Source organism: Euleptes europaea, chromosome 19 (assembly GCF_029931775.1).
Source record: "Euleptes europaea isolate rEulEur1 chromosome 19, rEulEur1.hap1, whole genome shotgun sequence".
Taxonomy (NCBI): Eukaryota; Metazoa; Chordata; class Lepidosauria; order Squamata; family Sphaerodactylidae; genus Euleptes; species Euleptes europaea.
The window spans coordinates 27,765,405-27,883,356 of record NC_079330.1 but is presented as its reverse complement, the minus strand read 5'-3'; the positions used below and the strand labels follow the sequence as shown (position 1 = coordinate 27,883,356).

At 45.0% G+C, this 117,952-nt stretch overlaps 2 protein-coding genes and 1 non-coding gene across 4 annotated transcripts; 1 reads left to right on the top strand and 2 right to left on the bottom strand.

Moving 5' to 3' along the window:
- Positions 1-9,847: 9,847 nt before the first annotated feature.
- Positions 9,848-63,504, bottom strand: TEX14 (testis expressed 14, intercellular bridge forming factor). The gene is made up of 19 exons (XM_056865018.1): positions 63,395-63,504; positions 61,116-61,281; positions 59,961-60,091; positions 57,718-57,814; positions 57,157-57,287; positions 56,545-56,658; positions 55,710-55,833; positions 53,838-54,016; positions 52,497-52,648; positions 43,033-43,223; positions 42,439-42,586; positions 38,718-39,649; positions 35,808-35,914; positions 35,177-35,259; positions 29,956-30,180; positions 27,163-27,284; positions 21,292-21,414; positions 14,983-15,058; positions 9,848-10,185 (listed from the first exon to the last, which is right to left on the bottom strand). Exons 2-19 carry the CDS (start codon positions 61,143-61,145, stop codon positions 9,848-9,850), a joined length of 3,303 nt encoding a protein of 1,100 aa, XP_056720996.1. The 5' UTR covers positions 61,146-61,281; positions 63,395-63,504.
- A 2,512-nt stretch (positions 63,505-66,016) lies between these two features.
- LOC130491842 (small nucleolar RNA U3) lies at positions 66,017-66,235 on the bottom strand. The gene has a single exon (XR_008933867.1). It is a non-coding gene; the product is annotated as a small nucleolar RNA U3 (small nucleolar RNA).
- A 9,167-nt stretch (positions 66,236-75,402) lies between these two features.
- On the top strand, positions 75,403-117,318 carry RAD51C (RAD51 paralog C). Of its 2 annotated transcripts, XM_056865182.1 has the most exons (9): positions 75,403-75,524; positions 81,325-81,574; positions 84,947-85,113; positions 87,544-87,677; positions 91,838-91,969; positions 95,303-95,369; positions 105,993-106,053; positions 112,401-112,461; positions 117,111-117,318. In XM_056865182.1, the coding sequence occupies exons 1-9, from the start codon at positions 75,404-75,406 to the stop codon at positions 117,201-117,203; spliced, it is 1,086 nt and encodes a 361-aa protein (XP_056721160.1). In that variant the 5' UTR covers position 75,403; the 3' UTR covers positions 117,204-117,318. The 2 variants fall into 2 exon arrangements, with proteins under 2 accessions (XP_056721160.1, XP_056721161.1); XM_056865183.1 differs by lacking the exon at positions 91,838-91,969.
- The last annotated feature ends 634 nt before the right edge of the window (positions 117,319-117,952 follow it).

Genomic DNA, 117,952 nt, shown 5'->3' with positions numbered 1-117,952 from the left:
TTGAATAACAGCTGAGATAATGCATCAGCTCCAGGAAGAAGATGAAGGGGACCGCTAGAGCTTGCGTTGGTAATGGGCAGAATGAATAGTCCAAGGGCTGTTTGACACAGCAGCACTGATAATGTCACCTCAAGCCCGATTGCTTATTGCAAAACGGGGAAACTAAAGGCCTTTTTGTTGTGCTGGAGTTCTAAATGCTTTAAAATGTCCACTGTTCTCAACCGAACAATAACTACATGCCCTTAGAAGAGCTCCTCCCCGCAAGCTGCTGCATGAGTCATGGCTATGCCTTCTAATTGGAAGGAAGCAAAGGGTCTGTGGCTATGCCTTCTAACTGGAAGGAAGCAAGACCAGAGAAGTGACCCCTGCAGAGAGGCAACAGAACCTCCTCCAAGAGCATGTAATTTTGCTGAGAGTTAGAAGCAACAGATACGATGATTGGAAGGAAGACACATTTGGCAGCCTCCTCTGTGGGCAGATAATTTTTATGGATTTATTTTTTGTAGCTCTTTGGTACTTCTCTCATGTCACGCAGGTTGGGAACAGCTGCCTCAGAGGACAACTGAAGCCCCACTTTCCCCTCTCTTGTCTGTGTTACCTGAGTTCTGCAGGTTGCCAGGATCAGTTGGGGAGCTACTAGTTCTAGGAGCCTTACAAGCCAACTGCATGCACGAGTTCTCCATGGGGATGCTGGACAAGGCCTGGATATCCATAAATGATTTACACAAACAGGAACAAGAGAAAGAGTACTGCCTTTCACAAACGTAATAAATTTTGTTGTTTTTAAAGTTTTCAGGGCTGGAACAGCAGCAGGATCTACCAATACCTGGCCTATATCTGTAACAATGGTTGCCAGCCAAAGTTTCTTCTTTTCCTTAGCATTTACATAGTGCTTTAAGAGGGTTCAAAATGCTTTACACCAAATCCATTACTTTGCAATCCTTACTCACAACCCTGTAGACCAGTGGTTCCCAAACGTTTCGGGCCACCACCCCCTTGGTTCCACAAACTCAGCCCCAGTGCCCCCTACCCTATCATAGTTGAAGGGGCCCGCCCCTAGCACTCCCCCTGCTGCCCCCTTGCCTCTTAGTGCCCCCCTAGGTAATCCCACTGCCCCCGGGGGTGGCACTGCCCACTTTAGGAACCACTGTAGACAGACAGTTATTATTGTAAAAGCTGTCGATTGTCGGCCTAAGGCCACCCCAGCAAGTTTATGGCAGAGGTGAGTTTCAACCCAAGACCTTCCTGATGAACAACTCAGCCTCCGTGCTATATTAATCCATGTTTAAGATTTCAGATTGCAGGCAGGGGAAGGGGAACAGAAAGAAGAGTGGACCAGAGGATGAAAAGGGGGAAAAAATGGAACATTTATTTCCAAGAGACAAACCAGATAAGTACATTGTGATGGGGTCCTCCCATTGTTTTTTTTAATGGGAATGAAAACCAGAGGGGAGCTGCTTTGGATCTGGGCCATGGCCCAGAGGAAGAGAAGCTGTTACTTTCCTTGGGTGCCAGGCAGCATATTTCTGAAAACCGCAGGAACCAGGGATGGTGTGGCCGCGGTAGTGCCACAGCACCTCCAATGAGGTTTCGCGGCCGCTGCTGGGGAAAGAAAGGGTTTTTAATTTCAAAAATCCGCAAAATGTGGGAGGGGGAGCCCCATAGCAAACAGCGATGCTGCGCCACCAAAAAGGTCATTACGTTAGGGGGCGTTCCCAGGCCAAAAGGGGTTAGGAAGCTGCCTAATGGCAGCTCCACCCCCTGAAACTCTGGCACAGACTTGCACTGGGAGAACCACGGCAAGAGGCAGCACCGGTGTCCGGGGGCTGCGCTACCTCTGCGATCCAAGAGGGCTGATGTAAGTGCTCCTACGCCAGCGTCCATGCCAGTTTGCATTGCGCAAGTGGCACGGACGACAGCGTAGGGATCAGCGTCTCCTCCTAAGACCGTTCAACCCCCCCTTCAGGAATGCAATGTAATTTTCCTGTCTTCCAAGATTAAGTAGAACCTGGTGGACTTGGCGGGAGGGGGAGGGGAGGTAGATTTAGTTTCAATCTATAGTTTCAATCTATAGTTTCAATCTATAGTTTCAAACCATACAGAGAAAACTCTGTATGGTCAAAAAAGTTAAAAACCCTTTTCTCCTGTACTGTACCCACAAACTGACTTAGGAACTTGCAAGAGCCACAGTTTACACTGAAAAAAAGTCACTGGGGCTTCTGCGAATCTTTCAGCATCTTGTTGAATTTGGGGAGGGGCTGTGGCTCAGTTGTAGAGCATCTGCTTGGCATGCAGAAGGTCCCAGGTTCAATCCCCGGCATCTCCAGTTAATGGGACTAGGCAATTAGGTGATGTGGAAGACCTCTGTCTGAGACCCTGGAGAGCTGCTGCCAGTCTGAGTAGACAATACTGACTTCGATGGACCAAGGGTCTAATTCAGTATAAGGCAGCTTCATGTGTGTTTGTATGTGTCCTGGAAAAATATGCATTTTGCCAAACTTCAGGAAAAAACATTCCCCCAATAGGTACGTGGCTTTCCCTTTCCACAGTGGTGGTTTTGCTCATTTATTTTAAAACTGTAGTGATACCTTCATTTGCCCACTGTATGTCTGACGTGACTGAGGAAGGGAACCTTGACTCTCGAAAGCTTATACCCTGAAACTCTTGTTGGTCTCTAAGGTGCTACTGGACTCAAACCTGTTTTATTGCAGACCAACAGAGCTCCCTCTGAAACTATCTGCATGCAGAGAGATCAGTATCCATGCTCCCACCCCCACCCTGCCTCACAGCATGAGAAGATTACCCGTACATCTCTGCATCTCATTACATTAATTACTGGAGCCTCACAACTGCTTTGAAGCCAGCTAAGCACAACCTGGGCTTGTTTAATCTTTTATGCTCATCCTGCTATACTCATCATGATGAAACAGTTTCTTTTCCTCTTCTGCCCCCTGTCCTCTTCCCACCTATAAGCGCCCCCCCCCCATCCCTCTTGTTTGATAGCAAGCAGCGCAACAAGCTTGCTGGAACTTCCCTCTGAAGTGGCAAGGAGGGGGGTGTCCTTACACCTTTTCCTCTATGAACTCTTTCAGCACCTCACCAGATCTCCTGCCTTGTAAAGTTGACCTTGCCGTGCTGGAGAACAAATAGAAGGGGCTTGTGTTAATGGATTCTCTTGGAAAGCTGTAATAAAAGAGCTTTAAAATGTAAGGTATGAAGGCAGTTCTCCAAAAAAGAATAATTTTCAAAAGGAAAAAGAAACGGAGTCTTAGCTGGCTTCTGCTCCCTGTTTGTGTCTCAAACCAAGGAAACTTGAAGGAATAAAAGAGCTGCCGAGTCGGGCTAATGGTCCATTTGATTTGATTTGATTTATTGCATTTTCATGCTGCCCTTTCCTGGTCAAGCCAGTCTCAGAGCGGCTAACAACCTTATTAAAACAAGTTAAAAACAATCCAAAGGAATACAACAATAAATAAGTTATGAACAGCATTAAAACCAGGTGCCCTTAATGATAGCAGCAACCAGTACTTCCTTAAAACAATAACATATAACGATAGCATAAGAAGCAATTACACTCAACTTTAGTCCTGAGCAACCTCAACCCAGCAAGTATTTATTTAAAGCATTTATTCCCACTGTTTTGCAACAGTGCCTTCTGACAACAGCAATAATCAAGACAATTAAAAAGGACCCATAACATTCAAATGCTAAAGCTACAACTATGATCATGTCAAAGTGCAGGAGCAAAATAACATCATAAAGACCACAGCAGCAGTACCAATACAGAGTTGAGATGTCAAAGGCCCATGATCACAAAAAAGGCCACACAATTATATTTCCAAAAGTCTGGCCAAAGAAAGGAGTAAGAAGAGATGAGAAGGCACAGGGCAGATCATTATTCTTACTAGTGTGAGCTGGGATATCTTGAGCACTATGAAAGAATGGTCAGGGAGCTCATAAAGGAGGCCAATATTTATTTGTTTAAAGATTTATAGCTTGCCTCTTCAATGCATGAAGTGACTAACAATAAAAATAAAAAGGGAACCATATTAAACAAAGATTAAAGAATAAACACCCAAACATAATACAAAAGTACACAACTTCAACAATAACAGAATAACTGTTTCAGACCATTTAAAATCTAAATCTTTAATCTTATACCTGAAAAAAGAAGGAACTTCTAGTCCAAAGCCAAACATGAGCTATCCTCACCCTCCATCAGAAATCAGATGAGCAACTCGTCAAATTCAATTTCCAAAGGCACACACGTATAAAACGGCATTACCCAGCTTTTGGAATCTTGCCCAAGAAGGTACTCTCTAGCAAACCATTCCAGGATAAGTTGTCAAGGTATGAGATTTCCATGATTGTCCCTGGGCCTGTCACCAGAGAGTTCTCCTCCTTCAGGGGACATGACATTGGAGATGAGTGGGACCTTTTCCAGGGGTTTTGAACCCACAAGTCCACCCCTGCTCCCCCGCCCCCTTTGCTTTCCAGAAACGAAGTCTTGGAAGACTAGGCAATATTATTGGGGTTGCCTAGCAACCCGTAACAACCACTGAGAGTTCAGTAGGCATTCTTAAAGATACAGGAATTGATACAGGGGTGATTTTAATGCCCAATGTGTGTGTGTGTGTGTGTGTGTGTGTGTGTATAAATTTTTCTGCAACCTGGGAACTTCCTTCAGAGTCGTAGAAAAATTCTTCCAGTCTGTCCCTAGTTCCATTTTGCAGCTTTATGACCATATCCTCCATGGTGCAGTTGAGAACAGATACATGGCTGTTTTCTAGAGTGCATAGATTTCCACTGAAAATACACACATGTACACATGCCTAATGGCAACTTTTTTGGGTACTCAGTGATTTAGTCATATTCATAATGAAAGACCATGCAATTTAATATACATTTGAACAGACAAGATGACAGAAGGCAGCTTTCTACCTGGCTGCAGGTGTAAATAAATCCTCTCCTAGCACATCATAGTGGAGATGTGGCTCCGCATCACAGAGAAATCGTTTTCCTCCTGAATAAAAATAGCAAAATGTCTTTACTTACTGAATTTTCATGTAGAAAAAAATGGCATAACTTATTGAGCAGGAAAAAAAACAGGTTGCTTACCTGTATGTGCTGTTCTTTGAGTGGTCATCTATATGTTTGCACTGCTAGGCTTTGCGCTTGTACAGAACAATGACTTTGGAAACTTTTAGAGCTACAATTTAAGTGCAAAACACCCATCATCCAGAGACATTGACTCAGACCACACATGCCCAAGGGAAGGAGTTGGGTTCCTTCCAACTTATGAAAGTATGAAGTTGCAGGCCATCTGACCACGTTTATTTAAAAACCAAGTCCCCTTGGCAGCATAAGATGGTCACGTGGGCAGTATATGCGTAATACAACTTCAGCTAGGTCCCTTGGGATAACCACGCCGCATGATGTAGTGAAGGGACATCGTGGCAGAGTAGGGGCTGTACCATGATCAGAACCTCTTCTTGAGGAAGTACCCCAAATCCCCATCAGAATCCACAGAATGGGAAACTGAAAACATTGTGGCCAACAAGGAGCTATGAGCATCACTACTGTGGTTCTGTGGAGCCAGGGAAACAAAAAAGGCATCATCTATAAAATCGAAAGAGCAGCATCAATAGAGCGTGACCAATGGAGTGGGAAATCATCCCCAAGGGCCACATGGCAGCCAATGTCCCAGAGCAAAACAGGAACATTTTGCATTGGCATTTGCTACAATAGGACTCTACCCTATTCCCTAAAAAGGAAAAGCAGGAAACGTAGAGTGAGGAAGTACTTGTGGGTTGACAAAACCTGTCTGCTTAGGAAATCTATAACAGAGTAGACTCTCCCACCACCTGGATCACCGGGAAGGAAGCATTGCGTTGTGTGGTCCTTTGCCACAACTGGAAGAACCTGGCACTGCAGGAAAGGGTTTCCCTCCGCATGCTGTGGAAATTTATGCTGCTGTACTGTGTGCACTCATGACAGTGGCTGAAAAAGGTATGAAATGGCACCAGATTTTCCTGACTTCCAATACAGGAATGTGAGTGCATGAGGGGAAGTATTTAGGTAGACAGATTTAAGCAAGTGCTGTGAGAACCTCAGAACCAGAGAAATCACAGCACAGCTCCCGATTTAGGAAGACTATGGCCTTGAGGTGTTATCAGCATAACGCTCGCCCTGTCAGACAAAATCTGTTCCACAAGACTGGAATGGAGCTGGAACCAAAGGGATATGCGATAATCCCAACCCTACTAGGGGACGAAGACTGCAAACATACCATGTGCGGAACCACCCCATGACGTTTTGTTTTATGGTTTTTAGTGTCCTCTTGAAATCCCTGCTTCTTTAAATTTGGCTACCAAAGGTCTATAGGCCTTAGACTGATGATCCACAATACACACAGAGGGGTGTATTCCACACTCTCAAAACCAAGAGCTGAAACCCATTAGTTTTTAGGTTTAAAAAAAACTTTTTTTTGAAGCCACTAGGTAAATCCCCTAGGATCTAGCCCAGTAGCAATGGTGACTCAAAAGATTCCTTTAAAGAACTGCTACTCTTGCAGATAAATTGTGCAGCTAGCAGAGACCAAAAGGCTGTGGACCATTGAGCCGCTAAGGGCTTGAACAAAAAAACATTCAATGTAGCCGCCAAGAATTTTGAGTAGGTAGCAACTGGGATTATGCAAGATCAACTAGCAAACTGGGATTACACAAAATCAACTAGCAAACCCAGAGATGCATAGGGACAGGCAAACCTCCAGAATTGGTAAAATGAATCCAATGGTGAATAATCCAATTACAGATCTATACCACTACCTGATGATGGCAGGAAACCAAGTGCAACAGGCCTGTACCTTTAAACATACGAGGGCCAATTAACTTAATTGTCCTCAAATCCAGGACTACAACCAAAAAGGCTCCCAGGCAACAGAGGAATGACATCCGAAAAGGGAAATACCCTGAAATTTGGGTACCCATAGATCCATATTAAGGAGTCTCAGGTCCACTCAGGGTCCCTTACCAGCATTCTCAGAATCATCAGGTTGGATGATCGAACTCAAGAATGGAATCTGCTTGGGGCCTCTATCCGTTACATGTTTTGTGGTGCACATTTGTTATTTCGCTGTTCTTACAGCCTCATCCCTTAAGGTTACAGCCTTAGATTTGTCATCTGAAAGGGTCTAATGCTGAAGAAATTTGCTCCCAGAGGAAAAACTGGCAGTGAGTCATGCAAGCAAGGTAGCTGATTATGTTAAATGGCATAGCTCCAATTGTAGAGATCTTGTGTCTAAAGGAGTCTACCTTCTGTCACTATCATTGGAAGCTGAGTGGGAAACTTATTTGCCTTTACCTAAGGCTAATTCCCTGACACCTGAGTTGAGTGGTGGGTGGGAGAAGAGGAAGAAGTAGCCTTCCAGCTGAAAATGATAAGCTTGTCAGGTTTTTTGTAAGTCTGGAGTGCAAGCAAGATGGGCTCCAGTTCGAGTAAAATCTAAGGTGGCTCACTTGTTAAATCTAAGGTAGGGACCTGGGGTGCCTCAACAGTTAAAAATATGGATACTAGACAGGTCAAAAACAGAGTTGCACTTACCTGTAACTGCTGTTCATCCAGTGTCTTCTGTGCAGGCACGCATGGGACTGCGCAGGCCAGCCGCGGAGACGTTCTGAAAAGCTTCTAGAAGCTTCAAAATACTTGGAGAGCTCCCCCCCCTCGTCCAGCCCCGAGCGCAGGCTTTTTCCCCGCTCACTAATCACATGACGAGGGGGGGAGGGGGCGCTCCTCCCTCAGTTCTCCCTTCGCCGCAGTGGAGGAGTACATTAAGATGCAGAAAAACCATAAAAACAGCCCACAGTGGGGAAAGGAGGGAGGGATGCGTGCCTGCACAGAAGACACTGGATGAACAGCAGTTACAGGTAAGTGCAACTCTGTTTTCATCTGCTTGTCTTCTGTGCAGTCCTGCATGGGAGAGTAGCAAGCTCAATTACCTTGGAGGAGGGCATGGGTTCCTCACTGGAACAATGACTGTAACACCGCTCTCCCCACAGCTGCATCGCTCCTGGAGTCGACACTGATTGAGTAGTGTCGCAGGAACGTAGACGGGGTGGACCACGTGGCAGCTTTGCAGACATCCAGAAGATCCACCCTGCCGAGAAAAGCAGCAGAGAAACCCTGTGCCCTGGTGGAATGAGCTTTGACAGGCAGAGGGCAGTCCACACGCGCAGAGGCTTAGGCCAACCTAATGGCAGTGACTACCCACCTAGAAATGGATTGGGATGAGGCCGCCCTCCCCTTACGAGGGCCCTTAAAGCAGAGGAACAGTGACCTGTCCTTACGGAAGGACTTAATCCGATCCAAATAAAACAAAAGTGCTCTACGAACATCCAGTGCGTGCAAGGTTTGTTCAGTGGGGGAAGCCAGTTCTGGGGGGGGAAAGGCAAAACTATGTCCTGTGACATGTGAAAAGGTGTGACAACCTTTGGTCGAAATTGCAGACTAGGCCGCAGAACGACCTTGTCGGGATGGAATCATGTAAATGGGGCATCGCACTGAAGCGCTGCCAGTTCCACCCTCCTAGCAGAGGTAATGGCTACTAAAAATGCAGCCTTATAGGTAACAAAAGAAATATCACATGTGGCCATTGGTTCAAATGGTTTGTGAGATAAAAAAGATAAAACAAGGGACAAACTCCAGCAATCCAAAGGCTTCTTAACAGTAGGGTACAAATTGAACAGCCCTTTCAAGAATCGTTTAGAGTGAGGGGCAGAAAACAGGGTAAAAATACCAACAGGGTCATGATAGTAAGACAGGGCCGCCAAGTGGACCTTGATAGATGTAGTAGCTAGACCCGTATCTTTCAAAAGCAGGAGATAACTGAACACGTCCCGTGGGGGACAAGAAAAGGGGCAAATATGCTGCTGTGTGGCCCAAACAACAAAGCGTTTCCCCTCCAAAGGGAGGGGAATCAAACCCTCTTTGGCCAAAAGGGAGCAATTAAAATTAGATGTGAACCCAAGGGATGACCTCTTTATCTACGGGGGAGGAGTGTGCACAGCCTTTAAAAGCAGAAGGCAGAGCATCCGTAACAATGGAATTAGGAATGGGATGCTGCGACAAAAATTCTGACCCCTCTGGTATAACTTTATACAGAGCCTCCACCCTTTTGGTTGAAGCCCTCATAGTGGAGGGGCGAGACCAAGCTGATAAGGCAATGTCCCTGAGCCCTTGAATAAAAGGGAGTGCAATAGGTCCCGAGTCAGAGGTGTACAGAACTCCCAGGATCGGATCTGTCGATTGGGAATCAGGCTGGGAGTACGGGATATCAAGGGCCTTTGCCATTCTCATGAGCTGATCTGAGTACATTCTCCAGAGGAGGGGAGAGAGGCTCAGAATCTCCGACAATGTCGTCAGGGGAAGAAATTGAAGACTCCTCGACGTCAATCTCTGAATCAAAGCAGTCGATCCCTGCACGCAGATGCATCGGCGCAGAGGCAGCTTGCATCCTAGGCAGCGGGGCGGCTCTATCCGGGTCCTCTATAGACGCCGAAGAGCGACTGGAATGATGACGCCGACGGTAGGTTGTTGGATAGGAAGCTTCCCAATATGCAGGAGGAGGCATATAGGGGATTGGAAAATATGGCCATTGGGGCAACATTGGAGCTGGCACTAACCCTAGATGAGGGGCATTTAGCTGAGCTTCCCTCCCTGCCGACTCCGAAGGGTACAGCTGGAGAGGATCCTGCTCCGAAGATAAAAATCTCGCACGCCGAAATGGGGAGGGCGTTCTGGATGGGATGAGCGGGTCATACTGCAACCCGGAGACCAAAGCCGAGTCCTCCTACGGGGAAGCAGACTTATGGCATCGAGCCAGTCCAGGACTCCGCCCTCGGCTCCGATGCTTAGAAAGCCTCGGGGGTGATGGTGACTCTCGGCGCCAAGAGGTTGAAGGCTTCGGAGAAGCAGCGCACTTCGGGGACCTCTCCCGGTGCTTAGAAGCATTCGCAGACAGGGAGGAGTCTGCTGCCCCCTCCTCAATGGTCAAGGGCTGCTTATCAGATTTTTGAGCCTTATTGCCCTTCTGGTCCTTTTTATCGGTCTTATCCTTTTTCTTCTTGGTTTTAACAGAATCAGAAGCAGGCTTCTCGACCAAAACCGGAGGCTCGGTAACTTTACCGGCTGGGAGAGAAGAGACAGAAGGGGCTTGTTGCCGCTCCTGCAACTTCAAGGACCGTTTAGGGTGGTCTGCCGCCAGGAGAGCTTCCTCCCACAGGGTAGCTTTAAGGGGGGATGCACGGTATTGCCTGGCCTTCGGAGAGAGAAGCTGACAGGCCAAACAAGTCTCCGGTACGTGCGTCTCGCCGAGGCAAAGCAGATAAAGACCGTGCTGATCATTTGTGGCCATTTTAAAACCACACTGTGAACATTTCTTGAATAAGGCCATTATAGACGAGTAGGCTCTTCTACAATGGCCCAGTAGCTCTGAGGTAATCTCATCAGAGCTCATGAAGCTGTGTCCTAACTCCGCGGCGGCGAAGAAAGAACTGAGGGAGGAGCGCCCCCTCCCCCCGTCATGTGATCAGTGAGCGGGGAAAAAGCCCGCGCTTGGGGCTGGATGGGGGGGGGGAGCGCTCCAAGTATTTTGAAGCTTCTAGAAGCTTTTCAGAACGTCTCCGCGGCCGGCCTGCGCAGTCCCATGCGGGACTGCACAGAAGACAAGCACATGAACAGCTCTAAACGTTTTGGAATTTGTTGTTCAATGCAAGCGCAAAGCCCATCAGTGTGATATATAGATACCATGAAGAAGTAATTATAACTTTATTATTTTCAGTCCCAGAGACTCCTGCTCACAACTGCTTGTAAAGACAAATACATTTTTAAAGAGCTCTTTTTAAAGAAATAGTTTTAAAGAGTTCTTTCTGAAACACATCCAGACTTCCCAAGATTACTGAAATATTTACAGGTCCTTGATGAATACAGTCAATGTCAGAGCAGATGTACAAGACTCCTTTTTCCCTCTCCAGAGGAAAAGATGGCTATCAGAGCATTACGTACAAAAATCTAACTCAATTTCCCAGCCCATTCCTTAAGTCAACGCAAAGGACTGCTGAATCAGCAATGGGTTGTCATGGATGTTGCTAGCAATAATAAGATTTGTTAACTGCAGCGCTACAGGGATAAGAGCAGTGCCTGCCACTATTGAGAAGAGTAGATTCCCACCCCCTCCAATTCTCAACAGGTCATAGTGCCAGAAATAAGAATTCATCCCCCAAACAGATCTAAATGTGGAGAATATTAAATGGACTTTTTGTCTGTCAGAGGCTTTTGAGAGTGGCACACCAGATAAATGGCAGACCCCCACAAAGGATGTTTCTACACTAGAAACTTGTATTGGTTTTATACCAGATTAACTGTCTGGGCTCTCCCCTCCAAGGGATCCTGGGTGTTGACCCAATGGGGAGAATAATTGTGGTCTAAAAAGGACCCTGGGCCTGGCTACCTCCCCGATCCTGGAAACTACTGTGGCATCTGATGGTGTCATTGGATATGACCACTGCCACACCTCCTTCCCTTGGAAGCTTCTGCCATTTGACACGGTGCAATTTACAAGCTGTAGAGGTAACTGCAGCTCAGGCCGCTGCTAAACTCTTTGGTGGCCAGCCCCTTCCCAACCTACCTAGCTAATGGAAGAAAGGTAATAAAAAGTGTCAGTTGTAGCAGAAGCCAAATAAGAAGAGTGGGGACACGGGAAGTGACCTGCTGCTGTGGCACCAGCAGGGCAAGAACTGCAGTAGGGCTCCTCACACCAGAAGAGACAAAGCCCTTGCACAAACTGTATGGCCTGCCGTTAGATGAAGTGTGAGAAGTAACCCTCATCAAGACAGTCTTCAACCAATGGAACACATGCAGGCAGGATAGACATATATCCCCTTCAGCTGCTTCTCTCTCCCTCTGGATCCTGTAAGCAGTTTGAGGCACATACCCAAGAATAAAGTCCAAGATAGATGCAATTTTGACTTACTAAAACCAGTTGAAGTTGGGGGAGAAATGAAGAACATTCCTTACTCTGATCTCCTGTCATGTTTGCGTTCTTCTTTTTAGCCACAGTTGCAATGGTGTGTGCTCTGTGCTCCTGGAGTGGGCCAGGACCATGCAAAATGTCACACCAGCCTCCAAAAATGAGAAAGTCAATGCTTCTTTTCTATTCTATGGGGGTGGGGTAAGTGAAAACTCCTAATTACTTGAAGTTGAAGAGCAGGAGCACAAAGGTATCTGTGTTCTGAACAGCAGGAAGGACCAGGAGACACCACCTCCCATCGGACGGGATACTGAGGCAGCTAATTTAAACAGCCCTGCCCATTGCAGTCGAGAGGCATAACCCATTTCCAGGAACTCATTCTTCACCAATGAGAAACTCTGCTCTACTATTTCTTTTGTGACATCTGATGAAGGTTTGCCAAAGCCTTTGCCTACAAACAGTGTCAACTATTTGCAATGGTGTCTAGTGAAAAATGAGTTGGTGGGGCATCTTATTTTTTTCCTGTTTATTTTTTAATTAAAACAGAACAACTTGACAAGATAAAGAAGAATTACATATGAGTAAATTTGTCTGAAGGAAAGAACAGGTTGCTTCTCTGCACTAAGGCAGAAAATAAGTACAATTGAGGAAGAGCAAATAATGAAACTGACTACTTTATATGTTCCCTCCCTCTTCAATACCTAGAGCTGGGGTGTCAGACAGGCGGCCCGCAGGCCGGATCCGGCCCGAAGGGCTGTTCTCCAGCCCGAGCCGAGGCCCTTGCCCCCCACGCCCTTTGCTGGGTGTGGGTAGGCCCCCATGGGGGCAAGGCGCCCCGCCCTCGTCCTTTCCTGGGAGCAGCCGCCCTCTCCGCCGCCCTCGTCCCTTCCCAGGCGCAGCTGCCCTCTCCGTTGCCCTCCCCTCCCCGCTGCCCTCGTCCCTTCCCGGGCGCAGCTGCCCTCGCCGCCACCCTCCCCTCGCCGCTGCCCTCGTCTCTTCCCGGGGTGCAGCTACCCTTGCCGCCAACTTCTTCCCTTCCCGGGCGCCACCGCACTCCCCGCTGGACTCAACCCTTCCCTGGGCGCAGCCAGGCCCCTGTGGGGGCCAGCCGTGCCCCCCCCCCCCGCCGCCGCCCTCGTCCCTTCCCGGGCGCAGCCAGCCTGCACCCCCCCCCCGCCACTCCTGTCCTTTCCCCGACGGGGACTTTTATTTTCCCGCACAGGCCAGGTCTACCCATTGGTTTCTATGAGCACATAGAAACCAATGGGTAGACCTGGCCTCCATGCGGGGAAAAAACCCCTCCTTAGGGGTTGGGAGGCCAGGTCTACTGTCATGCAAGCCAATGGGTAGACCTGGCCTCCAGACGGAGACTTTCCCCAGATATAGGCCAGGTCTACCCATTGGCTTGAATGACAGTAGACCTAACCTCCCAACCCCCAAGGAGGCCAGGTCTACCCATTGGTTTCTATGGGCCTCCGATAGACATGCAAGCCAACGGGTAGATCTGGCCTCTGTGGGGGGGGGGGGGGAGAGAAGCCTCCACCCGGAGGCCAGGTCTACCCATTCTCTTTATCCCGGTTTCTCTCTTTCTTTCCCCTTCTCTCTTATCTGTTTCACTCTTTCTGTCTCTCTCTCTTTCTCTCTCTTTCTCCCTGCCTTTCTGGATACCACCACCCCGTCCACATCTGGCCTGGTGAGTCCACTGCGAGCTCGCCAGCCAAGGCAGCTGCCCCCACCCCACCGAAGTTTTAAAATGAATGCGAGGGACTAGAAATATTAACTTTAAAGAGGACACAGGCAAAGCTAATTAATATTATTTTTTACTTAAAATACAAACATTCTTAAAACAACAACAATAAGGCTATTAAATAAAAGAAAATGGTGTAAGAATTTTATTGTAAACTTGTTTGTGTTTTAAGTAAAAAAAACAATATCATTAATTGATTTTGCCTGTGTCTTCTATAAAGTTTGTATCTCCAGTACTGTCAGACATGGTCTGAGAAAGGAATGTTGTGGTTTCTCCAGGTGGCCTTGGCCAACTCTGCGTCCTGTAAACAGTGTGTTTAGACTACTCTCTGTGGAAAGACTCCTAGCACCCTGACAGCTCCTGGGAGGGGGGTTGCCATGGTATCCAGATTAGCCCTTTTCTCTTTCATATATACCCTGTACTGTTCCTTTAGTTTTCACTAGTGTCCATTTGACTCTTGGCTTCTGTTAACCTGTGGATTTTCCAATAAATGAACTCTTTTTAGACTGCCTGTCTGCTGATGTCTGTTTATGGGATTATTATGGGACTAGAGCTTACATTTGGACACTAGAGCTTACAAGTACCTGGCATTACATTTTATCTATCTATTATGCATCTTCGGCCTGACCAAGAGACATTTATGTTATATCCGACCCTCCTCACAAATGAGTTCGACACCCCTGACCTAGAGCTTTCAGGATGTGGAGGGCGATGCATCAGAATTGTAGCATATACTGGGTTGCACCCTATCAGCTTTTCTGCTGGTGAAAGACAGATCCCTTTTTACTCCTGCAAATGATGCATTGAAGATTTTGGGAACTATGTGGACACAAGGCATAAAGGATGGGGGCCGCAGAGAAGAGGGGAATTGAGTGAGACAGAGTTAGAAAAACTGGTTAGAAGTACACCCAAAATAGCCAGAATTCCAGCACTGGCAAGCATGGCCAAGAATTGAGGATGAGGTTACTCCAATGAAGAGGCAGAGCTATGCAGATAAAAAATGGAGTGGATTCCCAGTGGTTGGAATCACCTGGGAAAAGGAGCATTCCAGACCTTGAGTGAACCCTTTTAGTGATAAATTGTACCATTTCTCCTTCCCTCTGGATATGAAAATCTTCTCTCCAAATACCCATCACAAGAGTGTACATTTTGACACTTAATAAACAGTGGACAGGATGGGCTAGTATTAAAAGATTAAAAGCCTACTAACTCTGTGCTGCATCAAAGGGGAATTCTTGCTGTCTGCGGACTTCACACAAATCTTCTTTATCTTCAGGACTTGAGTTCTGAAGAGACATACGTTGGACTTTTGAGGGCAAATTGATGTTAGAAAATAGTGTTACTACCTAGGAAGGCGCTATCCCACAGAAATCTTCTAGGTGGCCCACATTCGAATACAGGAAAACAGAGTTACCTGTAACTGGTGTTCATTGAAGTCTTCGTGCAGACACACATATGGGACTGCGCAGGCGCAGGCCAGCCTGTCGGTGGAAGATTTTTCTAGCCTCCTAGTAACAGAGGGGGTGCCCCTCCCCTCTTGGGTGAGCGTGGCGGTTCCTTCCCGCCCAAACCACCACGTGACCCAATGGGAGGGGCGCCCCCTCCTCCCTCAGTTCTTGTGCGCCGCCGTGTACTCCTAAAGTGAAAGAAAAAACAATAGTGAGCCACAGCGGGGATGGAGGGAGGGATGTGTGTCTGCACGAAGACTTCAATGAACACCAGTTACAGGTAACTCTGTTTTCATTGTCAGTCTTCAGTGCAGCCCCACATATGGGATTTTAGCGAGCTACTCACGATACTGGAGGTGGGAGGCGCACTATTGGAATAGTGACTGCAGCACTGCCTTTCCAACATCAGCCTCTCTTCTCGCTTGCAGGTCCAGTGCATAGTGGCGGACGAAGGTATCAGCATCCGACCATGTTGCTGCTTTGCAGATGTCTAGGAGGGGGATTCTCCTGTGGAAAGCAGCTGATGCACCTGTGGCCCTTGTGGAGTGTGCTCTAACAACCAGTGGACATTCAGCACCCGAAGCTTCATACGCCGAACGGATAGCAGCCACGACCCACCTAGATAATGTCTGGGAAGAAGCAGCCTTTCCCTTTTTAGGACCCGCATAACAGATAAACAATGACTTATCTATTCTGAAATGCTTAGTTCTCTCCAAATAATAAAGAAGAGCCCTCTTAACATCTAACGTATGCAAGGTTTTTTCCGCAACTGATGAGGGATTAGGAAAAAACACAGGTAAGGTAACTGGTTGTGCCAAATGAAACTTGGAAACCACCTTAGGCAAAAACTCCAAACTGGGGTGAAGGACGACCCTCTCCTGGAAAACCTTCAGGAAGGGTGGGTCTGACCTCAAAGCAGCCAATTCACTTACACGTCTGGTTGATGTAACTGCCACTAGGAAGGCCACTTTCCTAGATAAGAGGGAAATAGGACACCTACTCATAGGTTCAAAGGGGGGTCTTGTCATTCTAACAAGAACCAACTAGAGGGACCACTGGGGAACTAAAACCGGAACCGGGGGGAAAACATGTAACAAACCCTTCATAAACCTTTTTGATAAGGGGTGAGAAAAAACAGTAGAACCTTCGATAGGGTCATGGTAAGCGGATATCGCGGCCAGAAACACCTTCACCGAAGATACCGCTAAACCTTTATGTGCTAACATAAGCAAAAATTCAAGAATTAATGTCAAAGGGCAGTGAAAGGGTAGAGTGCCTCTTTCTAACACCCAGTTCTGAAACTGCGCCCACTTCTTAGCGTAAGAATCCCTAGTGGAGGGTTTCCTTGCTTGTAACAGGATCTCCTGAACTCCACTACTTAAGGTATGATTTGTGCCCCGATCAGCCATGCTGTTAGGTGAAGTCTGGGTATGTCTGGATGCTGTATACCCTCCCACACCAGAAGATCCGGGACCTGCGGGAGGGAAATGACATTGGGACCGGCCAGTCTGACTAGTTCCGGGTACCAGATTTGTCTGGGCCAACTGGGGGCAATAAGAACACAACGGGTGTTGTCTGTCACAAACTTGTTCAACACCCTGGGTAATAGCGGGAAGGGGGGGAAGGTATAAAAGAACCGGTGGGACCAGCTGATCTGGAATGCATCTCCTAGGGAGATATCGTCGTTCCCTGCTAGAGAACAGAAAAGAGTTGCCTTTGTAGATTCCCGGGTCGCGAACAGGTCCACCTCTGGGAATCCCCACCTTGCGAATATTGGCACAAGGTATTTGTCCTGGATAGACCATTCGTGATTGGTCACATAGTCCCTGCTGAGACTGTCCGCCCACGTATTTGCTACCCCTGCGATATGGATCGCCCTGATGGTGACTTCCATAGAAATGGCCACATCCCACACTCTGATGGCTTCTTCGCAAAGGGATCTGGAACCAGTGCCCCCTTGCTTGTTGATGTAAAAGACGGTACTCATATTGTCCGACTGGAGGAGCACTCTGCGACCGTAGATCACATCTGAAAAAGAGGTAAGGGCCAGACGCACAGTGACCAATTCTAACATGTTAATATGGAGGGAGGATTGTGGCCCCGTCCACAACCCCTGAACAGCATGACCTTCGCAATGGGCCCCCCACCCCTGTAGGGAAGCATCAGTGGTTAGGGTCATTTCATGAGACCAGTATCCAAAGGGAATACCACTGAACAGGTGATCATCAACTAACCACCAATCCAGAGACTTAAGTATAACCCGGGGAACCAAAAAATGGTGGAAAGGGGTATGCAGCATGGGTCGGAACACACTGAGAAACCACAACTGCAGTGGTCTCATATGGAGTCTAGCATTCAGGACCACAGCGGTAGTAGAGGCCATTAGCCCTAGTAACCTCTGGATAGACCTGACGGTCCGCCAACGCACCCTTTGGAAGGAACGAACCAGTTTCTTGATAGAGGTAGCCCTCTCTACTGGGAGGAGGCCCAGGGCTCGGCGGGAGTCCAAGAGCCCCCCAATGAAAGAGACTCTCTGGGTAGGGATGAGGCGGGACTTTTTCCAATTTATGGCAAGGCCCAACCTGAAATAGGTGGATAAGACCAATGCGACCTGACGTTCTAGGACGTCGGGAGACGCAGTTACGATCAGCCAATCGTCTAGATAGGGAAAAATTGTACAACCCAGCGTCCTAAGATGAGCCATCACCACTGCTATAGTCTTAGTGAAGACTCGGGGAGCAGTGGCCAACCCGAAAGGGAGGGCAGTGTATTCGTAAATATTGGGCCCTTTTCTGAATCTCAGGTACTTTCTGTGGCTAGGATGGATGGAAATATGGAAATAAGCGTCTCTTAAGTCCATCACCACAAACCACGCCTCTCGGGCTAACAATTCCATAACATTTGGAAGCGACACCATTCGGAAACGTGAAACAAAGAGGAATTTATTCAAATCTCTGAGATCCAAAATAGGCCTGCGGCCTCCATCCTTTTTATCTATAAGAAAAAACCTAGAGTAAAAACCCCACTCTTGGGAAGAGGGGGAAACACATTGAACCGCTCCTTTGGCGAGCAACTCATCTAACTGAGAGGCAGCTTCTGCCATTGGGTTATCACTGGCCTCGGAAGGAGGTCGCAGTGGGGGCAAACTTCTAAACTCCAACATGTAACCCAACATAACAATTTGGAGGACCCACTCATCTTGGCAAATAGCCTGCCACTGTGGTAGGTACTTATGTAATCTGTCCAGGAAAAATAGGTCTTCTTCCTGGACATGTGAGAGTCAGAACTTGCGTCCTTGGTGGTGCATATCCTTCTGAGGGGGAGGTGCAGAGGCAGCTCGGCTTTTATTGCCTCCGAAAGAGTTGGGTCTCCTCCCAGTCCCTCGGGGTTGGTACTGCTGCCGAGGATACAGTTGCTGCTGCTGCTGTTGCTGCTGTGGAGGCCTGTAGTACGATGGGTAGTAATTCTGCCTCCTCTGAGGTTGGAAGCGATCCCTGGTAGTAGTTGAAGCAGGGAGGACTCCATATGATCTGGCCGTCTGCCGGTCTGTCTTCTTTTCTTTCAGGAAATCGTTGGTAGATGAAGAAAAAAGAGTCTCACCCTCGAAGGGCAAATCCTCAACTCTAGCCCTGGTGTCAATCGGGAGAGCAGTGTTCCTGAGCCATGAATGTCTTCGAATCGTGATGGCTGACGCTAACGTACGTGTCGAAGTGTCAGCAGCATGCTTTCCCGCTGCAATTTCCTGTAGCGAGACCCGCATGGCTTCGGCCTGTACTTGCTGAATGGCTTTCCTGGGCTCTTCTGGAATATCATCCAGATGCAAAGATATCTTTTCCCACATGAACAACTGGTAGCCACCCAGGATGGTCTGGAAATTGGCTATCCGAAAATTAAGTGCTGCTGAGGAGTACACTTTCCTCCCCAGAGTATCAAGCCGTTTACTTTTTTTATCAGAGGGCGAGGCTTGGTGGCCGATTTTATGCTCCGCCTGCATCTCCTCGGTAACAATGGAAGATGGAGGAGGATGGTTAGATAAAAATGAGCATGAATCAGGCTTCACTCTGTAGGAGTTATCCACCCTTCTAGTAGTAGGAGGGACAGAGGCAGGTTTAGAAAAGATGGGGGCTTGGATATCTTGAAGGCCCTCTAATACAGGAAAAAGTACCATATCCACAGATCCAGCATGGAGTCTACTTAGGATTTTATCCTTTGGCTTGTTATCCACAGCGGTTACATCAAGGTCCAGGGCTGCAGCAATCCTTAACATTTGGTCTGCCCTAATTCTAGAATCTTCAGTAAGAGGGACATTATCCTGGTCACCAGACATATCATCTGGGGATAAATCAAGAGTGGCATCCGATGCTGTATTCATAGCCGAGGTTCCCTCCATAGGATCGTATGGATCTAAAGGAGCAACATACTGCTGGAACTCAGGTGTAAGGATTGGAGGGTCCAGGTGGGCTGGCAGTGCCCGTTGGACAGGCTGACCACAAATATCCAGGTTTCTGGTCCTGCAGAACTCGATCCAACTGGGGATGTCAGCAGGAGAGATAAGCATTTGTTGTGGCTGCTGGTAACACTGCCAGTGCAGGTTAGGCGCAGGAGAGACTGAACGGGATTCAAAACCCTCAGGGGAGGGATAAATTAAATCCTGACCAAAAATAGAATGAGCAGGTGACCCCACTGACGGGGTTTTAGGAGGAGGGGGGGTAATAGCCCATGTCACCTTAGCAGCAGAGCTTTTCTTTTTCTTATCAGATTTATCCTTATGTTTCAGCCTCTTAGGGGAGGAAGGCTCTAGCGGAGCAGAAGAGCTCTTTCTCTTTCCCACAGACGACGAGCCCGCGGTAGGGGGCCTCTGGTCTGCAGCCGTCAGGCGTGAGCTCGAGCCCGAGGGCGGAGGGACTGCAAAAGCTGGAACCGAGCCAGGGGGCGGAGCGCCGGTCGGGACCGAGGCAACTGCAGGCGTCGAGCTAGCTGAGCAGGGGAGTGTGCTTTGAACCGAGGAGCCCTCCGGTTCGACAGTTGGGGCCTGAACGACTGCCCCTGTAGCGGGCGCAGCGCTTTTTGCTGGGGCCGAGGCTGCGCTCTTCGCAGAATGGACAGACGCTGCCCCCGATAAATCAGCTGATGGTCGGGTCGGGGTGGAGCGCACAGAAGCGGTTTGCTTTGCCGTTGCCTCCAAAGACTTTTCCCATAGGGCAGCCTTAAGCCGAAACGCCCTGTCCTTCCTGGCTGCGCTGGTAAACTTCTTGCAGACGGCGCAAGTCTGCACAGAATGCCCCTCCCCCAGACAAAGAAGGCACAGCTCGTGCTCATCAGAGCAGGGCATTTTTAAGCCACAAGAGGAACACTTTTTAAACGGCGGCTTAGCTGCCATGGCGGCACTAAGAAGCGATTCAGTCTAGGCCAGATGGACTGCCTCAGACTGGGTAAGTATCTGATGAAAACTCACGAAAAGCAGGAGGTTTATTGAACACTTCTACACCACACGGCGGCGAAAAAGGAACTGAGGGAGGAGGGGGCGCCCCTCCCATTGGGTCACGTGGTGGTTTGGGCGGGAAGGAACTGCCACGCTCACCCAAGAGGGGAGGGGCACCCCCTCTGTTACTAGGAGGCTAGAAAAATCTTCCACCGACAGGCTGGCCTGCGCCTGCGCAGTCCCATATGTGGGGCTGCACTGAAGACTGACAATGAAGTTGCCTTATACCAAGTCAGACCACTGGTCTATTCCAATTGCCTGTGGCTCTCCACAGTTCCAGGCAGAAGTACTCCCCAACCCTTCTAATTGAAGATGATGGAGACTGAACCCAGAGCCTCATACATGTGAATGCTCTACCGTACAGCTATGCGAGCAAGGGCCATCACAGATGGCCAGCTGGCTTTCTTTGCTGTTTCCTGCCAAACAACCTACTCCATGGCTGTTTAACATGGTACAAGCCAACATTCTACCCACTACTCCATAACTAATTACCTATATCTGGTCACTTCAAAACCCATAAGAGTATCATGGCACACAGGGATTTGGAAAAAGTTCCATATTTTTTCGGTTGCATTTTCGTTCCTCTTACCTCTGGTTCTGAATACTCCTGAGGGGCTAAATAACAGAAAAAAACATCTGAATCAGGAGTTAAAAACTCTTCTGATGAATCAGGAGATGAAGACGGTGAACAACAGAGGTTTTCTGGCTGCACCTGCAGATATGAAAATTTCAGTATATCTACAGCTGTACTTGCCTGTATTTCCTCAAGATTTTTGACACAGATTTTCACCAACCCTTAAACCCCTGCAACAGACAAGTGGTGCAAAGCCTCTGGATTGCTGGACCAATGTAACTATTTGAAGCCTAGCTCTTGCCAGGTCAAGAGAGCAGCTCTTTCTGCTTGCTGTGATTCTGCTTCCAGCTCTAGCAGTTGGGGGGCCCTGAGATGGAGAACATACTCTCCTAGCCCCAATATGTGGTATTTGATACATTTCTGGTTTTGCTGCCCAACAAGGACTGGAAAAATGGGATGGATTGGTGGAATTGTCAACCACCTGGCATCCTGTAAATAAACAGTTGGTGTACCACATATTGTTTGAGCAGACTTATTCTGCATTTGGTAGAAACAGCCAGATAATGGAGAAGTGCGAGCTATATTATATTGATCTGCTTTACGCTTCACTCTAAAATTGGGGTGGAAAAGGAACCAAAAGCAGAGTTTTGTGCTTTGGAAAAGGAGTTATCAAGACTTGTTAAATGACCCATAGTTGCTTCTGGCAGATAACCAGCCTGCGTTCATCCCACAGGTGGAAAATTGACCCTAGAGTTTTAATTAGAGACTGTACTTGTACAATTCTAGCACTGGGCTATTCTTATATGTCTAGTAAATACTGCCGATTTGCGGTTTAAAAAAACCACACCAGTTTCTTGAACATTCCGTCAAACCTCTCATCTGTCCACAGTGCCTGAATTGGAAGCTAACAGGTCAGAGAGAAATACTGTATTAATCAATACAGGGGAGTTTATATTTCATGGACTGTGCAAGGACTCTTAACTACTGCACAGTCTTGCAGGCGTGATTCACTGGGAACTTCATCTATGCAAGAAGCCACACCAAAAATAAATATGGGATCAGTGCAAAACATTTGGGCATCTGTGTGCGAGCCCATCCATCTTAATGGGGCTTCCACAGAAGTTCCCACACTGGCGACTGTGGTTGCTGCAACCTCAGTATTGAAAACCTCCATAAAATGACCCGCTGTGTATCAGCCATGACTTTTGCTATCCTGAATGGGTAGAGCCTTCAATTCTCTGGGTTGTGTTGCTGGGGGGAAAATCCCCTTCTGCCAGACAAACATGACTTCTGCAGCAGAAAAAATCTGAAACATTACAAAATCACTGCTGACATGTTTTCCTCAAGTTGCATAATGTGCTCTAGTTTTAAATTGTTGGTTGTCAGCACACCAGGTCTAGTCTAAAGGTTGCAGCAACAGCCTGGTTGCATTCCTTCCTAAGGACTCCCTTTCTTCTATATCTAAGATGAAACAGTTTGTTTGTGTCACCATAACCCCAGAATAATGCCAGCTGACAGGAAGGCCCAATAAATAGATGGATGGCACATTCCTCGAAAGATTGACAATCGCCACAAAAGCGGCATGGCATAGCGCCATCTTGTCAAATCTTGGAAGCAAAGCAGGGTCAGTACTTGGATAGGAGACCACCAAGGAAGATTCTACAGAGAATGGTCGAGGCAAACCACCTCTGCTTCTCACTGGCTTTGAAAGCCCCTTGCTGGGGTTGCCATACGTTGGTTGTCACTTGACAGTACATACATACATATTACTATCTGGTGGCATAGTTATGCACCCATGGGCCACAGATTTATTGTGGATCTTCTGCTCTCCTTAACATGGGATTCTGGGTTTGGAATCAAATTCCCCAAGATCTGAACAGAAGCCACGGGAACTTTCTCAGATACTTGATGCTGGGAAGAAGGGATCCTGAAACCTTCACTCAGTAGATCTTCCCAGTTCAAGGAATAAACAGTCAAAACCTGCCCCATGGTTAATAAAAGGGCCTTGTAATGTTAATCTTATTTGCCAGGCATGTGTGGCCAACACACAAAGAAAACATTCCTCTTTCCTCAAGAAGATAGTTTCAGAGGGTAGCCATGTTGGTGTGCAGTAGAGCAGCTACATTCAAGTCAAGTAGCACCTTAGAGGCCAACAAGATTTTGGGGTTATAAGCTTTCAAGAGTCAAAACTCCCAGAGCTTTACCTCTGGAAAGCTTATACCCGAAAAATCTTGTTGGTCACTAAGGAGCTACTGGACTCGAACCTAGCTGCTATCCTCCCTCAAGGAAGACGTTTCTTAATGATTTCTTTTTCTCTCACATGCTGAATCTGCAGGTCAAAAGCACTGCATCCCAGGGCAGTACAAATTTATTTCTTTGCTCTTTGACTTGTCAGCTTTAACCTGTATCTAATCCTCTCTTCCTTTGAGTGCACAAAATTGAAGATTAAGGATTCCTCTCACTCCTGCTGCTTATTGTTCATTTCGTTTCTTGACACTTAATAATGCTTTGCATAACCCAATTGTCCCTATTTCACTAAGGAATAGTACCAGAAAATAGAATCTGTCCCGCGTAATCAACATGTCTATTTTGTCCTGGTTTTTGCCTTCAGGGTGTTTCTCAGTATGCATTTCTTAAATTGCAATTTTTAGGGTTCAATTCCCTCTGCAGAGTCTCTAGCAGTCCAAGGGTCAAAACAGACAAGGAGCTCGGACTGGACCCACCCAGGATTTTAAAAATGCTTACAAACTCTTTAGGTAAGGTAAAGGTCCCCTGTGCAAGCACCGGGTCATTCCTGACCCATGGGTGACGTCACAGCCCGACGTTTACTAGGCAGAATTTGTTTATGGGGTGGTTTGCCAGTGCCTTCCCCAGTCATCTTCCCTTTACCCCCAGCAAGCTGGGTACTCATTTTACCAACCTCAGAAGGGTGAAAGGCTGAGTCAACCTTGAGCCGGCTACCTGAAACCAACTTCCGTCGGGATCGAACTCAGGTTGTGAGAAGAGCTTGGACTGCAGTACTGCAGCTTACCACTCTGTGCAGAAGGTGCTTAATTTACAGTGGCCCTGACCTGGATGGCTCAGGCTAGTCAAATCTTGTCAGATCTCAGGAGCTAAGGAGGGTCAGCCCTGGTTAATACCTGCATGGAAGACTACCAAGGATGTTTAGGGTTGCTCTCCAGAGGCAGGCAATGGTAAACCATCTCTGCATCTCTTGCCTTGAAAACCCTATGGGGTCACCATAAGTCAGCTGTGACTTCACAGTACTTTCCACCACCAATCTGCACAGTGTATGCATGTGTGAATCTGGCACATGTTTACACACACCTGCTCTGTTATTAGCTCTCAAAAGGGAAAAGCACGGGCTTTCCTTTCTAAAGCTAATGGCAGTGCAAGTAGGACGGTTTTGATGGGCAAAGTTGTGTGGGGATGGAAGGGCTGAGTTTCATTGGGACCACTTGTTCCTGAAACTCATACAAAAAACGATGTTGGGAGATCTATCACTTCCGTCACATCTACTTTGACTCCATGTGTAGATACTTCTTGATTTTAGTGAGTATGCATGTAAACATACGAGTATGAACAGAAAGACACCATGTAGTGCACAGCCTGCCATTTCACACGCTGGTGAAACTCATTTTGAACCAGTGACAACAGACTGTGAGGCAATTGTGAAAGCAACAGAATCCGATCCACCTTCAATGAGGTAGTCCCAAGGCTGGATACTCATGTGGCTGTCAGGGTCAGGTACTGCACAGGGGAGACAGTGAGGCATGGGTGAGCTAAAGCACCATTGTGAAGGCAAAGGTGGCAGGATAAGCCAACATCCTAGGGACAGATCACACACAGTAGGAAGGTTGCAGGAGTTGCCATGGCGATTGGACAGCAACAAGCAGATAATTGAAATGAAACAAATAAATACAGAACTCATGGACATCTCACTGTGAGGCATCCAGGAAGGAATCACTGACAATACAAAGCTAAACTCGTACACCAAGTAGGACGTGAGGGGGCTAGGGTGCTGACACCACCCCTCCTTTTCCCTTGTCTGTAGCCAAAGGGAGAGGACTGGTGCTCACAGACAGGAAGGAGCCCGCAACTTCTTACCAGTGACCAATGCAACAAAGGATGGAACTCAAAGTATCTTTGGTGTAAATTATAATTACTTCATTGATTTTCAAAACAGGACAGGACAGGCTACTGCTGAGTCAACAAACTCAGAACAGAGTAGAATCTGCATCTGTTGCCTTATTTCTTTTAACTTTGGTGTCTGATAACATCTGCTGCTGTGTATAAAGGGTCAATGGCTGCAGCTATTGGGCTGTTGAAGGCCCAAAACAATGGTTAGATTAATGTCTAATTACAGACTGTAATTTATGGATGAATAGTTCACAACATCTCTAATGATAAAATCAAATGATGTAAATGATATTTATGAATTCACTCAGTGCTGCTTCAGACAGGTATAACATTTGGATAAGGCCAATAAACTGTCAACATTGATCTAACTGCTGTTCATCCTGGGCTATCAGTTTGTGATGAGAGGCTGTGTGTTTTTGTGCACTGTTAACCACTGCAGGCACAAAACGGGAAAGGTGGGAATCAGGAGTTGGGGAGGGGCTTGTGCCCCTCTCCGAGGTTCCTTCATGTTGGGCTTCCTCATACTTGAGGAGCTGCTATGCAATATCCTGTACAACCAGTAAGGCAAGCAGCCATTGGGTATCTCCTGGGGGGAAAACCAGACCATTTTTCAATGAGCAAGTTCAGAAGGAGGTCAATGCCAGCCATTGAAGGCCCCAAGGGTTGGGTCTTGAAATACAGATGTAGGGATCTGGGGGGAAACCCAGAAACAATGGTGGGAGTGGGTGTGTCTGGTTTTTTTCTAGGACTTAAATACTTCCAACAGAAAAAAATGGGCAATTTGGGGGAGCAGTGGGGGGGGGGAGAACTATGAATTTTTTTCTTTTGGAATGAGCAAAATGCTTCTTTAAACAAACTTTTACTGAAAAAGTTGTATGAATTTTTTTATGCAAGACAGTCTGTTGCATTAGATAATGACAGGTAGAGAACCTTTTCTCAGGTTTGCAGAAAGATCTGTCTTGTCTGTTCATGGCTCCAGTCCCCCGATTTAAGTATCCACAAATAGGGCCATATTGAGAAATACATATATTGATGATAATACTTAAGTATACTGTAGACATTTACAACACGTTTTCAAGACTTTAAATATACATAATTTTTGTGATAATTAATATGTAATAATGTATTTACGTGCCAGTGGTGTGCAATGTTTAGAATGTTGGACTAAGGATTAGAGTGTTGGGCTGGGTGACCTTAGGGTTGTTGTGAGGATAAAAACGGAGGAGAATGATGTAAGCAGCTATGGGTCCCCATTGGAGAGAAAGGTAGATTGTAAATTAAGTTAAATATTACATAAAGTGATAATACATTCTTACAGAGTTCAGCATTTTCAATGTTGTGAAGTTTAACGTTATTCAAATATGCTGGTTATCCTACCAATTGCGACTTCATGAGTTTTTTCTGGTATAAATGATTCATTTTCTTTCTGTTCACTGCAGAATTTGTTTTCAACTTAAACTCCCCCCCACACACACACACCTCAGGCCCTAACTAGCTGTGACAAGTGTCACGTCAGCTGGGAGTCAATGCACATGCAACCCCACAATGGGGTAAACAGGCAGCCCTCACAGCCCTTGTGGCTTGGAAAAAACAACACATGAGGGATGGCTGCGCTCCATGCTGTGCTCCTCAGCCAAAATGGGCTCTGGTACACTGTATTTTATCTTCTTGACCCTAAATTGATTGGTTTTGTGGGATATTTTTTTCCAAAGAAGGAAATAAACAGACATAAATTTAGCTATGTACCCTGCAAAGGTCTTCAGCGCTGACAGAAATGGCTGAATTCTTGCACAAGGTTGTGTCACACTCGGTTTGCGCCTCATTTGCTAAAAGCTGGCTGCTCTTGCCTAATAAAAAATTACAAAACGCTGAAATGAAAAAAAAAATTAGTATGCAAAGGAAAATGCCAGTTGACAGAATATGAATGAGAATAAATCAGAGAATAGCAGAAGAAGCTATACAACCTGACAGGGCCCTGTGAAGATAGTGGCAATTAAATGTCCAATCCATAAACCTACAGATATCAGTCATTCCAGGGGGGAAATCCTCAAATAAGCTGAAAAAATGCCTAATAATTCATTTATGAAGCTCTTTTGCCATCTAAACAAGTGCTGATGACATCTGCAACAACCACCACACTATAACCTCAAAGTTGTTGGCAGGACAAAACCCACAAGAGCACATCTGGACTGCTGCCTCAGTCCTTCATTTTGCTGCCCCTCTGGGGTGGCTGTCACTTTATAATTCTAATAGGCCGATTTCTTGCAGTAGAGGTAAGCAATAGTTCCACCTGCTGGAAGCTGGAGAATTAGCAATATAAGGTACTTTAATAAAGACTGGTGCTGTAAAATTAATGAGGTGGCTCGGGTTGGACTGAAGGCACAAGAAGCAGTTCTTACTGCAGAAGAAAAGCACGTCTGGCCCCGCAAGCTGCATGGCTACGAGACCACATGGAAGTTACTCTGATCTCCCTGGAAGAGCAGCAGAGTGTAGTGAAATGAATGCTGTCGTACATGCCATAACCAAAGTACTCTCTTACCAAACTTGCCCTTGCCCTACCTTGTCCGCTTTCAGAGTTTCCTTTGTTGCAGTGCCATGACTAGGTTTACTTAGGGCTCCAAACCAGAAATGTCCTAGCCCAATGCTCACGTCACCTATACTGAGGAAGATTTTCGGTTTTGCCGTACCATTGCTGTTTGAAAACAATACCTATTTGGTTTCTAATAGATGTTTTGTGACTTAGTAGGAGCTAAAATGGTATAGCGGTTAAAGTATCAGACTGGGGAGACCTGGATTCTAATCCCCACTCAGCCATATAGTTCAGGGCCTAACTATCCAAAACAGTGCTCCTGCGGTCATCCCAAACTATTAAGCAGATGCACACTGGGAATTTCTGGGTGAAATTTGATTCCTGGATGACCAGCAGCCCAAATGGTAATACTTAAGCCCCCCTCTCCCCATGTACTGCAGTCCCAATCTGAATCAGGCATCCAACTTTTCACCAGGGAATCCCCACCACACATCTGCTTGACAGTTGCCAGGGTGGGCCTGGGAGCAATGTATTGTGTAGTTAGGCCCTGATCAGTGGTCAATCTTGTGCCAGTCTCTCTCTCTCTCAACTTACCTCAAAAGCAGTGGCGGACCTACATTTTTAGGACCCTGAAGCTTGAACTGTTATGGGGGCCCCTTCGCAACCAGCAACAATAGGGCAACATCCAACAAGGTCCAAAGGGACCTGTTGGCCTTGCAAGGACCTCAAGGCCCAAATGGCGGAGAACAGGGTGGTGGAGGAGAGTCCTTGAAAATGGGCCAGTGAGCCCCTTCCCACCAGCAACAATGTCTGGGTAACTGCTGTTATCTTCTTCAATGGGGTTGTTCTATGGCAGATGTATTGGTTCATTCTCTAATAGAGTAGAAGGTCATCAGAGGGGACTCATTAGGATAAAGAGGTGAAAATCTGGTTTTTGGTGTTAAAATGCACAAGTGAGATGAGTGCAGCCTGAATGTCCCTGCAATTGGTCAAATTTCAAAGTTTTCTCAGGGGCTGGCAGGGCCTGAACCCCCCCCCCAATGCTATATGGGCTTGCTGAGCTCGCCAGAATCTATTCATAGCCTACATTTTGGCAGCTAGATCCTCAAATCTTTCGTTGGTGCATGGCTTAATAGTTCTGTAGTTCAGCCCTTAGGCTAGAGCCAATCAGAACCATAAAAAGACATCTGAATTCTCAATTCTGAGGCCATATGAAATTGGTATTAGAGCATATTCTAAGGTCAATATTAAGTACTTCAATCCATTGGGTTATGACTCTATCAATAAAATAGCCTTATTTTAATAACAAACACTTTTTAAAAACTCCATCGGTTTTGTTGAAAAATTCGCTCATTAAAAAAAAAAAGTTGCTTCAGGCCCCCTGTGGGAGTAGGGGCCCTGAAGCTTAAGCTTCATTAGTTTCATAGTAGATCTGCCACTGCTCAAAAGGTTCTTGTGAAGTCAAAATGAAGGAATAGGGAACCATGTACACCACTGGAAAAAAGATGATCAACAGGGATAAGTTATAGGATCACCTGAACAGTGGGGATAGTAATGCTATCTAAAAAAAAACCCACTGGGATCAGCTATGGTTCCTTCCAACCAGTATCTTGACTTGCACAGGAAAAATTACAGCAGATTCCCAACTCTGGGTCTGGCCACAGCAGGACAGGGCTACGGCATCTTTAAAAGATGCATAGAAAGAGGGAAATGTTGGCATCACAGCTGGTCCTGCAAAGGGAAGAAAAGCTATGCCTGCCGAATGAGCTGTATTGTGCCAGCAGATAAGCAGCTGATTTTCATGTGTATCTTTGCCTAGCCCGTGCCCCAAAAGGCTCTGGCTTTTTCTGAACAGCATGACCAGGAGACCTACTGCATGCAGTGAGGGAGGGTGGCAGCAGACACCCATTTTGTGCCTCTCTATGGTACAATCCAATAATGGCCTGTCACTGGCACTTTCTTTCAGTTGCAAAAAAATCATTTCAAGGCATCCTCCAGGTCACTCTTACCTTCAGTGCTGCAGACTGGTTTCTGATCACCAGTCTCTTTTACTGCCTGTGGCCATTCTTGTGCCCTTTGCTGGCAGGTCTTGATTCGTGCCGTGTTGCCGGAACTTTCTAAAGCACCCTTGATGTTCTCATCGTCAGCCTCAGAAGTCCATGTGCTGGGAGGGTACGGAATCAAAAGGTCCAGTTGCCCAGAAACTACTTTGCTCGCCATCTGACTTACTTCCTCTGGAAAAAGAACAAAAATAAATCAACGCAGGGAAAGGCCTTTGCAATTACTTCTTCCCTTTGCAACCAAACATCACAAGACCAGAAGGAGATGTCACAGCTTGGAGATGGAGTACACGCTTAGGCTTAGATCCAAACTGCCCATGATGATGGCAGACCCGGCTCTCTGAAGTCACCATTGATCCTGCCAGAGTGGAGGCATAAGAATCAGTCTTATTTATTTTTATTATTTACCTAGGTAAATTTGCTACCCACCTCTCTATAAAATATGCCTGTAACAGCTTTATTTTATTTTTTCCCAGATTTGTAGCCCTCCCTCCCCAGCAAGCCGGCTCAGGGCAGGTAACATCATTTAAAAACATTCAATGAAGACAGTAAAAAAACCTCCAATAAAATACATTTCCCTTTTGTATAGCCAACTGCAGCTTTGGAGGGGCTACTTAAATCATGAAAGAGGTAAGGGAGCAAGGGATAAAAAATGAGGTCCTGATCTTCAAGGCAGCTAACCAGGGCTGCTAATTAGCTTTTTAAAAACCCTGGAGAAACAGTAAGCATGGATTTCTTCAGTCATATGTGGCTCCAGCCCTTACAAGCAGCCTATCAGTCCAACAAGATGGTTAGCTTTTGGTAATTAAATTACAATTTCTTGCATTTCCTTCAGTATCTCAAAAAAGGGTCTGTAATGTTTCTGGTGATATGAGCATTAACGTAAATGCAACAGATTAACTGATTCATCTGTTCAAAAGGCAGGAGATTAGTCAACCAACATATCTTTGACCTGTAGGCAGTTCTAAACAGAAAGCTCATATAAATTAAAACCTTTATCGCTTCCTGTCTTGCAACTATTTTTAAATGGAATTTTAGAAACAATACAGAAATGAGAATAACACAAATGTTAAAAGCAACAACTATAAGTTAAAATACAGGGGAGGGGTGAATGGAGGGATGTGATAAGCAAACATAAGTCATCATACATCAAGCACATGTGATGGAAGCTTTTCAACTGGAAACCTACACATTTTTGCCAGAGGAGGAGGAGAAGCTGGTATGGATTACTGCCATGGCAGTGGAGGAAGGGGCTTCCCCTGAACATGTAGAAAACCCTACACCCCTTTAGCCCTAGCAGGGAAGAAATAAAGAGAGGTATCCATATTGTGCCTGTCTTTGTTCCCTAAAAGGTAAGCCCTGGGTCATTACTGACCCATGGGGTGACGTCAAATTACAACATTTACTAGGCAGACTGTTTACGGGGTAGTTTGCTATTACCTTTCCAAGTACCCGAGTGTTACTATATGCATTGCCTGACCCTCCAGCCCTGGTTATGGCATCCACACCAGAGACTCACTGAACTGTCAAAGCATCAATAGCCCGTCGCTCTGGGCTAGCTCTCCCCAGCTTCGTGCAAGCCAGGCTGTCCAGGACAAGAGACCGGATCACCCCTGCAGAACCCACAAGAGGGAAGCCATGATTCCTGACTGTCTCCTGAGCCAAACAGCAGCCATTACGCTGAAGTGAGAGCATCACGTTGCCCTTCTCTGCATTCCCCCCCTCCCCATATCCTGTCATATCCTGTGGGAAAACATCCTCAACTATCTACATTAAAGGATTCCCCTGCCGCCTCCCTGGAGTGTAAAGATTTACAACCTCCGGAGGTCCTGTCGAACGTGAGAAGATCCGAGTCAAACCATCCCAGGATGTGTGTAAATCATTGGGTGCCAGCTTAGTAAACAAACTGCCACCTTACCCTGAAGTCTTTTGATCCCTTTTTGTGTTGGAAGGAGCCATTTGGGGAATCTCACTTCCCCCCCCCCACCCCCAGAGAAGGGTATATTTTGCCCTACCCAAAAAAGTTCCAGTTCAGACCTTCCCCTTAACTCTGTCCTGTCTCTCTTGTGTGTTGAGTTCCATGGATCTCCACACTTCCCCCCCTCTCCGGTGACTTGGCTGGTTTCAAGGCTCCGGTGTGCATTCCTCTTCCATCTCCCTTTGTATTTGTTTTGCATAGAAGCCACGGATTTTGGACATCTTCAACTCCTAGATTGGTAAAGTATTCCCAATTAACTACTTCCTCAAGGTCTCTAGCCTACCTCCCTTTTATTCTTAGTATCTTGTATGTATGTATCTGCAACATTGAATGAATACATAAACACCTTTTTAATCTGGAAATCTTTGGTCTGTCTTTATTCTGAGAGTCACTGAAAACCACCCTCGTAAATATTGGGATGATTTCGCTATATAAATACATAGTTACCGATTGCTCAAGCTAATTTCCCCATTCAAAGAGCAATTCGGGTAACACGAGCAAGCCGGGTACTCATTTTACCAACCTTGGAAGGATGGAAGGCTGAGTCAACCCTGAGCCGGCTACTTGAAACTGACTTCTGTCAGGATCAAACTCAGGTCATGAGCAGAGCTTGGACTGCCATACTACAGCTTACCGCTCTGTGCCACAGGGTTCTTTGTTCCCTACCTGCACTTACAACAGCAGGGAGGGCCATTTACTGGGGAAATGGCAAAGGGGGCGTGAGGGCCTCCTTCCTATTGCTAACCCTTGAAAGGGACCCCCACAGCTGCTTTTTAGAGTTTGATTATATACTTGGAGTTTCAGTCACACAAATTAGAATGTCAGATTTACTTTGGCCTTTGATAAACCAATATATAAAATGGAAACACAAAAAAGGGCAAAATAATTTCCCATCCTTTACCTTGCACTGCCATCAAGTGGTAAATCTGAGCTGAGGAAAATAATTGATTAGTTTAGTCAGTGTTTCTCAAACTGGGGTCCAAGAACCCCTAGGGGTCCATGAGTATAGTCTGTGGGTTTGAATGCTAGGATAGAGGGTGACTCCTCCTTCTAGTAAAGGGGGCAGGGACAAATACACAATAATAGCCAATGGTGTTTTTAATGGAATCCTGGAAGCTCCGGTTCTGTTTGATGCTCATCTTTTTCTATTTGTAAGAGAAGCTCTGAAAGTTTTCCAACCCTTTTCCTACAGCCTTCCTACAGGGGCAGATAGAACTTGATTCAGGGGGTTTAAACGGTCTCCCTATAGAATCAGCTACCCTCTGAGACTTGACTATAAAGGTCATGTCCAGACCACAGTAACGGTTGTCTTTAAAATTGTAGCTGATATGGTTCCCACTGTAAAGTTCTGAGGACGCAAGAGGGTCCCAGGCCTCCACAGGGCATGCGGTTTCCTGTGCACACTTAGAAAAGGAGCTGACTGATGTGTGGTGGGTGCCAAAGAGGAAGAATGGAAAGGTGGAGGGGGGGTGTCTCTGAACTATTTCAAATTGAAATGGTGGTCCTCAGGTTGCTAAGTTTGAGAATGACTGAATTAGTCAATAGGGTACAATGTCTCTCAGCTTTATAAAAAATATTTTCCATGCCCCTTAGGTTGGCTGCTACCTTTTTGCTTGGCAATTCTCATCATCCCACAGGGCAGGGAAGCCCATCTTTCATTTCCTATTATAGTCAGGATACAACATGTTATACTGTGGTTGTTTTCAAACCCTAGGGATGTTGGGATTCCTCAGAAGCTATTGAGGACTTCTCAAAGAGAAGGTCAACCATAGTGGACAAGCTTCCCTCAAAGACAGCACGGCTGTGTTCTAGAGGCATAGTGCACATGGAGGTGAAAATGAGGTCTAACAATATCCTGCATGAATGGACCATGCACTTTAGAGGAGACCTTGTTAAACGTTTTCCACTCGCGACCCCTTTTCGCCCAAGAAATTTTTACGTGACCCCTGGGCATATCGGTATATAAAATAGGTATACAAAACAAACATTTACTGATAATAAATCAAATTTTTCGCGACCCCCACATTCAGTTACGAGACCCCATAAGGGGTCGCAACCCACAGTTTAATAAGCTTTGCTTTAGAGCATGCCCCAAGATCATTTGCAATGCACATGGGGGTTTGGTGGCAGAGGAGAGGGTGGTACATCTCTCAGTGCCTGCAGCTTGCCTCTTGCCCTGCCCAACCAGGCATCACTCAGTGGTGGAGAGGGGTGAGGACGTCCCCCTGCAATTCCACACGGGCCCCTGGCCTGTAATAACGCTGTCATTTGAACCAACGTTAGGCTATGCATCTAGCAGTATATATCTAATAGTATATTAGTATATATCTAACGGCCCTGACCTGGATGGCCCAGGCTAGCCTGATCTCGTCAGATCTCAGAAGCTAAGCAGGGTCAGCCCTGGTTAGTATTTGGATGGGAGACCACCAAGGAACGCCAGGGTTGCTGTGCAGAGGAAGGCACTGGCAAACCACCTCTGCTAGTCTCTTGCCATGAAAACCCCAAAAGGGGTCGCCATAAGTCGGCTGCGACTTGAAGGCACTTGACACACATATATCTAACGTGACTAATTGAGGAGCCCCGTGGCACAGTGGTAAGCTGCAGTACTGCAGTCCAAGCTCTGCTCACGACCTGAGTTCGATCCCAACGGAAGTGGGTTTCAGGTAGCCAGCTCAAGGTTGACTCAGCCTTCCATCCTTCCGAGGTCGGTAAAATGAGGCCCCAGCTTGCTGGGGGTAAAGGGAAGATGACTGGGGAAGGCACTGGCAAACCACCCCGTAAACAAAGCCTGCCTAGGGATGAAGGGATACGACATCACCCTATGGGTCAGGAATGATCCGGTGCTTGCACAGGGGACCTTTACCATTTTTAATGTGACTAAGCAAGTAAAGTCAAATATAAGGAAGATTATAATACGGGAACAAAATTAGTTATGTCCACCCAGAGAAAGCTTATTATTATTATTAATGTATTGTACATTTAAAGTCTGTAGTGCTTATGTATTATTTGTGTGTTGTGGTTTTGTTTGTAATGTATATTTAATTATAAAATTTGAAAATAAAAACACTTAAAAAACCAACAACATTAGGCTCCAAAAGGGGGTTTTCTTCTACAGTCTCAGTCAGGACTAGAGTAGGCTGGGAGGCAGGATAACACAGCTCAAATTGAATAAACCCGACACTGGATACTCACTTGCCCATTCAGACTGTGCCAGACTCCTCTCCTTGCTTCTCAAAGCTGCATCACATGTTTCAGACAGAGGTTTTTGACAGACCCTGTAAAAGGACTGGGTGTATAAAGAGGGCCAGATGGAAAGTTTGAAGAGCTTAACAATCCAGATGTCTGCCTCTCTTTATAGTATAGAATTCTCATCCATTTCCTGTGAATATTAGGCAGGTTGCAACATACTTACTAGCACAGTAATATATTTAGTGACAATAAAGAGTCAAAGCAAAATTAAGATGCAAATCTATCCCTTTGCTACATCCAAATGGACTCTCCCCAGCTAGAAGGTCACGCCTCTTCAAGGCTACCAGGAGACAAGACTAAGACAAGACAGAATAAAGTTTACAAAATAAACAGGCCTATATATATTTCTTTGACTTGCATCATTATAGGTCAGAGAACCCCATATTTCTTTGTGTGAAATTATCAGGTGTTTTAAAAATACATGGTATATGCAATCATACTTATCAATAGGTCTGGGGGCTGAGTCCTTTGAAGCTTCAGTTAAGCTCCATGATCTTCCCCCATCCAACTACATCCTGACTCTCTCCCGCTATCTCGGATGCAGCATGGCTAGGAAATAGGGGACAATACTCACCTTATTGCCTCTTTAACTCCATCCCCTGCAGAGCTCGAGTCGCTCCCTCGAAGTGGCTGTGCACTGGCCATCCTTTCCCTCCTGGTAGACACACTCGGGTACAAGAGCTGAAAAATAACTCCAGCCAATCATTATGCCAGTAAAGGTTTATGCATGTAAACTCCAGCCAGTCATGGCTCAGCACTTAGACAACAGACACAGGGCTTAACTCTCCACTGCCTCGTTCTGTAATCTATCATTTGCATTCTATAACCTTCTCACAATAACTTTTTAAAAAGCTTTTTTTGCCTTTGGGCAAAACTTTCCACGTTGGCCGGTCCACCAAGAAAGCCCAGCAAATTTGTCACAGAACTCCTGCATGTGGCAGAGGGTTCTGGGCCATGATGTGGAGCACATGTTCAGTTCATGCAGGAATATAATAAAATGCACTACCACTCCTATAATAAATCAGCCATGTTCTCAAGGATGCCATGATGCTTACCCTGCAACTGCGCTTAGCAGTGGAAGATCAGTGGTAGCGTTTTTGCAAGCAAAGCTTATCTGCCATTACTCCTTTTCCCATCAAGACATTCCTAATAGGTTTCCTAGGAATACAGTTTGAAAACCACTATCCTATAAAGGGAAGCTGACACCTGGAACATCTCTTAAGCCTGCTTCACTCTCCACTTTTTCTGATATGCGCATTTTCTCCACCCCAATACCACAGTCCTTCTGTACTGCTATAGTGGAGGAAGACCAAAATCTAGATATCCTGCTGCAACTGTGACTGGTGTTCCGTGGGACTTCCTAGCACCAGGATCCATGGGGACTATACAAGTTTTGTAACCCAAACTGGGTTGCTACCATCTTTAAGTTAAAGGCTTGCAAAGCCAAATGCAGCCCATCGCTGTGGCCTGACATGGATGGTAGGCTACTAGGGGTTCCATAAACCTTGTTTGTAGTGCCTGTCCAGAACTGATAAAACAGGAGGTTGAACCACACACCTGGCAAGCTATAATACAGGACTGGTGGTGAGCTGCATTTGGCTTTGTGGGTGCGAAGTGGCAGCTCTCCTAGTGACACCCAAAAAACAACAACTGCTACACTGATCCCAGTCCTCTGGAGTATCCTGCTTGAAAATGATGGCCAGCAGGACCCTGGGCAGGCAGCAAGAAGCTAAATGTTATTACAGGACAACACTAAGGTGAAGTGGGCAGGCCTGCCTTTCTCACAGGGACTCAACACAGATTACAAGTTATGATTTTTAAAAAATTTCAGTTAATCAGAAAATGGATTACAAAATAAAACAACATCAACTTACTGTCACGGATATAATCAGGAATATAAGGGAACAGTTGCTAGCCTTGACTAAATAGATCATGAAGGATGCTTTTGCAGGACAGAAACAGCCCTGGCCTGGTCCCTCAGCTAAACATGCCAAACATGCTATCACCATTTTGACAGTGAAGAGCGTTGTCTGCGCATGCACAGACGCTTTTTTAAACATCAGGGGGATTTAAACCTCCCATTTTTTTTATTTCAGATTTTTCCGCAGACCTAGGGAGTCCCCTAAGTTTGCATAAACAGCTGTTGGGAGTCAGTGTGCCCCCTATCTGCGGATTTAAGTAACTGCAGGCTGGGGGCACAGGTGGGAATTAGATATATAGATGATAAAAATAGCAAGAATGAAAAAACAGCATCAACGCATTTTAAGAAGATATTTGAAAATAGATAATTTTGTACGGTGTTTAAAGATAAGACAACTAGTTAGCAAAAAATGTGCAACTTATTATGTGGGACAGCTAGCTATTGTTGGAAAATGATTTTGAAAACCTATAAATATTAGAGTCTGAAATGATTTAGAGTGTTTTCTTTGAAGATATTCCTTGCCTTGTGAAACCTGCTTACATTCACGTAAGCAGGTTTTTGGGACTTCTGTAACCACTCTCCAATGATTATCTTATATAGAAATCAGTGTATCGTATTACATTCTTTTCAGTGAGTCAATGTTAACAATATAAATATGTTTTAATACAAAATGAAATAGAAGCTGGATTTTCTAACAATATTTTTGTGTACGATAACCAAAATGCAGCCAGGATCATCTTGAGGTGTACCTCTTGCCACCTGAATGATCTAATATAGGAAAGCTAAAGAGACTCATAGGACTTCTTAAGTGTATGCCTTTATCTGAATCAAGCCAATGTAGAAAAGAAAAAAGTCCCCAAATATTGAAATCATCAAATATAATTATATAATGTTTATATATTCATGTCTATACGTAAAGTAATGTACCTAGATCAGATAGTTTATTTGCGTCCCTTGGCCAGATAAAACAAGATACATGGACTAAAATGGTCTTACCGACAAAGGTTTACAGACCGAGTCTTAAGTCACTTAAAAAAAAAAAAATGAAATAAATAACATCCGAGTTACGGTACATTTGCCATTTGGACTAAGAGACTGCTCTGGCAACGAATTTTCATTGCAGCCGTACAAAATTTTGCTACCTGAGAGGTGATTGAGGGATTATCTCCTTGTAGAAGTAATGTACCTAGGTTCAAGACTTGTTTCATCAAAAAAAACTTCATTGGAAGTCTTGCAGCAAGCTACAATTGTATAATCAAATGAACACATTATTTCACAATATCACACTGTTTAATATTGTGATGTCTGAACAATATATGTGATTTCAATATTTGGGGTATTTTTTCTTTTCTACTTTGGATTGTTATCATTACCCCTCCCCCTCATATTTATATTTATCTGAATCAGACCTGACTAGAGTGATCCAGAACATCACTCCCCATCTCTGTGGCCAGCTCGTGTTCTGATGGCAGGATCCTGTCGGTTCTTCACAGTGCTCCACAACAGTATCTGCGTGTGTCATGCCATGGCTCTCTCATGGTACTGGCCTTGTTTGCTTTTTACCTGAGAGTTTGGTTCTGCTCCTCCTATGTCTCTAGGGGTTTTGGCCACGACCAATTCCAGATCGTTCCAAAAGTTGGTGTCTTGGCTCATGCTCTCGTCCTTGCGTTCGTTTTCTCTTGCTTGGAAGTGGTGAGTACCCATTGGCCTCAGCATACCCGAGACCTGCAACAGTGGAGGGATGTAGAACTTTGATGGAGGGCTGACTGCCTTCCACAGTAACGCCTTGTCTCCACTGTAGGGCCCCTGGATATTTCCCAAAGCCTCTTCAGTCCTCTTCAAGTAAGCCTCCTCAAAAGGACATGGGACGTGGCACTGCTGCCTTTGGTCCCCTGCAAGTGGCTGCTTCCTATGGGCATCCAGTGCATCTAATTCCTTCATTCTCTCAACAGCACCTGAAAATCGTTGCATTAAATTTTGACAAGTCTTTAGGTCTGAGATAAACTTGCCAGACAGCCTGTCCCAATTCAAACAGCTGGCCTCTATTTCATTGATGTACTGTGTTGCTTGGGTAACAAGGCAACACTCGGACCCATCACTAAAGTTCTCTATGCTGTTCTCTGCTTCGAGGTCCGAAGAGCTGTCTTCCTCACTAAAGCTCATCTGCCTACTGTGAACTTTGGCAGGAGGCGATGGGACATTTGTCCTGTGCTTTGGAGTGATTTGTGTTTTCCTTTGGGATTCTGGATCCAATCCAGTAGACTCCTCTTCCTCTGTGCTACCCTCACACAAATCTGGATAACGTGTGTAGATCTCATTGATTTCAAAGCTGCAGAGGCTCTCATCCATGCTGCTGGCATCATCCTGGGGTTCAGGAGCGGTGTCCCAGATCGGGCTCGGTTTAGCTCCATGAATAGTAGGCTCAAGCTTGGAGGAAGTAGCGGCCTCCATTACGGGTGAAGTAACAGCACATCTTGACACAGTAAAAGTCCTGACTGAGAGATCAGGCATTAGTTAGAAGAGAAGGGTATTTGCCAAAACAAATAAATTTCATTAATAAAATCTCTTGCATGCTATTTTTACAAGTGAATGTGGTCAGTACGTAGCTGAACATGAACGAGAAATCAGACAGTGCTCTCCAGTGTACATTTTGCATTCACATTATAAATGCAAACAGTATCAACTCTCATAGATGAGGCAAAAGCCACATTTGTAATACAAATGAGCATTCTAGCCGATGTCATTTCTGCATTTGCATTACTAAGTGGCGCTGAGCAAAAATCACATTAAGCTGCATCTTAAAGCCTGGCCTCTTTGGCTTAACAGAACAGCAAGAAGCAACAGCTGTATTTAACAATAAAGCCCGTGGGCAAACAGGGCTACGAGATCCCTATGTTGTGTACGCTCATTTTATTACCCTCCAGTCTCCAAACAGGGGGTGAAACTCATTCTTTTGTAGAATGCTTGGGATCATAGGAGCAATTCTGAAAACAGAGTTGCTTACCTGTAACTGTTGTTCTAGTGGTCTTCTGAGCTGGCACACATGGGAACTGCATGCATGTGGCTAGCTAGCATATGCGCAGTTCCCGTGGGACCGCACAGAGACCATGAAGATGAACCATTATTTACTCAGAACCCCCCCCTTCAGTAAGACTTTTGGATTGTAGCATTAGGGCATAACTACACATTTCATATATGTTTATTTAATAGATCCCTAAAAGCCATTTTCTAAAGGAAACACAGCTTTGGAAAGAGCAGTTTGGGAGATGTTCCTGGGAGTGTGAGTTAACCTTTCCCCCTACTCTGATCTAAAAAGCAGTCAAGTGGCATGAGAGGGAGCTGAACTGAGAAATGGGAAATTGGAGGGGGGGGGAAAGGAGCACTGTTGTATACACCACTGCTTCCAAAGCAGCTTTTCTTTGGTTGGAATTCTCTTACATAAGTTCGCATATAATGTTTGATTAACTATCTTTCCAGAAAGACAATTATTGACATATGCCACAACAGTCAGCAGGGAACCATTTTAATTAATAAAGGTAAATTTTAATTGACAGGGCTCAGAGTTTATGAATAGGTTTTTTAAAAAAGCCTATTTTACCTCTTGTGTTAGCTGCAATGGGGTATAGTACTAACAGTACAAAAATGACCTTTCAATTAACAAGAATTTGCTCTCATTTATTAAATTGTTGCAATATTTCATTCTTCGTTTACAGTGCAGTTCTAAGCATACTTACACCCTTTTAAATCCATTAAAGTCAAGTGGCTTAGAAGGGTGCAACTTTATTTAGGATTGCACTAATACATCAGAAAAACGCACCTGTGTTGAACTGTTGGCAATCTACAAATGTATTTCAATTTGGTTGATTAAATTACATTGACTGACTGGCTAAAAGTCAATTGACAAAGTTCTTTTTGTTAAACTAGCTGAAGCAGCTACTGACGTAAATACAAATTTCATGGCAGCATTTGTGTTAGTCCTAGAGTCTAAAAAGCCAAGGACACAACAGACTGCTTTCAAGCTTCTCTTTCTATCCATTAAAAACTCTCCTTGTCTAAGAAGATCCAACAGATGGGGCTGGTCTTCTAAACAGGTTTGAAAGAAACCTTTAAGATGTGGCTATGATGAGTGAGGACCTGCTGACATGTAGGATCATCAGCCTAAATTATTTCCATTGATCAATGGATAAAGTGGATTACTCAAGGTGTTCCTGGTCTACATGTTATACATGCATCTCTCTGCTGTTCTCTTGGGACTGAGCTGGCTCCACAGATAAGTACATCACAGTAAATTCTGCTCTAACACAGAGGAAAGTACCAGAAATGGAGCTAGCGAAAGGGAGAGAAAAGTATTCTGTGCTCCCTACACACAAAACTCCTCAAAGCTGGTTCTAATCTCTGTCCATTACCACACTAAGTTTTCTCAACACTTAATGACATGCTTTATCATGTCCTGACTGCTCCATTTTCTTTCCTTTTGGTATTGGAAATTGTTTGCAATCACTTTATTCCTGTGTCTTCGACAAACGCTTATATGACGATTTCCTCTACGTTTTAAAGACTACTTCCCCTAAGATGGGGTCAGGTTTTGGACATTATTCATTTCTCCGCCCCTCCATTGCCCATACCCAGTTTCCCTCCCATTCATCCCTCCCTCCCTTTCCTCCCACCATCCATTTTCTGCTATTTTTTCCCCTGAACTTCAATTGGACTAACAAAAGAACGTTGGTTTGGATCGCTGAATTTGCAAATGAATGTTAGAGCATTGGACTAACCACCCACCACTGGGCATGACTTATTTTTTATCTAGCCCCTTTTGTAGTCAGACTGCCAACGAGGAGGGTGGCAGGGGAGGGAGAGGTCCTTGTTTTTGTGGCGTGTGTGCTTCTTGTACTGTGTGATGAGAGATGACAAAAACATGGCATGAGCGGGTACATGCCCGCGCGGCTCCACACAGTTATGAGCAGAGTGGCTCTCTGCATTCTTGACTTGCTTTCACATTTTAAGTGGCTGCAATAACAAAAAGGGGGGAAGAGGGGGGAGCATCCTACAAGTCTGCAACATCACGATGCTCCCCCTGGTAGTTTACTTTTCAGGAAGAGTGGACAGGGTGAAATGTTCTCAGGATGAAGGCAAGAGGCAGCATGACAGAAAAATGGAATACGCTGCCAAACCTAATGGATCGACAAGGATACACTGAGGTAAGTGATTAGTGTGGTAACAGCCTCTAAGTGAACTGCTCTCCCCTTCTGTGCAGCAAGGCACGCCTGACAACATTGAAACAGACCGACTTGGGCAGTCTCCTCTCCCTGCAACTTTGGCATCTTGATTTGGACGTCTGAGGATGGATAGCAGATATTAATGTTGTGCTGTGCTTCTCTGTTGGGCGTGCTGGAACTTTCGCAGGGGTAGTTCCTCTGGGATGCAATCAAATCCTGTAATGAGAAGAATGCTGTCAAAGATGTGGCTTTTATTCTCAAATGCTTCCCCCAAACACTAAATCACGGAGACAGAAGAACACATGGAAATTAGGCAGATAAGCCCACTCTTTACTGCAAGAGACAGGGCTTGGGATACATTTGACAAGACAAGGTTTGCAACAGTTGAACAGCAATGAGAGCCCTGTATGCTCCCCTCATGAAGATCAGGTATCGTTTTAGGTGCAGAAATGTACCATGGATTTAAGAGCTGTATTTGTCTACAACATACCCTTCTTGTCTTTAAAAGCATTTCACTCATTTGAAAAAAAAATTTCATAGGAGTTTTTTTAATACTCCCCCAAATTTTTAATATTTTCATCAGAAAAATGGGGGGAAAGGCCTCGGGGGGGAAATGTTATTTACAAGACTGTCTGAAGGGGAATAGAAACATTCTGGTTCACCTTTAAGTCATTTTGTAGGATGTAGCGAATATCCTCTAGATTTATACTGCGGTCCTTCTTTCTGTACTCCAGGCCAATCTTCACAGTGTCATAATACAGTTTCGGTAGCCTAGCATCAGTTTCCAAAGACCGGCCGGAAAATACATGATCTTTAACCACTGAACCTTTGATCCCTTCCCAGGGAACAGTATCTGGAAGACACACATTCCCAAATCACATCACATTTTTATGTGGCCCAGGCTCCAAGAAAAAGAAGGAAGCAAGGAGATGATCTCACAGGCACCCTTGGACAAATGACCCTTTACTGATTTTGCAGAAATGGCCCCTTTGGGGGGGTGGATCCCTTGTGCAATGCTACAAGGTCCAGTTTCATTGGGATGGGGAAGCACAGGTCACAGAGTACCTTTGCAATATTTGCTATAGTTTCAAATATACATAACGGTTAACAGGAGAATACATTCAGATGCTTGACCTCTGATGTGCTGAAAATGGCAGAAATGGTTAAAAACTACTGAATATGTGCAAATCAAAAACAGGAGACCAACAGGCAGTACTTTGTTCAGCTTTGGTCACTTTGTGTCAGCTACATCAAGCAGATTTAAAATTGCTATGAATAAGCATGGCCGTTTTCTGTGATAAGAAAAAATACAATTACAGTGATTGCAAACACATCCCTATGAGTAAATACCACAGCTGCATCTAATTTCCTGAGAGAAACCTGTACCATCCCTCCTCCCGCCAAGCCTACACCTACGTTTCCAGCTAGAAAACTTCCAGCTCTCTGCCCACTTATGCATTTTGCTTTTTTGCCCCCTATTCTAAGAGAGATGCAGTGCTATGAGGAAGCCATCTCCTGCCTCTACCTTCTATTGATGAAAGAACTGATAATCCTGTATCGTTCCAGTCATTAGCCCAGCAAAACTGTAAGAAAGTATAAGTGATGCATTATCAGAATTCCCATCATACATTTTCCAACATATGGATAAGAATCTAATCAGAGACAATCTAATCTCTCTGAATACTAGTTGCTTGGTGGGGGAAGGATGTAACAGGGGGAGGCCTCAGTGTCTTGGGGAGGGGCCATGGCTCAGTGGTAGAGCATCTGCTTGGCATGCAAAAAGTCCCAGGTTCAATCCCCAGCATCTCTAGTTAAAGGGACGAGGCAAGTAGATGATGTGAAAGACCTACGCATGAGACCCTGGAGAGCAGCTGCCGGTCAGAGTAGACAATACTTACTTTGATGGACCAAGGGTCTGATTCAATATAAAGCAGCTTCATGTGTGTTCATGTGCGTGAAACTTTCTGGAGCATCTAGTTGGCCACTGTGAGAGACAGGACGCTAGTCTAGAGAGACTAGAGGTTTGATTCAGCAAGGCTCATCTTCTGTCTTTATATACACCAATGGGGTGTAAACTGGTAGTGACTGACCAGAAGAGAGATCTTGGGGTTATGGTAGATAACCCAACGAAAATGTTGAATTAGTGCGCAGCAATGGTGAAAATAAAACCTTGGATTTACTGTGAGGGTTTGTTCACATCAGTGGATTGGAGGGTATCTGTGACAGTGTTATAAGCCTTGGCTTACCTGTGAGGGCAGTGTTATAAGCCTTGGCTTACCTGTGAGGGCTCCTTCTTCTCTGAGTGAAGATGACATCTTAAGAGCGGGTGTTTCTGTTTCCATTCTCAGGGATAGGCAGGTTCTTGACTTTTTTCAACTTCCTGTCCCTCACCGGAAACCCCTCCCAGTTCAAGGACTTCCAAAGTAAAGGTAACAGGACAGTAAAAAACATATAACAAATAACGTGTATCATGAAATACAAGGGAGATAAGTGACAAAGCGTTAAACTTGACGCCATATTAAATTGGTTAACTATTGCATAACTGGTATCAACATTAACATGTTAAGACTTAGGATAGAAACAACAGGGAGTAGAAAATGGCTGCAGAGGCGAGTGTTTCCAACGACTTGATTGTCTTGTGCTTGACCTTCAGGCTGTCTTCGCCCTGGGTGGGCAAGATGTCCTCTTCACTCAAAGAGGACGCCCTCACAGGTAAGCCAAGGCTCCGTTCTCTTCTCTGAGGCTCAGAGGACATCTTAAGAGCGGGATGTTCAATAGCTGTCATTCCTGGGTGGGGTCAAGCATCATTCGCCACCTGCTGCAGAACTCTTCTTCCAAGGATGCGTCCGTGGACGCATAGGTGTCAATCCAGTAATGACGAACAAAGGTTGATGGACTCGACCAAGTGGCAGCTTTACATATCTCCTCCACTGAAGCTTGCGCGTCGAATGCTGCTGACGTGGCCGCACTACGCGTCGAGTGTGCAGTTATGCCCTGCGGACAGGGAACGTGTGCATGTTGGTAAGACGTTTGTATGCATTGTTTGATACATCTGCTTATTGAGGTAGTTGACATCTTGCAACCTCTGTTTGGAGGAGAAATAGAAATGAAGAGTGAATCCGATCGCCTGAATGCCTTTGTGCGTTTTAAATAAACTGAGTGCTCTATGCACACCCAAGGTGTGTCAGTCTTTTTCTCTAGGGTGACTTGGTTTCGGGCAGAAGGAAGGCAACACCAACTCCTGTTGTTTATGATAGCTAGCGTTCACCTTTGGTATGAAGGTTGGATCCGGTCGAAGGACAATTTTGTCTGCATGGAAAATACAGAGGCTATCTCTGGAGGACAGAGCCCTTAATTCTGATACTCTTCTGGCTGATGTGATTGCCACCAGGAACACAACCTTCATGCGTAGAAAGGATAGTGGTACCTCCTTTAATGGCTCAAATGGAGATTTTGTTAGTGCTTTTAGCACCACATTCAGATGCCACGTCGGAAACCTATGCAAGGTTGGAGGAGACAGGTAACTCCCTTCAAGAATGTAACTACATGTGGATGTCGGGAAGTGACATACCCATCGAGATAGGTAATGACTGTTGCAATAGCTGCTACCTGCCTATGCAGAGTGGAGGCCTTTAGGTGTAGGTCTACACCATCCTGCAAAAAGTTGAGTAGATCAGGAGTGGAGATACTTAGCGGGTCCAGATGCTTCCTACAGCACCAGCGGACAAAGGCCTTCCATGTAAAATTGTAGATACGCTTAGTTGATAGTTTTCTGGCCTTCAGCATTGTGGATACCACATCTGTGGAGTATCCCAAGTTCAGCAGCTGCTGCCTCTCAAGTCCCAAGCGGTCAGTTTTAACCACGCCGGGTCCGGATACAGGACGGGTCCTTGGTGAAGTAGATCCTCTGTCACCGGTAATTCCCACGGTGGTTGAGTGGACAGTTCTCTCAGTGAAGGGAACCAGGGGCATCTGGGCCAGTGCGGAGCGATCAAAACAACATGAGCCCTTTCCTTCCTGATTTTCCTGAGGACCCTGGGCAGGATCGGCAGAGGTGGGAAGGCGTAAAGCTTCTCCTTCGGCCAGGGTGTTTCCAGGGCATCCACCCCTTCTGCCTCGTGATCTTCGAACCTCGAGAAGAACCTTCTCAGTTGTCGATTTTCTGACGTGGCAAACAGGTCCACTGTTAGTTTGCCGAACCTCATGTGGACAAGAAGAAAGACATCCCTGTTTAGCGACCACTCTCCTTCGTCCACTTGCTGTCTGCTCAGCCAATCTGCCTGTGAGTTTTGAATGCCTTGAATGTGCTCTGCTTTTATGGACACGAGGTGCACTTTGGCCCAGTTGAGGATGTGTAAGGACTCCTCGTGGAGGGAGGAGGAACGAGACCCTCCTTGTCTGTTCAGGTGAGCTTTGGCGGAGACGTTGTCTGTTCTCACCAAAATATGCTGTCCCTCGACTAGTGGTTGGAATTTGAGGAGGGCTTTGTGGATTGCCCTCAGCTCCAACCTGTTGATGTGTAAGTGGGTCTCTGTTGGAGTCCACTGACCCTGGGCAATATGGTGATGTAGGGTGGCTCCCCAGCCCTAGAGACTTGTGTCCGTGAATAACTGGACTGAAGATTCCCTGATGTAAGGGAGGCCTTGAGACAGGTTGGACGCCTTTGTCCACCATGACAGGCTGTTCTTGACTTGAGCTGTGACCGTGAGACGTGGATTTTTCTTCTGTATTATTTGGATCTGAAAAGGTTTCAAAAACCACTGAAGAGCTCTCATGTGAAGTCGAGTCCATGGGACCAGGTCTATGCAAGCCACCATGAGACCTTGGAGTCTGACTAGGGTCGAAAGTCCCGTTGACTTGGAGGATCTGGTAGTCTTGGCCAGGGTCCGTAATGTGCTGATTTTGTCCTGGGGAAGGAACATCTTGTTTTTCCTTGTGTCTATAATAGCACCCAGGTGAAGGGTCGACTGGGTAGGCGAGGTGTGACTCTTGTCGATGTTCACCACGAAACCGTGACTGGTCAGGGTCTGAATGACTGTCTGAGTATGGTCTCTTGCTAACGACTCCGAGGGGGCACTCACCAAGTTGTCGTCCAGGTAGGGGAAGATGTGAACCCCCTGCTCCCTCAGGATTGCGACGAGGTTGACCAGGACTTTGGAGAAGACCCTCGGAGCTGACGTCAGACCGAAGGGAAGTGCCCTGAACTGCAGATGAAACTGGCCATGGGTGAATCGAAGGTACTTGCAGTGAGATGGATGAATCAGGATGTGCAGGTACGCTTCTTTTAAATCTATTGATGTTAGGAAGGCTTGAGGGCGAAGGGCTTCCACTATGGATCTGAGAGTCTCCATTCTGAAGTGTTTCTTGTAATCAAATCGATTGAGGAATTTCAGATCCAGGATGGCTCTCCAGTCTCCATTTCTTTTGGGCACAGTGAAAAAGAAGGCGTAGACACCGGTGCACTTTTCTGAGTCTGGAACTTGTTCTATGGCCTGTATGTCCAATAGGTGTTGAACTGCCGCTTGAGTCCGTAGGGCTTTCTCTTGATTGCGGGAGACTGGAGAGACCAGGTAGCGATTTGGGGGGAAGGTGTGAAATTCTATTTGATACCCTTGACTTATGAGTTGACGAGTCCAGCTGTCTGTGGTGGAGGATGTCCATGCTGTCGCGAAGTGATGCAGTCGCCCCCCCACTGGAAGAAGGTGGCAGTCATTGCTTTCCTTGCTTGTCTCCAAATCTTGATGACTTGTCAGGTCCTTGTCCACTGAAGGAGGCCCCTCTTCCGAATCTAGATCCCTTTCTGAAAGATCCCCATCCAGAGTTCCAGGAGGATCTTCTGCCGTCTGATCTGGGTCGTGCCATGGAGTGAGATGTTCTAAAATGTCGAAAGGAATGCGAGAAGGCAGGTTTCCCATCCTTTTTGATGTACTTCGGCAGGGCCTTCTTTTTATCCTTGGTTTCCACAAGGATGTCGTCAAGTTTGGGACCAAACAGTTTTCCTCCTTCAAAGGGGTACCCCAGAAGAATGGCTTTGGATCCGGTGTCGGCCGACCACGATCTGATCCAGGCTCCCCTCCTTGCTGCGGAGGAAGCCGCCAAGGATCTAGCTGTGAAGGACAAGGAGTCCAGAGTTGCGTCTGCTATGAAATTAGAGGCCTTTAAGAGACGTTTCAAACCGACCAAGATTCTCTTATCAGGGGGAAGCAATTCGATGATCTTCCTGATCCACATGATGCTGGCTCTAGCTACCAATGCAGATGTGGCCGATGCCTGGATGGATAAAGCTGCGGCTTCATGTACCTTCTTTGTAGCATAATCGATCTTCCTATCCAGAGGGTCCTTAATACTGCCAGCTCCATCTTCTGAAATTAGACCTGAGGACTGAAGATCAGTAATAGGGGCTTCCACCAAAGGAACCTGCAGGAGGGACATGGCCCTGGGCTCCAATGTATACAACCTCTTAATGGAGGCTGGCACCTGCTTGGTAGACATAGGCTTCTGCCATTCTGCCCTGAGAAGGTCTTCAAAATATTCAGGGAAGGGGACTGAATATGATTTAGTTTGCAGCCGGGTAAAAAATTCCTTTGATCCCCTGAACTTGGACTTGGCCTTAATAGCCTCAGTGTCTTCATCTTCATGGAGATCAAGAGCTGACATGACTTTGCACAGGAAAAGTTGATAATCCTCCCCAGCAAAGAACCGCGGATGAGATTCCTGCGTTGTCCCCCCCTTCTTTCTCCTCTAGAGATGATAATTCCCCTTCCTCTCTTTCCTCCTCTTCCCCAGAGGAGAAATGTTGATCAGTAACCCTTTCCAGGTGGGGAGGCCGAGACCTACCAGTCGCCCTAGATTGTGAAGCAACCCTGGGTCCCTGGACTGGTGGCTCTAGTTGAACTGAACTTCTGGAGGGGGAGGAGGCTCTAGAGCTGGATGGGCCCCTGGAAGACATTTCCCCCAGAAGAGCAAATTCCTCTCTCAAAGCCCTGTACATTAATTCTAACATTCCCCGCTCGCTTGCCGCCCCCCCCCCCCCCGCCGACAAATTGGAAAGGGAAGGTTGAACTGTACCCGGTCCGACGTCCGTAGCAGAGCTGCCTGAGGAGCCGACATTACGGAGTGGTTGATTCCCTTCACCCTCGTCACCCACAGGGGACGAATGGGGAGGTTCGGCGGCCATCTTGCTTGCGCGCGAGTGCTTCGTGCCATTTTCCTCCTCAGCCTCGGAGCGCTTTCTTTTGGACTGAGCCGCCGCAGAAGCCCCCGCCGCGTTTTTCCATCGCTCGCCCCCGCCTGCTTGCCTTGGCGGGAAGGCAAGAGCTCTGTGGAAACCGCCTCGTCTCCCGAAAGGAGCTCCTCACCGGAGAACTCCTCGCTTGCCGCCATTTTCCGGGTGAGGGAAGAAATGGAAAGGCACGGAAGGAAGGGCAGACTAGGCGGCAACAATGGGGAACAGACAGGACCAAAAAATTACTGAGATGGAGTAGGAAGGTGGGTGGAGGGGGGGGAGAAGGGCCGCAGAAGAAAAAATTAGTAGAAAAGGGAGGTCTTTCGATCGAAAAAGGCTGCGGAGCGCACTGCGAAGCTGCTCTTCCCTCTGAGGCAGGAATAGAACTGGGAGGGGTTTCCGGTGAGGGACAGGAAGTTGAAAAAAGTCAAGAACTTGCCTATCCCTGAGAATGGAAACGGAAACACCAGCTCTTAAGATGTCCTCTGAGCCTCAGAGAAGAGAATTGCTAATTACTCAGTGGGCAGGGCTTATACAAATTAATGCAAAGACTTCCAGATACAGTTGAAGGTGACCCCTCCCCTTTTCATGGCTCACCATGCCACCAAGGTAGGAAATCTGGAGAAAACCTATCAACCTAGTGCTCAGTATGTTAGAATAGCAGAATTTAAACCCAACAGAGGCTATTTTAGCCAACAAGGTTTAATTGAAAGTTAGAAAATAATGCAGACAGAAACTTGAGAAACTTTTTTTTCTCTTAAACCTAAACCCCACAGTCCTGGACACATTCTGAGCTGATGGCTGCTTTCATCTCAGTGGCTGCACTTCCACAGGTGAGACGTGGTTGTAGCTCAGTGGAAAAGCATCTGCTTTACAAACAGAATCCAATTTCAATACCCACCAGCTTCAGTTAAAAAAAAAGATCAGGTAGAAAGTGATATGAAAGACCTCCATATGAGACCCAGGAAACCTTCTGCCAGTCAGAGTAGAAACATTAACCTTCACAGCCCAATGATCCAGCAGCATCATGTATTCAATGTGATTGAAGGATTCAAGGAATAGTGCACTGGGGAGGGGGTTGAATTGGAAGAAAACCCTGAAGTCTCCTTGAGCTGTGGAAGAATGCTGAACTGCCTCCTTGCTTTAACATAGAAGCTACTTTTTGGGATGTCATTTTCTTCTGGGAGACCCAATTTCTCCATTGGGAAGGCAGTCCCATTATAGGAGAACTGTTGCCCCGGGGCAACTGGGAGCCCTACCAGGAGGTAAGTCCTCCTGAGATTATGGTAAACTGCTGCTGCTTCACATGGCTGCCGAGGAAAGGGAGGAAGAGAGGATGGTAGATTGCAGATACTCAGCTCTAGTCTAGAAGATGTGCTGCTGCTACTCCTACAGCTACCGCCGCCTCCTTCCTCTTGCAGGGGCCTGGGGTGAGGCAGTAGGTGACTGGCGGCTGCTGCTGCCACAGCCCCTACTCAACTCAGCACTTCTTTTGTTCCATGGCTGCTTCCCCCGCCCCCTCCACACACACACCTAGCAGCAGTGGTTGAAGGCACCAAGCGCCTAGGCAGTTCCAGCCCTGCCTGAGCTCTCCCAATTAGGCCACTGGATGGTGGCAGTGAAGGCAAAGACAGCTGACATTCGGGTTGGGCTAGGAGAAAGAGGAAGAAGGATGGGAAGTGGACAGAGGCTTCATAAGACCATAAGAAAAGCCATGCTGGATCAGACCAAGGCCCATCAAATCCAGCAGTCTGTTCACACAATGGCCAACCAGGTGCCTCTAGGACGCCTACAAACAAGACAACTGCAGCAACATCCTGTCTGTGTTCCACAGCACCTAATATAATAGGCATGCTCCTCTGATCCTGGAAAGAATAGGTATGCATCATGACTAGTATTCATTTTGACTAGTAGCCATGGACAGCCTTATCCTCCATGAACATGTCCACTCCCCTCTTAAAGCCTTAAAGCTTCCCTTCAGCTTCCAGGAGAAAGGCACACACAGCCTTTATGGTGCCGATCAAAATTCAGTCACCTAAGACATCGCTTATGGCTTACCTAATGGTCAGGTAGGGCCCGCCTTCTCCCTATCTAATGCCAGGAAGAGGCAGGAGCAAACCACAGCCCCTGCTCACCCCAATACCTTTTTCCATGGTTGCTCCCACAGCATGGTTGCTCTCTAGCAGCAACTACTGCAGGCAGGAAGAGCCCAGTCAAAATTTGGCACCCTAAGCAATCACCTCAGTGGTCAGACTGACCCTGCCTTCTCCCTATCTAATGCCAGGACAAGATCAGACACTAAAATGGGCTGAGGAATGGAATGGCAGTTACTGTGCAAATGAGGAAGCAAGGATTCCTTCTAGCTGCCTGGCCCTTGTGGCAGCTGAGGGATCTGAGGCAAGACAGGAGCAGCGGTGGTTTGCCATTGCCTTACACAAAGGGACAGTCAGCCAGAATTCACAACAATAGCTATAGTAGCGCATGCTGCACAATCCAAATGGATTACAGTAAACATCCAGTCATGTAAGTGTTTATTACTGACTGCATTCAGCATTTCGAAACAAGATTTTAGGGAGAGGGTTAGGGTTTGGGGGAAAATGAAAACTAGGGATGTCTGGAGAAGGACTGACAAATGTATTGTGGGGCTGTCTAGAGAGACTAACAAATGTATCATGGGGAGTCAGATGATAAAGGTGGTGCAGGAAGTGTTGCCATTCTGAAGGTGGATATTTATTTACTACATTTCTATTCTGTCCTCCCACTGTGAGATTCAAAATGGCATACATGGAGGAATTCCTTGGTGGCCTCATCCAGATACTGTCTACATCCAGACCTACTTAGCTTCTGCAAGGCTCTTTTGCATGTGACCTCGTTCCTAACATTCTGCCTCCTTAACTGTACCTGTGAGTGCCTCCTGCATCACGGCACAGAAGCTGTAGATGTCTGATTTGGCAGTAGCAGGCTTTTCAAGGATCACTTCCGGCGCACACCACTTGAACAGCTGAGAGGAGATGGGCACCCGGGTCAGGTCGCTGTGTTCTCCCCCATCCTTGCTGCCAGATACAGAAAGCCAAGGAGCTTGATGTGTGGAGGACATGCTAACCACATATGCCCTGTTATTCCTATATCTCCAGGAGCCTTGGTCCTGCTCCCCAACCTGTGGATCCCTGAGGCAACTGCTGGGCTAAAGAGCCACCCAGGAGGCTGTGACTAGTGAGAATTAGAGTTGTGGGGAATTCGGCTTATTTTCAGCTTTCCCAAAAAAATCGGGCATTCATGCCCATGGGGATTTTTTTCAAAGCTCCTGGGAGGCTTTTTTTTGAGGTAGACTCCTCCCAAATTGCAGCGTTCATGCAAGGGAATCTCCTTGCATGAACCCCCAAGTTTGGTGAAGATTGGGTCCAGGGGTCTGGAAGGGGTCGCCCCCCCCCCACCCTCCTCCATAGAGAAGAAATAGTGAAGTTGCTGCGGTCAGATTCTCTATTGCGAACTTCGCTATGCTTCTCTATGGAGAAGGCCAGCAAACTTTCCCACCATTGAAAGCAATGGGCCAATATGCACAAGCCTAGTGAGAATGTTGTGATACATTGGTCAAGGAAACCGGGACCCTGTGTCTCCTGGCAAATGATCCAGATGACTCATGAGAAGTCCCAGAATTTCAAGGCGCATGGACAATTTCCCAAACACCATTTGAAGGGACAGAGGCAACTGGTCAAGGAGAAGCCACCCTGCTAACCGCCTTGGAAATGAAGTCAGGGAGAAGCGGGCAGCACACAGTGGTCAAACAGCAGCACACCAGTCTTCACAACTCCTAGGACCAAGGCTGATCCAGCAGCAGAAGGGTCTTCCCCATCCCTCACAGTATAAAAACTAGTCCCCAACATGCTGCCGTGCCAAGAAACAGGACCCAAGAAGGGTCTATGCAGACAAAGGAGTGGGGATGAATGTGCAGATTACGGCAGGTTTGATTCTTAATTGCTGGGGGCAGCAAGAAGCAAGTTTGCTCCTACTCTACTGGTGGTCTTCAGTGTCCTCCCGACTTTCTCCCATATAAGTGAAGTTTTCCATTTAGAGTATGGGGGGGGGAGAAATAAAATGAGTACATCTGGCTGCCAATCCCACAGAAGGGTCCACAGGGACACATTGCACCCAAGGGCACTTGCGATATACAGGCCCTTCCTTCACACACCCCACACTACCGATCATAATGTGTTAGCAGCTCAGTAAATAGGGGACTCAAACCTTTCAATCATGTACTCCAAGTTGGTGAGTCGGGCTTCACCAGTCGTTACAATCACCACCGCATAGGAGCTGACTGTGCGGTGGACGAAGCCTTGTGTGTGCAGGAACCTCAAGGCCTCAATCACCTGCAGCAGCAAGTGCACAATCGTTTCGGCATGCACAACTGGAAAATCTGAGCGCTGGAGGCAATGGAAGAGGGTTAGAGTGGTAACTGGTACTTGCTGAGGGCGCTCATTATCCTCAGATAAATGAATGAAGGACAGAATGAAGTTTGGCATAGCTAGCTCTGCCTCTGGGAGTGGATGGGTGGAGCTAACTTGTACAAGAATATCCTCTGAGAAAAAATGGGTTAGAAATTCATAGGGTGATAATATTTCTTTCTCAGCTGCACTAGGCCTTTTTATTTATTTATTCAAATTAAGCAGCTGGTGTAGCATAATGGCCAAGAGAAGGGGCAATGGTATGGGCAATCAAAGCAGGCGGTGTTAGGCAAGCCACTCACTTTTCCTCCCCACTTTAGTCTCCCCATCTGCAATACGGGGAAACTAATAATAATGGCCTAACTCACCGTCTGTTGAAAGGATTGCTATAATAGCCACGAAGTGCTTTAAACACTGGAAATACTATACAAATACTTATTACTTTTAAAATGTTTACTCAGCCTTTCCACCAGCTTGGCCTTCAAGGCAGCAAAGAAATTCAGTTTTAAAACTATCAACTACTGTATCTACCCAAAAGGAAGATGACCCCCCTTTCGACTTTGTAGAAAAGGTAGAATCATCTTTCATTCATGTATATACATGGAGGGGGGCGCTACCGTCTCTCACCTAAGCATTTTCTCACACCAGATAGGAGGTGCGAGAGCAAACAGAAGAGCAACCAGCCCCCCAGAAGGCACAGATGCAGAGGGCAGCACGCCCACGCCCCCAGCCGGCTCACCAAGCTGCTTGCAGAGAACAGGCTCATCTTAAATTCAGGACTATTTTTTTTTCTTTAGCCTTTGGGGGAGGGGGGGTCATCTTAAATTCAGGAATATGTTTCTTTCAGGTAAATATGGTAAAAACATGAGAATTAAAAGCATATAAAAAGAAGAACCATCTCAGTTGCCATTCAAAGCTCAGGTGAGCAGGATGGACAGCAGGACCAGTTATATAGGCAAGCCACCCACAGCTGCTGGAAGCTGCGCAATGAGGCAGACACCAATGCACCCTGGGGGGGGTCAGCTTACTCCCAGCTATCAGGTGACTGATCTGTATTTCTGGGTCCATGCTGCAACAGGAGGTGATGGATGCACCTTAGGCCTTTTAGGCAGGGACATTTCCCTGCGGTCACCCCCACCAACTGCTTTGGGCTTTCTTTTGTTTATGCATGCCTTTTCCGCCCATCAGAGGTTGCCTCGCTCTCCCCGTGCATGTAGCCCACATTTTACAGATTCTGGATAAAACAGCATCTGGAAAACACAGGCAAAATGCGCAGGGAGAGCAAGGTGACCTCTGACAGGCGGAAAAGGCATGCATAATCAAAAGTAAGTCCCAAAGCTGTCAGCGAGGGTGGTCACGGGGAAGCATCGCTGCATAAAAGGCCTTAGCTGGAAAGACAGAATACCTTGAACCACCCCTGATGCAGGGATCTGGTGACTGGAGCAAGATGTCCAGATCTCCCTCACACAATTCCTCCCAGCCCCCAGCTTGTTATATTTAAATTGTATTACTTGCTTTGTTTTTACTGCTGCAAGTTGCCTGTGAATAAGATTGAAAAGGTATAAGTATTTCAACAACCGGAACTTTAAAAAGCAAAACAAAACAACGTGGAATCTGACTGGGCACAGACAGCACTGGCAATACTCAGAGGAAAACAAAATGGAAGCATTACCCTCTCGTGAAGGACGCTGTAAAGTGAGCCAAAGTTAACCCTTTCATACACTAATTGGGTTCTCTCCAAGCCACTGGATAAGCACTCAGCCATCAACAGCAGCAAATGAGGGTGGCGGAGTTTACTGCAGAGGGGATAAAACATGAAACAAATATGAAACAAAATCAGATTACACAGAAAAGACATCTTCAGCTTCACAGATGTTTATCCTAGAAAAAGCGAGAAACTGGACTCCCCCTCAGGACATATTCTAAGGTCAGCCACTAGACGTCTGGCCTCCCTCTCTACTATCTGGCTTTCATCAAAGTCTCAGGGGACATAAAGCTGGTAGGATATCAAAAAGCTAAACAAGCCTCCAGATGGTCAATGGAGGCAGCACTGGAGCCCAACATAGCCAGTCAGGTAAATCAGGATAAGCTGGTGTGGCCCATCTCCATTTCAGTCATTGTCACTGGCTGCGGTCTGCCTCATTTTCAGTGCAGTCAATGATTCTTTGATGTCATTTTTATGGTATAAGCTCACAACAGATAACACCCAAAAGCATTGAAAAATGTGTACATTTTAAAACTGGTTAGAGGAAACAGAAAATGTCACAAAGACTCAAGAGTTTAATTCATACAAGAAAAGCAAAAATGAAACTGGGATTTTTTTTTCTTGAAGCAACAGAGCTGCAAAACTTTGGTAGCACCTCCCATTTCTCATGACACAGAAACTATTCTGTCATGGCACACTTGTGCACTCCCCCCCCCCCATACACACACAAAATCTGGGAACCACTGTTCTAGACACCTCACTGCACTGGCTCTTGACTATTATTCCACAGGTTGATGCATACCTACTATACTCCTTTTCCGCAAGCAGCAGGTCAGCCAGGTGCAGCTTGCTGCAGTTCCGATGGGGTTTCAGATTCAGCTCCTTCACTGTGACCCGGGTCACGCCCCACATCAAACTAAGGAAGAAAGAGGATAAGTGGGACTTACCAAAAAGATCAGGCAAAAAAGCTTTCTGTATTATGATATCTCTCTTGTTGCCTCCACTCTCTGCCCTATATCTTTATCAATAAAGTTTTTTATTTTATTTTCACTCAGAGAGTCTGTGATTTGGTCCTTGCTTTCCCAAGGAATATGTTCAGAGGCTGCTTTTGTGCAGTTGTTTTACTCTGAAACAGAAAAACACTTGCAATACCATGTAAAAATCCACCTCTGTACAATTTCACAGGTTGAGGAAAACAAAAATTAGAGGACACACCATCTAGCATTATCAATTCCAGGGATGAATCAACAGAATACCGTCAGTCCAATGTGCTTAGCACACTCTGGGCAGCTTCTTTAAAGATGTGAAAAGGTAGTAAAACAAAGGTACAGGCAACAGGGGAGAACACATCACTTGATTTAGAGAGCTCTGTCTAGAACGTAAGATAACGAATCTATCTCCTACAAGAACGTACTTGGTCATAACCATGTATGGCCCAGCAGGAAATGAGAAGGTCCGTTCATCATCAGCCTGGAACAGTTCTTTATCTGTGATGAGTGGGAGTGATGATAGGTAGCCCACTTGCTTGCTGCCAGTAAGATAAAACTAAGATGGAACAGACAGAAAGACAAAATGAGCTAGATAGAGGAAATGTGGGAAGGACAGCAATATGAGAGACATAACCTCCCACAGTCTTCCAGGCATGCAAGAAGAAAAACGGGGAGAATGAGAAATTCTCAACAATCCCAGATTATGTTGCAGATTTCCACTTCCCATCCAAGGTCAGCCATTCCTAGAAAGTTACACCATTGTTATGGATGTCCCTTAACGGGAAGAAGTGGTAGTCAGAACACTCTCCTGGAAACCAGCTGGTGGCCTTAAGCCAGTCAGATTTTGTTTGAAGGCCGCCATCTGACAATCCCTATACCCAGGAGATATATAATGGCACAATGATACTGATTTTGATTTTAGAATGGCTGAATTTTCCCTTGTTCAAGGACAGTGGGACTTTGTATTTCGCATTTCAGCAGCTTACCTTCCCAAAGCCAAAGCTGAAAGTTCGCCCAAACTGTTTGCACTTTTTGGAACGGTTTGAGCCTTTCAGAAATCTTCCCAGTGGGCTGTGGTCCCTTCTGAAGGCAAAAACAAAAAAGCAAAGCATGAGGGACCTCTCTTGTGGTAGACAACTGTGAGGAAACGTCTCAATGCAACTCTCAACATCATCTTGGCAAGAAAGGCATGTGATTTGAGAAGCAGCAGCGTTGGTTTTTATATGCCCACTTTCTCTACCACTTAAGAAAGAATCAAACCAGCTCACCTTCCCTCCCCCTCCCCACAACAGACACCCTGTGAGGTAGGTGAGGCTGAGAGAGTGTGACTAGCCCAAGGTCACCCAGCTGGCTTCACATGTAGGAGTGGGGAAACAAACCCAGTTCACCAGATTAGCCTCCGCCGCTCCTGTGGAGGAATGGGAAATCAAACCCGGTTCTCCAGATTAGAGTCTATTGCTACAAATCACTGCTCTTAACCACTACACCATGCTGCCGATTGCTTCTGAAGTATGTCCTTTTTCCCCACACCCTGCCCAGGTAAAAATAAAGGGAGGTGTGTGAAACTAGGAAATTCACTATTTAAGTTTCTATTGGATCCAATCTAGAGCAGGTGGCCAACCCACAACCCATCACTAGGGTCCATATGTCAGTAAGGCCTTTAATTGCACACATTTCATTATCCCACTTCCACCCCACACATCCACTGAAGACCTCAGAGAAGTTCAGATGTGGTCACCAGATAATCTTACATTTAAGCAGCTGACAAGCCCAGTACTGCTTAGCTTCACCAGGTGCCTGTTGAACTGGGCCAGATGCCTCCAAACCACTTATTACCAAGGGCACCCCAGCACCATGGATGGCAAGATGCAGGCTGGGACCCAATTAATAGGATCTCAGGGACAGCAGGTTCATAGCTGCAGGACCACCTCTCCCTCTTTGCTCTGCCATAACAGCATCCCACATCAGAGAAGGGCCTTCTGCAGTTGCCACCATGCAAATGGGCAAGATCAAAAACTGTCCATACATGTGCATACTCTGTTGTAGCTCCCACCTAATGGAATGGTCTGCCTAATAAAGTCAGGAAGGCTTCTGTTCTCTCAGCATTCTGCAAACCTGAATTATTCAGGAGGGCTTTTTTACTCAGGTACTGTAATGATTGTACTGTAATGAAACGATTCAGAAAGATAGTTTGGTAAAAGGACAGGAACCGTGGGTTCTACTACTGCATATAGTATATACTTTTTGTTGTTCGAAGAAGGGTCCTAAGAGCCCTGTGGCATAGAGTGGTAAGGTGCAGTACTGCAATCAAATCTCCGCTCACGACCTGAGTTCAATCCCAACAGAAATTGGTTTCAGGTGGCTGGCTCATGGTTGACTCAGCCTTCCATCCTTCTGAGGTCAGTAAAATGAATACCCAGTTTGCTGGAGGTAAAGTGTAGATGACTGGGGAAGGCAGTGGCGATCCACCTTGTAAACATAGTTTGCCCTGTAAACATCGTGATGTGACTTCACCCCATGGGTCAGTAATGACCCAGTGCTTGCACCTTTACTTTTTGCCTAAGTAGAATCCTACTATCCAATTTCTACATTGTTTAATATGTTGCATTAATGCTTATGCTTTGTTTCAGTTGCTCCAGATTTCTGCAGTCCAAATCCTGCTCTACTGCTTATTGATGTCCCATCCTGTTTACTGACTTTATTGACTTATACTGTGTAATCTGCCTTGAGTCTCAGTGAGAAAGACAGACTGTAAATAAATAAAATTAATTTAATGTAAGGTTACTTTACCTCTTACCCTTTCATTGCAAGTGTAAGAGAACTATAAACACACATTTTATGGCTTTCCCACATGGGGGGCATGATCATACAGAGCACAGAAGAATTATACTTATGAGGAACCCATTTGTGTGTGTGCAAAGTGCTGTCAAGTCACAGCTGACTTATGATAACCCCTTATGGGGTTTTCAAGGCAAGAGGCTAACAGAGGTGGTTTGCCATTGCCTTCCTCTGCATAGCAACCCTGGTATTCCTTGGTGGTCTCCCATCCAAATACTAACCAGGGCTGTCCCTGCTTAGCTTCTGAGATCTGACGAGCTCAGCCTAGCCTGAGCTATCCAGGTTAGGGCAAGGAACCTATTTAAAAGCCTGATGATAATAATGGAAGTTCTGGTATTACGAGAAAGGGAGAAAAATGTCTCTCTGCCATCATCTGCACCAAACCACTTACCCGTGTGTGATGCCCCCAAACATGGAAGGGTTGTAGACAAGGTCTTTTGGAGAACGAACCTTGTGTAGCAAGGTGTAATTCACCAGGGTGGCCTGCATGTGTGCTGTGCAGCGCTGGATAAACTCCAACATCTGAAATGGCCAAAACAACTGAGAGTTTAAAAGGGCACCACAAATGCAAGAGGCATGAAATGTAGAGAAAACCTTTAGTAAGAGGTATTACAATAGTGAAAATAATATATTGCCTCTTTCACGTTATTTGCAATTTGGGGTAAAACATTTTTTTTAAAATTTTCATTAAAAGGGGAATACAAAGGAAAAAAGGGGAAGGAGATGTTTCAGCATTACAAATAAAAGAAAAGAAAAAAAAATCAGATTATACTGCCATACTTATTCAGCATAGTTATACAGTATAAATGGCCTTCCAGCTTGAAGAAAAGAGCTTTAACATTACAAATAAGTTTTATATTGTTCATGCGAGGTTTATTATATAGTTTTTACTGGTCTGATTGACTGTACCAATAAATATTATAAATATTATTATCATTACAAATAAAACAATATAAAACCAATCACCTTGTCATAAATACTGGGGTAAATATTATTGCCTAGTCTTGAGCAGCAGAGTCGCTGAAATGTTACTGCGGTTGGTTTTAGTTGCATGTATGTGCACACATGCAACTAAAACCAAACTTTCAAGGACACACATTTACATTGGCATCCTAGCTTCAGTGACTGGGTGACCCTCTTGGAGGCTCAGACCAAGCCCACCTACAGGGCGCAGACCATACATATTCTGTGTTTCCACCGCTACAATACACAAAACGGAGAAACTGGTAATGAGCACAGAGTTCAGCATCCTGAAATTATCAGGGGTTTTTGTAAAGGGATGTTTTGAGTCCCTAAGATAAGCTTGGAAGAACATGAGCAAAACCAAAAAAATTAAAAGCCATCAAGAAAGGGAGTTGAGAAGAAATGGTCTTGTGCAGCCTAAGGCTATACATGCAAATTTGATGGAATTTATTCCCAAGTAAGCATACACAGGATATGCAGGCTATGTGCCCCCCATCAGTCTGCAAAATGAAGACTGAAGGTTTGCTTCTTTCTGATCAAGCACCTTAATCTCATCCTCACACCAGTTTACAAGATCACATACCTGGATGCTACTTTCCTTTGCAGCAGACATTGCCCAGCTCTCTGGGTTCTTTCCATTCTCATCATGGATTCGCAAGTCTCCACCTGCCTCCAGCAACTTACTAAGAACTGATTGGTTGCCAGAGAAAGCTGCAGCGTGTACTGGAGTACTCCCATCATAACAGCGACTACAGAAACAGAAACACACACTAGCGGGGAAGATACATAGTTTAGGCACTTACTGAATATCCTTCTCCTCTAGCTCGATAGGGATGATCATTGATTACATTGCTAGAGCTGCTGAAACCGTTCCAAGGTCAGTGCTTATGGGTCTGGTTTTATTTGGATGAGAAAGCACTAGATATTTATGGTATCTTTGTACTATTTACTTTATTTCCAGATAAGCACCTAGAAGCATCTGGTCGGCAACTGTGTGAACAGACTGCTGGACTTGATGGATCTTGGTCTGATCCAGCATGGCCTTTCTTATGTTCTTATGTAAGCACTTAAAAGGCATGAGCAATAGCCAGATAGGCTGGCTAATCAGAAGGGCTCTTAACCCAGGAGAGCAGTATCCACAAGGAAGTGTTCAGTCCATTGATTCATCACTTCAGAAACTCCCCAGTCAATTTGTTTGCCTCCTTGAGCAATGCCAAGGTCTTGAGCTAGTTCACAAGGGCCAGCAGAGTTCTCTTTATCGATACCCTCACAGAAGGGTCCCCCTTCCTTTCCACTACTGTTAAGGGTGTTCAACAAAATCTGACAGAAGACATTGTGATTATCCCTGGTTTGCAGACCTTGTCACACTCCAATTTCCACGAAGCTAATAACTCAGGCAGTGCCCCATCCTTCACCGCAAGCTAGACATTCTTCAGTTATATACTATGTGGCTGAAAGGGTTGGGCTTGGAGGTTTGGTTAGGTGTTGAATAACTTGCTCTCAGCTTGATGCAACTGTTACTCTAGCTGCATCAAGCTGAGAGGAGGTTATTCAGCACCTAACCTGAATACCCCAAACCTCCAAGCCCAACCCTTTCAGCCACATAGTATCAGAGCACATGGGCATGCTTCTGCTCTTGGTGCCAAGGAAAAAGAGCGCTCCTCATCTGTCAGATCCAAGGAAGGTCTAGCTTGGGGCCTTAAGACTAACACATTACACAGCCCGGGGCAACATTGGGGTTAGTGCTCTCTATTGATTCACATGCCCCCTCAGGCTCTTACCTACACATTTGGCAGTTCCTGACAGCAGCTTCCCCTCTAGTGATCCTACTGTAAGCTTCCAACCTGGCTAAAGCAGTTTTTGGCAAGAAGGTTCAGCAATGTGTTTTTGAGAGCTCAACCCTCCTGACCCCCTCCTCTCTATTTCTTTTCAGAGTTTTAGTCACTGCTCTGCAATGCTCCATGGTCTGGACTACTGTAGGAAACAGAGAGAATGGAACACTGGAACCATGAGGGATTCCTCCTTGTCAGCAGGCAAAAGGAACCCAGGTCAGGTTATTCTTCCCACTTGCTCCATAGGCAGGACTATCCTAAATAGCCAGGTCTTTACTTTAGCCAGCAGGGAAAGTAATACCCCACTTTGGGGGTATAGAGTGCTAAGCAATGGGTAACATTCCTCTCACAAAAAATTAAAGATAGTATCAGTGGGTAAGGAAGGACAGCATGTGGATTATACAGCTAAATGCTGCTGAAATGGGCCCTCTAGGGGCTCTCTGGGATAAATGCAGCCTCCCCACCCTACACCAACCAACATGCTCTACAGAGGCATAGATTGAACAGGCCTGAGATTTGTCAAGGAACACCATGGCAGGGGAAAAGTACCAGTTTCTAAATAGATGCCTCCCTTGATAAGGTGGTTGTTGCAATGACATTTGGAGTGGCTCTTGCCCTAGGACTCCCTCTAACTGATAGGCCCTCATCAGCAAGGGGCGAGTAGCTCCTGCCTATAGGTCTTGTGCATGGCCACATCATGTTGTACTGTACTTCAGAGCACAGGTGCTGGCAGCTGTGCCCACTTGGTACCTAGGAACAGCTTTGCAATCCACTTTAAGCCTGCAAGGCTTGTAGCCTCTCTTGTGAGGCTTGCCACCAAAATCTACAGAGGCTGTGCCATGCCAACCTATTAGGGGGGGGTGCGGGTGGAATGGGTTGCGGGTGCCCTGTAGGACATGACCCACAACTTCTGCTTTCTTACTTATCTTCACTCTCTCTCATAATTTTTTTCTGGCCCTGGGAATCACCTGTCAATTAGGCAGACTAGAAATATCTGATAATAGAAGCAAAAAAGAAGATTTCAACTTACTGATTTGGGTCTGAGCCAAAATCCAGAAGAATATCGACCACTTTCCCAAGGCCAAGTAAAGCAGCTATGAACAGGGCGGTCTGTCCCAAGGAGTTTACAGCATCAGCACAGACCCCTGAAAAAGGACAGTACCACTTTAAAAAAAGGATAACTACTATGCTCCCTTTAAATCAATGGATCCCTCCACTCTAAACTCTGACTCTCTAATGCTTGGCTCAGGCTGCAATCCTACACACACTTGGGAGGAAGCACCATGGAATTCAGTGCCTTTAAGCATACAAGCAGAGAACTAGGTTGCACACTGCTGTTTAAGGATTTGCTGCAATTGAATGCCCAGTTTAAACAATTTGCTGGATCTGTGGGAGCCTGTTGTAGATAAACTATTCATATTACAAGCTGGACCATAAGAAATCATAGAAATTTTTCCTAAACCCCAACATCTCCCCCTCTAGGATTCTACAAGGTTTCAAGTAGACTTATTGATCCTCCCTCTCCTTTTCAACTGACTGTTACTCTCAACATTCAGGGCCTCCTGCAAATGCTCAGTTCTCACTAGGCTGTTTTTAAACATTTATCTTTAGTTTAATTCACAAGGCCATCGTTTTTTCTGCATACCTAAGGAGCATATATGGGAGTGTACCAAAACCCTCACCTTGTCCCTTTCTTTCCTTATGAGAGCTCCTCTGATCAATAGATTTTGAACAATGACTGAAAGAGTACTAAATTAGTTTCTAAAGGAAAATATTATAGACAGGGATTTAGTAACCAACAAGGTTATATTTGGATCACTGTCTAGCATCAGGGAAATAACATCCCTTTGAGAATTATTGAATGATAAGTGTGACATAAGAGGCAAAATCTACTGATTCCTAAAAAACAAAATAAAAGGAGCATTCCAGTATTTTATGAGATACAGTATCAATTTTACCCAGGCCACAAGGACAAAGGCGATCTGAATAAGGAATATTATATAACCTCCCACACAATACTTCAGAAGGATTAGCGTTAGAACAAGCTAAAAAAAATGCCTGAGCATAATGAGGAAATGTTAAATATCTCATATAAGAAGGCAAGGACAGTGGTGGTAAAATACCAAAGAACTGGGTTGAACAAACTCTATGAGCACAAATTACCACGTTATTAGTACTCTCACCTTGTCTGAGGGTAGCCTGTTATTCACTGTTTTCGTGACTGGCATAGTGATAAGATGTACTAAATTTGTAATCAAAAAGGGCAAGAGTCCAGTAGCACCTTAAAGACTAACAAAAATATTTTCTGGTAGGGTATGAGCTTTCGTGAGTCACGAAAGCTCATACCCTACCAGAAAATATTTTTGTTAGTCTTTAAGGTGCTACTGGACTCTTGCCCTTTTTGACTACTGCAAACAGACTAACACGACTACCCACTGTAAATTTGTAATGTTCTAAGTTTCTGCATGTTGCCTTGAACTTCTTGAAAAAGGGCAGAACACAAAATGGTGAGAGATCTATAGATTTTTGTTTTAAACTTGGTATTAAGATTTACGTGTTAAATTTTGTAATGATTTCATGTTAGCACAGAAGAGTAAATATTTGTAAATAGCACAAACACAAATAAACAGAGGCTCCTAATCAGTGAAAGGACCTCTGCCTTTCCTTCCTGCTCTACAAAAGCCAATGCAAAAAGGGTATTTTGGGAGAAGTGTCAAATAATTATTTCATATATTTTAAAAAAATGTAAACACAAGCTTTCAGCTCTTAAAGCCCTTCTCTGGCTACCCTACAAAACAAGAGACTTCCTGGATTGTTCACTGTATTTTGGCAGTACAAACCCTTACAAACATGAATAAATCTGGAATAACAGCATTTGAAAAAATGACTGCACAATATCAAAAAGTGGTGATTGCTCTTCCTAGCTTTCTAATACATTAAAAAGGAACACACAAATGTTTTGTAACTGAAAACACAAAGTATCAAGGAAAATACCTACTCACATTCCCCCACCCAAAATACAGGTTTAAAGCAACAAAAAAAGGCCCCTACAACACTAACCCAAGAACAGCAAAACAAATCAGTGTAATTTGTAAACCACTTTTAAAAAGGAAATAGATCACAATGGGTATCCGTGTTAGTCTGTCTATAGCAGTAGAAAAGAGCGAGAGTCCAGTAGTACCTTAAAGACTAACAAAATTTCTGGCAGGGTATGAGCTTTTGTGAGTCACAAAAGTCAATTTTGCTGTACAGTCCCCCCCCCCTTAACAGCTTTCTTCACCTTCACCAACTGTTTTTAGAAAGTAAATGGGGCTTTTGACTGTCCACTGGAGATCTGACTGGATGTGCCGATTTTTAAAAAACTTGCTTCATTATCAGCAGCACAAAAAGTAAAGGTAAAGGTCCCCTGTGCAAGCACCGGGTCATTCCTGACCCATGGGGTGACGTCACATCCCGACGTTTTCTAAGCAGACTTTGTTTGCGGGGTGGTTTGCCAGTGCCTTCCCCAGTCATCTTCCCTTTACCCCCAGTAAAATTAAATCAAGTAGCAGATACTGTAGGCATGGGGGTTTAAAGTAACAAAAGAAACATTTTATAACAAATATTTTAAAAAAATTAAAACTATTTTTTAACTGTTGTAAAAAGAGAACCAACCACTCAGAATATGTTCTCTCCCTCCGACCTTCTTAAAAAAAGAAGGCAGAACGATCATCAAGAACAGGACAGCAGCTACAATAAAGTAGCACTACCTGTCTGCTTCACGCTCAGGAGAAAACATTTTAACTCCTCCTCGTGGTTGGCGAGACCGATCACTTTCGAATGCACTTCTCTAGTTAGGTACTATAGAAATGATCCCTGAAAGTATAGTCTTAACAAACAACGTCATGGCTCCGGCATGAAGCTCTCTTCGGTGACTCTTTTAGTCACAGCAGCCGAATTCCATTCCTCCTCTCCCTCCCCTATTTCCTTCGGGGGGTTGGGTTTTTTCCGTATCCAAAACTACTCCTTGTAAAAAACTGTCCAAAAGTATTTAATCCAGCAGCGTTTTCAAAAACATCGTTTCCCAAAGGAAGACGGCCCCCATTTTAAATTTACATACAGAGACCCAAGCAGCCAATCGTGTTCTCTCACTTTTTCCGGAACTTTGCTGCCTTGGTGCTCGCTCATTGGCCCTTCAAAAGCCACGTGCTTTCCAATAACCCTTCCAGAATAGCGCCGGCAATTAACTATTTCAATGCCGTGCAGTTTGTATGAGGCTATTCCTGGTTCTTTAAGCCCGCGTTTTACTTAAGAGCAAATTTGCAAATGGGACATATTGCATGAAAATGCTCTATAAGCCAGGAAGCCGCCATTCAAATGTTTCCTCCACTCGAAAAAACTGAATTTTTTCGTACATATACAGGGCAGCCCTACTGAGCATTGCCAAACTTATCCCTGAGTAATCACAGATAGTGGCATTAATAGGGTAGCCAGGACCCTCTTCGCCACCCGCGGGAGGTTTTTTTGGTGGAGCCTAAGCGGGCGGGGTTTGGGGAGGGACGTGACTGCCATAGAGTCCCATTGCCGAAGCAGCCATTTTCTCCAGGTGAACTGATCTCTATCAGCTAGAGATCAGTTGCAACAACAGGATTTCTCCTGCTACCGTAGTACCTGGAGGTTGGCAACCCTAGGCATTAAGTAAGCCACTCAGCCTGTGGAACATGGCAGTAAACTGCTGGCCAGCCTCACAGGACAGTTGTAAAGATTTCCACCAAGATAATTCACATACAAAAGCATGTAAGACTTTACAGTTGCAGTTGTTGGTGACATAGAAGTCACCATTCTCCAATAAAAGTCTTTCTTAGGAAGACAGCAATGTGAAACTGCTGAATTAGAATTCATCATCTGATTGCATTTCCTGAGGCTTCAGAAAAGACCAGGGAGTCCTCACCTGTGACAGTGCAATTGTAAAGATGTATGTTCAACAACACATACTCCCTGATAAGTAGAATTGCAGCCTCAGGCAATTTACCAAAACTAGGAATACTGTGATCAACACTTACTTTTACTGTGAATGGTTACTGAACTTTTCTTGACATTTGAATTTTATATAAAAATATCAAAACCGACAACAATTGATTCTTGATGTTCATGGCCGTTTGACTGCTGACCATCTACCTCATGTGTTTGAGCAGTGGGCTGCATTGTACAAAAGCTTGTCTTTGAATAGAAGTTTTTTAGCAAAGGCATTGTAATCTGGGAATAAGCCCCCCTGAATGGGAAGGTTAGGCCAGGCTCCACTCCTTTGTGGGCTTACCTAACAGCAAATCCTACTGAATAAAGCAAAACTTGGACTCAAGCAAAACATACAGAATCCTATTACCTATTCTACATAGGGCAAATTTCCACTTACTTTATTATTATTTATTACCTTTTTAAAGATAACATAGGGTACAAATATGTTAAGAAGAAGAGTTGGTTTTTATATGCTGATTTACCTTTTAAGGAAGCTCAAACCTGCTTACAATCTCCTCCCCCTCCTCTCCCCACAACAGACACCCGGTGAGGCTGAGTGAGCTCTAAGAGAGCTGTGACTAGCCCAAGGTCACCCAGCTGGCTTCATGTATAGGAATAAGGAAACAAACCCAGTTCACCAGATTAGAGTTCGCTGCTCATGTGTAGGGGTTGCTTTGATGTCCTTGATGTTTGCTCTACCTCCTTGTAAGAAGAGAATGCAGATTGCCACTTCCTTTCTCAAGTGATCAGTCTTCTTTTGGCAGCTGTTTTCAAAGTACACTCGTTTCCTTTTGTATGTGAATCAAGCTGGCAGTATTCTGTTCCCAGCATGGTCTAGTGGGTAAGAGTGGCAGACTCTAATCTGGAGAACCAGGTTTGATTCCCCACTCTTCTGCATGAGTGGCGGACTCTAATCTGGTGAAGCGAATTCGTTTCCCCACTCCTCCACATAAAACCAGCTGGGTGACCTTGGGCTAGTCACAGTTCTCTCCGAACTCTCTCAGCCCCACCTACCTCACAAGATGTCTGTTGTGGGAAGAGGAAGGGAAAGAGATTGTAAGCCGATTTGATTCTCCTTAAAAGGTAGAGAATGTTGGCATATAAAAACCAACTCTTCTTCTTCACATTAGTTGTTTCCACTCAGGTTATCTGCCCTGGTTTCCCTGGCTTTTCTCCAATCTTTCCCGAACATGCTTTGCAACTTATTTTTGAGAAAGAAAAACCAGGAAAAGCCCTGCTTGTGCAGGGGGAAGTCATGGCCACTGGTAGGGGACTGGGAACAGAGGCACTTACCACGTGGAAGCTCTGTTGCTGCTGTGTTGTATTGCAGCAATGGGGCTCTGCTCAGGCCTGTCCCCATGAGGAAAACACCTCTGTCTCAAACTGTTACGCTCCCCATACGCTTGACAATGTTATCTTATTGTTTCGATTCTTACAGCGATCCTTGTAAATCAGATATCACCATATTGCAAATAGAAAATGGAGCGCAAGAGAGTGCCTTGCCAAAAAAACACTGAGTGACAGTAAGATTTGAAGCAGACACTTCCTGGGTAAAAATTCACATTTGTTCACCGCTCTGCTACTTCAAATCAAAATCAAAGGAATCAAAACAAAAAAGCACATTTTCTTACATATTAAAAAGAATAAAAACTCAATTTTGTATTATAATTGGGTTCACATTATCTGCTACTACTACAGGCTGTGTATCCCTTATCCAGACTGCTTGGGTCCAGAAGTGGTCCGTATTTATCATCTTTCTGTATTTTGCAATATTTTGGAATTTTTGCATATACATAATGAGATATCTTGGGGATGGAACCCTAGTCTAAACACGAAATTCATTTGTTTTTTATATGTTTTATATATACTTTATACACCTAGCCTGAAGGTAATTTTAAACAATATTTTTAATAATTTTGTGTACATTGAACCATGAATGGCACTGCTGAGGGATAAGCCTGCATGCCAGCTCAAAAGGTCCGGTTTTCAGATCAGTCTGGATATGGGATGTCCGGTTAAGGGAAACTCAACCTGTATTATTATTGTAATCCATTTGTACCCAACCCTTTCCCTGTGAACCAGGCTCAGGGCAGCTGAGAACATGTAGGTAAAATTTACAGTGAAATCATACAAATTAGATCTGACTAAAACATAATCTTATCCTATATATTGATGGCGCCCTCAAATATAACCTAATTACCCTACCAATTAAAGGAAGAGTATTCCCACAAGCCAATATGGTATAGGAGATCACCAGTCGACTACATTTCTATCACACTTTCCTCCTTGCAGATCTTAGGGTGGTGTACCTGATTCTCACCTCCTCCAGTTAATCTTCACAACAACCCTGTCAGGGAGGTTGAGCTGAAAGAGCAACTGACCCAGTAAGCTTCATGGCTGACCGGCGATTTTAAAACAGCTCTTTCTAGTTTTTGTTCAACTACACATTGGTTATGTATGCTCTTCTCTACATGCGCAATTACATTAAAAAACACCTACTAAATAGCTCGGGAAAAAACTGAGGCCCTCACCTTGTTGCAGAAGCCTCTTCACTTTCTTGCAATTCCCTTCCTGTACATATTCGTGCAATTCTGCCTCCAGGGAATTTGTTCTAAACTTGCCAAGCTGGACAGGGCAAGGAATGGGAAGAGCATGGGCCATGAGTCCTGGATAACAGAATTATAGTTAGGAAGATTTTTACAATCCTCTCACTTTACAATCAGGAGAAAAAAAAGTCAAGTCAATGCTGCTGTGACCCAGCATTGCACATTTCACTCCCACTGTGGGGTTTACGCTCTGAGTAAATGCATACAAGGACTGAATTGCATGTGTCTAGACCAGGCTTGTCCAAACTTCGCCCCCTGGGCCACATGTGGCCCAGGACGGCTATGAATGCAGCCCAACACAAAATCATAAACTTACTTAAAACATTATGAATCAGCTATCGTTAGAGTTAGTGTATTTTATGTGCGGCCCAAGTTAGTGTTAGTGTATTTTATGTGCGGCCCAAGACAATTCTTCTTCCAATGTGGCCCAGGGAAGCCAAAAGATTGGACACCCCTGGTCTAGACCATGGGTCCTCAACCTTTATGAGCCCTTGGGCACTTTTCAAATTCTGATGCAGGGTATTAGTTACAACTACAAAATGTCTGCCACAGAAGGTGGAGCCAGCCATAAAAGGGGTACTGCAGGAGGCAGAGCCACACACGCACAGGAAGCCCAAGTGCAGGGGAAAAGGAGGAATTTTTAAAATACCCTGGAAGAGTGACAGTGAATAAAACCAATGCTGGTGGCAGCTGCCACTGAAACATTATTTTAATTTCCCCAGCCAATTAGATCACCACTGGCAATCAGAAGTCTTGTGGGCAAGTGCCTGACCTGCCCACATCCACTTTCTAATATCGGTGGGCACCATGGTGTCCATGGGCCCAACGTTGGGGACCCCTGTCTAGACCAACCCATTCCCAAAAATGATAAAAAAGGAATCAGCTTTGTACTTGCTGTGGATTACCTGTGCAAAGCCTTATAAGGTTGCCAACCTCCAGGCAGTGGCTGGAGATCTCCTTCTACTACAACTTATCTCCAGGCAACAGAGATCAGTTCCCCTGGAGAAAATGGGTGCTTAGGCAATTAGACTCTATTGCATTGAAGTCCCTCCCCTTTCCAGACCCCACCCTCCTCAAGCTCCACCTCCAAAATCTCCTGATATTTCCCAACCCGGAGCTGGCAACCCTACTCCCTTACTGCATTAAAAGTATTTTTAATTCACTGACACCCTGCATTTCTCCCCAATGAGGACCCAAATTGGCTTATATTCCATTTTATAGTGGGATCAATTTTTATACAATTTTTTCCAGGCAAATCCTACTTCTGATAATTCTAAGTACAATGTTTGAGAAATAGCACTGATTAATTTTATTGTGCCCTCTCCTCAAGGTCTCCATACATTTAATCCTTCCCTTAAACTACCTCTTCCATTTTCATACTCTTATTCTCTACATTTCTCAACAAAATCTCTTCATTGGTTCTTGTAGGTTATCCGGGCTGTGTGACCGTGGTCTTGGTATTTTCTTTCCTGACGTTTCGCTAGCAGCTGTGGCAGGCATCTTCAGAGGACAGTGTCTCTTCAGTGTTACTCCTCTGTCCTTCAGTGTTACTGTCCTTCAGTGTTACTCCTCTGTCACTGTCCGTCAGTGTCACTGTCCTTCAGTGACACTGTGGCAGGCATCTTCAGTGGAGTAACACTGAAGGACAGTGTCTCTTCAGTGTTACTCCTCTGTCCTTCAGTGTTACTGTCCTTCAGTGTTCCTCCTCTGTCACTGTCCATCAGTGTCACTGTCCTTCAGTGTGCTCAGGCACCAACCTACAGCTGAATTCTATGGCAGCTGAGAATCAGCCCACTCTGGGAAAAGGCATCTTCAGTGCCTGCTGTGGCAGGCATCTTCAGTGTTACTCCTCTGTCACTGTCCGTCAGTGTTACTCCTCTGAAGATGCCTGCCACAGCTGCTGGCGAAATGTCAGGAAAGAAAATACCAAGACCACGGTCACACAGCCCGGATAACCTACAAGAACCAATGAACTCTGACCGTGAAAGCCTTCGACAAAATCTCTTCATGTTCGTCTAAACCACAAATCCCCTGCTATATCCAGGGAAATGCCAAAAGTTCCCTCTAAATCACCAGCAATTTCTATCTGTTTCGCTCCCCAGCTATTCCATTAATGAATTAACCTTCCCCCAACACCATCTGGGAAGGAAGGCGGCATGGTAGAGCCCGATCTTGTCAGATCTTGGAAGCTAAGCAGGGTCAGTACTTGGAAGTCCAAGGAAGACTCCGCAGAGGAAGTCAATGGCAAACCACTTGTTTCTCAGTTGCCTTGAAAACCCCTTGCTGGGGTCACCATAAGTCAGCTGCAACTTGATGGCACTTTACACACACACTTTACACACATTTCCCCACTACCAACACTAACTGACCACTTTTCCCAGAGTGGGCTGATTCTCAACTGCCATAGAATTCAGCTGTAGGTTGGTGCCTGAGCACAGATGGAACCTGCCAATTGCAGAATATAACTTGCACATATGAGTTGTTATCTGATGCAAATTTGTGAGTGAAGGTACTCCAGAGTAGGAGCTAGTTTCAAATACAGTTTAGGGAGAAATGGCCCCTTTTTCAAAGCACTGAGAAATAAAACTGCTACCAGAAAGGGATTTTTCCTGACATAGAAGCTAAGAAGTGATTGTTTTCACATCTGTGCACAGGTGCAACAAAGGAAAAGCACAGTGGCAGCAAGTGATGCAAGGACAGGGAGACTGTTATCTTCTCACATCCTGCTTATTGCTGCACCTACCCTGGTGTGGCATGATTTATTTTGCCCCCTCCCCATAAAGCAGCCTAAGATTGTACAGGATGGGCTTTGCAAGAACTTGGAAACTGCATTCCTCACACATGCTCCAAAGGTCTATTTTTGTTACAAGAGGGTGCAATCCAGTACACATTTTCTTGCATCCTTGCAAGTAAGCCCCCACCGTGCTGTAGGCAGGTATTTGCTGATTATATTCATATGTGGTAGTCCTGCCTGATTCTGCAAAAATTCTGGGGAAAAGTTATATTAGAAATCACCCCATACATTAAAATTTTCAACTCCCAAGAATCATAATCGACAGTGGATATAGGTGGAATTTGCCCATGGTCTATCTTTGTGTCAGAAAGCTGATAGGAAGAAAATAGATTCCTTTGAAATGTGGTATCGGAGTGTTACGGATACAGTGGACTGCAAAAATAATAATAATAAGTGGGTTATTATAGATCAAATCAAGCCTGAACTGACCCTAGAAGCTAAAATGACTAAACTGAGGCTATCATACTTTGGTCACATTATGAGAAGACAAGAGTTCCTAGAAAAGACAATAATGCTAGGGAAAGTGGAAAGCAGCAGGAAAAGAGGAAGAGCCAACAAGAGATGGATTGACTCTATAAAGGAAGCCATGGCCCTCAATTTGAAAGACAGGACGTTTTGGAGGACACTGATTCATAGGGTCGCCATGAGTCAGAAGCGACTTGAGGGCACTTAACATACACACACACTATCTTTGGCCATTTACGCATGGGCGGTTTTGCCTTGGATTGGCCGCTCTCCAGATGCACATTTCCCCCATTTGAATTCTCAACATTCAAAAAATAAGCCCCCCATGCAGAGTTTTGAGATTTCAGATGGCAAAAATGTGCATCGAGAGAGCGGCCAATCCATGGAAAAACCTCCCCTGCGTAAATGACTTTTGTGTAGCTAGACAGGATCCACGCAGGTCCCACTTTTACCTTTTCTCTCTCTTTTTTTATGGTCTCCAAGGCCAACCGGGGGTGTCTCCAGAACTCAGGGCTGGCCTCAGCGCTCTGGTTATACCATAAGAAAGGCCCTGCTGGATCAGACCAAGGCCCATCAAGTCCAGCAGTCTGTTCACACAGCAGCCAACCAGGTGCCCCCAGGAAGCCACAAACAAGACGACTGTAGCAGCAGCATCCTGCCTGTGTTCCACAGCACCCAAAATAATAGGCATGCTCCTCTGATACTAGAGAGAATAGGTATGCAGCATGACTAGTATCCATTTTAACTAGTAGCCATGAATACCCCCTCTCCTCCATGAACATGTCCACTCCCCTCTAAAAGCTCTCTAAGCTGGCAGCCATCACCACATCCAGGGGCAGGGAGTTCCACAATTTAACTATGCGTTGTGTGAAAAAATACTTCCTTTTATCTAGATAATTCGCAGTGGGTAGCTGTGTTAGTCTGTCTGCAGTAGTAGAAAAGAGCAAGAGTCCAGTAGCACCTTAAAGACTAATAAAAATATTTTTTGGTAGGGTATGAGTTTTTGTGAGCCACAGCTCTGAGGTATCTGAAGAAGTGAGCTGTGGCTCACGAAAGCTCATACCCTGCCAGAAAATATTTTTGTTAGTCTTTAAGGTGCTGGCAAAGCACCCCGCAAACAAAGTCTGCCTTGGAAACGTCAGGATGTGACGTCACCCCATGGGTCAGGAATGACCCGGTGCTTGCACAGGGGACCTTTACCTTTTTTAAGGTGCTACTGGACTCTTGGTCTTTTCTACTACTACAGACTAACACGGCTACCCACTGTGAATTATCTAGATCAGAGATGGGGAACGACAGGCCCGGGGGCCGTTTAAGGCCCGCGAAATGATTTGGTCTGGCCCTTTGTGGGTCCTGGCAGATCTCTAGCTCAGAAGGATCCAAGACTGGTGATCCGCACCCTCCCACGGACAGGAATAGCCTCTATTCAAGGCAGATGTGTGTGTGTTTCACCAAGGAACCTTTTTTCCCCCCTTGCAGAAGAGTCGTTAGCTATGGAGCTGCTAGGACTGCCCAAGAAACCATGTTAACCCTTTCCTACCCGGGCCGTGGAGATACGTATTGGTCGGCTAATTTTTAATTTGATAATTTTGTACGGCCCATGAATGATATAAATATCCAAATGGCCCTTGGTGGAAAAAAGGTTCCCCACCCCTGATCTAGATAAAAGGAAGTATTTTTTCACACAACGCATAGTTAAATTGTGGAACTCCCTGCCCCAGGATGTGGTGATGGCTGGCAAATTGGAAGGCTTTAAGAGGGGAGCGGACATGTTCATGGAGGAGAGGGGGTATTCATGGCTACTAGTTAAAACGGACACTAGCCATGCTGCATACCTACTCTCTATATCTTGCCCTTTCCTTGTATCCGTTTTGAATCTCTCACCCTCCAGCTTCAGACGACGACCCCGTGTTCTAGTATTATTTACAACCCAACTTTCTCCTCAAAAAAAGAACACCGAAACCGGCCTAACGGCATCATTCTCCTCTCATCTTTGACACGGATGTCATCCCTCCCCTGGGTTAGGAGGGCTTTACTCCCGAGCCAGCCTCGCCTAGGACCGCAGCCTGAAAGAGTCATGGCGGCGGCTCTTCTGAGGGAGGGGAAGGAGCCGGTCCAAGGGGGCCGGTCCGGGGCGGGGACAGTTAGGGGAGCCGCCCGACGGCCGCGAGCCTCGTCCATGGAGCAGAGGCAGTTGGGCAGCTTCTCCTTGCCTCCGAGTCTGCGGGCCAAGCTGGCGGCGGCCGGCTTCCAGACGGCCCAGGAGGTGCTCGACGTCGGGCCCTGCGAGCTCAGCAAAGGTAGGCCCCCTCAGCAGGAGGAGAAGCCGAGCCTGAGGGAGAAGCGCGCCGGCCCGCCTCGGCGCTTCCCGCCAAAACTGCCTCACCCCCCTCCCAACCCCGTCCGTTTCCCTCAGACCAACAGCAGCCGCCTCCCCCTTGCCGTGACTGATGGTTCGGGCCACGGTCGCAGCAGCAAGGGGGGGACTGCACCACTTCGTTCAGCGGACGGGGGAGGATCGCTGTATGTATATTTTTTATTGTCCCCTGTACTTGAAACTAGCCTGCCTGCTTTCCTAATGGGTTGCTTTATATTTCTGTAGGGAGGGAAGCGTTTGAAAAACGTAGTCTGAAGGGATGTATTCCAGGGCTACAGCTCGCTGTCTGGGTTTTGTTCCTACTCTTGTTATTTATTTATTTTTAAAATAAGGATGAATGTACACAGTGACATTTGCTGCATGTCGTCCTTTACTGTTCTTCTGCTATTTACTTTGCTCCAGTACAAGGGATACAGGAGTAATGAAGTGAAATGCAAGTTTCTCTTGAGCGATCATGATCCTAAAATTTCTTGTTTTAGGATTTTTTGTTCTCCAGGCGTCAGTCAGGTTAAATTCCTTCATGTATTTAAAAACATTTCTTGGTAGCTTTCTTGACACACCGTTGTGCGATTTATCTATAGCAGGATTAATAACTTCATTGAAGTCTCCTAGCAATACAATTTCTCCCTGATGGTAAGCTATCAGATTCTTGAATAAGGTTTCAAATAAGTTTTCTTTTGCTGCATTGGGGCATAAATGGTTTGCTAAGGTGAAACAGACTCCATCCATGCCATGTATTATTAAAATTTGGTATCAACTATCTGGATCAGCGTGATAGTTTTTAACAGTTAGTATCCTTTCATTGATGTAGGTAACCAACCCTCTCTTTTTTTCTTTGGCTGAATTTCTTGCTGGAGTTCTTAAAGAACAAGAAAAGTTTTATTAACCCGACTTGTAACTTATATGTATTGCCCTTCGGAGGTATATTGTTTTATCTCTGTCTTTTGGTATGCCAATAAAGGTTAATGAAATGAAATACTGTTCTTCTGTGCTGTAGGTTTTATGGCTGCCAGATCGAACTGGTTTGTTGCCGCCTGGGTTAGCTTTCGTTAGGCTCGCTGCTTTAATTTTAATTGTTCTTACCCCTGTTTTTTTATGTTGTGAGCTGCCTTTAGATGGAGAAGCAGCATTTAAATCCTATGGATAAATAGGTAAATTGCTGCTTTTTGCTGGCAAAGACAAGTGTGTACATATGCATAAGACACACTTTAGATTGTAAGCTCCTGGGGGCAGGGACCCTGTGCTTGCTTGTGTGTATGATATAATTAACATATACACTCTCACATAATGCCAAGTCCATTTTGTCTGCTTCCAAGGATGACGCATGGGGGACTTGTACAAAAATGTGGCCCTTTACTACCTTGCATGGCTGGCCGGAAAGGTAGCATGAATTTCAGCAAATTTATAGTGATGCACTCTCAGGAGAACAGTGTCTGTATGAATGTGGGTACTGATCCTTAGGGGAAAGGTGGCATTTAAATAAATTTAACATTTTTTTGAAGACCACCAAGGGCTTTAAATAAAAGTGTCTGTTTCCTGTTTCCTGAATTTTTAGCCTGCAGAGGAGGAACCAGTGAAAGCTCTGACTTCCGTGATGCAAATTTCCAGACTCTAGGCCAGGATACTAGAATGAGGGAGAAAAAAATTCAGCATGTATATGGTTTTATTGGTTCTTGTAGGTTATCCGGGCTGTGTAACCGTGGTCTTGGAATTTTCTTTCCTGACGTTTCGCCAGCAACTGTGGCAGGCATCTTCAGAGTAGTAACACTGAAGGACAGTGTCTCTCAGTGTCAAGGGTGTAGAAAGAGTAATATATAGTCAGAAAGGGGTTGGGTTTGAGCTGAGTATTGTCCTGCAAAAGTATTGTCCTGTAAGTATCAAGATAATGTGCTAATGAGGGTATGGTATGTTAATATGGAACCATTGTATCCTGAAGTGATCTGTTAATGTGTGTAATCCAAAACTAATCTGTATGGCTATTGTTGAATGTTGTCTTTGTCTGGAGGTTTTTCAGGGCAGGAAGCCAAGCCTTATTCATTCTTAAACTCTCCTCTTTTCTGTTAAAGTTGTGCTGATGTTTGTGAATTTCAATGGCTTCTCTGTGCAATCTGACAAAATAGTTGGTAGAATTGTCCAGTCTTTCAGTGTCTTGGAATAAGACCCTGTGTCACAAACATCAGCACAACTTTAACAGAAAAGAGGAGAGTTTAAGAATGAATAAGGCTTGGCTTCCTGCCCTGAAAAACCTCCAGACAAAGACAACATTCAACAATAGCCATACAGATTAGTTTTGGATTACACACATTAACAGATCACTTCAGGATACAATGGTTCCATATTAACATACCATACCCTCATTAGCACATTATCTTGATACTTACAGGACAATACTTTTGCAGGACAATACTCAGCTCAAACCCAACCCCTTTCTGACTATATATTACTCTTTCTACACCCTTGACACTGAGAGACACTGTCCTTCAGTGTTACTACTCTGAAGATGCCTGCCACAGTTGCTGGCGAAACGTCAGGAAAGAAAATTCCAAGACCACGGTTACACAGCCCGGATAACCTACAAGAACCAATGAACTCTGACCGTGAAAGCCTTCGACAATATATGGTTTTATATTTGTTACACTTGGCTCAATTTGCCAGTTTCCCTTCTAAATAGTGACAATTTATAAAGTGGGTGTGAGTGGGTTTTTTGGTGTGTGTGGGGGTCTGCCTGGCTAACTTCAAACCTATCGGGAAGCTTAGTTCATGATTATTATATGCTGTTTCTAGAGTGGTAGTGGTGTTAGTCTATTGTAGCACATCTGACCAGTCCCATCATTCATAAAACTGCCACAGTTATTCGGGTCCCCGCATAGAGAAGCTCACTTGCTTGATTATGCTAGGCCTCTCTTTGCTTCCTCTTTCTTTTTTAAGGTGCCACTGGACTTCTGTTTTTTTGGTTTTTTATATACACTGAGCCAAAAAAGGAATTGTAATGTATATGAATTATTTTGAGAATGTAGGAAGAAGGGTTTCCCCTCCCCTTTCCTTTAACATAATAGCAGGATATGGGATTAACTATTGACACTGCCATGACCTGGATGATCCAAGATAGCCTGATCTCATCAGATCTCGGAGCAAAGCAGGGTTGGCCCTGGTTAGTATTTGGATGGGAGACCACCAAGGACTTCCAGGGTCGCTATGCAGAGGAAGGCAATGGCAAACCACCTCTGTTGGCCTCTTGCCTTGAAAACCCTACAGGTTGCTATAAGCCGGCTATGACTTGATGGTGCTTTACACACACAGAGACAGTGGGTTCAGGACTGCTACCTCTTTTTAAAAAAATCTAAAGCATTCCTTTTTAATAACTCGTTATTATATGCTAAACTTAAAATAAAAACAACAAGAAAATAAAAATTCAACAGCAGTAGGTTAAACATTGGTTATGCATATTTGAGCTTCTTAAGTGACTTTTCTAAGCTTTTTTAAGCTGTTGCCTTATGTTACATATTTCTTGGTCCTCTAATCTATAATGTTAATTGCTTAGCATCAGAAATATGTTTTAGCTTATTAAATCTCTCCGCATACAATAAAAATATTCGAAAAGCATTTTAATTATACCATGAATAAACAGGAGTCTTGTGGCACTTTAAAGGCTAACAAGGTTTAGTGGTTTCTAGTAACATTTTGTTAAAAGAAGAGTTGGTTTTTATATGCCTATTTTGTCTACCTTTTAAGGAGAATCAAACCAGATTAAAATCTCCTTCCCTTCCTCTCCCCGCATCAGACACCTTGTAAGGTAGGTGGTGCTGAGAGAGTTCTGAGAGAAATGTGACTAGCCCAAGGTTACCCAGCAGGCTTCATGTGTAGGAGTGGGGAAACCAACCCAATTCACCAGATTAGAGTCTGCTGCTCAAGTGGGGGAGTGGGGAATCAAACCTGGTCCACCGCTTCAAAGCACTACACCACGCTGGCTCTCTTTAAAGTGCCAAAAGAATCCTGGTTGTTTATCCCTGGAGACCACTATCCGCAGAGGCTGAACATTCACCATGCTTCTGACCTGATTAGTTAAAGGGACCCTGGCATCATTTAAAAATAGCGAGCATTGCATGCTGTGTCTGGAGGGGACATCTGATCAGCTAGCTGGAGAGCCAGCGTGGTGTAGTGGTTAAGAGTGGTGGTTTGGAGCGGTGGAGTCTGATCTGGAGACCAGGTTCGATTCCCCACTACTCCACATGAGCGGCGGAAGCTAATCTGGTGAACTGAATTTGTTTCCCCACTCCATACACACGAAGCCAGCTCGGTGACCTTAGGCAAGTCACAGCTCTGTTAAAGTTGTCTCAGCCTCACCTACCTCACAGGGTGTCAGTTGTGGGGAAGGGAAGGTGATTGTAAGCCGGTTTGAGTCTCCCTTAAGTGGAAGAGAAAGACGGCATATAAAAACCAACTTTTTTTCTAGTGACTTTTGTATTCTCAGAAGAGACTGTCTTTTTTTGGGGGGGGGGGTCTTCAGTGTGTCCTGAAACCTGTTTTGCACACAACACCATGTAATTCTTTTATGTCTGCATCTCATCCTGTTTTCCATTTGAAGAATTCTTTTTTTGCCGTCAAGACACAGCTGACTTATGGCCTCCCCTCATGGGGTTTTCAAGGCAAGAGACGTTCGGAGGTGGTTTGCCATTGCCTGCCTCTGCATCACGACCCTGGACTTGCATGGTGGTCTCCCATCAAAATACTAAAAAGGGGCAACCTTGCTTAGCTTCCAAGATCTGCCAAGATTGGACTAGGCTGGGCTATCCAGGTCAGCTCATGTGAAGACTACAGATTGCCAGTTAGGGTTCCTCCATCATGTCATGAGACATCTTTCTCTCCTTGCCCCTTTGTGTGTATGTGTAGGGGGGGGGTATCAAACATCCAGTCTGATGAAGAGTACTGGTGCACTTGAGTCTGCAATTTTTGTGATATTTTTGTTAGTCCTTGGAAAATGTTCTAGACACAGAGGTATTACATTACAGTTGTTTCGGAATATTTTTCTGATTCAGTATTGCTTTGGTCCATTAGGTGTGCGCATGTCATGTGAGCGAGGGGGGGAACAGCTGTCATGAGTGCCAGGTAGTTAAGGACTTGCCAACATGAAGCACTACAGGAGAGAATGATGCAATGGGGGTGTGTGGATTGGGCCCACAGAGTCTATAATCAGATTTTAGGATGCTTCAGGGAGGCTTGGGGGGGTCTTTAAAGGTGCTACTGTATCTCTTGCAGACCTATAAAGAGAGATTCTTATTTGATACTAGACTTAAATGTTCATTAAAAGACTTACGTGGACATTGACTTACCATACATGAACCCTGGAATGCTATTTTGTCCCGTCTTTACCCTTCAAATCCATGAAAAAAGCTTTTTCCAGACATGGTTAAAGTTCTGGAGGTTCTGTATAGCTCTGTTCTCAGCAAAGCTATTTGTTGGCTTAGGAAATAACAGGTGCTTTCTGAAACAAAGCAACTATTTTTATATTTTAAATATAAAATAGATCTAGCTTAGTATATATAATTTTGTTCTTTGCTGTTCAAAACCGCTAGGTGATGCTGTTACACTGCAGATGTTTCTTCCAGCATGTAGATTTCATTTCCACTAATTTTAATTAATTCTTTTAGTTATATTTAAATTGCAAGCAGCTTTAGTTAACAGGCTGTTATTTTTTTTATTCTTTTCTTTGTTTCGATTTTCAGAAATTGGAGTTTCTAAACAGGAGGCATTAGAAATTCTGCAAGTGATCAAAGGAGACTGTCATGGCAATGGAGGGGGCTCAGGAAATACGGTCAGAAAGTACACGGCGCTTGAACTCTTGCAAGAGGAGCAAGTCCAAGGTTTCATAGTAACCTTCTGCTCTGCGTTGGATGATATCCTGGGAGGGGGTGTGCCCCTGATGAAAGTCACAGAAATCTGTGGAGCACCAGGTGTTGGCAAAACACAGTTATGGTAATTTTTTTTAAGTCACAACTTGCATTTAATGTATTCTTCACTTCCCATCACTCAAGAAGCAAAAGAGGAGCAGTGTACCCTTTGTTGCCTGGACCTTTTCAAGACTTGTGCCTAGCAGTTACACAGCGTAGTGTAAAAGCCCCTGGTTCAGTCCTTACCTCAGCCCTGAACTCGACAGGTGGCCTTGGTAAAGTACCATTCTCTCCATCTCTGCCTTTGCTTTAATGTAGAGGTCATAATTCAGGTATGCTGTAAGATGTATACTGTAAAAAGAACCGAGAGGATGGCTGCATTAATATGTCAAACATAACTGCAGTTAAGTAAAAATGTTTTCAAACCTGACTTCTTGCTGGTCTTGCATTTGCACCTTTCTCTTTCCCTGCCCCTTTTGAATCAAGTGTTTGAAGGAATCCTGGTTAGATACTAAAGCTGTTTCCACATGAGTGGTTTGCTCTTCTTTGGCTTTGACAGCCTCCATGTGGTGTTGTACATCCTCTATTCATCCTGCTTCTGTGTTTTCCCCCATTTTGCTGCAATCTTTCCTAAACATGGTATGGTATGCTCTTTTTGGAAAGATACACATTTTTTTTAGATCCCACCCATTATGGTGCCATTTTGCTCACCTCTGCCCCTGTGGCCCCATCCCACCCCACACTTGAGAACTTTTTACAGGCTTAAAAATTGTAATGGCTTTTTTTCCTATCACATTATAATGATCTGTTGCCACAATCTACTAGTTCCAAGCTTTCATTTTGAAAAGGTATGTTGCCAAACCTTTTTAGTGCAGAGATATAAGGGGAAAGTTATAAGGGTTACACATTTCTCCTTATAGCTCCATAGCCAAAAGTGCAGGAGATTTACTACTTTTACAAGGAAGGCTGGAAACTAGTACACTCTTGCAGCAGATTGTTATAACACTATTACTGTGTTGTTTTTAAAGCCCTCTGGTGATAGGGGAGACATGGAGGCCAGAAAGGGTTGAGGCAAGGAAAGTGCAGGGGAAGCTTCTGTGTGGATGTTCCTTTGCCAGTGTGAATGCCTCTGCATTTGTAGGGACAAAGCTACACATGTCTCCTTGTGGAAGCAGCCTAACTCCAGAAACATGATGTATGAATGCATGTTGACCAGAGTTATTTCCCCCCTTACTAACCTGAATTGTAACCCTGGATTTAATTTTGTTTGAGAATCATGGTTTGGAGAAAACTAATTTTAGTCAAACCAAAATACTGTAGTTGTACAATAGCAAGAGTCCGACCAGGATTCTTGGATCATGCTCTGCACAAGAAGGTATGAGGTCCGTGACACCAGCAGCATTCTGGGTTCATGCGCATTTTAATTTAACCATGGTTATGTTTGCCATCTAAATGCAGCCATTCAGATGTAATGAACATACCCATGAAGTGGGAGTGATGAGGACAAGCCTTGGAAGTCATCAGGTTTGTATGATCTTCCTCCCGCCCAATGAGTGCTGTGCTGAGATCAAAATCTTCCTGGTTTGCATCTAATCATGACATGTTGTGGCGTCCAAATCAGGCTCCCTAGGACCCTGTGCTTTGTTTCTTGCCTGCAAATCAGGATTAAACCATAGTTCCAAATCCTGGTTTGTAGGCAAGAAACAAATTTCAGTTAATTAAAGCGCCCGATTTGGATGCCACAGCAAATGGCAATTTGTTACAAAGCAGGCATATGACAGGGGGAGAGTGTATGAGCTGGGACTGTCTGGCTTGTTCTTGAAAACAGCCAGTTAAATTGGTGGAATGCAGCCAGTGTGTTTGAACTTCTTTGAACACTTGGAATGTGGGTATGCAAAGCTGCCTTATCCCAAATCAGAACATTCATTGATCTAACATAGATAGATAGATAGTTTATTTGCTACCTGAGAGGTGATTGAGGGATTGTAGGAGCTTTTCTATCTTTTCTCTTTCCCTGTCAGGTCCCATTCTCAGTATGAGGGGCTCAATAAACAGAACAGGGTATAGTGTAAAAGTTACAGTTCAGGAGAACATGTTCAGTGGTTTCTAAATCCCCAATATAACATGATATTGTTTACTCTGACTGGCAGTGGCTCTCCAAGGTCTTGGGCAGCATCTCAGTTTTATTACTGAGATTCTTTTAACTTTGGAGATGGGCCGTGGCTCAGTGGTAGAGCATCTGCTTGGCATGCAGAAGGTACCAGGTTCAGCCCCCGGCATCTCCATTTAAAGAGACTAGGCAAGTATGTGATGTGAAAGACTTTTCTCTGCCTGAGGCCCTCGAGAGCTGCTGCCGGTCTCTGACTTTGATGGACCAAGGGTCTGATTCAGTATAAGGCAGCTTCATGTGTTCAACTGGAGGTGGTGGGGTTTGAAGGTGGGACCTTCTACATGCAATGCATGTTCTTAACCCACAGAGCTATGAACCCCCTGTATTTGTTCTATTTAATACTGAGGTGTAGGTAGTCACCTGTGCATGCTGGATGTGAGCAAAATATAACCGCCAGGTCATATCCAATACACCATGTCCACATCATAGCTGTGTCCCCTGATTGGCCACCACAAACTGGTAGCTACCATTTTAACAAATTTAAAGCTTCCATCTTGCATCGCCAGCTTCTCTGTATCAGCCCTAATGCTCTTAGGGCTGTACCAGCTTGCTTAGGAATACATTCCATTGAACAGAGTGCGGATTCTAAGTAAACATCAGGGTGTTCATCCGATTAATTTTCTCACTGTGACTCAAAGTAGACTCAGGTGCTAAGCAAGCATGCTTAGAACATGGTGTGTTGATGTCTTAGGGGCAAACTACACATAATGTATTCCACATAAACTACGTATTACATCTACCAGGTGGTTGCCACACACAGTTTCAGCCGTATGGCTGCTGTGAGTTCTCCATGGGAACTAAGATTGGAAGCGCCATGGGAGCCCACTTCAGATCGACACTGCAATACTACCGCCTGTAGTATTGATCCAAATCGGGGGGCTCCTGTGGTGCTTCCAGATTGAGTTCCCATGAGGAATTCACAGCTGCCATATGGCTGGAAGTACTGTGGTGATCACATGGTAGACGTAACATGTAGCTTGGACCTTACTGTAGCTGAACCTTCGTTTAAAAGACTTAACTCTGCAGGGTTGTTGTTGTTTTTAAAGATCACCCTATGTCTGAGGTAATAACCAGATTCTCAAGATTCTTGGTACTATACCAGATTGCCCATTCCACATTGCAGAAATCTCTCTGTAATTTTGTTTCCTGTCTGATTTACTCTTTGCCAGAAGAAGAATCAATTTCCCTGGAGATAAGCTAGGAGTGGGTTTTTAATAACCTTTATTTATTGATCTTTAATTATCTCTGCTTGCCTGTCTGTGACTTTCTTTATGTCTCCTTGCTCAGCATGCAGCTGGTGGTGGATGTGCAGTTTCCAGAGTGCTTTGGAGGGCTTGCGGGAGAAGCTGTTTTCATAGACACTGAGGGAAGCTTTATGGTAGACAGAGTCGTGGATATGGCATCTGCTTGTGTTCAGCACTGCCGGTTGATTGCAGAAATGCACCCCGAAGAAGGTTTGTTACCAAACTGCGTTCGTGCTGGAATTATAAGTAGGGTGTGTCTGCCTACCTCAAGACTTGCTGGAATTTTGTGAAATTTACGGTGCTCCTTTTGAATTACAGTCAGGGACAGAGTACTGAATCTTCCTCTTTCCTCCTCCTTGCCTTTCCCAGCCACTGGAAATCTTATACAGTTATCCTTTCTGAGATTTCAGCAGGCATTACTTATACCATTTCAAGCATATTTTCAAAACTCTGAGGGCTAGGAACTTGCTTTTTCTTTAATAATTCTCTTGTTTTTATGTTTAATCTCACGATATTGAATTCTGTACCCTGCATCACATTCTGTGCACTTCTGCCTCAGGCACATAGGTAGTTTCCACATGGAAACTATTTTCCCCATGGCAGGTGCCACTGCTGATAAAGTGCCATGGAAACAGGGCTTCAACATGGCAGGTTTCCTTGCAGTTTTCTGGCCCCAGTCCCCCAGCCTCTGTCGTTCCCCCCCCCCTCCCGTGACTAGGGCTTTTGCAATTTAAAAAAATCAGCACTGGAATATCATTATATTGATACACTGTTATAACAAATATGTAACAGATTCTCTGAATTCCCATCTTTCATTTTTTAAATGTACCCCAAAGGTTTGTTACCAAACTGCATTCATACTGGAATTATAAGTAGGGTTGTGTCTGCTTACCTCAAAGGGGAAATGTATAGCTCTGCAATTGAAGAGGCTGGAGACTTCTTCTTTTTAATGAAAGGTGGGAATTCAGGGAACCTATTACAAATATTGTCACAACAGTAAATTTACATAACAATATTCTTGTGCTGATATTTAAAAAAAATAAAAAGCCCCCCAATAGCGGGGGAAGGAAATGGCCGCTGCAGGGACAAGGTTAGAGAAAATCCAGACTTACCCATCCACATAGCAGTCACCGAGGCTTCACTGCAGTCTTTCTGAAAACTTTGCAGCAAAACAGGTGTGAGAAAGATTGGAGAAAAGGCAGGGAAACAGCCAGAAGTTTATGACTGCAGCACTATGCTGTGGGGAAGTTGGAAAAAAACCCCGCTTCCCAATAGCACTGAACCTGGGGCAGATAACCTTTGTGGAAATGGCCATAGTCCTGCTTGTGGACTATCTGTATTTCTTTTCAAAAGTTTGGCTGTGGCGGATTATAACAGAATCAAAGAAGTAAATAGGTCCCTGTGTAGCCAAACCTGTTCTTGTGCCTAGGAATATCTTGAGTAGCTGACTGGCACCTTCATCTTGATAGCTGACTTCATTCCACAATATACTAGATTCTCAGGACAACTAAGCACTGATATCCTTCAGAGAGTGTGTGTGTTTGGGTGTGTTGTGTGTGTGAGAGAGACAGAGAGAAGGGTAGGTAATAGTAGACTGGTTTGGGGCTAAGCAGATAGAACTCCTCTAGCCCCACACAGCACAATCCTGTGCATATTTACTCAGAAGTAGGTCTCACTGTATTAAAAAATAATACAGTATTTATGCAGCCTTCTGACTGTTAGAGTAGTTTGCGCCTGCTGTCTCAGCTACCGTGTATGGTAGGTAGGTCTGTTGTTTATGTCATACTGCACATATGAGGACAGAAGCTGAGCGATCATGACTTGCCTGAGACGAGATCCAAAACACTCTTGCCACCGCAGGTAAAAATGTAAGTCAGGGAAACCAGCTCTGAAAGCCCTGTTTTGGGGGTTTGTTTTTTAAGTCTCCTATAATGTACCAAAGCCAAGAGTCCCTCTTTCAAAAAAAAAGTTACTTCAAGCACAGCACACACCATACCCAATATTCTGCCCCTGTTTTTTAAAAAGCACACTTACATAAATTATTTCCAGGCAGAAGGTTCAAGAGGGACTTTAACTTTGTTTCTACGAAACAGGAATTTTAATGTGTTTAAAATATTTGTTCCACCTTTTCCTCCCTGCAAAGGGCTTAAGAGGACGTAAGACAAAATGCTGAGAGCAACAGCAATAAAACAATTAAAATAAAAACAATGCAGAAAGGAAGGGACAAAGCCATGCCTCTCTGGACACTAGAAATGATTCGTTTGCTCCCATGCTTGGCCAAAGTCTTTGGAGCTCTACCTAAGGTTACCTAACAGATTCATAGTTGCAGCAATGTTTGAACCTGGGGCATCCTACCACTTAGTCTCACTACACTAAGATGTGTGAAAAAACCTTTAGAGACTACAGTAAATGAATTGCTTTTAAGTGTATTTTTAGAAAGTAATTGCTTTGACCACACCCTAGAAATCCTCTATTGGCCAGCCTGTTGATCTCTTTAGCCAAGAATTAAGCCCCTCCCCCTTCCTTACAGTACATGAATGTGTTTTTACAATGAGGCTTAAGGGACAAGTTGAAGGAAGGCTGGTGATGCTGGAAAGCCATGTGTCCCATGCAGATGTTCATTTTTCCTTTCTCATTCAGACCATCAAGCAGCACTGGAGGCTTTTACCCTGGAAAATATCCTCTCTCACATCTATTACTTTCGTTGTCATGACTATGTGGAGTTGTTGGCACAGGTCTATCTTCTCCCAGATTTCCTCTCTGAGCATTCCAAGGTATGGGTTGCTGAAGGTGCTGTATGTGTGTGCCTGTGCATGTTTCAGAGAGAGAGAGAGAGAGAGAAATGGGTATCAAGGGTCTGCCTTGATATCATGAGCAATAATTAGATATTCTGATCTCTGAGTTGTTTTGGGTTGGACTGAGGCCAGATATTTTTAAGTTAAATTACTCCCATTTCTTTATCCCTTTACACACTCCTAATGGTGGCCGCAACTCAAAATAGTTGGGTGTGCTTAAAATCTTTGGTGTCAGAGGTCAGGTGTACTTGGGCCCAGGGTGGATGACTTGCTGCCCAATTTCCGAATTCCCCACAAGCTTGCATGTGCCTCTTGGATTTACAAAATTCTTCCTACAGCCCATGAAGAGGGAAACAAGTGCAGTGAGAAGATCACTCAAAATTGGAGCAAGTCTTCCAGGGCTGCTGGAAAGCTTGCCTTATATTCATAGTACAGCCACAAGAACCCTCTTCTTTCAGTAGCAAGGCCGAGCTCGTGGTGATGCTGGAGTTCCATGCGTTCCCAATGTATAATTTGACCCTGTGACAGAATGAGCCCCACCAATCTGTGAGCACTGTTCTGTTTTGAGTATTTATTCTGTCCTTCCACATGTCATAGAATGCCTCGCTGACCCCCTCCAAGAGGTTAAGACACCCAGCAGCCATTCTGGGTCTCATCGTGTGATGTGGCCCAAAGTGGAGGGCATTTCTCCACAGACTCTAAAAAGTAAAATGAATCAGGATGACTGTACTGGGAGTGGGGAGTTTGTTTTTCATTTTCCACAAAGAAATCTGGCGCTTCCTTGGAAGATTAATGCGGCCTCCTCAGTTAATGGCAGACGAGCCTGACTGAAAAAAAAGCTGGGGCCACCTATTCTGACCTTCCCCATGCAGTGTGCCCCCATGCAAGGGTGTCAGACATGTTCTAGGTCACTCTTTTAGGTGACAGTGATTTGCTTGGGTCGGCCTGGTCAGTTGCCCCCATATGAACGGGGTGTGGTTTCCTGGACGTATCTCATAAACCTGTCTAACACGCCAGAGTTTCTTGGCAGTCATAAAGGGTTCCTTGACAAACAAGCTAATGTGGAAAGGATTGCCTCAAGGTAGAAAGTTTTGAAATCCACTCTTCTAAAACACATACTTTGCACATTCTCAGTGTTGTCATAGCTCTGTGTCTTAACAGTAAAAGGCTAGGCTTGTGCCTGTCATTAAAGCAGCAAAAGCGGGCTAGCCACAGACGGGAAGGGGGGATTCCCTAGGTATTCAGGAAAATATTATGTTAATACATACATACACACACACATACACATTTATAATGAGTTGTCGATACAACTCTTCCTCATCCTATTTCTTATCCCCAGTTAATGCTTCACAAAAAAAAATATGGAGGTGGGGAGCCCCTTGGCAAGAAGGTGGGATAAAAATGTAGTAAGTGGAGTCCATTAAAGGGGAAAAAAGCAAAGAGGGAAATTGGCCTGATCAAGCTCCTGAGTTTATAGAATGGTGGAGGAAGAAGGCTGGGTTGGAGGCCTTTCCAAATCACTTGGCCTCTTTGTCCACCTCCTGTGATTAATTTTACACCCCCACCCTCCACTTTTGTTTGCTTAATTTACATAATCCTGTTGTCTTTTTTAATTGAAACTTCAAAGTTTGGGGATTCTGTTTTGTTTTTTGTCAGGGAAGGGAAGGAAGGAAGAAATATGTAGAAAAACAGAGGCTGTGGCTTACAGGCAGCAATAAAACAGCTTAGTGGGTTTTGTGAGTTCTCTCCACTCCATGCTCTGGCTTTGCACTGGAAGTCTGCAGTACTTTTTTAATGTGGTAAATAGGGAGGGTATGATCCCTGGTCCCATCCTGTAGTGCTCAAGTGAAGGCCTTTGACTCCCCCCAAAACAACATAAATAAAAAATAAAAGTAAAAATTACAAAATTAAATATATTTAATTTTAACAACCAGTTTGCTGTTTTTATTATTTTATAATGTCAGCTGCCTGTGCAGTTGAGACTTTTTGTTCAGGGCAGAGTATTGGCTTACAGAGACTCAAATGGGAATTCTAAACATACAGTAACTCCCTCAGTGTATGGTTGGGCCCCTACAATCTGTGATGAATGTGCCTCCTAGCATACTGGACCACCCAAGTCCAAATTCCTTTAAAAAGACTCTGGGTGTCTGTCACACACTTTAAGTCATTCCCCTGCCAAGATGTTAGCTAGAATGCCCCCCCCCCAAAAAAAAGATTAGTTTTGGGGTATGAGTAAAGTACCGTGTTCAACACAACATGGATGTAGTCTATATCAGACATTCTGGTTTGGAAGATGAAGTTTTCCAGACAGAAGCAAAGGTTTGCTTATGATAAACGAAGAATTTTTGCATCGTTAATAGATGCGGCAAGGCAGTTGGAATAAATCATAATTAAGCACCGCGATGGGAACGAGCTCCAAGCATCCTTATTTACTTCTAATGAATGAATTATGAATTAAACATTTATGAAAAGCAAATACCTGGAGGGACCGGGAACTGAGCTCCATAACACAGGGCGCCTTCGGGTGTGTGCATTTTGGTGTATCTGTGGCTTCGTTGTGTATGGGGGTGGTTAGTGCTGGAGGTATTCTTTTGGGAATCCTGGTTTCCCTTTTGAAAAACAGGAAGTTGCCAGCTTGCATGATTGGGGAAGGAAGCTTTGAAACAGAAAAGCAGGGCATGAAATCTCAACAGGTTCTGTTGTGTGTTGGGCTTGGCTGGTGGTCTGGCCCATCCTACACAGCTCCTCTTTGTCCCCTGGTTGCTCTCTTCCATCCTCTAAAATAAGCTGTCTAGGCCAAATTTGTGCCTTGTGTCCCTCCCCCCAATCTTGTCAAAATTTATTGTAAATCCTTCAAAATACAACTGTTGTAAGTAAAAGCAGCTCTGCGATTTTTAAAAAAAGTTGCATTAACTTCTGAATTTGGGTTTCCTAGTGGGTTGGTGACTGTTACTGTCAGAAAATATGATGCTTGTAGAATTCCACTTTCTTGAATAAAATTCTAGATAGGGCCATTTCCTACAGTACACAGAAGCAAATCTGAGGTTGCTTCAGAGGCCTGGTTTGTGACATAATGGGAGGAATCCAGCCAGCTTTCTTGCTCAAGACTTGCCCAGTTCTCCTCCTTACTGCAGGCCCTGTACCGCATGGCTTTTGTCCATGTAGGTCCTGCGATTCCCAGTATAGCCTTTTTTAGGTGGTCAAAGGGCCCCCTTTGGACCAGCAAAAGAGCTGATTGGCTACCACACATTGTGAGTGAGCTACCACACATTGTGAGTGAGCATCTGGAATATTTAGGCTTGTGTCCCACCCCTTTATGTGGCAATATATTGAATGACTTCTCGATTTGCAGCAAACTGCAGTTTGTTGTTAAGAGTGCAACAGCCCTGCTAGACCAGACACATGGTCCATTTAGTCCACTTTGCTGGCCCAGTGGCACCTTCTGGAAAGTGACAACAGGAACAAACCAGGCTTATTGCCTTTTCTCTAGTGCCTCCCTCTGCCGGTTTAGTCCCCGTGCAATTGTTTGGGAGGTGAACTGACTCTGTCCTCCAAGATTGTTCCTGTTGTTAACAGAAGCTCCAGTCAACCATGGCTCCCCAAAGAGCACATCTGTATTAACACAGTTGCTGCATTCATTCTTCTGGGTGTGCATTTAAGATGTGTTAAGTATACATCTAACAACATAATGTGTGAAATAGTTTCGAGAGCAACTGTGTAGGAACACTGAGGTGTTTTTTTTTAAGGTGTAGGCCCTTGTTTGCTTTCCTTAAATGGCTGGAGAGCTAGTGTCGTTTAGTGGCTTGCACTAGGCTCTAAAAGTCCCAAGTTAGAATCCTCACTCTTCTGTGGAAGCTCACTGGGTAACCTTGGGCCATGGGTACTTTCACTCACGTTCGCCCCTGGTCTGTCTCGGTTGTTCTTTGGAGTTATGCATGAGTTTTCCCTCCATTAGAGATGACCTCGGGGCCAGCCCTCGCAAATCCTGGGACTTCCCGTTCCTCTATTAACCCAATTCTTTGATCTCTCCTAAGAACAATGTGGTAAACTATTGGGGAGAAAAGTGGGTGGGCATCTATCTAAATCATTTGATTTCTGCCGAATGACAGTTTTCTTCTTTTTAAAAATCCCGCCTTCAGGTCCGACTGGTTGTGATCGATGGTGTTGCCTTTCCATTCCGCCATGACTTTGAGGACCTCTCGCTGCGGACGCGGCTCTTGAATGGCCTGGCCCAACAGCTGATCACCATCGCCAATGACCACACGTTGGCTGTGAGACTTCCTGAGTAAAGGGAGGGTGCCCCAGCAGAAATGTTAAGGCAAAGGGGCATGGCTTTGCAATACGGAAATGACCAAAATGTGGTTAAACAACTGCCCAGTGGCATAAAAACAGCAGAAATCTGCTTTTGAAAAAATGAATATTGAGATACTCCAGTGGCTATATTCTAAACACCAAGTCCATGCTTATGTGATGCACTCTTGTAAAACATGTGAAAACAGACCTTGAAATTTGGCTTTCTAAGAATATCCATCTATAATTTTGAAACGTTTCTAGCCCTGATGACTAAAAAAAAGTCACTGTTGTTTATCTAAAATTCCAGCTTTCGTTCCTTCTCCCTTTCTTGCAATACTTAGAGAAAGAGAGATAAGTGAGGGTAGGAGTACAACAGCTGAGGTGGAAGAATAGTTTTGCTAGCTCTGGGGACCCCAACGGGGTGCCCGTGGGTGGCATGGTGCCCACCAACACCTCTTCTGGTGCCCACCAAGTGTTTTTAGGAAGCGGGGCCAGATAGGGCTTTTGCCCAGCAAGGCTTCTGATTGACTATTGGAAATTTGATTGGCTGGGCAGATTTTTTAAAATGTTGCTTTGGCAGCAGCTACCACCACAGCACAAAGATCTTCACTTAGGGTTGCCAACTGCCAGGTAGTAGCAGGAGATCTCCTGCTAATTCAACTGATCTCCAGCCGATAGAGATCAGATCACCTGGAGAAAAATGGCCACTTTGGCAATTGAACTCTATAGCATTGAAGTCCCTCCCCTCCCCAAACCCCCTCCTCCTCAGGCTCCACCCAAAAAATCTCCCGTTGGTGGCGAAGAGGGACCTGGCAAGCCTATCTTCACTGTGTTACTGAAGTTAAACTGTGGCAATCATTTTGTGGCTGGCTCTGTCTCCTGTGTCAGCCATTCTGTTGCTGCGCCCACCATGCTGTGTCCGAATTCCAAATATGTCCACAGGCTCAAAAAGGTTGGAGGCCCCTGCTCTAGCTGACACTAGAGTATGGCCTGCTATGCCCTTCTCAGAGAAAAGTACAGTCCTTACTTTAGGACTGGTCTGTGCCACTCTGGGGGCACTATAAGTGGCGGGAAGATCCAAGGGTTCCGTTCACATGTAAAGTGGGTGAAGAACTAATGTCTGCAACCAAAAATGGAGCATGCAGCCAAGGAGAGCTACACCCTGCCTTCTTGCTTTGCTTTGTGGTGCTTCTTTGTTTGAGACAGGTTCTTTTTCTGGCTCAGGGCTGATACTGAGAGTAAGCCAGAAAGGAACTGAAAGCAGTTGAGCACCGCAAGGTATAGGGGGGCAGTATTTGGCTCCCCTTTTGGTGAACAGTTCAATTTTTCACATGAACAGGGGAGGACACAGGAATAAATGGGTGAGAATCATCCTGACACAACTAGTTTGGCCTCACGGCAGAATTTTCAAACTAAGTGTTACTTAGTCCTGTTTTTATTGGCTTATGGATCTTGGGGCATGGGAAGGAATTCTTCAGTGACTGCTGATCTTTGCTTTTGTTTCGCTAACTTTGTCTACCACTCAATAGCCATTCTTTGCATGTGATTTGCAGTACAGCATTAAACAGAAAAATCTATTTGAAACCAGAGATTCTTTAGCTTTCAGTTCCATCCACTTCAATTTTTCTTGGAAATAGGATTGTCCTAATTGACTCTTTGAAAGTCAGTGAAGAAGACAGGCAGGGAGTTCCTTAACTGGGGTGCCGCCACCGAAAAAGGCTCTGAAATTCAAAGCCACTCAAGCAGTCAGGGCACCCTTCAGCTGAACTCAAAACGTGAGAACGGTATCCGCCTATCTAGGAGGATCTCTCTCACAAACACCCACATGTTTTAAAATGAGCTAAGAGTTTCCTGTCCTCAGCCGGTCATGCTGCTTTTAAAAAATTAACCCTTGGCCTTCACAAAAAGGCCAGCTGCATGCCAAGAGAAAAGCCACTTTGCTGGCAGAGGCATCCGTGAAAAAAATCCTCAGCATCCTGCCTGCGGATTCTTCGTCGGTGCCCCCTTTGACCTCTGCTTGGAGGTGCTGCTGGCATGGCCAGCATCCTAGCCAGCGGAGGGCACGTTTGAGCCACAGCTATTTATAGGTGGGCTTTTTTCAGCCCTACTGCGTCTAACAGGAACGAAGCTTACGCAAGTTCTGGAATGGTGCTTGTCTCTCCCCTGTTTCCAGGTAACAGCTCCTCCTAAGCTGTGATTCTGTGTGCACGCTGGGATTTCTTTTTTATTGCTTTGTGGCTAAAAATAAACCCCTTCGTGTGTTTTTACTCAGCAGTAAGGAGGGAAGTGGAGGAAACTGATTTCTGTCTTGTTACACCGTTGTGACGTTCATGGTTGACATTGGGGCCATTGAATGTGCTGTGCAGGACCACAACAATTCACCACAGCGAGGCTTTGCTTCATGTGTGGGTTGGGATGAGTGGTGTGGAAAGTATGGAGCTATTAATTACCGTACTGATACTGTCATCATTATTGATTATGAGAGGGAGGGCATCTTGGCCATCTTCTGGGCATGGAGTAGGGGTCACTGGGGGGGTAGTTGTGAATTTCCTGCATTGTGCAGGGGGTTGGACTAGATGACCCTGGTGATCGCTTCCAACTCAGTGATTCTATTATTCTATTTTGCACAGGCTTTCTTGCTTTGAGCCACTCTGGTCCATAAATGAAGTTTTCTAGTGAACAGAACAGTAGGGTCAGATGGGACCCAAAGGTCATCCAGTCCAGCCTGGTCCCCTTGAGTGTCCCTATCCAAAGTCTGTTCAGTTTTCTTATAAAAAAAGCTCTTTGCTGACACTTCAGACTTATGGCTGCTTCTGTTCTTTAACAAAAAATGCTAACTGTGGGTTGTGTTTGTGTGTTTTCTCCCTTTTTTGAAACAGAAGTACAAGTGATCTGTTCTCCAGCATTGTATTTATCCAGTCCCCCTCTCCCCCATACACCATTCCTTTTCTCCCCCACCCCCCGCAACTGTTCCCCATTTAGACTTCCACTTATCCAAATGTTCTGGGTGTCATCATCTCCTCCCACTGCCCCAGGCCACTTGGATTTTAACAAAATGATAGAGATCTGAGGGCAGTTTTTGCAGATGACTCCTGATGGTTCCTTCTGGGTGGCAACCCATCTGTTGTACATCTACATGGAAGCATTCTGTAAGGCAGGCTGGCATTTTAACAATGGTAGAAGTGTGAGAACTGGGTTCTCCTTTATCTCTCTCTCTCAGAGTCATGCAGATTGTTCTGTTGGAATCAGCCTGTCTGTATTTGCTTCCTGTGTTTTATGTTGGTTCTACCTTCTCTTTTTCCTTCTTTCAGGTAGTTTTGACCAATCAAATGACAACAAGAATTGGACAAAGACATTCCTCTTTGATTCCTGCCTTAGGTGAGTGCTTAGGCTGCAAGTAGAAGGGTTTTCCATCTACGTAAGATCTTTCAGACACCATCAACAGCACCACTGATCTTGCCTCCCGAATGATTCTCTCCAAAGATGCATTTGGTTGCAGGATGTTTTCTCTGATGCAGGCATGTCATAGTTGGAGCTGCCGCTTCTCTGGGCTGCTTTCATGATTGCGCCAGCTGTCCAAAAAAAAAAATGTGTCACCATGATGGCCAAAACCAGGTACCAGGAAATGGCAGCTTTAAAACTGCAGAGCTTGCAGTATGCATGGGACATTATCCGTGCTAGTGCATCACTGGGGATACCCAAAGAGCATTTTATGAAAACATAATCTGCCCTAAACTGTAAGCTCTAGCCCTGCGGCGAACCCATAAACAGATTTCAGCAGACGGCAAATCCACGAAAACAGTTTTATTGGTTAGAATCGACTGGTTTCAGAAGCCATATTCAAAAGGACACTAGTAAGGTGCAAAGGCAAAGTGCACAGCATATATGGAAAAGCAAAAGGAGATAACTGGTAACCTAGGCAACCCCCCTCCCAGAGGCAGGAAGGAGCACTTGGCGATTCCCACAGTATGGGAATCTATGAAGACTAAACATGGGGCACAGACTGGCCTTGGACAGAACAGCACAACAGCACCTGGGAGCAGCACAATCGCACTACCGCATACCATCCTCATGGCTTGCTCCTGACATTCTGCCCCCCTAAAGACCCTCCCTCACCCTCCCACCGTGGGTTTGTGAGGGTAGGCTGCATGAAATTCTTGTACTGAGTGGGGGGTGGAGACATCACTGGGGCGCACCCATTCATCCTGGGCGGGACTAAAATGTTTCCAGCGGATCAGGTACTGAAGGGCACCATAGCGAATGCGAGAATCCAGTATTTTAGCCACTTCAAAATGCTCCTCCCCCCCCACACACACCATTTCAGGCACTTCAGGTTGTGGTTCAGGATGCCATTTTTGGGAAGGAACAAACGGCTTTAAAAGACTGACATGGAACACAGGATGGATTCTTCGTAGGGACTTGGGCAAGGAGAGTTCCACAGCCACTGGATTAATAATCCGTAAAATGGGGAACGGACCTACATACTTGGCACTGAGTTTATCACACGGGCGGGTGGATCGTAGGTTCTTGGTGGACAAATAGACAAGATCCCCCACTTTGCATTCCATACTGGGGGAGCGATGTTTGTCAGCCTGAGCCTTGTAATGCCGTTTGGCCCGCTCTAGATTTTTAACCAGCCATGGCCAGGCTGTTTGAATAGTACGTACCCATCCGGCCACATCCGCTCCCCCCTCCTCCTCAGAAACATCAATATGACCAGCGGGGCCAAACTCTTTACCATGGACAACCTGGAAAGGGCTGAATCCTGTGGATTGGTGAACCGCATTATTATAAGCATATTCAGCAAAAGGCAACAGGTCTACCCAATCATCTTGATGGTAATTAACGTAACAGCGCAAATAGCATTCCAACACCGCATTTACCCTTTCAATCTGACAGTCCATTTGGGGATGGAAGGCACTAGACAGTCCTTGTTCTACTCCGACCAGTTTGAGAAAAGCCTTCCAGAATTTGGCCACGAAAGTTGATCCCCTGTCCGTCACTATCTTGCGTGGAAAGGAATGTAGACAGAAGACATGTGACACAAAGAGGCGGGCCAATTTCGGGGCGGAAGGGATACCTGCGCAGGGTACAAGATGTACCTGTTTCGAAAACAGATCAGTAATTACCCAAAGAACTGTCTTTCCCCCACTATTGGTTAGAATTGACAGGTTTCAGAAGCCATATTCAAAAGGACACTAGTAAGGGGCAAAGGCAAGGTGCACAGCATATATGGAAAAGCAAAAGGAGATAACTAGTAACCTAGGCAACCCCTCTCCCAGAGGCAGGAAGGAGCACTTGGTGATTCCCACAGTATGGGAATCTATGAAGACTAAACACGCGGCACAGACTGGCCTTGGACAGAACAGCTCAACAGCACCTGGGAGCAGCACAATCGCACTACCACATACCATCCTCATGACTTGCTCCTGACATAAACCCAGCAAAGAGTTGGCGCCTGGGATACATTAGCTACAGTGTCAATGGGAACATGCACAGTTAAACCAGTTCATATTAATCTCTTAATAAACTCGTAAACTGAAATGTGGCATTCAAGACCCCGTAGGAGGGGGTTGTTTTAATTGGCACCATTTTTGGAGACAGTAGGGAATGTTTTCAATCAAAATGGAAATATGGTTAACGTAGCATGTGCGCTTTCTCTCTCTCTTTTTTCCCTGTAAATCACCTAATAATTCCCTGGATGATTGGGCGGGGGGGGGGGGTGGAGAGGCAGTTCACAAAAGAAATAGTGTTCTTAATGTGTGCTTTCAGCAGTTCAGCCGCTCAGTGGAGATGTAAGATAAATTGAACAAAATAAAAGGCATGTCCTTGGAGGATGCTCGATTTGAAATGTGCATGCAGATAAAGACCTTGTTTTCAGAGGCTGACCTTTTGTCTTCTGCACCTCCTTCCCTCTGTTGTAAACATGATTTTTTTGGCAGATGTTCAGGCAGCAAAGCAAATTAGGGCTAATAGATTTAAGGGTCGGCAACTGGTGGTACATGGGCAGACTTTGGCTCCCTTAAGGGTGCCATTTAATCACTGAGCTTTCCACCCCCCATCTCTCTTCTGTCTCCTCCAAGCTTCTCAGAACAGCTTGGGGGAAGGAAAATTGAGACTTCAGCCAGTAAATAGAGTATTTTCTCTTTCTACTTTATTCCTGGCTATCTCCCTCTTCCCTCCACCTGCCCTGGAGGATTTAAAAAAAATACCCTGTTTTTCTGTTAAGTGGACTCAAAATTGCTTACCTAATTAAAACCAGCTAAAATCTCACTCCACAGAAATGAAATACAATTAAATTTATTTTATTTTTTAAAAGAGAACGAGTCTTTATCCATCAGACTAACTGACCTCCACTTATGAGCCACCAAAAGCACCTTGGGAATGCTTACAGAGCCTCCAAAACCTGTTGGGCCCTTCTGCATGTCCTTATCCATAACATGGGTCTGTTTCTACACAGAGACTATTTTCTAGATAGCTCTTGCAGAGGCACTGTCAGTGGCAACAGAAAACCCACCCAGCAGCCTCAGCCTCCTGCTTCCACCATTTCTTCCCCCACCACTGGGGGGCTTTTTTACAAACACTGGGAATTACTCCACCACTACTAGTTTCCAGTTTTGAAGCCCTTTTTGTGTGTACTTATAAGGGGAAAGATGCAGTCAGAAAACCAGGTTTGTGTTTCAGAATGGACAGGACTCCTCATTTATGCTGCCGCCTATCAGATTTGTTTCCTCTTCTCGTTCTGTGAGAAGGGCATCTTGTCAATCGCGGGTATTGCCATCACCTGCCCAGGGAGGCAGGACTAAAAATTTTCCCCCAACTTCCTGTCACCCTGGGCGGGAAAACCCAGTTTCCGTCCTGCCTTGGTTAGGGTGGCAGCTTCGTTGTGGAACTCCGTCTGACTTTAAAGATTTCTTGTTTGTGTCTAGCTGTCCGTTTGTACTTATCTACTAGTGTGTCTTACTTCCCTCTCTTTTTTACCTGACTTTCGCTGGCTCCGGCCGCCTAAACCTCTCCCCCTCACTAGTCCCTCTTTCACTTTCCTTTCTCTTTCCGTCCCCACTTCGCCCCGCTGGGCAAGATGGCGGACGGCAGGAGGGATTCGGATTCAGACCTCCTCTCTGAGGAGGATCACTATTCAGCCTTCGTCGCCTCGACAGGGTGATGTCTTCAACAGCTGCAGTTGCGGTTCCGCAGTTGCGGTACTGCGGCAACAAGCACGGAGGGACCAACCGCGCCAAAAAAGGCGCGCTCTAATGAGCCACCTCAAAATGGCGTGAAATGCGATGAGCAGTGTGAAGCGGCGGCCGCTGCAACCCCGGCCATGAGAACTCTTCTGCAGGAAGACGCTTCTCCCACTCTCGAGACTCATCAAGGGGGTAATGTAACGCGCACCGAGTTGGAGGCTCCCCTCACTCGGCGGGAAATGTTCGATTTGTTTAATGGGGTTTTAGATAAGCAAGCCCAAATGCTGACGGCCTTTAGGGACTCCATTGTACCTCTTGTACAGGGCACAAGTTCTAATCCTGCCCCTGTTCCCCCTCCATGTTCCCAACAGGGACAGGAAGACCAGCCTAATCCCCATTGGCACACAAAGGCGGCCTTAAAGGCTCCTCCCTCCTCACAAGCCCTCCAGACTCTGGAGGATGGCTCCGTGGTTTCTGACACAGAGAGCAGAGAAGAAGGGTAGTTCGAATCCGACGAAGAGAGCCCAATTTTACTTGAGGAACAGCATCCCCGCCTGTTCTCTGCTGAGGACTTCCAGGGACTGTTAAGCAAGGCTCTGGTGGCTTTAGAACTTAATGAGGATTCAGATCCTGTGGCTGAGCCAACACCAAAATCTAGAAAGAAAGGGGCCAAAGAATTCTTCCCCAGTACCAAGCCCAGGGTCTGGGAAATCCCTTTTCCTGAATATTTGAGAATCAGGTCCAAGCTGAGTTTGACAAGCCTTTAGCCAATAGGCAGTTTACCTCCAACACAAAGAAACTTTATACCATGGTTCCCCAAGCTATGGCTCTTTTTCAGCTTCCCCTTATTGATGTACCAGTAGCAGCAGTCCACTCCCCAGACCTACCCTCTGAGGATGGGATGGGGACCATTAGAGACCCGCTTGATAGGAAAGCGGAGATTCTATACAAAAAGGTCCACGAAGCCTCCACCTTGGCTATACAAGCCTCTGCAGCAACTTCTATTATGGCCAGAGCCTCCATTGTGTGGCTCAGGAAAATTATACAACTTTATGCGGGGGGAAACCGCAAGGTTGCAGAGGGACTCAACAGGCTGCTCAAGGCATCTGTGTTTATGGCAGACGCCTCACTTGATGCCATGTCTTTCGCTGCTCGTGCCACTTCCTCCAACATTGCCATTAGAAGAGCACTATGGATTTGCCCCTGGCAGAATGAGTTTAAAAACAAGACACTTACCATGTCTTATCCATTCACAGGAGGAAAACGTTTTGGGGACAGATTAGAAAAGATCCTTGTAGAAAACAAGGATAAGAAGAAGGTTCTCCCAAAATCCTACAAAAAGGGAGATCTTCCTCTTCCTTCCCCAACTTTAGATCTGCCCACACCCTAGCACCTTTCAGACCAGACCAGAGAAGGGGTACCTGGAACAACAATAGGGGCTCCTTTCGTAGAGGAGGCAACCGGTTTTTTCGTCCCCCCCAGGGACAACAGCAATTCTCAGGCAACAGAGGAGACAAATTCTCCAAAACCCCAAAGTAGTGATGCCAAGTCACAGGAAGTGGGATGCAGGCTTCTACAGTTCCATCCAAAGTGGGAAAGATCATACACAGACGCCTGGGTGTCTCAAGTGATATCTTCAGGCTACCTCATAGAATTCACCTGCCTCCCCAGAGACAAATTTGTAAATTCCCCAAGATCTTTGCGCAGGGAAAAACATCAGAGAACCGTGGATGCCATACTACACCTGCATCAGATACAGGCCATAGAGCCTGTTCCCCAATCCGAGATGGGCAACGGGGTATATTCCATCTTCTTTACAGTCCCCCCAAAAAAAAAGGGGACTGGAGGGCTATCTTAGATCTGAAGCACCTAAAAAAGATGGTCAAATACGGGAAGTTCCGTATGGAAACCCTCCGGTCAATTATAGAAGCCCTACCATTAGACCAATTCCTGATTTCCTTGGACCTGAAGGAGGCCTACCTCCACGTCCCGATCCATCGAACACACCGGAAATTTCTCAGGTTCTGTTATGCAGGGAAACACTATCAGTTCAGGGCTCTTCCCTTCGGCCTGGCATCCCCTTCGGCCTGGCATCTTCACCAAGATGCTGGTGGCGCTGCTTCGACAGGAGGGAATTACCATATTTCCCTACCTGGACAACATCCTAATCTGCTCCAAGTCCAGGGAGGAGGCCCTCTCACACACAGACAGAGTAGTGCAGACTTTCACCAACCACGGTTTTCTAGTGAATCTAGAAAAGAGTCACCTGGTCCCGACCCAGAGGTTAGAGCATCTGGGGGTGATTTTGGACACTCTCAAGAACCTTGTCATTCTACCCCAGGACAAGATTGCCAAAATTCAATCCGTGGTACAGACCACAATCAAATCCAGCCGCGGCAGGATCATGTCCTTGGCCAAATGGTTGGGAAAGATGGTTGCTTGCCTCAGTTCAGTGCCATGGGCCAGGTTACACTGGAGGACACTTCAGAGACTCCTACAACCTTATCAGACTCTCATCACGCAGAGCAGGGACAAATCCATCCCTCTATCCCTGGAATTCCGCCACTCACTCCTTTGGTGATGCAAGACCAGCAACCTCAACAGAGGATTGCACTTTGTCATAGAGGATCAGATTCAGATTTACACGGACGCAAGTCTAGAGGGTTGGGGAGCTACATGCCAAAACCACATAGCTCAGAGCCAGTGGTCAATAAGGGAAAGAAAATTGCACATAAATGTCCTAGAGTTAAGAGCCATCCGGCTGGCTCTACAACATTTTCAGGCTCTCCTGCAGCACAGGCACATCCTGGTTCGCACAGACAATGTCTCCGCCAAAGCTTATCTCAACAAGCAGGGGGGGTGGAAGTCTTCCAGACTCCATCAGGAGGCGGAGATCATTCTCTCCTGGGCGGAGACGAACCTACTGTCACTTGCAGCAGAATATGTCAGGGGGGTTCTCAACCTCCAGGCGGATTGGTTGAGTCAGCAGATCATAGACAAGGGAGAATGGTCCCTCAACAGGTCAGTTTTCAACCAGATAGTAGAGACGTTCGGTCAGCCCGAGGTGGACCTGTTCGCCTCTGCAGACAATCACCTTCTCCCACGGTTCATAACACGGTACCTTCACCCGGAGGCGGAGGACATGGATGCTCTCCTGTCTCCATGGCCGAAGGGATTGCTATTTGCATTTCCTCCCATACCAATCTTGCCAAGAGTGATAAGAAAGATCAGAAAGGAGCAAGCGTCATCCTCATTGCTCCTTTGTGGCCGAGGAGACCTTGGTTCCCCAACCTAAAGAGACTATCAGTTCAACCTCCTTGGGAACTTCCAGCCATCCCAGACCTGCTCCATCAGGGTCCCCTATTTCATCCAGACCCTCAATGGCTTCACTTAACCGCTTGGAAATTGAGCGGTTTGCTCTGCTAGAGAAGGGATACAGCTCAGTGGTGGTCGATACTATGATAGAAGCCAGGAAACCCTCTACCAGAAGGATTTATAACACCTCCTGGAGAGCCTTCGTCCTGTGGTGTAGGCGCAAGCATATTGACCCACTCTCGCCTGGCATTCCAAAGATTCTAGAGTTCCTCCAAGATGGAGTTGCTCAGGGTCTCAAAGCTTCCACTCTGCGCAGCCAGGTAGCAGCCATGTCCATGGTTCTATCATCTGCCGATGGCCTACCACTTTCAAGACACCCCCATATCATAACATTTCAGAAAGGGGTGGTCCAGATTAAACCTCCAGTAGTACACTGCTTTCCAACGTGGCGGCTCAATATAGTTCTCACCGCCCTGACACGCCCTCCTTTTGAGCCCATCAGGGACATCCCTTTACAGACGTTGAGGATGAAAGCCATCTTCCTCACGGCGGTAACCTCGGCCCGTCGAGTAGCAGAGTTGAGGGCACTTCCAGTGCGTGAAGGTTTCTGCACCTTTCACAGAGACAAGGTGGTCCTCAGACCGGACGCCACATTCATTCCAAAGGTGAATGTTTCATAGGTCCCAGGAGATTCACTTACCCTCCTTTTGCCCCAATCCAGTTCACCCGAAGGAGAAGGAGTGGCACCATTTAGATCTCTGGCAACTTCTAAAGGTCTACCTTAATCGCATGGAATCTATTAGGCGCTCAGATGCACTGTTCATCTCCTTAACCAGTCCATGCAAGGGGCAGAAAATGTCTAGTTCTGCCATTAGTTACACAGTTAGACAATGCATTACTGAAGCATATAGGGCCAGCAAAATTCCACCTCCATTGGGTATTACTGCACATTCGGTGCGCAGTGCAGCCACATCAGCGGCTTTTAATAGGCATGCTTCGCTGGATGAAATTTGTAGAGCAGCTACCTGGTCTACAGCCAATACTTTCATTAAACATTATAAAATCGATTCCAGGGCCTCTGCTGACGCAGCCTTCAGTAGAAGGGTCCTGCAGCATGTCTTGGATAAGTCCTAGGTCCCACCCAGATGAACAGCTCTTGGATATCTCGCGATTTACAAGATGCCCTTCTCCCAGAACGAGAACGGAGCCTTGTTTACTCACCGTGATGGCTCCTTCTGTTCTGGGATGAAGGGCATCTTACCCACCCAATAATACAAGATAAACGATTATCCAAGACTTAAACTATTGGTGAGTCAAACAACCAGAAGGTGGGATCAAAATTAGAGGCATAGCACAGGATACTTCTTATGTCTGCCATCTTACTTGTCCAAAATTAAATCTGTTGTTTAACTGTTGTTCTTTGTGTTCATATAACAAGGAGTTCGTTTATTTTGTAGGCACTTTGTTTGTTGCATGGTTGTCTTTTGCACTTACCTGTCTCCTTTAGCTCAGCGAGTATGAAACTGGGGTTTCCCGCCCAGGGTGACAGGAAGTTGGGGGGGGGAATTTAGTCCTGCCTCCCTGGGCACATGATGGCAATACCCGTGATTGACAAGATGCCCTTCATCCCAGAACAGAAGGAGCCGTCACGGTGAGTAAACAAGGCTCCGTTCTCACTGTTTTTATTGCATTTAACTTATGAACCTTTAGAAGAGGCTTCAGCAAAACTTTTTTCAAAAACCCAGGAACCTTAGGGTTTTTTTTAGGGTTGGGGTTTTTTTTAATAGAAGGAAAGCCTTTTCATTATTATTAGGAGGGCTATGAAGGTGCCTAGACACTGCAAGAATTAAGTTGGAACTACATTAAGGAGCCACCTTTCCACAACACTGAGCTCCAAACTGGATAATCTGAGTTAGTTTTTCCTTGGTATTATACAAATTAATGCTGTAATGAAGCCAAATAGTAATCTCCCGCCAGTTTAATTTAAAAGTACTGCCTTTTGCTGCAGTATATAAAACAGTTTTGCCCCCCGCTTTGGAGGAAATATGGCTGGAAATGGAAGCAGCATTAATTTGTATAATTCATACTTTAATTTCAACTTCTGAACCTTAAATCTCAGGCTCGCACAGTGAATGAGGGTTGGCAGCATGCCTCCAGGGTCTAGACACTTAATTTTGAGGATTCTTCCATTGGAGAGAGATTGCTTTTCCCTCTGGGTGCGCTAATGAAGATGTGAGTGGGTGGAGCTGAAAGCTTGTCTGTTGAGGGAGGACAGATGCGCTTGACTTGGGAGATGCCAAAGCTATCTGGAGACAAATTGGGAGGTGTGTGTGGGGGGGGGTGATGGCAGCATTTTCCTTAGATGACTGCTTTAAAATCCAATCTATCTGTTAAGCACAGAGCACCATCTAGACTGTAGTGAAAGACTGGCTCAATCAATCTGTCGAAATAAAACAAGATAATCAGAAACAAGATGAATATAATGCAATTACTTTCCTCCAAAAGCACCTTCAGTTTCTTGCGTTCCTCTGATGTTGTTCTTTTGCCATATTTTATTCCCTACCTTCTCTCTGCCACTGTATGCTTTTTGCGGTGGGTTTTCTCCTTTTGGGCTGTGTGCCCCGTTTTTGGCTGCTTGTGGTTACTGTGAGTGCCATTTTAATGGAATAAAAGAAAGATATAAATCAAATAGATATGCACCTCCATCAAAGAGATCGGCCAAAAGGCAAGAGGAATCTTGAATGTACAGAGCTGCTGTATGCTGTGCTGGAGCACTGGGGCATCTATCTTAGTACAGTTGACTCCAACTGGCAGCAGCTTTCCAAAGTCTTTTTCTCTGCTGCTTGAGATCCTTTTAACTGCAGATCCCAGGGACTGAATCTTGGACCTCCTGAGTACAAAGCAGATACTCTACCAATGAAGGTGAACTCACACAGTCAGTTTTTATGCTGCTGGCAAGTAGGCTGGAAGCTCTCTACAAACCCAGATTGAGCAGAATAAGAATTCTGTTGAAAGATACAGTTTTTGTGGGAGAATAATAGGATGATCAAGCAAAATATGCTATTAAATATCAACCAGTGATACCTTTATGCACATCTATTTCACCCTGCCCCCTGGGATTCCCTATTACAATACTTAATTTTTATCCTGTGCATATTTGAGGTTCATTTTACTTTAATATTTTCCAAGGGTAGCTTCTGGCATATCAGAAACATAATAATTAAAACCATTAAAACATTTATATTAATTGATTCCCTGATTATGAGGATGCATGCTGTGATCATTTTATCCAATAACCACTAATTTTCCTGCCATTATTCAGCATTCCTTTAAGGTAGCTTAGTATTTGCTTCTTCCAATAGCAGTAAGTTCCACAGATCGCTTTTGTGATGTTAGAGGGTTTGAGTGGAAGGAAAGATGTGTAGAAAGCTCTTCTTTAAAGGATCACTGATGCTAAGGCAATAAGTATACGACAATGTACCTGTTTTTGTGTTTCTAGGAGAAAGCTGGGGTCATGCAGCTACCATCCGCATAATCCTGCATTGGGAAAACAAGCAGAGGTAAGTAAGAATACATAAAATAAGATGCAGGTCTGAGCCAAGGCTAACTATGTGTGATGTGGGAGATGTATATTTCCGGGGGAGGGGGTTAAATGTTTTTCTTAAGGATTCAAAACACTTGTGAAGGCTTCTGAATTCTACTGGGGTCACAGAACAAGAGTTATTACCACCAGCTCCTGCTGGGGGGTTTGAGAAGTTAATTTCTGCTCTTTTAAGTCATTGGAAACTGGTGAGTTTTGCTAGAACCTCTGCTGGGAGTGGAAGGGAGGCTATTCATCTAAAAACTTCAGTTAATAATAATAATATTTATTATGGTCAATTGACCAGTCTCACGTAAAATTCCAAGGTCTAAAAACATTCACTCTACCATCAACCAAGAAATACAAACCCGAGAACGCGTACTAATAGTTCAATCAAATACATGAATAGACAAATACAAGTAATATCATTATTACCCTATTTAATAAAATCATGAGTCCCCATTGAGAGCTGGAATAACAGTATGAATCGGTTTGGCCTTCCTTACATTGCACACCAGTCTACAGAACCTGGCCACCTGTTTTGTTATGTCAGGAAGTTCATCGTTAAGTAGAAGATTTACTCTATACCTCAGCATAACCTGTGCTTTTCTCTAGAAGAGGGCCCAATATCTTTCTGTGCTCCTCATTATAGAAACTACACCTAAATAAGACATGCTCCACTGTCTCCAGTTCCCCAGAGGCACATGGACAAAACCTTTGTGAATAGGGGATCTTTAGAAATCTCCCTTCCAAGAGGGCCGAGGGCAGAGCCGAACAGCACGCTAGAAAACTTCAGTTTAAGAGGAGCTGTGGCTCAAAGTTAGAGATCCTGCTTTGCATGCAGAAGGTTCCAGCGTCAATCCCTGATGCTGACAGTTTGAAAAGGATATTGGGTTAGCAGGTCTTTTTTCACTGGCAGAGACCATGGAGAACAGCTGCAAATCAGAGTAGCATAGTGGTTAGTTAGTGGTTAGTGTTGGACTAGGATCGGGGAGACCCAGGTCTGATTTCTACCACTCTTCCATGGAAGATTGCTGAGTCACCTTGGGCCAGCCACACACACTCAATCTAACCTACCCTTATAGGGTTGTTGTAAGGATAGAGTGGAAAAGGGGTGAATGTTGTAAACTACTTTGGGTCCTCATAGGGGTGAAAAATGGAGTGTAAATGAAGTAAAAATAAAATATAAAAAGCTAGAGGGACTGAAAGTATGACTCAGCATCTCTTCCAGAGCTCCCTACCTTCTTCCCAGATGGTTGGGACAATTGGATGGATTTGGATTCCCTCAAAAATCCACTATGGTATCTCTGTGAGGGATATTTCCAAGTCATGACTGGTTGGAGTTCCAACAACAATACATTTGATGCATGCATTGCAGGATGACGTCCACACCTGTACAAGCCTATTTTCTACATAGTTCATGTTGTTCTTTGTTCAGATACACAGTTGCACACATGTGCTGCATGAATGTTATAGTGATGAATGCTGTTTTCCTGGTTGAGAATGAGGGAAGTGTACATTTCTCCAGAGATGTTAAACAAAAACAAAAACAGGAAGCGGGTTGTGCTGTTCAAACGATAGGCTCTTAGAATGTTTCACTTACTGAGAAGTGAAGGTATCTTATTCAGCCAATCATCGAGTAAGCAGGACTCAACAACTTTACCTACTTTTAAAAAGCAAGTCTTTTTATTGAATTGTTCCAGTAAAAATATGAAAAGAATATTTGAATAAAAATATTATTTATTTCACATAAAATATATGCATCTAAATAATTACAGAAATAAAAACTATATTAGTTAGTTCAACAGGAACAAATATATATGCAAGCATCAATAGCAATATCATCAATCTTTATGATTCTATATGAGAGTTTTTCAAGTATATATTTCATTCAGGAAATAATACAGTTTACAGAAATCTTATAAAATAATGGTTAGTGCATTGGATAAGTATTCTAGTTCAAATTATTTAACTATAAGACATACTTTTACCCAGTTATGTCATTGCAGAGTCTCTGTAAGGATTCTGTAAGTTCATTTAGAATAGTTAGATTTCCTTCAGGTATTCTCTAAGTATCATTCTATTATTTCAATGCTTTTAGTAGTTGTAAGAATAGAAGAGATCTTTCTGGTTTCATAGTTTAATGTTAGAGCTGATATTGTAGCTCTTTCAGCAGTCTATTTGTGACTGAAGTTTATGAAACCACAAAGTCTTTACATGTTTAAGATCTATGGGTCTGAAGATGAGCTTCAGAATAGAAAAGACTATATGTAAGCCATGCTCTAAGCATGCATTTATTATGAGCATTGTTGTATAGCTAAGAGCCATTCTAATGGTTTAACCATACTATGATTAATCAGTATTTGAAGCTATGTGTAGCTTTAACATTATGTGTAGAGTGTTCTCCATTCTACAGTCTCTCTGGCAGTGCCAATCTCTATAGGGTACTGAGTATATTTCAGTTTAACAGCTTAAGGCTCCATGGATCTCCATCCATGTATTCCAATTATATGTATTTCAATCAGAGTATGTGTTCTATGTGTTAAGCCATTGTTGGCTGTAATGCATGTCAGACAGTTCTGTGTCAGACCTTAGTCTCAGAACTGACTGCAAAGTATATCCAGTGCTTCCTCCTTGTGTAGGAAGTCCCCTGGAATATGTTCTGTAATAGGCTTCCTAGAGAAGCTGCATTTACATCTTGTCCATAAGACTAGGAAGACTGTATATAAGATGGATCTTAGGAGAAGACATAAGTCTTGTTAGAACAAATGAGTTCTCAGTGTCACCATATTCAAATATGGCAAGGTCCATTCTCTTATGATCCTTAGAACACAAGAGCCTCCATCACAGGATGGAGCATTATACAGACAAATCTCCCAGACAATCAGTCTTCAGAGAGACAGATTGTGTGGCATAATATTTCTCTGTGAGAATTCTCCAGAATTAAAAGACAAGTATAAATGTGTTCCTGATTCACTCAAGAATCAGTTTCCCTAATCCACGCAAGGAATAGGCTGCCAAGTGTTTTACATCTCTTGGTCGATGGAGAGAAGTCCATAGGTCATGGTATGTTCAGACTATCAGGACCTTCTCTAACTTTTAGTCAGAGAGAGAGCTCTGTTTATATCTTTCAGTGTCCTAGGATGGATGGTTGCTAATCCAGTCAACAGTAGGATTTACAAGCAGTGCTTAAGCTTGCCTATTTCCAATCAGCAGAAAATAGTTAGTCAGACCTGTGTAGAAAATAGTCTGTCAGGCTCATACATTAGTTAGCAGGCTAATATTCAGCTGACACAGCAGTTTACATAATTACAACATCAAGACTCTGAATAGCATAGCAAGTTTTGCTGACCTTGTTCTGTCACAGGCATACTAGTTTATTCTATTGAATGACTATAACAGTAGAATCAGGCTTGCTTATAAATAGTAAGTAAGCCTGGCTTGTTACTTCCAGTTTATGAAGTAATTACATCTTCTCAATACATTTAATCCGTATGAAACCTAATGGGGACATACTTTCCTAACATAATCCTGGTTTATATTGTCTCAGCCCACGACAGCAACACTCTAGGAGGCAAGGAAATAAATCGAATCTGTTCACCTACCCTGGGGGCTATCCAGTTTCCTCATCAAAACATTGAGTTGTGCAGATGCTGTAGAAATAGAAAACTGTAGGTCATACTTAGGATCAGGGGATGAAGTAAAAAAAGAACTAGAGCAATAATGGAATGAGTTGGGCTCAGTTCAGTCATAATGCAAGATAGGGTTTTATTTTAATCGTGGTTATTTTGTGAAAGTAGAATTCAGCATAGTGATGATTATTCCAGTTCTGGTACGGTTCGACAAATGCTGGTTCCATCAGCCTCATTTTTTTCTCTGCAGGCAGCTAGATAGTATCCCGACCTGCATTTCAGTGAGGTCAGCATTGGGAAGCCAGGCAGGATGAAGTTCATGTGTTCTGTGACACCATATTTGGGCCTTAAATGGGGTTAATAAACCAATTTTAAACCATAGTTTCATATCCTGGACCCTGAACAACTGTAGTTTGTAGAGTGGCCTCGTTCAGATGACCACACTAATCATCAATGAATTAAACCATGATTTTGTGTTACGTCTGAATTAAGCCATGGCCTAGATCAAACCCTTAGAAAGATCATCTCTGTAAATAATTTCCTTCTCCTAGCCAAACCTAGTGATTTCTGGTATTCATCTGGTGTTTAGTAAGTAGAAATCTATCTAATAGTTCACATTGTGATGGCAGAGAGAGAGAGAGAAAAGTTAGAAGGTTTTCATGCAGTACTGACTGAGGCTGTGATTATTTGTGTCTCAGGGAGACCAGATGGAATCTGAGAATTCCATTAAAGGCTGTAAATGTAGAATAAAATCTATGAGCTGGTGAAGACCCTCCTGTAGTTTACAACCCATGTGGATTCTTACTGCGTAGCTTATGTGACAGCTGGAGTATGCAAGTCTTTCCATTAAGACTCCTGCCCCCACCACCAAATCCAATACCTGCCCTTGTTCTCACTTCTCCTCCAGCACTGGAAATGTTAGTAAATTGGAGGATTTTGAGGGGGGGAAGCTATTGTTGGGTGAACAGGCCCCTGTTGAGTTGGAGACCGACAGTGGCGCTCCAGCCGCGAGCTTCCAAGAACACTGCTTAGGATGTCTCAAAATTGAGCCGTAAGTACAATTTAAATGTTTTAAGGAATTCCCTGTGTGGCTAATGCGAAGTGGTAATTTTCCTCAGGCAGTAATTATGTGCTTTCTAATAGAATGGCACCGAGGGGAGGGGGAGGCAGCCAAAGCCCTAAAAATAATTAGCAGGAATGCTTGGCAGGTTATCTCAGAGCAGAGCAGAATGCTTTCTCGGGGAAGGGTGAGGAGGGCAAAGCATTGCTCTCTGCTATCTGGGGTTGGCAAGCAGATCCTGATTCCACTCTGTGGGCTGAAACAATGGAACTCAAAGCACTAACAACAAACCTGCTACATAAAAGAACAAACAAAAATCCCAGGGCAGGAAACTGTAGAATACCAACGGTGTGTGCGTGTGTTCTGTCAAGTCACAGCTGACTTATGGCAACCCCTCCCCCCAAGGTTTTCAAGGTGAGAGATGTTTGAAAGTGGTTTGCCATTTCCTGCCTCCGTGTGGGCTGAGAGAGTCCTGAGAGAACTGTGAATGGCCCAAGGTTACCCGGCAGGCTTCAAATGGAGGAGTGGGGAATCAAACCCAGTTCTTCAGACTAGAGTGCCTATGATCTTAACCACTACACCATGCTGGCTCTCAGAATACCAACTAGAGATACAGATACAGAAACAAGCCCGGCAGGCTTGCTTCATAAAGCCATTGGTCTCCTTCCTCGTTCATATATTTCTATCCTATGTTATCAAAGTCCAGTGTGATGTTCTGTGACTTGCAGCCCAGCTATTGCTGGCGACTGAATGCCTGGTGTTCCCTTCACAGCTGGATTATTTCTGTGTCTTGTGTGTGTGTGTTTTCTTATTTTAATAATTTCTACTCCTTTCTTTCCATCAGAGATGCTTGAGATGGCTTAGAGACAATCAAAACACAATATAAACAATAATCACATATTATAATCACGATTTAAACAAAAAATAATCAACAGAGCTCGAATAGACAAATATGTCTTTAGCTGCCACCAGAGATATTCAGTGCCGCTTGTATTTCTGTAGGGAGAGTGTTTCTTTGCAAGTAAAATAGCTACCTTGCTTGGCCACCTGCCTTATTTCAGGGAATGGTGGTGCTCAGAATAGGCCTTCTTCAAATGACTACCACAGTAATTGAATAGATTCCTATGGAAGCAGGGTAGATTCCTATGGGAGCAGGAACCCTGGCCCAAGAGCATATTGGGAATAAACCAGCACTCTGAAGTGAGCCCAGAAAAGAGTCAGTAGCCAGTGTAAGTGATTTAGTTTAAATCTGCATCTGTCTGTAAGCTTAATTTCTCCTGCTTTGAGCCCGGTGCACTGAGGAATTCTCCTACACAAGCCCCTCTAAAATAGTCAGGAATGCTGCAAAATGCTTTGTGCCTTGATTGGCAAAAAGACACAGTTGAAAAGGAAATAATAATCCCAGCACAGCAGTGCTCTTGCACTGCCCGGGTTCCTCGCAACGGGGCTTGCAGAAGAAAACTTCCTTGGGTGGATTTGTGCCTTCTGAATTTTAAACTTAGCAATAAAAAAATCAACTCTCCTTTGCCTTTTCGCCTGTGATAGTGGTAGGCAAACACTGTAAAATGTTTGTAACTGTTCCCTCTAAAGACAAGACCAACATCCCTGAAATGTGGTGGGTTTTGTCCTCCCTAGGTTGGCAATGCTGTACAAGTCACCGAGTCAAAAGGAGTCAACTGTACCATATTGTGTTACGGTAAGCATGGGAGTGGGGCAGGATTGGAAAGTTAGGTTTGAAAGACTAGGCGTCGGTCTCTAGAACAGATAAGTCCATCTTGGAATAGCCACAAGGATTCAAGGTGAACCCCTTGGTAGAGAGCTTCATAGTGTGTCCTGTTCAGTAGCTACCTGGTCTAGACATACATCCAGAGTCTCCCACTACCTCACCCTTGCTATGAAATGTGCATTCCTTGTTCCCTGCAAAGCCATCAGTGTGGCAGGATACAATACAAAATCCAATTTGCATTATATAACACTTACTTATCCCTCCCACCTTTGGAGATCCTCTGAGAGTGATTATTTATGTTATGACGTCGAGCAGCCAGACAGATGCACTGTTAACTTCTGGGGTTGGCTGATGGCACAGGATATTCACATTGAAAGGAGGTGACATGATCCTGCATTGCCGGTTGAACTTGTAAGACACTGCGCAGTGGACTGGCTGAGTAGGGTCATCACACCAATAGTCACTTGGAGTGACCAGGAGCCACCCACAGGATCTTTCTGGATATGTTTTCTGATCTTTGAAATGTCCTAGAACAGTTCCATGCTAAATATTGTGATAGCAACACTCTGTCGGTCTTTGCGGACAGCTTCTGCCAAGAAAAATCAGTTTTAAATTGTTCCCTTGAAATGTCATGAGCATAGCTTGCCATATTATAAGTGTTCGCTTGCCATGTGTGCTCTTGGTAACAACATGTTGCCATAGCATTCCTTACAGGGTTTTTTTTACAGCTGCCTTTTCAGAACGGAGGTTTTTCAGTGGCCTGAGTAGAAACTGAGCATTGGAGCTTTTTATAAGAACACAAGAAGAGCTCTGCAGAATCTGACCAGTGGTCCCTCTAGTCCAGCATCCTGTCTCACACAGTGGCCAACCAGTTACTCTGGAGGGCCAACCACGGGGTACAGACTCTTTGCCCTGATGTTGCATCCTGGCACTGGTATTCAGAGGCTTGCTGCCTCTTAATGTGGAGATTCCTTTTAGTCACCATGACTAGTAGCCACAGATAGGCCTATCCTCTATGAATTTGTCTCATCCCCTTTGAAAGTTGTCTGTGCCTGTGGCCATCACTTTATCCTCTGGCAGCGAATTCCACATTTTAATTACTCGTTGAATAAAGAAGTGTTTCGTTTTGTCCATCCTGAATTTTCTGCCCATCAACTTCATTGGATGCCCTCTAGTCCTAGTATTTTGGGAGAGGAAGTTCTCTCTGGCCACTCTGTTACCCCATGCATAATTTTATAAACCTCTGTCATTTACAGGCTTCGTTGTCTCTTTTCTAAACTGAAAAGTCCCAGACTCTTCAGCCTTTCCTCGTGGGAAAGGTGCTCCAACCCCTCCCCCAAACATCTTTGTTGCCCTCTTCTGTATTTTTCCGAGCTCTGCAATATCCTTTTTGAGATACGGTGACCAGAACTGCACACATTATTCCAAATGAGGCCTCACCTCAGATCTGTACAGGGGCATTATAATATTGGCTGTTTTATTTTCAAACTCTTTCCTAATAATCCCCAGCACAGAGTTTGCTTTTCTCACTGCTGTGGCACGCAGGGTTGACACTTTCATTCAGCTATCCAATATGACCCCAAGGTCTCTTTCCCTCTCAGTCTCAGCAAATTCAGACCCCATCAGACCCCATTTTTTGTCCCAGTGTCCATCACCTTACACTTACCAACACTGAACTTCATTTGCCACATTATTTGCCCACTCACCCAATTTGTGGAGATCCTCCTGGAGCCCTTCAGTCAGCCTTGGTTTTTGCTATCCTGAATAATGTTGTATCATCTGCAAACTTGGCTGCTGCACTGCTCACCCCCAATTCCAGAACATTTATGAACAAAGTAAATAGCACTGTCCTCAGTACTAATCCACGTGGGACCCAACTGCTTACTGTCCTCCATTGTGAGAACTGTCCATTTATTCCTACTCTTTGCTTCAATTTTTAATGCATGAGAGGACCTGTCCTCTTATTTCATGACTGGTAAGCTTACTCTTTGGTGAGGTACCTTGTCAAAAGCCTTTTGAGAGTACGAGTATATAATGTCTACTGGGTCACCATTACCTACATTCTTGTTTGCTTTTTCAAAGAACTGCAAAGGTTTGGTGAAGTAGGGCTTCCCTTTGCCAAAGCCATGCTGATTTTCCCTCAGCAGACTTGTTCCTCCTTGTGCCTAATAATTCTGTCTTTGATTACAGTTTCTACTAATTTGCCCGGGACAGACATTAGGCCAACTGGCCTGTAATTTCTTGGTTCCCCTCTGGACCCCTTTTTTAAAATCAGTGCAACCTCTTGGAACAGGACTCCTCTGGGGCAAATTGTTCTTGACCATTATGTTTTATGTGGCCCAGCTGCTTCAGGCAAAAACATTACAGATTAATCAATACAGTGTTGTGAGAAAATCCAGTTTTTGTACCCCATTTGAAAAAAAAGGACTTATGAGTTTCTCACGTCCTGCTCTTTGCAATGTTCAAAGGTTGACCAGTAGAATCTCAAAGGATCTCTGGCAGATGGCTACCGAGCATCGCCTGGAAAAATGCCAGAGAAGATTCCACAGCCTTCCTGTTCTGCTTACTTATGGCTCAAATATTCTTAATGTTTCTTTTTTTCTCCCCATTTCTGGGATTGTTCCTTACCCTCTTTGTTCAATGTAGTGGAGAGTATGATCCAACTGCAGAAATCACCATGTTCTTAATTAGCCACACAGACCCAAGCACACATGAAGATTTGGAACTCAGTCTTATTGGAGGCTTCTTCTCATTTGCAGCTTGGTGAGAATCTTGCTCAAATCTTTAGCTGAGGGCTGCTGCTGTTGTCATGATTACAGAATGAGGCACAGAATGAGGGCAAGAAGACACAATTTAGTAGTTGTGGAAATTATAACTTTCAAATTCCTCTTCAGAGGTCTTCTTTGTACAGAAACGATCACAGCAAACTTTCCATCTTGCTCGGTGACTGCTTGTGGTGTAGTGGTTAGGAGTGGTGGACTCTAATCTGGAGAACTGGGTTTGATTCCCCACTCTTCCACATGAAGCCAGTTAGGTGACCTTGGGCTAGTCACAGTTCTCTTAGAGCTCTCTCAGCCTCACCTACCTCACAAGGTGTCTGTTCTGGGGAGAGGAAGGGAAGGTGATTGTAAGTCAGTTTGATTCTTCTTAAAAGGTAGAGAAAGTCAGCAAATAAAACCCAACTCCTCTTCTTCTTCCTCCTCCAGGGGAAATGTTCCTTGCAATAGAAGATGCCATCTTAATCCATATTTTTGGATCTTTAATTATACAAGTTCTTTGTGACTGAGAGAGCATAATATTTAACTTGCCTTGCCAAGTTTTTGAACAATGGAGTGCTATTAGTTCATACTGAAAGCTTAAAAATTTAAGTGCTAAGTTCTGTACTTACATGATGTTCATACCTGTTTTTTGGCACAGTTAAGCAATAAGATCACAACCTGCTGCCTCTGAACAGTTAATTTTTACATTTTTTACCAAAAGAATCTTTTTATGGTGATTCCCTTCCCCCAAAGTCTAGGAAAGAAAATGCATTACATTTTTAATACTTCTTTTCCCAATGTATTGTTCTCCCTTTACACACATCAATTCCCTTCCTCTCCTTGGCTTTTAGCAACCATAGTTTGCAGTGTGGTTTCTCATCTGCATGCATATTATGGTTTGTGCAAACCATGGTTTTGCTTGGTTTAGTTGTAGCTGCAATTTGGTGGCTTGCCACCGACCAAGGAGGAAATTGTATCTTGAGGGAAGAAAGGATTGTGGGAGCCTGAGGCTTGTTCATGTAACACAAAACTGTAGTTTGGCATTATGTCTGAACTGAGGTACAGTATCTCTGCTCCAGTGGCTAGAATTAATGGCATCTATATTTCTGTTTTTAAGGGTTTTTTTGTGTTGGGTTTTTTTTTTGGTTTTTTTTTTTTAATAACAGCTGTAATGCTTTTGCTGTACTTCTTGCCTACAGGATAGTTTTTTGGCAATTTTTGTGTGTGTGCATGCAGCAAAGGGAGATTATAGCAGCAATTAAGTATTAAACTTTAAGATTACCCAGTTTACAGACCACTAGAGGACCCAAAGCAGGGCAGAGGACTTGTTTAGATGTCACCCTTCTAGCCTCTCTTTCTGTTTGTTCTTTTGAAAAGGATGTAGCAGGGCAAGCTTTGCCATCCCAAGCAAGATGGCTCTTAATGCAGTCTACAAGAAGGCACAGAGATCAGCCAAAACATGTTTCCTGTTTTTGTTTCAGATTGACTTAGTCTTGCTCATAAGACCTCCTGGCATTTTATAAAAGTCAAATGCTTGATACTAATTCCACCTGATTTTTCACACTGCACCGGCTTGAAATGTCATATCTTTGAGGGAACTCTGCTATATCCCTGAGCCACCTGAAGCATAGCTTACCTTTTTTAATGGAAGGCAAGATAACAAAATTACTTCAAAGTGTGTACTGTTTCCCCGTCCCCTTTGCAAATTCTAGCCACGACCACTGGAATTCCATAATAAGAAATCCCTGACAGGCTGTCCTGAAGTTTGATTGATTGATAAATAACAGTATGTTTTAAACAATTATCACCTTTATTGGCATAAAAAGGAATAATCAGTACTGTTATTTATATATTCTACAGCCTCATGGATTCAGAGATATTCAGCTTCCACCTCCAGACCCAGCAGAAAACAAGACAAACCCTCGTAAAAGGCCACGGGTAGAAGAAAAGTGATTCAGATTAATCATTTTATCTTTCTGAAGAAGCTTGCACTATGGCTGGACTTAATGGTGCTTGAGAGACTATTTAACTTGGACAAAAGGAGCATAATTTTAATCCACAGTTTGGAAATTTTATCCCTGGCTGTTTTCCCCCCTGCATATGAATTGTTTTTTTCAAATAAAGGTTGGAAATATTATCTACAGTGAGGAGCTTTCCATCTTCCTTGGAACGAAGAACAGAAAACCTACTGATTCAACATTGAGCCACTTGCATGGGAGGAGTAAAAAGCACAATATTTTGGACCTCTCTTTGGTAAACTGGCCTCCTAGTGTTGGAATTACCTGGCAGGTTTTGCTTCAGCTGCAGTGATGTCTTCCTCTAAGAACCTGGAGACTCAGGTTCAAATCCCGTTCTGCTGTGGAAGCTTGCTGGGCAGCTTTGGACCAATCACACACACACCTAACCTACTTTACAGGGTTGTTGTGAGGATAAAATGGAGGAAAGGAGAACCATGTCAGGGAGAAAGAAGGGGTGTAAATGAAGTACATTTTATATTGTTATATATGCTACTGTATATCTGCTTTACCTATTGAACACATGAAGCTGTCTTATACTGAATCAGACCCTTGGTCCATCAAAGTCAGTATTGTCTACTCAGACCGGCAGCGGCTCTCCAGGGTCTCAGGCAGAGGTCTTTCACATCACCTACTTTCCTAGCCCCTTTAACTGGAGATGCCGGGGATTGAACCTGGGACCTTCTG

What these genes read in the sequence shown, in the direction of transcription:
- RAD51C (XM_056865182.1), top strand. Translation starts at nt 75,404, where the DNA reads ATGGAGCAGAGGCAGTTGGGCAGCTTCTCCTTGCCTCCGAGTCTGCGG. An exon ending in GTTGGCAAAACACAGTTATG is followed by an intron (nt 81,575 to 84,946) that starts GTAATTTTTTTT and finishes CTCCTTGCTCAG; the next exon opens with CATGCAGCTGGTGGTGGATG. An exon ending in CTGTACCATATTGTGTTACG is followed by an intron (nt 112,462 to 117,110) that starts GTAAGCATGGGA and finishes TATATTCTACAG; the next exon opens with CCTCATGGATTCAGAGATAT.
- TEX14 (XM_056865018.1), bottom strand. Translation starts at nt 61,145, where the DNA reads ATGTCTGCTGCAAAGGAAAGTAGCATCCAG. An exon ending in CAAAGGAAAGTAGCATCCAG is followed by an intron (nt 60,092 to 61,115) that starts GTATGTGATCTT and finishes TGGCCATTTCAG; the next exon opens with ATGTTGGAGTTTATCCAGCG. An exon ending in GATGCAGGAGGCACTCACAG is followed by an intron (nt 43,224 to 52,496) that starts GTACAGTTAAGG and finishes TGTGTCTTCCAG; the next exon opens with ATACTGTTCCCTGGGAAGGG.